Source organism: Chiloscyllium punctatum, chromosome 36, assembly GCF_047496795.1.
Source record: "Chiloscyllium punctatum isolate Juve2018m chromosome 36, sChiPun1.3, whole genome shotgun sequence".
Lineage (NCBI taxonomy): Eukaryota > Metazoa > Chordata > Chondrichthyes > Orectolobiformes > Hemiscylliidae > Chiloscyllium > Chiloscyllium punctatum.
Window position 1 is genome coordinate 40,501,815 of NC_092774.1, and position 131,706 is coordinate 40,633,520.

Here is a 131,706-nt window from a genome sequence, read left to right on the forward strand (position 1 = left end):
TCGGGAGAAGTGTCCATACTAAATGGGTCCATCGTGTGCTGTAATTATAGTGGAATGGGATAGGGGAATGTGTCCACATGGGTTACGCTTTGGATGGTCGGTGTGGACTTATTGGGCTGAATGGCGTGTTTCCACATTGCAGGAATTCTACGTGGCATTCCCCCAACTCCAGAGTCTCAGCACTCTTCGTTTTTCCCATGGACAGTGTCGGGAGGGAAACAATGTTTTACACGGGAGTAAGGTTCTGTGAGTGTGAAGCTAAAAGTAAACGCAGTGCATTGCTTGAGCCATTTTCCCCGGTACACCAGAGACTGAGAGGTGATCTTACAGGCGTTTCGAGAGTCATGCGAGGCATGGACAGGGTAAATACACAAGGTCATTTCCGTGGGATGGGAGAAGTCCAGAACAGGAGTATAATATGTTTGAGGTGAGGCAAGCAAGTGTAAGGAATGATCTGCCGGAGGAAGTGATGGATGGAGGTCCAATTATAACATTTAAAAGGCATCTGGATGGGTATATGAATAGGACGAGTTCAGTGGGATATGGGCCAAGTGCTGGTAAATGAGACGAGATTAATGTAGGGTATCTGGTCGGAGAGGATGAGTTGGACTGAAGGACCTGTCTCTGTGCTGTGTATCTCTGTGACTCTGGCTTGCCTGTAATGTTTGCCCTACCTGTATGTTCAGTTTCTGTCTGGTGTCGGTGCCAATGCCTTGATATCACATTTCCTCCACCTCCCCACTTCCACCTCACCAGATGTTAACCATTTCGTGTCTGGTTGTTTCTCAAGAAGCTGCATTGAAGGTTCATCCTGAATTGACACTTTTTTTTGCTTCCCAAAATCAGACTTACTCACTCCTAGATGCCGTGAAAGATACTATCTTTCTGGTGGAGGTATCCAAAATTCAGAGGTGTCTATCTTGATGTTTTCACTTTTCGGTCTCTGTAAGATCCTGTATCAGTACCGTCGGGAGGATTAGTTTGAGCGGAGTGAGAATAGAGGGGTGAGAGGGGGTGGGATGGTGCTTTCAATTTTGTAGAAAAAGAAAAGAATGTTCTGCAGAAAGTAGAATTGCTTGTTTGGAATTTCTAACCTGGACTGACAGCAATGACTTTTGTAATCTCTTTTTACAGATTATTTGAAGATCTGAAGACGGACGTTTCAATATCAATACATGAAGAGCTTTGCCTGAAACATTGACTCTGCTGCTCCTCAGATGCTGCCTGATCTGCTGTGCTTTGACTCTGACTCTCCAGCATTTGCAGTCCTCAATTTCACGTCAATGTCTGGCAGTCACTGAATCCATCGGGACTTTAACAATTTTCGACGATGATTCTGTGAGAAGGAACCAAGCTTTTTGGTTCCTCTTTCAGTACGTTTTCAGCATCAGTGAGACTGGAAGAGAGACCCAACTGTTGCAGCACTCTGATTGTGGAGCCAGTAAATGTTATACAGACTGGGAAAAGGAATTCACGGCAGGGAGGTGCTGTACACGCGTTTGTGTGCAGCTGAAGCTTCGGTCATGGAGAAACCCAAGGAATCCCGTCCCGTGGAGAAACCATGACAATGTGGCGACTGTGGGAAAGGCTTCCGTTTCCCATCTGACCTGGAGACTCATGGGCGCAGTAACACCAGGGTGAGACTGTTCTCCTGCTCTGAGTGCGGGAAGACCTTCAGCAGTTCCTACTTTCTGCAGAGGCACCAGGGGGTCCACACAGGCGAGAGGCCATTCTCCTGCCCCGAATGCGGGAAGGCCTCCAGCTATTTCCTCCATCCGACTGATCCACCACCGGGTCCACAAATTGGAGAAGCCCTTCAGCTGCTCCAAGTACGGGAAGGCCTTCAATGATACCTCTGCCCTGCTGAGGCACCAGCGGGTCCACACCGGGGAGAGCCCGTTCTCCTGCCTCAAGTGTGGGAAGGGCTTTACCCAGGCATCCCACCTTCGGGTCCATGCGGGGGAGAGGCTCTTCTCCTGCCAAGAGTGTGGGAAGGCCTTCAGCAATTCCTCCCACCTGCTGAGGCACAGGTGGGGCCATACCGGGGAGAGGCCGTTCACCTGCCCCGAGTGGAAGCGGAGGATCTCATCATTCTGCACCTTGCAGAAGCGCCAGCGGGCGCACCAGTGCTCCCAACAATCTGATTCTGCTTGTGTAACTGTTGTGGGTCACTGAGAGGACTGAACCCCTGCACATTCTGACAGTGCTTATCCTGGGAGAGTCGGTCGGATTTTTTTGTTTTATGCCGTCGTGCTCCTCACCCCTGCAACTTTGATTCCAGTGGGCGCTGCTGCTCGGTGATACCAATAGCTGTTCTCTTTAGTTTTTTCTTGTCCAGTTAAAAAATTATTGACTCTGTCTGGGTACGAGCTCAAGTCTGTAAGAAATAGCTGAATACTTCAGGGTGTCCATTCGCATTCAACCGTGACCTAGAAATTAAATTTACGGTTATGTGCCTGTGAACAACTCATCATCGAAGGATTGCCCAACGGCTTGGCAATCGATTGTTGGAAACTGTTTGCTTGAATTGACAATTTTAAAAATTCTCTTCCTTTATTTACCCCTTAAGTTTCTGTCTATGGGATGGTGGAGGACATGAACAAAGGGATTAAATCCTTGCTATTTACTGGATTATCTTGTTTAACTTTGCCCTCGTAAATTTGCAGTATTCGTAATTGTTTGTTTTAGTTTAAATTCTCATTCTGGTGTGCAAGATCTGTTCATCAAGTGTGGTTTACTTCAGGAAACTGCTGTGGGGCATTCCCAGGACTGAGCCCCTGTGTATTCTGACAGTGTGTGTGCACTGGGAGAGTCAGTGGGTTTTTTTGTTTTAATCCCTTGCCCCGCCACCAACTGCTTCCATTGTGCGTTGCTGCTTGTTGAGCCCAGGAGCTGTTCTCTCTAGATTCTATTGTCCAGGTAAAGAATTGTTGACTCTTTCTGGGAATGAGTCCCAGCCTGTAAAAAATGGCTGAATACTTTGGGTGTCTATTCACATTCAGCAGTGACTTTTAAATCAGATTTACAGTTACGTGTCTGTGAAACAGTCATAGTCCAAGGATTGCACAAAGGCTTGGCAATCCATTTTTGGAAACTGTTTGCTTGAATTGGTAAGTTTTAAAAAAATTCTTTCTTAATTTGCCGCTTAGGTTTCAGTCTCTGAGATGGTGGGGGACTTGTTCAAAGGGTTTAAATAATTGCTATTAATTAGATTATCTTCTTTAACTTTGCTCTGGAAAATTTGCCATATTTATAATTGTTGGTTTTTGTTTAAATTATAATGTTGATGTGCAAGATCTGTTCCTCATCAAGTCTGGTTCGGAACAGTTGAGAAATTGTGGGACATTGCATGTTTTAATTTCACTGTGTTGTGAATCTAGTGACAGTGACATTCATTTGTATTGGCTTGCTTACCCTTAGTTGTAGTGTCTTCCACCCCAACTATTCACTATGGTAGTGAGTTCCGCAGTCTCACCACACTCTGAGGTTTTTCATGAAATCCTTAGTAGAGAATTGTAAGGGGAAATGTTGACGAGGGCAGAATATAGGGTCTTAACTGCAAAAGCCAGGAAGACATTCGACAAAGTAAAACCATGACAATGTCGGGATAAATAAGGAACTTTGACAGCAATGAAGAGGTCACACGTCAGAGTTCAAGATAATGGTCGTGACAAAAAGAAAAAAGTACTCTGCAGATATTGGATATAGTAATTAACCAAGTTTCTAGATGCTGTAGTTGGTTGCATACGATAATAAGAGATGAAATAACCAAAACCACTCATGTAATTTGATGTCGGTAACCATAAAGCAAGTGCATACTATTGATTGATATAGGCCAATTGCGTGCAAGTAGGTCATTCAGCCCATCGAGTCAACATTGACTGACCGTCCTACCCAGACCCAGTTCGTTACCCTATCCCTGTAATCCTGCATCTCCTATGGTCAATGCACCCTCACCTGCACATCCTTTGGAATGTGGGAGGAGGCCAGAGCACCACAGGAAGCCCACGCAGACACAAGGGGAGAATGTGCAAACTCTACACAGACAGTCGGCCCGAAGGTGGGATCAAATCCAGGTCACTGATGCCGTGAGGCAGCAGTGCTAACCACCGTGACACCACCACATGCTGCTATCTTAAAAAGTGAATTTCAAAGACTCGAGAACACTTGAGAGAAAAACAAAACTCTCCTCTCTTAAATGAGAGACTAGTCTCTGGCTAGAATTGAGTTGACATTACATTTACATTAAGTCCTCTCCAGATGTTATACAGCTCCATCGGATCATCTGTTTCTTCTAAACTCAAACTGATACAAGCCCAGCCTGACATCCCCTTGTCCCCGATTATAAGTTGAGTAAATGAGCGACCCTCGACCTCACTGGCATGACAAAGGATGCCCTCAATCTGAGTTGACCTGAACAGTCTAACCTCTTGACCCCCACGCCACAATGTGGTCAGCCGCAACTCAGCCCTGAACGAGAGCAGAGGAACGGAATAGGCAGCAGTGAGGTGGACATTGCATTCCCAGAGAATATTATTCACATGAGAATGTTGTTCAGCTCACAGTCGGATCACTGCAGGGACTATTTCTCCTGTCATTTAAATGTCTTTGATTCCAACAACAGTCTAGTTTTGTTGTACATTGTGTGTGTTTTATCTGTGTTTCACTACATGATTTTCTGTTGCTGTCATTCCCATTGGGATGTGTGAATTCAGTCCCAAATAATAGTCTCAGTTCTGAATTTTCCTTGAGGATTGGTGTAGAACAGACTAAGTGTCAGTCAGAATGGAAGAATCTCTACTGTTTATTTAACCCTCTGCTGTCATTGACCTGGGACTGTACGAATGGGGAAGTGTAGAGGAAGTTTTACTCTGTATCTAACCCAATGCTGTTTCTGTCTTGGCAGTGTTTGTTGGGGACAGTGTTGAGGTAGCTTCACTTGAAATTTAAGTGTAGAGGAAGCTTTATTCTGATTGTCATCCCATGCTGTTCTTGTCCTGGGAGGTTTAGATGGCATCTATAATTGAAGTGAATGCAGACTTGGCTGTGGGAGTGGACGGTACTTCTACCTGAGCACACCCATCTTTGAGATTGCTGTGCCGATCAAGACAATCTCAGACATCTTCATGCACTTTTCCAACCAACCACAGGGTGGTTAAGGATGGGTATAAATGCTGGCATTGCCAGCGATGCCCACACCCCATGCTTGAATAAATACTTTCTGTTTAAAAGTTACATTCACGTTCCAAACCCTCTAATGTATGATTGCTTACATGGAAAATTCCTGTCTGCTGGAATTTCATATTAAAACATAGGAATGTGTCAACCATGTAGAAATATAACAAGAAAAACAAATGGAGAATTTAACAGGTAATGAGCAGGACCAGAATGCTGAGTCAGCCTGACCCCCATGGCTGAGAGTTCTCCCAGATGTTGTAGTTAATCCAGTGCCTTTTACTCTTGCAGCTTCCACAAAAGTTTGTCCCTGATGTAAGATCATTCAATGACCCGAAGTATGAACTGTTTCTATCTCCAAAGCTGGTGCCAGACTTGCTGAGTAATTCCAGCCCTTCTGCTATCCCGTTTTATGGGATTTGAGCTTCCCTAAGTCAGTGTAATGAAGAACTGCAGATGCTGGAGATCTGAAACACAAAAATGCATCAAATGCTGGAGAAACTCAACAGGACTGGCAGCACATGTGGAGAGAGAAGCAGAGTTAGCATTTCAAGTGCTGTGACCCTTCTTCACAGCTGTTCTGGACTCAGGCCAGGACATTGACTCTGTTTCTTTCTTTCTCTCTCCACCGGTGTTGCCAGACTGGCTGAGTTTCTCCAGCAATTTCTGTTATGACACTTCCATAAGGTTGATGTTTGTTATCCATCCCTAAGTGCAAGGTGTCTTGCTTGTGCCAATTCAGAGGGCAATTTAAGACTCAGCCACATTGCTGTTGGTCTGGAGTCACATGTAAGACTGACCATGCAAGGATGGCAGTTTCCCTCCTGAAAGGACATTGGTGAACATGGGTTTTTATGACAATTGACGTCAGTGCCATCGGTATCATACTGAGACTAACTTTGTGTTCCCCATTTATGATTTGAATTATTCACATCTTACCTCTTGCTGTGGTGGGATTTGAACTCATGTTCCCTGGATTATTCATCCTGTGACATTATGACTACACTGTTGTTTCCCACTCTTTGCTATTTTGTGTTTGCTGTTCACGTCTTTGTCGGAGGAGACTAGGAACCAGGGACACAGCCTGATAATTAGAGGGGGTCAATTTAAAACAGAAATGAGGAGACATTTCTTCAGCCAGAGAGTGTGGGCCTGTGGAATTCATTGCCATGGAGCGCAGTGGAGGCCAGGACATTAAATGTCTTCAAGGCAGAGATTGATAAATTCTTGATTATGCAATTAAGGGCTACGGGGAGAGTGTGGCTAAATGGAGCTGAAATGTCCATCAGCCATGATTAAATGACAGAATGGACTCAATGGGCTGAATGGCCTTACTTCCACTTCTGTGTCTTATGGTCGTAATTCATTGATGTTGACTAGATATTCTAAATTAATCTAGTCCCACATGCCAGCACATGGCCCATACCCCTCTGATCCCTTCCTATTCAGAAACCATCCAGATGCCATTCACATACTGTAATTGTACCAGCCTCCACCATTTCCTCTGGCAGCTCATTCTTTACGCTCACTAACCTCTGAGTTAAAAAGTTGCCCTTAGGTTTCTTTTAAGTCTTTGCTCATCCACCTCACCCTAAAGCTATTATACTTTAGTTCTGGACACCCCCAAACCCAGGGGACAATATCTTGTCTATTTACCCAATCCACGCCTTTCATGATTTTATAAATGTATACAAAGGCCTTTGCCACACTCGGGAAAAACAGCCCAAAACAATTCAGCTCAAACCCTCCAACACTGGCAGCATCCTTGTAAATCTTTTCTGTACGCTTTCGAGTTTCACAACGTCCTTTTGATTGGAGCGAGAGCAAAAGTGGCCGAACCAATGTCCTGTACAGCCACAACATAACCTCCCAACTCTGATAATCAGAGGATTGGGAAAGTAGTAATTTGTGGGTTTTGAAAACTGGGAAAGAATGGAAGTATAGCCTGAACTTTTGAGTGTCAGTTTGGAAGCATCAACACTTCGGTGGGGGGCGGGGTGGGGTGGGGGGTGCAGAAAGAAGAGATGAGGGAAGGAAACCAAATGTGCTGCAGCCAACACGGAGCAAGAACAGAGGATGTAAAACTGTTGCAGCCAGCTTGAAGCTGCAATGTGGATCATTGCACGTGCTGTACTTGAACCTGATGCATTTATTTGTGGGAATCAGATGCATTTTAAAAATAAAAATAACGTATCTCACCCTCCCCAACTGCTATCATCCGTCCCTCCTCACCCAGGTAATTAAGACACATACCTGAGTTGGCAGAGTAGATTCCCTCCTTGAATTCACTCCAGTTGCTACAAGTGAACAGATTACCCCCTCCCTCACTCCCTCCCAGGATGAGGAGTTGCCTAGAGGAGGGTGTTTCACATTGAAACTGATACGGCCACTTCCACGTTGTGATGTCAAAAATGGGGCAGGGAGCGGGGACAGGCCGACAGCAGAACTCTGCAGCAGATGGAAGGAGAGCAGTTTGCAAAAATCCCTTCCCTTCAAAGAATCCTCACAGTGTGGAAGCAGGCCACTCGGCCCAACAAGTCCAAACCAACGTTCTGAATGGAAATTCACCCATATCCCTCCCCTTATTGCCCTACATTTATCCCAGAGTAATACACCGAACTTACACATCCCTGGACTCTATGGAGGGAATTTAGTATGGCCAATCCACCCTTGAAGATCTGGATCCCAGGCAGGACACCTCCATCTCGAGATCGGTCAAAGAACGAACGGAATGCGGACTGTACAAATCAAAGTTATCAGTTTAATAAAGCAAGGCAGTTTAGTAAAGCAAGGCCACGAACACAGAAGCTTTTAACCTGTGTTGCTGGACAAATCTGTGCTAGGCTGCCTTATGTCATTAAGCTGATAACCTTGCTTTAAACAGACCGTACTGCTAGTGATTCTTTTGACCGATCTCTGATCGAGAGAGCCGATTGAGGGGGTCCAGACCTTCACCCTAACCTGCAGAACCCCGGACACTATGGATAAACTTACCTCGGCCAATCCACTCTAACCTGCACATCTCTGGACACTGGGGGTAAATTAGCATGGTCAGCATACACTAACAAGAACATCCTTGGGCATTATCAGTAATTTAGCATGGCTGAACCCCCCCTAACCTGCACATCGCTGGACTGTCTGGGGAATTACCACGAGGTTGGAATTCTCTCCCAGAAATGACAGTTGATGGTGCCCTCACCAAGATGGCCGCCCGCGCTCCCCGCCCCAAGACAACATGCGCCTGACCCTCACAAAGATGGCGGCCGGTTGCCCGGGCAACCCGAGAGCGCCTTCGCCGGTGAAGTAAACACTGGGCCTGTGGTGATTTTATTGGAGGCCTCAGTCCTCCCCCTAGGAGTTTATAAACTCCCCAGTCTCCCTCCTCCCGCGGTTCCCAATCCTACCCTGTCTCACTGTCTCCTCTCCCCGGGGGCAGGAGCCAGGTCTTGGCGCTCGGGCCTGGCGACCTCCCCCGGGATGTTTCTGAAACCTGGTCCTGTTCTGAAGGAGGATCACCGGGACCCGAAATGATTTCTCTCGGCACGAGCTGCCGGACCTGCTCGGCTTTCCCAGCGGTTCTTATTCCTTCAGCCACCGGCACCATTCTGCTCCCACACTCAGTAACACTGCCTCAGTCCTGCTGCAGGACCTGCACTGCACATGCGCCAGATCACAAGGGGCGGGGCCCAGGTCTGTGACGTCTCCTGGGTTGAGGGGGCGTGGTTGGGGAGGCCACCAAACAATCGGTGACAATGGGGGCGGGGCGATCGTTTTGCCGGCCCCCAGCCTCCAGAAAGGGGCGATTTCAAAAAGTTTCAACGTAGTGTTTTTTTTAACTTTTCAGCCTGTTGTGAAATGTTACTCTGGACCTCTGGAAGGGTCAAACATTAGGAAAGCTTCAAACATAAACAAAGGGAGATTAAAAATTATAAATAAAAATAGGTAAGTTAACTTACAAAAGAGACCTCGCACCAAATATCAAAAAGGACAGCAAAAGCTTCTGTTGGTATGCTCATGGGAACAGAGTCGCTGAGCTAAGTGTGATACCTTGGAAGATGAAAACTGTGAGTTCATGGGGGAACATTGAAGTGGCCTAATTCTACTCCGATATTTGTGAACTTTTGAACTCTGGAGCAGGCAGGACCTGAACCCGATCCAAGGTTAGGGTCGCTACCTCTGTGCAATAAGACATCCATAAAAATATCAAATCCTCCCCATTGGGGAATTGCACCCCCAGTCTCCTGAGTCACAGATGGGGATACTAACCACTACACTCCCGAGGATGCTGGACAGTTGCAAGATGATGGGGATAGGGGTGGAGAATAGGTGGGTGCTTCAGGAACTATTATAGACATGAAAGTGGGAATGGCATCCTTATGTACTGTGTCAAAACAGGGACTGCAGAAGCTGGAAACCAGAATCTAGATTAGAGTGGTGCTGGAAAAGCACAGCAGGCCAGCAGCATCCGAGGAGCAGGACTAAGCCAGCCAATGCACTGAGCTGTGCCACACAAGCACAGTCCCCCTGGAGTGTTACGAGAGGTATGTTCAGGCTGTAGGAAGAGATCCAATTCCCGGTTTGACCTGGAATGTAATCTCCACGGGCACACAGGGAGCGGTGATCAACTTGCTCCACATGTGGGAAGGGATTCACTGAGTCATTCAAATTCAAACACATCATTGACTTCCTACCGGACAGAAAGGATTAAACTTCTCAGCAACAACCGCTTTAAAAAAAATCCATTTTTATAGTCGTAGCGAGAATCACAGTTTTCCAAACTGTGGGCCAATACTAGTGATGTTGAGAGACCAGGTTTGGAATGCATGGCCGCCCAGGTAACAATGGTTGCTATGGGGCTCACAGTGATGACTGAGGGGCCGTCCCTTTAGATGCTCAGTTGTTTCTGTGTTGTTGATGAGGCTTGGCCTCATGGACTGCTCTCTGAAGTCAGATTCAAAATAAGTTTTGAAAATTATGAGAAATATCATACCCAGAAAAGACAGTGAAAAACTGTTCACCATGGTAAAAGCATTGAGAATAAGAATGCAGATTTCAAATCCATTACAAGGAAGAAAATGTGATGTGAGAAAGAAATTTCACACAGTGAGTAAATAGATCTGGAAGACATCGCATGGAACAGTGGTTGAAGCAGATTCAGTTAAGAGCATTGGAAAATTATTTGATGACAAGCAATGTACCAGTTACCAAGGAAACGTCAGGAAAATGGCACAGCATCAGAAAGCTCATTTCGAGAGCTGCATGGACACGATGGGCTGAATGGCCTGCTTCTGTGATTTAGTAATTCAGTGGTTCATAATTGCTTATCAGGTCTTCGTCAGTTGTGAATGTCAAGCTAATATCTGCTATTTTGTATGGTCAGTCTGATTGATGTTTTATAACTGAAGGGATTGGGACTAGGACCCCAGGTATTCACAGTATGTGTCAATGATTTAGATGAGGGAACTAATTGGAATATGTCACAAATTGCAGATGACACGAAGCTGGGTGGAAGGGTGAGCTGTGAGGAGGATACAATGTTATTTGGACAGTCTGAGTGAGTGGGTAAATGTATGTCAGATGCAGTTAGTGTGGATAAATGTGAGGTTATCCACTTTTCTAGCAAAAATAGAAAAGCAAATTATTTGAACAACTGTAACCTGGGAGATGGGAAGGTTCACCAAGAACTAATCCAAGATGGAGGACTGGAAAATTTGTGGCTGTAAGAGCTGCTCCTTTTTTGAGGTATTTTCAGTGTTGGAGGTGATTTCCTTGAATTCCAGGAGCAGCAATTAATGTTTTATATGCTGATGCATTGTTTTGGAACTTTAGAGTAAAAAAATCAAGACAACAGCAATTTTAAAATGGAGAAAGACAGCCAAAGGCAGCAAGCACATGGTCTGTAAGGGAGAGAGAGAGAGAGGGAGAGAGAGAGAGAGAGAGAAAGAAACGTATACTACTAACGGATACAGCAGTGAATCTGCAGTTACTGCCTTTGCTGTTTGAAATCATATATCTCTGAACATCTTGGAAAAATGAACAAACAGCAAAATTCACAGCTGATCTTGGAGGAACATGTGTAGGAGAGCTCACAGCACAGGAACAGATTACTGCAGAGTTTTTAACGTGTAACCTTGCCGTAAGTCTGCAGTAGTGAATAGAGTGGGTGCTTTCTTGATTATATGTCTTGAGATTTTAGAAGTTTACCAGCGAGTCCACAACAGGGAATGGCTAATCACCTGCTCCAAGCACAGGAAGGGATTCATCAATTCTTCCAGCCTGCAGACGCACCAGCGGGTCCACACCAGGCACAGCATGCTCACCTGCTCTCAGTGCGGCAAGGGCATCACCCCCTCCTCCAACCTGCGGAGGCACCAGTGAGTTCATGTGCCATCACAGGGTGATTGAACGAACAAGGGCCGAGTGCCATTATCGACTGGACTATCAATCCAGTTCTGGGGACTCCTCAGGACTCCTGGGTTTGAATCCCACCACAGCAGATGGCGGAATTGGAATTCAGTCAGAAATCTGGAGTTCAGAATCTAATGATGAAATCATTTTCTGGGGAAAGAAAACCCTCTGATTCACTCATGTTAGAGTCTGTCTGCAACCCAACCTTGAGTCAGATTGGTTCTGTTTCCAAAGTAGGGATTTATCACATGACACATGGATTGACTGCCTGAAGATTGTGTGCATTTTGAGCAAAATATAATGTATCTGCAAATAAAATTCTGCAATTACAATTTCACCCCATAAACTGATGTGTGTGCATGCATGAGAGCGTGTGTGTTTGTGCATAAGAGCATGTGTTTGCTTTCGACCATGCTTGGTAACGTGTGTGAGTAATGGGGTACAAGCCTGTGTGAGTGGGGTCACTTGTAGTGTGACATGAAACCAAGGTCCCTGTTGAGGCCATCCTCATGGGTTCCATACTTGGCTATCAGTTATACAACACACATTGGAGAGGGCAGGGTGGGGCTTGTCTTTCAATTTGCAGAAGGTGGGAGGCTCTGGATGCTGTGATCCAGGGCAAACACATCCTGGAGGACATTTATTCAGAGAGATGGAGCTGGAAGCCAGGCTGCAGACATGTTGAGGGTAAAGTGGGAAAGCTAACCAGGCACTTTATTCTGGGAGACGGTCATTCCCTTCTGGAGAGAGCCTTTTGTTTGCATCAGTGGACAGGGTAAGGATGGTGTAAGTGCAGGTCTGGCAGGTAAAGGGGATCTGAGCGAGGGCTGCAGGTGGTAGAAGCTAACTGGTTGGGCAGTGGGAGTAAAAACAACATTGGGGAGGGGGAGGTGGTGGTAAGGGACAGAACAGTGACAGGGATGGTCTCCGTTCTCTGCAGTTGTCAGCAGGAGCACAGATGGCATTGGTGTCTGTTTGGTGCCAGGATTTAGGAACCGATGTGCTCAGGGCTGGAGAAGTGGGAAAGGGAGGTTGCAGTGGGTGTGGTCCAACAATGTCAGGAGGAGAGAGCCTCTGCTGAGGGCACATGAGAAGTTAGAAACTACTAGGACAAAGCAGAACATGAAAGCTCTGCGCGGCACAGTGGCTCAGACCACTGACTCACAATGTCAGGGACCTGGTTTCGGTCCCACTCTTGAGCAGCTGTCTGTGTGAACTTTAACACGTCCTCACCCTTCTGTCTGCATGAGTTAACTCTGGGTGCAGTTCAGGTGGATCGGCCATGCTAAAGTGTCCACATATGTGCAACTGAGGGTTGGTTAACCATGGGGAACTACAGGAAAAACGGGTGGGTCTGGATGGGATACAGTTTGGAAGTTCAGTCTGAATTTTATTGGCCAAAAGGCCTTGCGGGATTATATGATTCTACTGCATTAGCCAAGCATCTATTGAGAAACACTTGCCTCAGGTCTGCTGTGGGTGGAGTGGATTCCAATCCATGAGACACTGACACCAGTCCTGAGGAAGGTGGGATTTGTGCTGTCAGTCCCCCAAACTTTTGGTCCACGTCCACTCTCTCTCCTCACACTCTGCACCTACCAATTCTCTGTGCTCAGCCTTCTTCACTCTCTTCCCCTCATTTTCTGCACCCCACCCTCTCTCCTCTGTCATCTTCTCTCTCTCTCTCTCCCCACTCCCCTGTCCATTCTCCCTCCCTTCTACCATTCCATACTTTCTCGTGCCCTCTTTGATTGCAGTATCTCTTTCTCAGGAAAGAGAGAGAATCGATGGTGATGACTCTACCTGGAAGACAGGGGTGTGCAAGAAATGGCTGATCTTTAAAATTAAGAACAGCTAAAATGATAGATTCAGAAACATTGTTAATTTATTTTTTAAAAGGCTGCAGTCATGTTTCTGAAACTTGCATTAAAATAGACGCATAGAGTCATACAGCACAGAAACAGATCCTTCAGTCCAACTCGCCCTTCCCCTCCAGATATCCTAAATTGATCTAGTGACCCATTTGACAGCATTTCGCCCATATCTCTCTCACACCTTCCTATTCAGATACCCATCCTGACCCTGGTGCCTTTCAAATGTTGTAATTGTAGCAGCCTCCACCACTTCCTCTGGGCAGCTCATTCCATACACTCACCACACTCTACATGAAAGTTACCCCTTAGGACCGTTTTAAATCTTTCCCCTCTCACTCTTAACCTATGCCGTCTAGTTTTGGACTTCCTCTACCCTGGGGAAAAGACATACAAAGCCGGACGAAATTCAAAAGGAATAAAATGTCGAGCCACAGGGAAAAATAAAATTGTGGCTGCAGCTTTTTTTTCTCCTGTTGACATTTGGACGCTTAAAATCTGTCAGTGTCGCCCGCACCCCCACAGAGCGTACTGCGCATGTACTGCGGTGTCAGCAACAACTGCGCATGTACTGCGGTGTCAGCAACAACTGCGCATGTACTGCGGTGTCAGCAAAAGCACTGAGTATGCTCGTCGCTGTCCGCGGAAGCGGCGCTTGACTTCCTTCTGAAGGTAAAAGGACCAATGGTGAGACCCGGAGGACCGGAAGGAGCCTGGTCCTCCTGCCATTCAGAGCCGCCTCTGTCTGAACGCGGAAATTGAGCCGTGAGTTACTGAAGCTGCTGTTGTTCCTCTCTCTCTTTGAATGAAGATTGAGCTTCACCCCAGACTGCAACTCTGTCCAACATCTGTGGGTACGGCACTCTCTTTTCTCACCCACTTTTTCATTTCTTTTTCGTTCTGGGATTCAGTAGCTGACTTGCACGAACTGAAGGGAAAGGGAGTGAATCCAGGGAGGGGACAGACTCTGGAAAAGTTGGTGCAGGTCTGTGTCTCAATTGGCAAACGCACAGCAAATGCAGTACCACAATGTAAAGTTAAAGCCTATTGCTTTAAAAAAAAAGGCAGAAAGGAGGTGCATGGTTTAAATGATAATATACTGGTATGTGGAGAAAGTGAGGACTGCAGATGCTGGAGATCAGAGTCAAGTGTGGTGCTTGAAAAGCACCGCAGGTCAGGCAGCATCCGAGGAGGAGGAGAGTCGACGTTTTGAGCACGAGCCCTTCATCAGGAATGATGTGTGGATGTACAAAGGAACCTCAGCGTCCTTCTACACCAGTCACTGCCAGTTGTGAGACAGGTGCAGCAAACAGTCAGCAAGGCAAGTGGTATATTAGCAAGAGGAATTGAGTCCAAAAATGGGGATGACTTCCTGTAATTAGGGGGGGTCATTGAATATATTCAAGGCTGAGGTCATCTGACTTTTGAAGAACAAAGAAGTGGATGGTTATGGGGAAGGCAAGAAAATGGTTTTGAGACCATTACAGAATCATATAGCACAGAAATAGACCATTCAGTCCAACTGGTCCATGCTGTGTTCGCATGCTACACTAATCCCATCTGCCAGTGCTTGGCCCATATCCCTCTGTCACAAAACTGGTCCTTTTTATAAAAGCTGGTCCTTCTTCTCAAGGATACCGTGTCCTTGGTTTTTTTTTCAGAGTGGCGGGAAATTGGCCCCGGACTCCAAAATGGATGGTTGAGTACAGAAATGAAAAGGGCTTTTTTGTTTATATGTCAACAGATGAGACTTTAGGCCCAAGCTTTTATGTTTTCGAAGTGACCTGCACAATGAAAGACGAGTGATCTGTCGTGAAAGCTGAGGCCTTGTTTGAGTGAATTCAGCAGTGGACTGTGTAGAGAAAGGTTGTTAAACTCTCTCTCCTTCTGCCCTTCTAACTTCGACCTGTCCGCCTCTGTTTCAGTTTTACTGTGTGTTTAAGGAGTTTGTTTATTGGGACTGTTGTGTACATTTGGAACAGCATAATTAAGTCTAGTTTAGACCGACTGAGTTCTGTGGGTACTCTATATTCTGTTCTTTGTGTTTCATTCTGTATTCTTGTGAATACATTTATCTGTTTTAAATCCTGGTAGTCAACTTAGCTAACTTCGGGTAATTTTCACTGTGCACTTACTGAAACAAATAGCAAAGTTACGGTCTGTGCTGCCTCCTTAAGAATGTTTTGAGTGGTCTGGCCTAGTCCATAACACGTCCAAACCTTTCACATTCATGTCCTTATCCAAATGTCTTTTAAACATTGTAACTGTACCTGCGTCCCCGCTTCCTCTGAACATTCATTCCACATACGAACCATTATCTATGGGAAAACAAAGGTGTTCCTCCTGTCTTTTTTAAACCTTTCTCCACTCACCTTCAAAATTTGCTCCCTAACCTTGAAACCCCCACTCTAAGGAAAGGAAACCCATCATTCACTTCATCTATACCCCTCATGACTTTATAAAGCTTGATAAGATCACCCCTCAACCTCCTATGCTCCGGTGAAAAAGGTCCCAGCCTATCCACCAAGATGTAGGTATATTCATATCCAGTTCAATGTTGGTGCAGACTTGAAAGACCAAATGGCCTACTCCTGCTCCCAATTCTCTCACTATGTCCAGGACAGCAAGAGACCATAAGACCTAGGAGTAGAAATTAGGCCATTCAGCCAATCAGGTCTGCTCCACCATTCAATCATGGCTGACAAGTTTCTCAACCCCATTCTCCAGCTTTCTCCCCACAACCCTCAATATCCTTGATTCACAAGAACCTATTTATCTCAGTCTTGAATATACTCAGTGACTTGCCCAACACAGTCTCTGTGGCAATGAATTCCATAGGTTTCGCACTCTCTGGCTACAAAGGTTTCCTCTTTATCTGCATTCTAAAAGGTCTTCCCTTTACTCTAAGGCTGTGCCCTTGGGGCCTAGTCTCTCCTACCAATGGAAACATCTTCCCAACATCCACCCTGTCCAGGCCAATCAGTATTCTGTATGTTTCAATTAGATCTCCAAGCGTGGGCTGTAAATCAGCGTAAACCAGACCCTTCAGGATGAGGGACAGCACGGATTAGGTTCAGCAAAGTGAGAATGGAGGGAGAATGTGTGGGATGGAGATTTTCAGCGTTTAGGAAATAAGAGAGGAAAGAAAGTTCAATCTAAATTAGAATTGAATGGATGGGCTGATGGGCCGAGGAGTGGCAGATAAAGTTTCACTTAGATAAATGTGAGGTGTTGCATTTTGGAAAGGCACATCAGGGCAGGATTTACACACTTAATGGTAAGGCTGTGGAGAGTGTTCCTGCATCAAGAGACCATGGAGTGCAGATTTGTAGTTCTGTGAAAGTGGAGTCACAGGTAGACACGGTAGTGAAGAAAGCGTTTGGTGGCGCTTGCGTTTATTGAGCAGAGCATTGAGTACGGGAGTTGGGAGTCATGTTATGGCTGTACATGACATGAGTTAGGCCACTTTTGGAATACTGCATTCAGTTCTGGTCTCCTATGTTAGAAAGATGTTGTGAAACTTCAAAAGAGTTTGGAAATGGTTTACAAGGCTGTTGCCAGAGTTGGAGGGTTTGAGTTATAGGGAGAGGCTAAAAAGACTGCGGCTGTTTTCCCTGGAGCGTAGGAGGCTGAGAGATGACCTTATAGAGGTTTATAGGGGCATGGTTAGGAGTCCAAAATGAGGGAGAGAGAAAAAGAAATTTACATTGCAGTGAATCTGCACAGTTACTGGACATTGCAGTGCATCTGGGAAAGGTTAATGAACAGCAAAATTCACAGCTGACCATGGAGGAACCTGTGTGGGGGAGCTCACAGAACAGGAACAGAGAAGTGTATAGTCTTTAATGTGTAACTTAGCTGTAAGTCTGCAGTCGTGAATGGAGTGGATTCTTTCTTGATTATATGTTTTACTGACATCTGTCTCTTGATTAAATTTTAAAAATATAAATCACAAGTACTGTGTTAGCCCGGAGCACATTTTTAGAGCAAAAAGATGGTGCTATTTTCTGGGTCTGTAGATTGTGAAGGAGCAAAGGTGGCCTTTATGAGAGTGATATGCTCTTCGACAATAGACAATAGATGCAGGAGTAGGCCATTCAGCCCTTCGAGCCTGCACCGCCATTCAATATGATCATGGCTGATCATTCCCAATCAGTATCCTGTTCCAGCCTTATCTCCATAACCCTTGACTCCACTATCTTTAAGAGCTCTATCCAATTCTTTCTTAAATGAATCCAGAGACTGGGCCTCCACTGCCCTCTGGGGCAGAGCATTCCACAGAGTCACCACTCTCTGGGTGAAGTAGTTTCTCCTCATCTCTGTCCTAAATGGTCTCCCCCGTATTTTTAAGTTGTGTCCTCTGGTTCGGCACTCCCCCATCAGCGGAAATATGTTCCCTCCTGCCAGAGTGTCCAATCCTTTCATAATCCTATACGTTTCAATTAGATCCCCTCTCAGTCTTCTAAACTCAAGGGTATACAAGCCCAGTCACTTCAGTCTTTCCGTGTAAGGCAATCCTGCCATTCCAGGAATTGACCTCGTGAACCTACGCTGCACTCCCTCAATAGCCAGAATGTCTTTCCTCAAATATAGAGACCAGAACTGTACACAGTACTCCAGGTGTGGTCTCACCAGGGCCCTGTACAGCTGCAGAAGCACCTCTTTGCTTCTATACTCAATTCCTCTTGTTATGAAGGCCAGCATGCTTTTAGCCTTCTTCACTACCTGCTGTACCTGCATGCTTGCCTTCATTGACTGGTGGACAAGAACACCCAGATCTCTCTGAACAGCCCCTTTACCTAATTTGATACCATTGAGGTAGTAATCTGCCTTCCTGTTCTTGCCACCAAAGTGGATAACCAGACATTTATCCACATTAAACTGCATCTGCCATGCATCTGCCCACTCACCTAACTTGTCCAGGTCACCCTGTAATCTCCTAACATCCTCATCACATTTCACCCTACCACCCAGCTTTGTATCATCAGCAAATTTGCTAATGTTATTGCTGATACCATCTTCTATATCATTTACATATATTGTAAAAAGCTGCGGTCCCAGCACGGATCCCTGCGGTACCCCACTGGTCACTGCCTGCCATTCCGAAATGGAGCCGTTAATCACTACTCTTCCTGTCAGATGTGGGAGATTGGAGAAAGTATCCATGTTACTGGTGATTATGTCTGCAGTAAGTGTGTTTGCTTGCAAATCCTATTGGATTGTGTGGATAAGCTGCAGCGACTCAATGATAGGAAGGGAAAAAAGCCGCAGCTACAGTCAGGGTGATGGGTTAACTCCAGGAAAGGTAGGAGGGGTAGGCAGGTAGTGTAGGAGTCTTCTGTGGCTATCCCCATTTCAAACAAGTCTGCTGTTTTGGAAAATGTAGGGGGTGATGGTCTCTCAGGGAATGTAGCACGAACAGCCAAGTTTCTGGTCTCGAGACATGCTCTCATGCAATGAGGGGTACGTCGGGTTCCAAGCGATCAATTGTGATAAAGGGCTCTCTAGTCAGAGATACAAACTGACGCTTCTGTGGTTAGCAGCGAAAAATCAGAATGGTGTGTCGCCTCCCTGGTGCCAGGATCAAGGATGTCTCCGAGAGGGTGCAGAATGTTCTCAAAAGGGAGAGGGACCGGTTGGAGGTCATTGTACACATTGGAACCAATGACATAGGGAGGGAAAAGGATGCGATTCTGAAGGGAAAGTGTAGAAAGTCAGGCACAAATTTAAAAAAAAAGAGGTCATAGAGTCAAGAAAAATCTGGATTACTGCCAGTGCTATGAGCTAGTGAGGGTTGGAATAGAGAAGATAGAGCAGATGAATGCATGGCTGAGGAGCTGGTGCATGGGAGAAGGGTTCACATTTTTGGATCATTGGAATCTCTTCTGGAGTAGATGTGACCTGTACAAGAAGCCTGAATATTGAAAGAGAGCTAATATACTGGCTGGGAAATTTGCAAGAGCTGCTCGGGAGGAATTAAACTAGCAAGGTGGGTCCGTGGGGAGGTACCCAGGGAAATGGTGAGGAAAGAGATCAATCTGAGACTGGTACAGTTGGGAAAGGGAGTGATTCAAACAGTCAGGTCAGGAAGGGACAAAGCAGAGAGCAAGGTAGGACTGACAAATTAAACTGCATTTACTTCATTGCAAGAGGCCGAACAGGGAAGGCAGTTGAACTCAGGGCATAATGAGGAAGATGGGATATGATATCATAGCAATTACAGAAACGTGGCTCAGGGATGGGCAGGACTGGCAGCTTAATGTTCCAGGATACAAATGCTACAGGAAGGATAGAAAGGGAGGCAAGAGATGAAGGGGAGTGGTGTTTTTGATAAGGGATAGTATTCCTGTTGGACTTAAGGAGGATATTCCTAGGAATACATCCAGGAAGGTTATTTGGTTGGAACTGAGAAATATGGAAGGGATGATCACCTTTATTGGGATTGTGTTGTAGACACCTTCATGGTCAGTGGGAAATTGAGAAACAAATTTGGATGGAGATTTGAGTTACCTGTAAGAGTAATAGGATGGTTATTGTTAGGGATTTTAACTTTTCAAACATAAACTGGGATTGCCATTGTGCTACGGGTTTAGATGGAGAGCAATTTGTTAGAAATGGAGCTAAGGGGAAAGTTTTCATGCAGAAGGTGGTGTGTGTACAAAGCTGTTAGAGGAAGTGGTGGGTGCTGGTACAATTATGATATTTAAAAGGCATCTGGATAGATGTATGAATAGGAGGGGTTTAGAGGGTTATTGGCCAAATGCTGGCAAATGGAACTAGATTAATTTTGGATATCTGGTCGACATGGATGAGTTGGACCAAAGGGTATGTTTCTGTGCTGTGTCACTCTCTGACTCTGGCTTGCCACTAATGTTTGCCACATCTCTATGTTCAGTTTCTATCTGGTGTCGGTGTCAACACCTTGTTGTCTCATTCCGACCCCATCTCCCACTGGATTGACAATGATGACTTTTGTAATCTCTTTTTACAGACTATCTGAAGACGGAAGTTTCAAAATCAACAGCTTATGCTTGACTCTCCTGCTCCTCGGATGCTGCCTGACCTGCTGTGTTTTTCCAACACGACACTTTTTGACTCTGATCTCCAGCATCTGCAGTCATCATTTTCACATCAATGTCTGACAGTCACTCAATCCATCGGGACAGCAAAGATTTTCAACTCTGATTCTGTGAGATGGAGCAATGCTTTTTGGTTCCTGTTTCATAATGTTTTCAGCATCAGTGGGACTGGATGAGAGATCCTACTGTTGCAATGCACTGAGTGTGGAGCCAGAAACAGTTATTCGGCCTGGAAAGAGGAATTCACACCGGGGAGGGGCTGTACACACGTTTGTGTGCGGCTGAAGCTTCAGCCATGGAGAAACCTGAGGAATCCTGCCCCATGGAGAAACCATGGAAGTGTGGCGACTGTGGGAAATGCTTCAGTTTCCCGTCTGCCCTGGAGACTCATCGGCGCAGTCACACTGGGGAGAGACCTTTCCCCTGCCCGGAGTGCGGGAAGGGCTTTACCTGCTCCTCAAACCTGCTGGCCCACTTGCGGGTCCACACAGCGGAGAGACCAGTCTCCTGCCCAGAGTGTGAGAACAGCTTTGCCTAGGGGTCTACCCTCGTGGCCCACCAGCAGGTCCACACTGGGGTGAGATCCTTCCCCTGCCCTGTGTGCGGGAAGGCCTTCAGCAAATCCTCCAACCTGCTGACCCACCGGTGGGTCCACACTGGGGAGAGGCCCTTCAGCTATTCTGAGTGTGGGAAGGCCTTTGGTAATTCCTCTGCCCTGCTGAGGCACCAGCGGGTCCACACGGGGGAGAGGCTGTTCCCCTGCCCTGAGTGTGGGAAGGGCTTTAAACGCTCCTCTGACCTGCTGGACCACCAGCGGGTCCACACCGGGGAGAGGCCGTTCAGCTGTCCTCAGTGCGGGAAGGGCTTTACCCAGGCCTCCAACCTGCTGAGGCACCAGCGGGTCCACACCGGGGAGAGGCCGTTTGCCTGCCCCAAGTGCAGGCGGAGGTTCACGTCGTCCAGTAACTTGCAGAGACACCAGAGGGGGCACCAGCAGATTCCGTCGGCGACGCTGATGTGGATCACCCCCAGGACTGAACCTCCTGCCTGTTCTGACAGTGGGTGCAGGGGGAGCGTCAGTCTTTGTTTTCTGCTAGACAGCACCCCCACACCCCTCCCATTTTCCTCCAACCCCAGGTTAGCTCACGGGCGGCACAGTGGCTCAGTGATTAGTGCCACTATGTCACATCGCCAGGGACCAGGGTTCGATTCCACCCTCAGGGTGACTGTCTTTGTGAAGTTTGCGCATTCTCCCCCCATGTTTGCAAGGGTTTCCTCTGGGTGCTCCCACAGTCCAAACATGAGCAAGTGAATTAGCCAAGCTAAATTGTCCCAGCGTGTTCAGGGATGTGTAGGTGCAGTGTATTGTTTAGGGGGTAATGTAGACTAATGGGGTAGGGGAATAGGTCTGGGTGGGTTACTCTTCAGAGGGTCGGTGTGGAATTGTTGGGTTGAAGGGCCTGTTTCCCTGTAGGGATTCTGTGAGCTTTGCTTGCAGTGGTGCTCACTGAGCCCTGGACTGCACGTTCCCTCTGAAGTGATCCGCACAAACCTCAGATGGCATCCAAACCAATGTACCAAACTAAAGGGGTAGCCATGGGCACCCACATGGGACCCAGCTATGCCTGCCTCTTTGTCGGGTACGTGGAACAGTCCATTTTCCTCAGCTACACCTGTTCCTCCGGTACATCGATGACCATATTGGTGCCACTTCATGCTCTCATAAGGAGTTTGAACAGTTTGTCATCTTTATCGACACCTTTCACCCCGACCTCAACTTCACCTGGACCATCTCCCTTTCCAGGACCTCTCCATCTCTGGCTACCGACTAACCGTGGACATCTACTACAAGCCCACCGACCCCCTACCTAGCTACCTAGATTACGCCTCCTCCCACCCCGCCTCCTGTAAAAACGCAATCCCATATTCCCAATTCCTCCACCGCATCTGTTCCCAGGATGACCAATTCCACCGGAGAAAATCCCAGAGGGCCTCCTCCTTCCAAGTTCGCAATTTCTCTTCCCACGTGGTCGACAATGCCCTCCAGCACATTTCCTCCACATCCTGCAACACCGCCCTTGAACCCCCCCCCCCCCCCCCCCCAATGGAACAAGGACAGAACCCACCCCTAACCGTCCTCACCTTCCACCCCACCAACCTCCAGATACATCACATCAGCCTCTGCTACTGACAAATGGACCCCACCACCAGGTATATTTTTCTCTCCCCACCCCTATCAGCATTCCAGAGAGGCCATTTCCTCTGCGACTCCCTCGTCAGGTCCATGCGCCCACAACCAGCCCACACCCCACTCCCGGCCCCTTCCCCGCCACCACAGGAAGTGTAAAACGTGTGTCCATACCACTCCTCTCACCTCCATCCAAGGCCCCAAAGGATCCTTCCACATCTGACAGAAATTTACCTCGACCTCCACCAGTGTCATCCACTGTATCTATTCCATCCAATGTGGGCTTCTCTACGTCGAAGAGACAGGACACCAACTTGTGGATTGTTTCAGAGAACCACTCTGGGACACCCACAAACCCCACCGCCCTGTGGCTGAACACTTCAACTCCCCCTCCCATTCCATCAAGATCATTGAGGTCCTGGGCTGTCTCCATCGCCAAACCCTTACCACCTGACGCCTGGAGGAAGAACACCTCTTATTCCACCTTGGGACCCTGCAACCACATGGGATCAATGTGGAATTCAAAAGTTTCCTCATGTATCCTCCTCCTCCTCCTCCTCTTCCCCCCCCCCACCTTATCACAGCCCCAAGCCTCCACTCGCCCTCCTGACCTGTCCATCACCTTTACCATCTATCCGCCCCAGACTCCTCTCCGACCAATCAGCTTCATCTGCCTATCGCATTCTCAGCTACCTTCTCCCCAACACCACCCCCCCCCCCCCCCTTCCATTTATCTCTCAGCCCTCCCGGTCCGCAAGCCTCATTGCTCATGAAGGGTTTATGCCCTAAACGTCAATTCTCCTGCTCCTTGGATGCTGCCTGACCTGCTGTGCTTTTCCAGCACCACACTCTCGATTCTGTCCACCTATGTTGTCAGAGATATAGGACCTACTCCAAACTGATCCACAGTCCAGTTGTTGGGACAGGAAACCGCTTCCTTTCTCGAGACAAGTCTCCCGAAGAGAACTTGCTGGCTAACTGATGTACTGAACTTCACAGTGCCCCACTGCTCTCAGTTATTTGGAAGGTGTCCACACATGTGCCTAAGGTGGTGCTCGAGACCTTTAATATCTCTTTGGGATTGATCCCCATTCATTTGAGGCTGTGTAGTCATACAGCCTGGAAACAGGCTGTTCAGTACATGATCCCCAACTAACCTAGTCCCACCAGCCTGCTCCTGGCCCTTATTTGATAGTCATAGTCATAGAGATGCACAGGACAGAAACAAACCATTTAATCCAACTCGTCCATGATGACCAGATATCCTCATATAATCCTACCGAAGGATGCAGGATTAAGAGTTCTCTTTGGCAAGAGACCTTAACAAGCTGTAGTAATGGACTCAAAGTATGCGATCATATTTCATCTCATATTTTAGAGACATGGTAACTAGATTTAGCCTGTCTACAATAATATATATAAAGAGGGGGGGATCATGACACAGGTAATGGAAAAATGAATCAGGAATGGAAGGGGTGGTGGGGGGAATGGTACCTAAAATACAGTGAAATGGGGGGATTTCATTCAAACCTAATTTAGAGGTATGTATGAAAATATAGAGACTGCAGTACTGAACATGACAGTAAAATGTCCCTTTCATAAAGGAGCATGTGCAAGAAATCAGACAGTGATACATAAAATCCCGACAGTGCAGAAAGAGGCCATTTGTCCCATTGAGCCTGCACTGACACACCAAAGACCATCCCACCCAGGATCATCCTGTTCTCCTGCATTTAGTATGACTAATCCACATAACCTACACATCACAGAGCAATTTTGCATGGTCAACCCACCTAACCTGCACATCTTTGGACTGTGGAAGGAAACCCATGCAGACAGGGAGAACATGCAAACTCCACGCAGACACTCACCTGAGGCTGGAATTGAACCTGGGTCCCTAGTGCTGTGAGGTAGCAATGCCAAGCACTGTGCCACCTCAATATGATATAAAATTTAAACAAATGCTCTCAGCTGCAAATTTGTTCATGTGAAGACCTTATTGCAAATGATTTGAAGCAAGATCCATATGAATTGTGTTTTGGGAGCGATCCAGAACATATTTCATTAATGATTGAAAATCTTTGACCTTTGGAATGGTCTGCGAGAGAGAGTGTTGGAGTCAGACTAAATTATGGCACTCAAAAGATAGTTGGATAATTAAACTGAAAAGGAAAGTAATCCGTGTTTGGTGAAGAGTAGCACTGGATACTGTGGTGATTATAATTAGGTCAGTCAGGTGAGTTCCCTTATTGGGGGTGTTCACCTGCTCGTCTTAACATTTCACTTCAATAACCTTTAGGTTCCCAATATCTGTCGGGCGCTTTCTCTGTTCAAGTGTCTACTCGAGTGACTCAGTGTCAAATTTTGTTTATGAATCGTTCCTCTGATATCTCATGAGAGGGGCTATGATGTTAACAGTGGTATCTAAATAGTTATGGGTCACAATGTGCTCAAGTGAGAAAGAATAAACTGACCATTCTTAAATATTCATTTTTAAACCATGGAAATAAAATTAATGTTTGGAAAATATACAACTTGTCATGTATTATGAAGATCAGAAATAGGAATGGGAATAGGTAATTGACTGTTGAGATGCTCTGTCTTTCATCACCATCCATGGCTGATCATTTATCTGAATTCCCTTTCCTGCACGTTTCGTTTTCCATGTCTTCACCTGATGAAGAGGCTACGCTCCAAGCACTTGCGATTTCAAATACACGTGTTGGACTATAGTTGTGTGACTTATGACTGAAAAAATTGAGTATGTTATTACACATACTGGAGCAGTGGGATTTAAACCTGAGCCTCAGGGCTCGAAGGGAGACTACAGCTGCATCACAAAAAAAAACCCTCTGTAGTAAATAGGTCCTCTTCTGTTGAATGAGAGGAAACACCTTCCCCCTCAACATGAGACATGACCACTGTACCCCCACAGCCCATTACAGTAAATTGAGCCCATCTCCTGTTGAATGAATGAGTGAGAACACCTTCCTCCTGAACCCCTCGAGCCCATTGTAGTAAAGGGGCGGGGACAGTTAAGGGCCTGCGAACCTCTCCACCAATCCCAAAGGCTGCAGTCGGTGCGGACGAATCGGAGAGCGACATTCCGGGTTGTGGCAGCCTTTTTAACTGCAAATCCGGCCGCCATTGGTCAGGTGGAGTAAGGTGCGCTCTGATTGGAGGGAGCGCGGATGACGCGCGTCACTGAAGGAGGAGACGGAAAGAAGAAGAAAAACAAAGATGGCGGCGCGAGGCTGCGGTTTTCTCATCGACTCAGCGGGCGGTTTCTGACGGAGGGAGGGGGGCAGACAGGCATCGTTTACCTCAGAAAATACCTTTAAAATACATTTCAAATTAAAGCCGGAACTTTTCAAACTAAAGTTGTGAAGAAAAGGAGACAGTCCCCGGTGGGGTTTATTGTTTATTTTTGTATAATTTCCGGGGCCCGGGAAGGGGGAGGTGACGGTTACCGGGTGAACGAGAAAACAAATTAAAAATGTCGGCGGTGGAGGAGAGAGAGCCGGCGCCCGCGGCTTCTTCGGCGGCGGCCGGAGCCCAGGAGCTCAACAACCCCCCGGAGCTGGAGGAAGGTCCGAGCTCCAAGAAGCGGGGGGTCCGGCTGGAGGCTGGATTTGCTCAAGGCTTGTATCTATTAACTTATTTAAATGGTACCTACTGTATGGGGCTATGGTTTACATTAAAACCGGAGGATCATGTCAGAGTGTTTGTTTATATTTAGCAGTTGTAGTTGGTAAAATACACTCCCTGGAGGAGCACCTTCTATGATGCTGCATTTCTTACCTTCTGCCCTTCCCCCATTTGTTATCTCACATCTCGATTTTACATTTTATTCGGTCAAATTTAATTTCACATTAATCAGCCTTGGTGTTCACTGTATTATTAATTAATCTGTTGGATTGTTGTAAAATAAAATTAATGGTGTAGTTTCATTTATGATGTCTGAGTTTGACATTGAATGTGCAGGTGTGAATACCAGTAAGTTGTAAAAATAAATCAAGAGCTTGTCCTTTTTTAACAAAAAGAGGAGTTTAATGATATTATTGGCATTGTCTCCTTTGAGCATGATGATTCAAGTCTGACCAACAAACCACTTCATGCAGTCAATTAAAGTTTAATTAAAGTCTAAGAAAATAATTCTGGCAGGCTAAGATTTATACAACCCAAAATACGATTGATTATCTTGTGTATTCTTACCTTTAAGCCGTAACAGAAGGCATTGCGTGGCAGTTTGAGACTGAAACATGGCTGGAAAGAATGTAGATTGATGAGGGAAGTTAAAATGGCAGAGTCTGGGGCCACAATCTATCAGTCTGGCTTGATTGCATGAGTGGTGGTTCTTCAAAAGCACCTTCCAAGCCCTGACCTCAACCACCAAGAACAGACAAGTGTGAACACAGGATTCCGACTGCAAGATATATCGCATTGTTTCTTTGTTATTGACCAAAATGCTGAAACTCACTCCTGAACATTGTTGCAATCCACATCATATTTGTGAAGCAATTTAAGAGGCAGCTCAGCACCTTTTCAAGGTAAGTTTGGGAAGAGTTGTTGGTACAGCCAATAATATTCACATCTCATGAAATAATCAAAGAGCCCACAGTGTTGGAGGCTGTATGTTAGCATGGATAGAGGATTGGCTAACTACCACCGGGGCATGTTCAGGATGGCAACTTGTAACTAGTGGTGTACCACAGGGATCAGCGCTGGGTCCAACGTTATTTACAATATATATATGAATTACTTGGATAAGTAAAGTGAATGTACTATTGCTAAGTTTGCAGAAGAGACAGTTGATGTGAAAGCAGGTGGCGAGGATGACATTAGATATCTGGAGAGGGATATAGACAGGTTAAGCAAATGAGCGAAAGCTTGGCAGATGGGAAAATGAGGTAATGCAGTTTGTCAGGAGGTGAAGAACTGAATATTAAATGGAGAAAAGTTTAGAAGAGAGGGATTTGGAATCACGTCCACGAATCTCTTCATCCAATTTCAGTGAGTAATAGGGAGACAAATGGGAGGTTGGCCTTTTCAATAGAGTATAAATGTAGGAAGGTAATAGTGAACCTATGTAAGGCATTAGTCAGGCCACAACTGAATACTGTGAACAGTTTAGGGCCCTTTACCTGAGGAAAGATATAATTGGCATTGGAGGCAGTCCAGAGAAAGTTGACCATGATGATATCAGGGATGGAAAGAATGTCTTATGAGGAGAACTGAATAGGTTGGGCCTGTGCTTATTAGAAGTTTGAAGAATTAGAGGTAACCTTATTGTCACGTACAAGATTCTGAGGAGACTTGACAGGCTAGATGTGGAAAAGTGGGTGAGTTGGGACCAGAGGAAGTAACCTCCAAATAAGAGATTGCATGTTTAGGACAGATAGGAATTTCTCCTGAGGGCAGTAAATCTGTGGAACTTGATACGACAGAGGGCTATTGAGCCTGGGTTGTTATTTGCATTCAAGGCTGAGATAGTTGGTTTTTTTTAATCAGTAAGTGAATTGAGGATTATGGGACAATGGCTGGAAAGTGGAGTAAATATTTACCAGAATAATCATGATCTGAATAAATGGCAGAGTCAACTCAATGGGCTGAATTGAATAGTAATTAGTAATGAGGAAAAGGATACAACTGGCAATTAGAGACCAGTCAGTGTTGGGAAGCCTCGAGATTGTAGGGAGTTGGTGGCATTTGGGTATTGTTACTGGATTTAACATGTGGAGTTTCAAATTGATGCTGCTATGGCCCCGATGCAATTTGAAATCAATTTATGTATCTGGAATATAAAGCTTATCGCTGCTTAGGTACTTAAGAAAATTGATAAGATCACCAATCTTGTTCACTAATAACATTTTTTTAAGGAAGGAAATCTTCAGTCCTTTCCCAGTTTGGTGAATGTGTCATTCTTGATCCAAAGTCATGTGGTTGACTCTTAACAGCCCTCTGAATTGGCACTTGGTTTTTTTGGGAGACAAAGTGTCACGCTCCATGAATGAATAAAGAAAAATATTCAGGACAAGATTGTCAATGTCACTGTCAGTGAAGGGAAGATTGTGATCTAGTGATACTGGTTAAGTAGCCCAGAGATCTGTCTTCTGAGAACAAAAATTAAAATCCCATCATGGATGCTAGTGGACTTTATTTTCAATGAATACAAAGATCTGGAAGTGAGAGTTTGTCTCAGTCCTGGCAACCAGGAAACCATTATTGGCTAAGACAATAAATTGCAGATGTTGGAGATAAGCAACAAAAGGCACAATTGCTGGGGAAACACAGCAGGTCTGGCAGCATCTGTGGAAAGAAAACAGTTAATGTTTTGAATCCAGCCGAATTTTGAAGGGCCACCGGACTCAAAACAGTAACACTGTCGTCTCCTCATAGATGCAGCCATAACTGTTGCTTTTGTCCAGTCATTACTGATTGTCGTCAAAGTGTTCTTTTAGGGAGGGAAATCTACCATTCACAACCCTACACACGTGTGTGCACTCTCACATCATGTGACTCCAGACCTACTACAATGTGGTTGACACTCAATTGCCTTCTTGCATGCAGCCAATTGCTCGGTCCAAAGGCCACGAGGGATGGTGAGCAAATGTTGGACATGCTAGCAACAATCCCATCTCTCAAAATATTTTCATATATATTATAAAGCATAGGTTAATGAAGGATAGCCAAAACAAACTGCTATGGGAAAGTCATGCCCAACTAACTTGATTTGCTTGTAGTTATAAATATTGTTTTAAAATCCTCTTCAGAGAGGACATTGGTTCCATCATTGTTGCAATACTGCATGCAATTCTGTGCTTTCTGCTACAGGAAGGGTGTTGTGAAACTTGAAAGGGTTCAGAAAACATTGACAAGGATGCTGCCAGGGTTGGAGGGTTGAGCTACAGGAAGAGGCTGAATAGACTGGGGCTATTTTTCCTGGAGCTTTGGAGGCTGAGGGGTGACTTTAAAGACGTTTATAAAATCATGAGGGGCATGGGTAGGGTAAATAGGCAAGGTCTTTTCTCTTGGGGTGGGGGAGTCCCAAATTAGAGGGCATAGGTTTAAGGTTAATGGCAAATGGAGTTTAATATAGATAAGTGTGAGGTCTTACATTTTGTATAGTCAAATCAAAGTAGGAATTTCATGGTGAATGGCAGGACCTTAAGGTGTGTAGTGGAACAGAGTGATCTTGGAGTACAGGTTCACAGTTCTCTGAAAATGGAGTCACAGGTAGAAATTTTTTGGCACACTGGCCTTCATCAGTCATGGCATTCAGTATAAAATACCAAATGCTTGCTTTCATCAGTCAGAGCACTGAGTACAGGAGTTGGGATGAATTGTTGCAGCTGTCACAGATTCCACACAACACAAGACGGGACCCTACCCTCCCCTGACTGACAGTCCCTTTGCATATCAGGGGGAAGACCCCCTTTAATTGTGATGATCAGGAAACATGCCATCCTTCAAAAAAAGGGCTGTGTTCACAAATATTTGGACAGAGGAAGGAAGTTGCAGTCTGGGTGAAGACCAATCTTCATTGAGAGAGGAAGAGCAGCAGCAGCTTCAGAAGTTCATGGTCCAACTTCTGAAAAGACCTTGTCTGATTTGCAGTTGTTTCTGGGCTTGTAATATCGTACTGCAGCATATTGTAGATTTTCAGTAAGAGGGTCAATACTGCACTACAGAGGTCCATTCAGCAACTTGAGTCCATGTGAACTCTTCGTGGAGGTATGCAGTCTGCCCCATAACCGTGTTGGTTTACAGTTACATATAGATCTACACAAAGATCTTTGGGATTGAGAGGAAAGGATGTTCCACAGTAACTAGAATTACGTTCAGATTTTCTATCGTGGACTGACTGTGATGACCTTTGCAATCACTTCACAGGAATATTACAAGAATTTGGCGGCAGAAATCTCAGACCAAACATCACATCAAAGTCTGACAGTCACTTGATTCACAAGGACGTGGATATTGATGGCCTTGAAAACAAAGGGGAGAAGGTCTGTCTGCTTAGTTAGGTTTTAAACGTCAGTGTGACTGGAAACTCAGAGTCTCACATACCCACACACCAGAGTAGTGACTGGAACAAGCTTTCCAGTCTGAATGAGAGTGTTCCAATTATCAGAGGGTGCACCAGTAACACCACACACTGTAAGCGTGAGCGAGTTTTCAACTGATTGTTAAGGTCTGAGACAGATGAGGGCACCTGCACCATGGAGAAACCGTGGAAATGTGGAGAGTGTGGGAATGGTTTCCCTTTGCCATCTGCACTGGAGATTCATCGGCATTTGCACACGGGGCAGCGGGTGTTCACCTGCACTCAGTGCAGGAAAGGCTTCACTCAGTTACACCACCTCCTGGCCCACCAGTGTGTCCACACCAGCAAGAACCCGTTCATCTGCCCCGTGTGTGAGAAGGGCTTCACCAGTCACACCACCTGCTGCCGCACCAGTGGATCCACACCGGGGAGAAACCGTTTTCCTGCTCCGTGTACGGGAAGGGCTACACCCAGTCGTATCACCTGCTGCTCACCTTCCGCGACCACACTGGGGAGAAGCCGTTCACCTGTCCCATGTGGAGCAATGACTTGTGCGATTCCTCCACCCTGCGCAAACACCAGTGCATCCACACCAAGGAGCGGCCGTTCACCTGTCCAGTGTGTGGGAAGGGCTTCACCCAGTCATGCAACTTGTGGAGACACCTGCAACTTCACAAGTGAGATGGCGCAGGGATTCGGGTTGGATTCTGCTGTTACCATTGCTGAGAGTCACATTTTGAACCCTGTTTAGTGGGTGAAGTGGGAGGGGTAAGGGTTTCCTTTATGCTGACTTACCGTGTTCTCACCCACTTTACTTCCAGTGGGGGCTGACGTTCTCTGAGCCTGGGATTGCACCTTCCCTACGGAAACAGTCCACAGAAGCAGCTGAAGTGCAGGTAGATCTGAAATAGATACATTTGTCTCTGTCCCATTGAGTCTCCAGTACAGTCGATCCAATTGGCCTCTGTCAATGTTTATGCTCCACCTGAGCCTCCACCCACCCCTTCATCAGCATACAGGTATCCCCTGCTTTTTGAAAGTTCACTTTACCCCTTACCCCCTCCCCGCCCAAGCCTGTGCCAATTCTTAATCCTAACATAGACCTTCTATTTATTGCCGATGTGTGGTTTCTGTCCCTGTATTCACCTCCCATTCATGTGTCTATCCAGATACACCTTAAGTGTTGCTAAGGTGCCTCTTTCCACTCCATCCACTGGCAGTGCATTCCAGGCATCCACCATCCAACTGTGTGAAAAATCTTCCCTTTCAATTCTCCCCCAGACTGTCCCCCTCTCACCTTGAACCTGTGCCCTCTTGTAGTTGACTTTTCCACCCTGGGGGCAAAGCCTCTGAGTATCTAACAGACTATCTGGCCCAACACCAAACATCCAAAGAATAATCCACACAGACCCATTTCCCTACCCCTATTACTCAACATTTACCTCTGACTAATGTACCTAACGTTCACATTCCTGACCACTGTGGGGCAACTTAAGCACGGGCAATCCAACTTAACCTGCCAATCCCTGGGCAGTGGGTAATTTAGCATAGCCACTCCACCCTAACCTATACATTTGGATTGCGAGAGGAAACCGGAGCAAAGCCATATCGACACAGGGAGAATGTGCAAACTCCACACAGACAGTCACCTGAGACTGAAATTGAACCAGTTTCCCTGGTGCTGTGAATCATCAGTGCTAATGATTGAGCCACCATGCCGCCCCCGTCCAGCCAATCTGTGTATCTCATCATTTTGTTGAGGTCATCCCTCCGCCTCCATCTTAACAGTGAAAATAATCCAGGTTTATCCCATCACTTCTCATAATGAGACCTCCAGACCAGGCAATGTCCAAGTGAACCTTTTCTATACCCTCTCCCCAGAGCATCCATGTCCTTCCGGTAGTGTGGCGACCAGAACTGCACGCAATATTCTGAATGTGACCGGAATAAATAGCTGTAACATAACTCGCCAACTCTTACACTCAAGGCAAACGTGCTGTGTGCCTTCTTGATCACGTTACCTGCCTGTGTTGTCACTTTTGGAGATCTATATGGTCAGATCCCTCTGTATGCCAGTGCTTCTATGTGGTCTGAAATTTATAGGAAATACACGAATTGTCCGATGTATCTGTATCCAACTTCACCTTAATTGTATTCCCCTCTTTTCCCCCATCCTCACCTCTCCAAACATCAGCATGTGAGAGTGGAGAGTTATCCCCGTCTTAAATATATTCAATGATCTGGCCTCCTTAGCCTTCTGAGGCAGTGAATTCCATAGATACACCACTCTCTGTCTGAAGTTCTCCTTATCTCTGTTCTAAAAGGTCTTCCCTTTACTTGAAGGCTGAGGAGGAGGCAGAGAGGAGCGTGGTGTGCACCTGTAAACTCCAGAACTTCCCCAACTTCACGAGTCAACAATAACGTTTTGTGGAGCAAGAAACGAAAGGGCTGATGAGAAACTGTGACACCACAGGAAGTGAAATTAGGCCATTCAGCCCATTGAGTCCGCCATTCACTCATTCTTGAGTATCAAAGGTTACAGGGAGAATGGGGTTAAGAAACATATCAGCCATGATTGAATGGCAGAGCAGATTCAATACGATAAATGGCTTGTTAACCATCCCTGGGAAGAAGGAGGCAACACAATAAGTTGTTTCTTGGGACAGGTAAGATAATGTTATTTAATAATGGTGTGACAAAAGGACAATTAATTCTGCCTGTAGAAGGAAAGCCCTGACATAGAGGGGTTAATTGCAGGGCAGGCTGTTTCAAACAGACAGCTAACCTTCAAGGACAAGAAGGTAAACTACAGACCTGAGGTCTCCAGCAATGTGAGGTGATGTTAGAGTCTTAAAAAAAAGTCACACCACAGATTTGAAATTGAGGAACCGCCACCAAAATTCAACTCCAGAATGATACAGCAGCAGCAGTACTTAGAAGAATAATACTGCATCAAACCCCTGGACATTTCCAGAGATGGGCACTGTCGGTGGAAACCCAGTTACATTCAGCCATCAACTGGGTGAAAGCCAAGTTTGGGGGGGTGAAGCTGAATGAACTTGAACTTTTATTTGTGGTTACTACATGCAATAAAGTGCAAATCATTGTTTCAGCAGTTGATTCTCTGTGTGGTTTCTGAGTCAGGAGCCAAATTAAGGTGATTCACCCACAACCACACCATGAGGCTGGGATTAATATTGACTCCATTGCATTCAAGAGAATGTCATCAATACTGTTATTAAGCGAAGGCTGAACCCACCCCCAACCCCCCCACTCACTCTCCAGGGTCTCAAACCGAAACGTCCAAAGAGTGGCACATTGCCCTTTAATCTGTAAAGTCAGTGTGATAAGTGGTGTAACCTGCTGTAGTGTTAAAAGTAAATCCCTGACACTTTAAAATCAACAATCAGCAATTTATTTAACCAACTCTCACGGTGAACAAATGAACGAAACTTCTAACAAACTGAATAAATCCTTCTTAACTACTGAGTATTCTGGAATAAATCAAGATTCTTCTGGTATGCTGTTCCAATCAATACATGTCCCACTCAGATAACACAAAATAGAATTTAATCTCTCAGATTACAACCAGGTTATGTGTCTTCCGGAATATTCTGTGCTATCTTCTGTGGGGGATGCCTCCTCTGATTCCTCTGTCAGGAATCCCCTTCTCTGTTTTTCTAAATGATGCTTTCTCTAATACACAGATGACTGAGAGCACCAATTCTTTATGATAGGATTGGTTCTGTTGTCAAAACTTTAGAATTTAAATTTAATAAGTTTTTGGTAGCCAATGGGGCTGATTTGAATTGATTGGTGAAATTGAAAACCTGTTGTCTTGTCCTGCTAACTGTACAGCCCTTTGATACAAATGTTTCAGTTCAGGTGCTTTCTGTTGTGATGATGCTGCTCCTTTAAGAAGATTATGTTGTTCTTGGTTTATTTTCAGGAGGGGTTGTAAAAGGCAGAACTTCTCATTCGTCTAGGATTAAGGATTTCGCTAATGGTTAACAGATACTGGCTAAGGCAACAATCAGGGAAAAGGGTTTGACATTTTATTTTCTAAAACACTTCTACAAAGAAGCAGTTGTCCCATTCTTTTCCCCTGGTTTGGGTTTTAGCAGGCAGTCTGTCTGAAGCTGCTGCAGGAAGAGATGTTTCCTGATTTAACAGATGTTTCTGGCTGACTCTGAAGCTTCAGGGAAAATAGTACCAGCGTATTCAGCCTCTCCCTGTAGCTCAAACCTTGCAGCCTTGGCAACATCCTTCCAAACCTTTTCTGAACCGTTTCAAGTTTCACAATGTCTTAAAACGATGTCAACTTTGCTTGACTAATGTGGGAGAATTTTCTGCATGACGCGTTCTGTCTGAAAGAACCCTCCACTGTGCTGTGACAGAGCTGCAGTGACTTTCAAAAGCCTGACAAATGCTGTTATCAGTCAAAGAGGCATTGGGAGAAGCTTCTCAATCACATCTGTAAATGGAGAAAGTGTTTTTAATAATGAGACATGAATAAAGGCTGCATTAATCTTTTGTTCTGAAGATTTACTCATACATCTCAAAACAGAGCATATGAACCCGGTCACAAGAAGTCTACGGGAATATAAGACACCAATGCCTATTTCTTGACCAGGACCGACTTTACACAGAAAACATGGACATTTTAATTGAATGGGGTGCCATTCGTTTTAGATCAGGTGAACTTAAGAGGCATAGCATTGGCTTAGAAATGAGAGATCCTTGACACACACAGCCAAAATCATCACTGCCATTATTATCAAATTAGAATTTAGGCCGGATAGGCTGGGATGTTTTTTTCCACTGGAGCAGAGGAAGTTGAGAGGCAATATTTTCAAACCATGGAGGGGTAGAGTTGGCTTAATGGTAGCTGTCTCTTCCCTTGGGGGAGGATTTCAAGACCAAGGACGTGTTTTTATGGTGAGAGGAGAAAGAAAAGATGTGGGGCAAAATATTTACAGAATGTAGTTCGCCTTGGGAACCAGCTGCCAGTGGAAGTGGTTGAAGCAGGTACGTTAACAACATTGAAAATGCGTTTCAACAAATACATGGATAGGAAAGCTTTAGAAGGATATGGGCCAAGTGCAGGGAAATGGGGTTAGTGCTGACAAATATTTTGGTCAGCATGGACCGGTTTGGGCTGAAGGGCCTGTCTCTGTGCTATAGTACTCGATGACTGGTGTTCCTGTCACTCTGACAGTGTTGAGTTTCCACATGAACCAGAAAAAAGTGAGGACTGAAAATGCTGGAGATCAGAGTTGAGAGTGTGATGCTGGAAAAGCACAGCAGGTCAGGCAGCATCCGAGGAGCAGGAGGATCGATGTTTCAGTCATAAGGACATCCAGATGAATATCTCACTAAATCATGCTGAATAAAATCTGATCTCATTCGTCAACTCTGATGCAGAGGTGCTGGGGGTGGACAGGTCAGAAGTCACACAACACCAGGTCACAATCCCAATAGATTGATTTGAACTCATGAGCTTTCGAAGCACTGTTCCTTCATCAGGTGAAGTGATGAAGGAGCAGCACTGATGAAGGAGCAATGCTCCCAAAGCTTGGGATTTCAAATAAACCTGTTGGACTGTAACCTGGGGTTGTGTGACTTCTGACTTCTTCAACTGTGCATTCATGTTGAAATTGATGGGATATTTTATCCAACTCGGAGTAGTTAAATCATATCGCTTGGAGGGGTTCATTTGAAACCTTCCCGGAGGTGAATTCAACAAGATTGAATAATTCAAAGTTACTCAATTCTAAACTTACATCAGGACCGGTAGTCATAGAGAGGTACAGCGCGGAAACAGATCCTTCAGTCCAACTCATCCATGCTGACCAGATATTCTAAATTAATCTAGTCCCATTTGCCAGCACTTGGCCCAAAACCCTCTAACCCTTTCTATTCATGTCCCCAACCAAATGTCTTTTAAATTCTGTAATTCTAACCAGCCTCCTCCACTTCCTCTGGCAGCTTATTCCATACACGCACCACACTCTGCATGAAAAGTTTTCCCTTTAGGTCCCTTTTAAATCTTTCCCCTCTCACTCTAAACCTATGCCCTCTCGTTCTAACAACATCCTGATAAATCATTTCTGATGGAGATGTCAACGTTTCGGGTAGAACCCTTCTTCAGTCCTGAGGGATAATATCTGAAATGCTGACTCCTGTTGTGCCCAGCCTCCTGTTTGTCTATTTTAGATTCCAGCATCTGCAGTTTTTTATTTTGTCTCTAACAAATAGTGGAGCAGATTCGATGGGTCAAAATATCCTGACTTCTGCTCCAATGGTCTTGTGGTCTTCGGTTTGTGCGGGTCCTGGGCTCAATGAGCAGCAGCGCCCACTGGAAGCAATGTTCACAGAATCATAGAATCCCTGCAGTGTGGAAACGGGCCCTTCTGCCCAACAAGCTCAGAGCGACCCTTTGAAGAGTAACTCACCCAGACACATTCTCCTATCCTATCACTCTGCACTTACCCCCTTACTAATGCACCACACCTACACACTCCTGAACACTATGGGACTATTTAGCTTGGCCAATTCGCCCAAATATGCGCATGTTTGGACTTTGGGAAGACACTGCAGCACGCGGAGGAAACGCACACAGACACTGGTGGCCGGGGCGGGTGGGGCAGGGGAGGAATACGTGCAAACTCCACACAGACAGTCACCCTGAGGATGAAATCTGCGTCCCTGGTGTTATGAGGCAGCAGTGCTAACCAATGAGCCACCACCATTCCCAACCCCGCACCCCCCAGTAGAAAACAAAAAAAGCCTATCAGCTCTCCCACTGCACCCACTGTCAGAAAGGGCAGGAGGTTCAGTCCTGGGGATGACCCTCAGCAGTGTTACCGGCAGAATCGGATTGTTGGGAGCACTGGTGCCTCCGCTGGTGCTTGTTCAAGCTGCAGGACATTGTGAACTTCTGCCCACATACAGGGCAGGCAAACGGCCTCTCCCCAGTGTGGACCCGCTGGTGCGTCAGTAGAGTGGAGGAGACAGCAAAGCCCTTCCCGCACTCGAGGCAGGTGAATGGCCTCTCCCCAGTGTGGACCCACCGGTGTGTCAGCAGGTGGGAGGCCTGGGTAAAGGCCTTCCCGCACTCAGAGCAGCTGAAGGGCCTTTCCCCAGTGTGGACCCGCCGGTGCTTCAGCAGGTCGGAAGAGCGTGTAAAGCACTTCCCGCAGACAGAGCAGGTGAATGGCCTCTCACCGGTGTGGACCCGCCGGTGGGCCAGCAGGTCAGAGGAATCGCTGAAGGCCTTCCCACATTTGGGGCAGGGGAAGGGCTTCTCACCGGTATGGACCCGTCGGTGAATCACGAGGTGGGAGGAGCGAGTGAACACCTTCCCACAATCGGGGCAGCGGAAGGGCCTCTCTCCTGTGTGCACCCGCTGGTGCCTCATCAGGGCAGAGGAATCATTGAAGGCCTTCTCACACTTGAGGCAGCTGAAGGGCCTCTCCCCTGTGTGAACCCGCAAGTGCCTCAGTCGGGCGGAGGAATCGCTGAAGCTCTTCCTGCACTCAGGGCAGCTGAAGGGCCTCTCCCCTGTGTGCACCCGTCGGTGCCTCAGAAGGGCAGAGCAATCACTGAAGGCCTTCCCGCACTCAGGACAGGAGAATGGCTTCTCCCTGGTGTGACTGCGCCGATGTGTCTCCAGGGCAGATGGGACACGGAAGCCTTTCCCGCAGTCGCCACACTTCCATGGTTTCTCCATGGCCGAAGCTACAGTTGCACACAAACGCGTGTATGTCCCCTCCCTGCCTTGAATTCCTCTATCCAGCTAGATAACTGATTCAGGCTCCACACTCAGTGCGTTGCTGCAACAGTAGGGTCTCTCTTCCAGTCCCACTGATGCTGAAAACGCACTGAAACAGGAACCAATTGGATCATAGTTGAAAATTGTTGCAGTTCCGATGGATTGAGTGGCTCACAAATACTGGAGAATCAGAGTCAAAAACTATGGGTCAGGCAGCATCCGAAGTGCAGGAGAGTCAATGGTTCAGGCATAAGCACTTCATGTCTTGATTTTGAAACTTCATCTTCAGATCTTCAAATACTCTGTAAAACGAGGTTACAAAAATCATCACTGTCAGTCCAGGGTAGAAATTCAGAACAAGCAATTCTACTTTCTACAGAACATTCTTTTCTTTTGTGATTCCACAAAACTGAAAGCACCATCCCACTCTCTCTCTCTCTCTCTCTCTCCCTCCCTCTGTTCTCAGTCCATTCTAATTCTCCTGAAAGTGCTGATTCAGGATCTGACAGGGACAGAAGAGCAAAACAGTCATGACTGACATCTCTCTGAATTTTGGATACCTCCACCTGAAAATTAATATCTTCCACGACATTGGGATACTGTTGAGAGTGATTTTGGGAAGCAAAAATAAAGTGTGTACATTCAGGATGAACCTGCAATTCAGCTTCTTGACAAACAACCAAACACAAAATGGTTAACGTGCCCCCACGGGGGTGGGGGAGTTTTGGAATGAGACATCAAGGCAATGATACTAGAGAGAAACTGAACAGACTGAAGTGGCAAACCAGAGTCATCTAGATATACAGTACAGACAAAGGCCCTTTGGTCCAACTGGTCTATGCTGACCAGATATCCTCACCGAATCTAGTCTCATTTGCCAGCATTTGGCCCATATCCTTCTAAACCCTTCCTATTCATATGCACATCCAGGTGCCTTTAAATATGTTAGGATTATGCCAGCATCCAGTACTTCCTCTGGCAGCTCTTTCCTTACATGCACCATCTTCTCCATGAATTGCCCCTTAGGTCCCTTTTAAATCTCCCCCACACCCCCCAAACCTATTATTCATTAGTTCTTGATATCCAGAAGTCACCTTGTTTATTTACCCTATCCATGCCTCTCGATTTTATAAACAATGGAAGTATCAACGGCTCAGGGCGGGGATGGGGGGGAAGGAAGCCGAATGTGCTGGAGCCAATGCGGAAGAAGAGGACACAAAACCTTGAAGCTGCAATGAGGAATACTGCATGTGCTGTACTTGTACCTGTTGCTTTTATTTGTTGGAATCAAGTGCATTTTAAAAATAAAAACAAACAAGATATCTATCCCTCCCCTTTCCCAATCTCCCAATGCTGTTCTGGACACAGAGTGAGAGAATTGGGAGCAGGAGTTGGCCATTTGGTCTTTTGAGCCTGCACCAGCATTGAACAGATCATAACTGGATATGAATATACCTACAGCCAGGTGGATAGACTGGGATTTCTTTCACTGGAGCAGAGGAGATTGAGAGGTGAGGTTATAGAGGATTATAAAATCATGAGGGGTACAGATGAGGTGAAAGGCAGGTGTCCTTTCCCTCGGGTGAGGCTTTCAAGATTAGGGAGTAAATTTTGAAGGTGAGAGGAGAAAGATTTTAAAAAAAGACATGAAGAGCTCCATTTTTTTCACACAGAGATTGGCTTGTGTGGATGGGTGTCCAGAGGAAGTAGTGGATGCAGGTACAGTTACAATGTTTCATAGACATTTGGATAAGCACATGAATAGGAAAAGTTCAGAGGGATATGGGCCAATCACTGGCAAATGGGACTAGTTGGGTTTGAGAACATAGTCAGCATAGACTAGTTGGACCGAAGGGTCCATTCTGTGCTGTATGACCCTGAAGCTGATCTGTACTGGTCTTAAAACCATTTTCTTGGAAATCCAAGATTGCAGTGGTTTGAGTGGTCTGCTGTGCGGGGCTCTGTGCCATACCCCCGACAAGGTGGACCTTTACCCCCTCCCCCCACCTCATTAACCATCTGTAAGAGAAAAAAAAATTGCTAATAGAAATTTACTGAACATCTGGAGCTGATATAATTGTGGTTTGACAGCGTTAGGATCAGAATGAAAGCAAATGAAGGAAAGGGGCCGACAGGGATGCAGCAGGCAGGGCACTCCCCTACTGCATTGGGGGTGCCTGGAGCCATTGCTCAAACTCCCAGGGCAGACCCTTTGGATTTAATGGGGCAGCAGTAGTTACTCTCGGAGTTTGGCAAACTCTGAGAAAAGATTGAAGCAGCAGTGGAACCACTACCTGCCATGCTGGAAAAGCATGAGCAGGAAATTCAAATGTTGGACCGAAGAGAATAGGCAGCGGAGGAGAGGACCGTGGCATCGGAGACCGTGGCGGAGGTCTCAGGAGGAAGGATCCAAACGCTGGAAGACCAGGTTCGGGTCCTTCAGGAGCAAGTGGGCGACCTGGAAAACAAAAGTAGAAGAAAAATCTTACAGCTCGTGGGTCTTCCGGAATGCAAGGAAGGTGAAGACCTCATTGGATTCCTGGGGCTGGAGTCGGAGTCGGGTCTGTTGAGTGTGGGGCGGGCCCACTGGATGGAAATGCGGTCAGGGCCGGACCCGCGCCCCCGCACGGTCCTAGTGCAACTCCTGCATTATAAAGTAAAACAGCTAGTGATTGAAACAGCAAGAAGACTGGTAAGAGATCCAGAGGCCTTAATGCACAAAGGCTCAAGAATAATGTCTTTTCAGGACTTCTCAGGAGCCTGGATTAAGAACAGAAGAACATTTGATGAAGTTAACAGAAAATTAAGGGATCTGAACATTCAATATTCCTTGAGGTACCTGGCTGTGTTGCATTTCTCTCATGGAGGGACAGTATATAATTTTGATTCAACAGAAAAGGCTTTGTGAATTCTCTGAATTAAAGGACTCAGGTCGGGGTGAAGGCGGGACATCATTACAGACAATGCTACTTTTTGCCCCTTTTTTTCTCCTCTCTCCTCTTTTTGTTGTGGTTATCGGCTTTATATGTACTGCCTTAATGTAAAACTGGAATTATTTAATAAAACGGTCAGTTAGGTCTTGTCTGGGGCCTTTTTTTCACTGCTGTCCTTTTGTTTTTGGATTGGGGGTGGCTATATCTATGGTTAAGATGTATGGAGAAGGCGTAAGGGGAGATGGGCATCCATTGTTAACTATCAGAATGTAAATAACATGCTTTTTTCAATCTGTGAATTGCCTGGCGCTTGGGGCACAGCCTCTGTGGGAAGGAGCCGGGATGGTGGCAAGGGTGGGGGAGTAGGAAGGGGGAGTTGAGGGGGGAGATCTCTACATAATTGGGGTTATTTGAGTGTTTGCTTAAGTTATATGTGGTGGTTAGATTTTTATTTATAGTAGTTTTTAATAGGAGTAGTTTTTAGACTTTATACAGTTAATGTCTTTGTCGCTCACCACACCTCAGATAAGCTTCCTCCTCTTGGATAACCACAGGCTGCCCTGGATGACCATGGCTACAGATTCGTTCAGGTGGTGCACCTGAAATGTAAAAGGGAGCCATTCCCCCATTAAAAAGATGCTGTTAAGCCTTAGAAAGGAAAGGGTGGACATCGCCCTGCTGCAAGAGACACATTGAAATGATAAGGAATATCTGAAACTGCAGCAGTGGGGGGGGTTGGGTATTCTTCTCCTCCTTTAGCTCCAAGTGTAGAGGAGTGGCTATACTGGTAAGAATGAACCTCCCTGTCCAGGTAATTGAGCAAATTAAGGATGAACATGGCTGGTCCATCATTCTTACAGCTCTAACACATGGAGAAGAGTATGGCGTCCTGAATGTATATCGTCCCCCGGTGCACCCTCTTAAATTTCTAATTGATGCAGTTGCTAAATTAATAAGTCTAGGGGTGCGCCGCATGGTCATTGGAGAAGATTTTAATCGCCTAATACATCCCGAGGTAGACAGGGTGCCAAGGGGCCAGGCAGGTACACCTGCACAACCTAAGCAGTTGGTGGACATGTGCGAGGAGTTGGGATTAGTGGATGTGTGGAGACATCTCCACCCTAATGGAAGAGACTTTACTTTCTATTCCAACCCACCCAAGTGCCACATGGGAACTGACATTTTTTAATGCCATTGGATTGCTTGAACAGAACATTGGCTTGTAAAATTGGGAATATAGTTGTCTCGGACCACGTGCCAGTGGATTTAGATGGTAAAATCAAGGGTGGTGGAATGGATGCATAGCACTGGTACATGGACCCATTCCTGTTAAGGGGTAGCAAATCCGTTGAGTACAGCAGAAGAGAGTTCAAGGCCTTCTGGGATATCAACCCAGGTACGGCCAGTAATCCAGCAATACTGTGGGAGGACTCTAAGGCATATTTATGAGGCCTGATTATTTCGTATTCAACAAATGGAAGGAGGCAGAGGGAGGAGCAACAACGGATGCTGGAGACCCGGCTGCAGATAGCTGAGAAAGCATATTATAATAGGCCTTCCCTGGTCAAACTGCAGCTCTCCGGACTGCTCTCGACTCATTGCACACACAGGTGGCAAAAAAAGGGTCTCCTTTGCTGAACAAAGATTGTTTGAATTTGAAGATAAGCCAAGTCGATATCTGGCTAGAAAGAAAAATGCTTCCCAATCTTTTATGTCTGTTAGAGAGAAGGCTGGCACAGTTACCAGTGAGTTGAAGAAGATCAATGTTAGATTTATGGAATACTTTGCACAGTTATATCGCTCAGAGGGAGACGAACACGGTGCAGCGAAGATGCAGTCCTTTTTTGAGAGCCTGCACCTCTCCAGTTTAAAGGCAAAACAGGTTTCCCTGTTGAATGGGCCTATGACGATACAGGAGGTGCAGGAAAGCAATAAAGCATCCCACGGTTGGCAAAGCACTGGGGTCAGATGGATTCCCAAGTGAATTCTCTAAGGAATTCATAAATGTGTTCGTGGAGCCGCCTCTGGGATGTATTGCTATTCATATACACAGGATTGTCTTCTGCACTCTCTTAGGAAGGCTAATATCTCCCTCATTTTAAAGAAGGGGAAAGAACCCGAAGAATGTGCTTCACACAGACCCATTTCACTGTTGAATGTAAATTTTTAAATTGTATCCAAGATGCTGGCCCTGAGGTTGGAAAATGTGTTGCGCTAAATTATGAAAGATGATTAGATGGGTTTTGTCAAGGGCTGTAGCTCCTCCAACAATATCAGGAGGGTACTGACCATAGTGCAGGTATGCCAGCAAAGATTGATCCCGGGTTCGGTGTCTCCCGAGACGCAGAAAAGGCGTTTGACCAGATAGAATGGCCGTACCTATTTCGGATCCTACAGCATTTTGGTTTGGGGGGATCCTTTGGTCGATGGGTGGTGGAGTTGCATAATGATCCTAAGGCAAACATCATCACAAACTGCACTAAGTCAGATAACTTTAATATTGGGAGAGGTAGTCGACAGGGGTGTCCTTTTTCACCATTGCTATTTACCTTGGCAATTGAGCCATTAGCTGGGGCTGTCAGGAGGGATCCTGAAATAGTGGGGCCAGGGGTGGGAATGGGCGGGAATAAGATCACCCTATAAGCTGATGACATCCACTTCTCCTTGGTCAATCCGGAGGAGTCCGTTCCTCAATTGATTCAAACAATTAATGTATCTGGAGTTTTTCGGGCTGCAGGATCAACTTTACAAAATCGGAAGCCGTGCCAGTGGGGGGTATTAATGGAGGTGCCTGATCTGAAGGATGGAATGCAGTTCCTGTTTAGACGGTTGTCAAAAGGGTTTTTGTATTTGGGAATTTTTATTACCCCTGCCTTCCACCAGCTGTATAAAGCTAACTATGTACAATTACTGGAGAGGATAAAACGGGAGGGGGGGGGGGGGGGGAGTTGGTGGTGGTAGTGGACCTTCTAGACTTGGAGATATCAAATAAGTGCTTTGTTAGCATATGTGGGTGACTGGGCACGGGGGGATTCAGGGTCAATTTGGCTTGACATTGAAGCTTTGCAGTCCCCTAGTTAATCTATTATTCATGGTTAAGATGAAATCCGTGACCGAGCAGTGTAAGAGTCCAATCATTTTAAATACGGTGAAAGCCTGGAAGATAATGAGGCAAGACAAGGGCAATTGGCTGAAGACCTCGCCATTTACCCCATTGGCTGGAGCCCAAGGATTTCAATCTTGATGTTATTTAGCCAGCTAAGTCAGAAGTTTGGATTGTCTAATAGGAACGTTTTCCGGTACTTTCAGGTAAGGGATTATATACAGAGGAAGACCACGCTCCTGGCTCAGCTTTACAGGCCACATGTGGAGAAAATAGTGCTCCGGTGTACGGGTGCTCTTTCAGTTAGTATTTTGCATCATTTACAGAAGGGACGTGCCTTAGGGTTGTGGACGGACTCTGGAATCGACCTTAGGACATGGAATCGGGAGCTAGGAGAGGATATTTCATTGGAAGTATGGGAAGATATATGGGAAAATGTAAGGAAAATTTCAATATGTAACAAAGCAGAGGTCATGCAATTGAAGATTTTACACAGGGCTCATTTGGCGCCAGAGAGGCTAGCTAAGTTTAAGAGAGGAGCGTCACCAGGGTGTCCCAAATGTAAAATTAGTATAGGCACTCTCCCACACTGTTGTAAGATCCAGAGATACTGGAGTGCTTGGTAAGAACATCCTGAGGATTGAAGTTCTTTTGGGGTTGCCAAATTTGCTCTCTCTGGGGGAACACGGGAAGAGACTGTAACATTCTTACCCACTGTGCGAGGAAGCACATTTTAATGAATTGGCCATTGGAAAAGCCCCCAGGTCTTATGGGGTGGCATATGCTGGTGATGGAGCATCTCCCCCAAGACTACCTCACAAGTATGGTGCACCACAAAACAGAACAATTTTACAAGACATGGTGGCCCTTTCTCAATTATATTGATGCAGACTTATCAGCAATATTAATTAGGGGTGTGGTACAGCCATGGGAATCAGTCTGGGCACCCGTGGGGTCCTGGGAGGGGGAGATTGGGGGAAAAGAATATTGGGAGAATGACTGGTGCTCCCAGGATTGGGAGCCTCAGTGGAGGTGTGGTGAGTGAAATAGAATAAATTAATGTGATATAATCTAATTTAAGTTAATGTGCATTCAGTTTAATTTAATTTTTATTTAATTTGATTATAGTTTAGCTTAAGCTCAGCAGATATGGTTGTTCTGGTAGGGTAGTAGGTAGTTCATTATTAATAGCATTGTGATATGACATTGTTGTATTGCCTCTATCTTTCTGGACTTTGGTTTAGTTCTTTTCTGTGTCTAGATGTTTTGTAAAGGATTTGAAAAAGTTTCCAATAAAATATTTAATAAAAAAATTCTTGCCTTCCCCCATAACTATATTTGACATTTAAAACTCAGATGAACTCAGCTTTGAATATATTCAATGACTCCTAACTGCAGGGAGACATTTCTGAACTCAATTTCTCTTGCTAACATACCATTTGCCTTGGTCATTGCTTACTGCACCTCTGTGACAACTGGCATTGACTGGAGTAGAAAGCCCGAGTAGAAGGCAGCTGAGGCACCTTTGTACATCCACACATCATTCCTGATGAAGTGCTTGTGCCCAAAATGTTGATTCTCCTGCACCTCGGATGGTGCCTGACCTGCTGTGCTTTGCCAGGACCACACTTTTCAACTCTGAGCCCAGCATCTGCAATCCTCTCTTGCTCCACATCCCAATATATCACCATTTAAACAATGCATCTCCTTTCTGCTTTTATTTCACAGGAAAGGCTACAACTGCACACTGTGTTACTGCATTTGCCACGTGTTTGCTAATTAAGACACAGACATGAACCAACTTTGCTGAAAGTCGAGTTGAACACGAGAATGGAAAAGGGGGTGAGAAAAATGTGTTGTACTCACAGATGTTGGATAGAGGAAAGAAGTTGCAGTTGGGGTAAGGCTCAATCTTCATTCAAAGAGAGAGGAGCAGCAACGGCACCAACACAAACTCATGATCCAATTTCCGCATTCAGACAATGGGGGCACGCTCCTTCCGGTCCTCCAGCACATTCCATTGGCCAATCAAAACAATATCGTGCGTCTATCCGCTGACAGAGAAGAGCATGCGCAGTATTCTGCTGACACCGAGAAGCATGCGCAGTGCTTGCTGACACCGAGAAGCATGCGCAGTATGCCAAATGGAGTTGCCGGTGTAACTGCTAAATTTTCAGTGTCCAAATGCCAGTCAGAAAAAAGAAACGCTAGAGCCACAATTTGTTTTGTTTCCCTGGGGCTCAACACTTCATTCCTTTTTCATTTTGTCTGGCTGCTCAACATTTGTATGTCTTTTCCCCAGAGTAGAGGAAGTCCAAAACTAGAGGGGCATAGGTATAAGGTGAGAGGGGAAAGGTTCAAAAGGGACCGAAGAGCGTGGTATAGGTATGGAATGAGCTACCAGAGGCAGTGGTCAAGGCTGGTACAATTCCAACATTTAAAAGGCATTTGGATGGGTATATGAATAGGAAGAGTTGAGGGGTATATGGGCCAAATGGTGGCAAATGGATCACTAGATTAATTTAGGATATATGGTCGGCGTGGACCGAAAGGTTTGTTCCCGTGCTGTGCAACTCTATGGCTCTATTTCTACACAATTTAAACCAATTTCATAAGACTAGGATTCGGCCCTTGCACCCTTCCAGCCTGTCCTCAACTGTGGCCTAACGACACAGATTTTTATGGAAATTTCAGAAAGATGGCTGCAGCTTTTTTTTTCAACAATTGAATATGCTTTCAGACTTTACCGATTTTCAGAGTATCTCGTTTTAGCTATTCTCAATGTCAAAGATCAGCTATTTCTTGAATCAACCCCTCCTGTCTCCCAGGTAGAGTCATTACCATCCATTCTCTCTCTATGCTTAGAGGTCTCGAGGCAGGAGAAAGGATGGGGTTGGGGGTGCGGGGTCAGAGATTGGATGGGAGGCAGAGGCTTGGAGGGAAAGACAAAAAGAAAATGGACACGGGGACAGACCATCGGGGATAGAGAAAGCCTGGATGTGCACAGGTTGGGGGGTAGAGGGTTTGGCAGAGAGAGAGAATAGAGGGGGTGCAGAATGTGAAGCGAGAGGAATTGGGGGTTGCAGAGTGTGGGGAGAGAGAGTGGATGGGGGGCAGAGTGTGGGGGGAGAAAGAGCAAAAATGAATGGCAGGAGAGGGTGGGGGGAGGGACAGAATGAGTTTGGGGAGAGGGACTGGATACAGGAAGGCAGAGGGTGGGGAGAAAGAGAAGGGGAATGGATGGGGGGCAGAGGGTATGGAGATAGAATGGAGGGGGTTGCAGAGAGTGGGGTAAGAAACGAGGGTGCAGAGGGTGGGATGTGTGTGTGAGAGAGAGAAGAGACGGGAAGCTAGGGATAGTGAGAGAGAATGGACGGGGGCACTATAGGTGGCGATGGGTAAATGGACTGGGGACGCTGAGGGGATGATTGGGTCTTGAGTCAATGGGGAGGTGGTGAATGCATACCACCCACTCCCACCATCCCCCCCACTCCCAGGATTCCCTTCTCTGTACATGTGCAGTGCAGATTTTTGTAAATGACACTACAGAGAGTCTGGAACACTGTGTGAGCGCAGTCACCCTCATGTCCTGGCATCAGCAAACCACTGCCTTTCTCTTTTAAAAACTAAATAAAGACATGGGCGACATACTGGGGATGGAAGAAGTGGCTGAGAAACTGAACTGAGAGTCAGCGCTTTCAAGAGAGGGGAGCAAGGCAAAAACAGGAGGACGGAAGGATGAATTCGGTTTGGAATCTATCGAAAGGTGGAGGAATTGGGAGACAGATTTTGGGAAGAACATAGAGAAGGATGTTCCGTACAAACCAGAATTCTCTCATCTTATTTTCTGCCCTGCACTGCCAGCAGTGATCTGATCTCTCAAGGTATTAGCAGAGAAAGAGATTTGCTGTTCAGGCATGCACAAAGAATTTACTCAGGGCCTGAATATCAGCAGCATTTGAATCCAGGAGGGGAAATGTTTGTCTGCAGGAAATTATTCCAAACTTCACATGCATCAAGTAGCCCCGCGATTACACGCAGCCTGCGTGGGAGTGCCCCAGGGTTCTGACTGTGGAGAGAACTTTAACTCTTTGGCGAAATGTGGACTGGGTATTCTCACTGTAGATGAGCCCTTCATTGGATCGTTGAGGCTGCCAAGACACACTGACCCCTACACCGTGGAAACTCTGTGGAAGCAAATTCAATCTCTCAAATGGACTGAAGTGTCACCAAGGGCCTGTTTCCACAGGCTCTATGTAGGGGCTCTATGATTCCCCCAACATGCCTGCAGCCTGGCTTCCAACTCCATCTCTCTGAGCCGAAGGTCCTCCAGCATGTGTTTTCCCTAGTTTCCAGCACCCAGAACCTCCCACCTCCTGCAAATCGAAAGATAAGTCCCACTCTGCCCTCTCTAGTGTGTGTTGTGGAACTGCTTAACCAATTTTAGTGGACCAGCAGAGGCTGATAGCCAAGTTTGGAACCCATAAGGATGGCCTCAACCAGGACTTGGGTTCATGTCACATGACAGGTAACCCCACTTCACTGTCACTCTCTCACACACACAAAGCACATACACTCACATTCACACAGACCCCTCTCTCAGACACACACATATACCCCCCACACTCACACCCTCTTACAGGCTGATACTCTATCACACATACACACTTTATCAAGCATGCACACACTCTCACCCTCTCATGCACGCACACTTACATATCAGGCTTTGGGGTGACTTTGTATTTGCAGAATTACATTTGCAGATATATTATATTTTGCTCAAAAAGCACACAATCTACAGGCAGTCAATCCATGTGAGATTTTATAAATTTCTACTTTGGAAATAGAACCAGTCTAATTCAAGTTTGATATACAGACCTTAAGTTGTCTCGAGAATGTGTTTTCAAGGAAGTTCTGGGATTTACATATTAATGAACCAAAACCTGCAACCCATTCTAAAAGAGAAAAGACTTAACAACAATCTAGGTTTGTTCAATATATCATTTCTGTTGCATGAAACTGCAACCTTTTGCTATAAATTCTCTTATGATCCTGCTCTACACCACCTGATGATGGAGCAGTGTTCCGAAAGTTAGTGCTTCCAAATAAACATGTTGGACTATAACCTGGTGTTGTGTGATTTTTAACTTTGTTTCTTGTGAATACATCCCACACCTCCCAGTGCTGCCAGTAAACCTTACAATGTCAATGAAACGATGCGGTACCTGCACTCTGGAAAAATTTACAATATCTAACAATACTAGCTACTCATCCACTGCTCATTCTGATACATGACATTGGAAACTTAGTGCAGGAGTTTGAAAGAAATGAGCAGCTTTAAAACAAAAACCTGTTGGATCTCACAGCTTTCAATGAGAGTCTGAGACCGGGGTTAAGTTCTGTTTAACCCAACTTTGTCACCCAACTTTGTTTCAGCTTCAGATCTGCCCAGCAAAAAAGTGTATGAAAAGTCGCGTTTTTTTGAAAAAAAAGCAGCTCAAAGTTCACACACTCCTCCCAACTCCACTTCATTTACTGTTGGTCAACACCGAGTTGTCCCTTTATAATTGGATCCTTGATCCAGTCTTAAGCCGAAGGACGTATTGCCTCACTCAGCAATTTCAATCCAACTAAATTACTGCCACTCAATTGCCGTGTGTGTGTGTGTGTGTGTGTGTGGGGGGGGGGGGGGGGGGGGTGAAGGGCAGTTAAGAATCAACCACACAGCTGTGGGTCTGTAGTCACGTGTAGATCAGACCGGGTAAAGGATGCAGCTGGGATGACTGAGTGAATCCTTTCCCACAAGGGCAGTTTCCTTCCCTAAAAAGGGCATGAGTGAATCAGATGAGAGATTTTCCCCCTGAAAATGGTTTCATCATGGGATTCTAAACTCCAGATTTCTGACCGAATTCCAATTCTGCAACCTGGCACAGCAGGATTTGAATCTGGGAGTCCCCAGAATTGGGTGGATAGTCCTGTCGATAATGACACTCAGCCGTCATTCCTTCAATCCCCCTGCGATGGCACGTGAACTCGCAGGTGGGAGGACCGGGTGAAGCCCTTTCCACACTGAGAGCAGATGGATGGCCTCTCCCCAGTGTGGACCCTTTGATGGATCAGCAGTGTAGATGACTGAGTGAAACCCTTCCCACACATGGAGCATGTGAATGGCCTCTCCCCGGTGTGGATCCGCTGGTGCCTCCGCACGTTGCTCACATGACTGAAGCTCTTCCCACTCTTGGGGCAGGTGAACCCAGTGTGGACCCGCTGGTGGGTCAGCAGAGAGTAAGAATCGACAAATCCCTTCCCACACTCAGAGCAGGTGAACAGCCTCTCCCCCACGTGAACTCGCTGGTGTTTCAGAAGATGGATGCATTGATGAATCACTGCCCACACTGAGAGCAGGAGAACGGCCTCTTCCCCGTGTAGACCCGCTGGTGTGTCTGCAGCCGGGACGACTGAGTGAGTCTTTTCCCACAATGGCAGGTGAATGGCCCCTCCCTGGTATGAACTGCACAGCCAACTGAAACTCTTCCCGCACACTGAGCAGGAGAACGGCGTCTCCCCAGTGTGAACATGTCTGTGGGTGTCAAGCGCTGATGGGAAAGGGAATTATTTCCCACAGTCCCCACATTTCCACGGTTTCCCCTTTGGAGGGAGCTTTCCTTGTTTCACTCTGGGTTTGAAATTTAAAACAGAGTGGGTACACAGTCTCTCCCCAACGTGAGGGGTGAGATTTTGATTCCCAAAACTGAGTAAATGGTTTGAAGCACTTTTCACAGTCAGCGCACTGAATCTTCCTCACTCGGGTGTCTCAGTATTCTTCGAGGAGAAAGTGAGGACTGCAGATGAGGGAGATCAGAGCTGACAATGTGTTGCTGAAAAGGGCTCGTGCCCGAAACGTCGATTCTCCTGCTCCTTGGATGCTGTCTGACCTGCTGCGCTTTTCCAGCAACACATTTTCAGCTCTGTCTCAGTATTCTTCCGGCCACAGCACTGTCCAAAATCTCTCAAGCAGACGAAAACAAACATTTCTTCTCGAATTAAATGGCTGCTGACATTCAAGTCCCAATGAATCAAGTGGCTGTCAGAAGTTGATGTATCATTGTTTCCAGATTTCTTTCTGCATGTCTTCCTGCAAAAAAACCACTAATTAATTGATCACTGTCAGTACTATTAAATGAACATACCATCGGTGGCAATACCTGTAGATTGCTAGATGCCTGCTGATCATATATTACGCAGGACACAGAAAGCCCTCATGCAGCCAGATAGCCTGAGGTGTGAATGGAGATAAACGTCATTTAGATGACAATGACCTGGACAAAGCTGCCGACAAAGGTGCTGGAAATGGAGCTGAATCAAGGATGTGATAATGAAATGTCAAAGCTGTTTGAGAAAAGAAAGCCGCTAAAGTTGCTGAATGACTTCCTGCTGGCCTAGTATATAAAAAAGATGACAATAATACATGGCATAAATCCATTACTGCATTAGAATGTTAAAAATCATAGCCACGAAGCTTTTACAACAGCCAACAATATCAGATACACACGATATGAAGCAACATGCGTCTACATTTTATATCAATGTGCCAATCCCTTAAAAACTGCTCAGTTCCATGAGAAAGTACCCTTTTAATTGTGAACATGAGGAAAGAAGCAATCCTTTTCCAGGGTGCAAACTCTATATGTGCCAAACTGAGGGAATACACAGTGAAAATACCTTTGAGACAGAGAGCATCTGAGCACCTTTGGAGAGTCTGATCCTTTCCTGGATTATCTCCAGTTACCACAAGTGAATAGTGTCCCCCTGTCACTCTCTCTAGCCCCCCTCCACTCCACCCCCCCGATAAACATTGGAAAGGGGGAGACATTGCTTTGCTCCCAGATGTTGCCCAGAGGGCGGGGGCTTCACTATGAAACTGACAGGGCTACTTTCATGTTGTGACATCCACAATGGCAAGGGGGGAGGGGATGCGGTTGGGGGCGACAGTGGGCCCACACTGCACCTGCGCTGCCCTGCGGCTGAGGTATGTGGGGAGGGGAGGACACTTACAAACTCCCTTCGCTCTCCTCCAAGTCAATGCAGTTTGAGTTCAACCAAAGCACGTGATTTAATTTTAGCTTCACACTCACAGAAAACCACCTTCTCTGTGAATCCAGCACTTTATTTTCCCTCCACTCCATGGAAATACTGATTTGTGAGACTCCAGGATTGAAGTTGCTACCATATCTGCTACAGGGTGTTGGGTAAAAACTGTTTATTTTATGAACCATTTCAACTCAAACCCATCCTTGCCATTCAACTACTAATGTGTGGGATGAACTTCCTGAGGAAGTGGAGGATACAGGTACAATTAAAAGACATTTGTTTAAGTACATGAATAGGAAAGGTTTGGAGGGATATAGGCCAGGAGCAGGCAGGAGAGACTGATTTAGATTGGGATTATAGTTGGCATGGACTGGTTGGACCAAAGGTCCGTTTCCAAGCTGTATGACTCGATGGTAAGTTCATAGTCCCTTGAAAGTGGAATCGCAGGTAGACAGGACAGTACAGAAGGTGTTTGGTATGCTTGCGTTTTTTTGGTCAGTGCACTGGGTGTAGGATTGGGAGGTCATGTTGTGACTGTAGAAGACATTGGTTAGGCCAGGTTTGGAGTGTTGCATACAATTCTGGTACCAGTGATCCCACCCTGACACACCATAAACCAGAGATAGTGACTGAAATTGACTCTGATACAGAATCAAATAATTAAATCCCTGCAGTGCAGGAAGAGGCCATTTGGCCCATTGAATGCATTGGGTATAGGAGTTGGGAGGTCACGTTGCAGCTGTACAGGACATTGGTTCGGCTACTTTCGGAATGTTGCATTCGATTCTGGTCTCCCTGCTCTAGGATAGGAAAACTGTTGTGAAATCTGAAAGGGCACAGAAAAGATTGATAAGGATGTCACCAGGGTTGGAGGGTTTATGGTATAAAGAGAGGATGACTAGGATGGGGCTGTTTCTCTGGAGTGTCGGAGGCTCAGGGTGACCTTAAAGAGGTTCGTAAAGTCATAAGGGGCATGGATAGAGTAAATGGTCCAAAGGAAGTGGTGGAGTCTGGTGCAGTTAAAACATTTAAAAGGCATCTGGATGAGTGTGTGAATAAGAAAGGTTTGGAGGGATATGGGTCAAATGCTGGCAAAGAGGTCACTAGATTTATATAGGAAAGCATAGATGTGTTGGATTAAAAAGTCTGTTTGTATATCTCTATGTATATTTGTTAACAGATGCTTTATTTCTGTTGATGTAAATATCGTTATAAATCATAGCTGGGTACTAATACTTAGATGCAAGGGAGAGGGAATTTCTCAAGTTGGGGCACAAGAAGAATCCTGGGAGACCCCTAATTCTGGTTTACTATCGACTGAACAAACTTTTAGCATGAGCACCAAATGTTCGTTTATGTCTAATTTTGTTTCATTGTCCTTGTTTTATTCCCTGCTACGATGACTCACTCAGCCTGGATAGTTGACAGGCTAAGAGATGTGGGTTGGGCCTTGATTGACTGAATGTTTTATTATTCTGGAAGCTGTAAAAGGGGGTCAAAGGCTTCAGCAGAAATCCAGCAGAGCTGAGAACAGATGACATTTCACTCTGTGGGAACAGGGAGATCAACAGGAGAACAGTGAAATCAGGATCTGAAATCTGAGCTGACACCATACTACTCTGTGATCTGTGCTTCGATCAGCAGGGCCAACCCTCTACCTTAACAGACCTTCCCATTCAATTTGAATACCATGTGCCCCCTCAATATTCAGGATCCAATCCTTGGCATCCTGAAGCCATGCCTCTGTCAGGAGTCTTAGATCATATTCTCTTCAATGTGTACAGTCAATTCATCCACTTTTGTTACAATGCAGCACACATTCAGACATACAGTCTTCGGTTTAGATTGTTGTGATCTTTTCAATCCAGTTTTGATTGTTCGGACATTTACTCTCCTTGTCCCTTTCTATCATTCTCTAATGTTCATTTTCCACATCATTACATTGCTCACCTGCCTTGATTTGAATTGACCGTGAGAAATGCAGGTTTATACATTCACAGGAATAGAAACAGGAGTAGGCCATTTGGCCCATTGAGCCTACTCCACTATTCATAAAGATCATGGATGACCTATCCATCGTCTCAGCTCCACTTATCTGCACTATCCCGATTGCCCTAAATTCCTCCCTTGCAAAATCCCGTCGAACTGTGTCTTGAATATGGCTACTTCTCTTGCTTCCTTGGGCAAGGAATTCCATGGCTTCACCACTCTCTGGGAAAAGCAATTTCTCCACCTCTATCTCCTCCACTCCCCCTAATCTTGTGACCTAGTCTCACCCACCAGCAGAAATGACTAGATAAACTGGGGCTGGGTGGCATGCTCTTTGGATGGGTCAGTGTGGATTTGATGGGATGAATGGCCGGTTTTCACACAGGACGGCTTCTATGAATAACCGCAGATGTGTTTGCCCCAGATCATAAACCCAGAATCTCCCACCTTCTACAAATGGAAAGACAAGTCCCACCCTGCCCTCTTGTGTGTGTGTTATCTAACTGCTTAATAATTTCCAGTGAATACAGCTCACACCTGCTGCTGCTGCCAGTAACCTTTACAATGTTAATGAAATAATGCAATACCTGCAGTACTGAAAATCGTAAGGCTTCTAATGAAACCAGTTACTGATTCACTGTTCCTTCTGATGTACAGCATTGGAAATATAATGGTAGAGGCTGAATGCAATGAGCAGTTTAAAACAAAAACCCACCTAACCCTTCACTCGGCTCAGGGTGCTTTACTTAAAACACCTCTTCCTCACATTTCAACAACTTCCCATTTTCCACCAAAATCCTAGATGAACTCATTCACTCAACTGCTGTCTCACAAATGAAAGATTTCATTGTAGCTTCTGCTCCCAGTAAGGGCAAAACATCTTTGAAAGTTGCTCTGAAAGTCCAGTCTTCACAACGACATTTCTGCTTTCCTTCAGTTGAAAGTGTCTGTGCTGACCAGATATTCCGAATTAACATAGTCCCATTTGGCAGCACTTAGCCTGTATCCCTCTCAATTCACCCTACTGCCAGATGCCTTTTAAAATATTGTAATTATACCAGCCTCCACCACTTCCTCTGGCAGCTCATTCCATGCTCGATTCACCCTCGGTGTGAGATAGTTGTCCATAACCTTCCTTTTAAATATTTCCACTCTCACCTCAAACCTATACCTTCTAGTTTTGGACTCCCATACTATGTGGAAAAGTTCTTGGCTATTCACCCTATCCATGCTCCTTATGAACTTCTATAAAGTCACCCCTCAGCCTCCAATGCTCCAGGGAAAACAGCCCCGACCTATTTAGCCTCTCCATATAGCTCAAACTCTCCAACTCTGGCAGTAGCCTTGTAAATCTTTGTCAAACCCTTTCAAAGGTTCACAACACTTTTCCTGTAGCAGGGTAACCAGAACTGAACGCAGTATTCCAAAAGTGGCCTAATCAATGTTCTGTACAGCTGCAACATGACCTCCCAACATCTGCACGGAAATGCACTGACTTATAAAAGCAAGCATAACATACTACATTCTTCGCTAGCCTGTCTACCTGCGACTCCACTTTCAAGAAAACATGAAGCAGCACTCCAAGTTATCTTTATTCAACAACACGCCCCATTTACTTTGCAGATCCTGCCCTGATCTGTCTTTCCAAAATCCAAATTTCAAAATGGGGCTGAAAATCTTAATTAACGTGATTGAATGGTGGAGTAGATCTGATGGGCTGAATGTCCTAATTTCAGCACCTATGTCGTATGTTCTCTAGTTGTCCTGGACACAGAGGGAGAGAATTGGGAGCAGGAATAGGTCATTTGGCTGTTCCAGTCGGCACCAGCATTCAACAGTTCATAACTGGACATGAGTATACCTGCATCCAGGTGGATAGGCTGGGATTTTTTTCAGGATAAAGTGAGGACTGCAGATGCTGGAGATCAGAGCTGAAAATGTGTTGCTGGAAAAGCGCAGCAGGTCAGGCAGCATCCAAGGAACAGGAGAATCGACGTTTCGGGCATCAGCCCTTCTTCAGGAATGAGGAAAGTGTGTCCAGCAGGCTAAAATAAAAGGTAGGGAGGAGGGATTTGGGGGTGGGGCGTTGGGAATGCGATAGGTGGAGGGAGGTCAAGGTGAGGGTGATAGGCCGGAGTGGGGTGGGGGCGAAGAGGTTAGGAAGAAGATTGCAGGTTAGGAAAGCGGTGCTGAGTTCGAGGGATTTGACTGAGACAAGGTGGGGGGAGGGGAAATTAGGAAACTGGAGAAATCTGAGTTCATCCCTTGTGGTTGGAGGGTTCCCAGGCAGAAGATGAGGCACTCTTCCTCCAACCATCGTGTTGCCATGGTCTGGCAATGAAGGAGTCCAAGGACCTGCATGTCCTTGGTGGAGTGGGATGGGGAGTTGAAGTGTTGGGCTGTGGAGTGGTTGGGTTGGTTGGTCCGGGTGTCCCAGAGGTGTTCTCAGAAACGTTCCACAAGTAGGCAGCCTGTCTCCCCAATATAGAGGAGGCCACATCGGGTGCAGCGGATGCAATAGATGATGTGTGTGGAGGTGCAGGTGAATTTGTGGTGGATATGGAAGTGTCCTTTGGGGCCTTGGAGGGAGGTAAGGGGGGAGGTGTGGGCGCAAGTTTTGTATTTCTTGCGGTAGCAGGGGAAGGTGCCAGGAGTGGAGGTTGGGTTGGTGGGGGGTGTGGACCTGTCGAGGGAGTCACGGAGGGAGTGACCTTTTCGGAACGCTGATAGGGGAGGGGATGGAAATATGTCCCTGGAGGTGGGGTCCATTTGGAGGTGGCAGAAATGACAGCGGATGATACGCTGGACATGGAGGTTGGTGGGGTGGGAGGTGAGGACCAGTGGGGTTCTGTCCTGGTGGCGGTTGGAGGGGCGGAGCTCAAGGGCGGAGGAACTGGAAGTGGAAGAGATGCGGTGGAGGGCATCGTCGACTACGTCTGGGGGGAAATTGTGGTCCTTGAAGGAGGAGGCCATCTGGGTGGCACGGTTTTGGAACTGGTCCTCCTGGGAGCAGATGCGGCGGAGAAGAAGGAATTGGGAATATGGGATGGCGTTTTTACAGTGGACAGGGTGGGAGGAGTTGTAGTCTAGGTAGCTGTGGGAGTTGGTCGGTTTATAGTAAATGTCCATGTCGATTCGATCACCCAATGGAAATGGAAAGGTCTAGGAAGGGGAGGGAGGAGTCTGAGACGGTCCAGGTGAATTTGAGGTCGGGGTGGAAAGTGTTGGTAAAACTACACTGTTGGCAGCTACACTGGCCCCACACCCCATCTTTTCCTCCGCTACATCGATGACAGTATCGGCACTGCCTCGTGCTCCCACGAGGAGGTTGAACAGTTCATCCACCTGGGAAATGAAGCTGTCAGTGTGGGTCTGTATTGGTGGGCCGAGTGGTGAATGCGATGGACATGAAATCCATTGCGGTTTCCCCACGCAGGTGTGAACCCTGCCGACTACAGTTGAGAAACGGCGACAAAAAGAAATAGAGATTGCTCCACGGTTTTTTACGATGCAAGTCAGTGGAGGAGTTGAAATATTTCAATCACATTGGGACTGGTCGGGAATCTGTAGCCCACTGCCTGTCAGGGTGGAACAAGCAGATACCCACAGAGCTGCTTTTGAAGCTCTGAGCCAAGTATTTGGAAATGAGACTAGAACAGTGAGGGGCGTGAAGTCGTGATCGAAATGAAGCAGACACCTGAGGATTAATATGTTTTATTTGCCAGTGAAAGATACTGCTTCACAAAGTTGGGACTAAGGAAGGGAAGCAGTGACGGTGATTATCTTTGGCTGTTCATCTTATGAATGTTCCCATTGCTGCGCATGTCCGTGTTAACGTCAGAACTCTGCAGCATGGCGGCGTCAGGTCCGCACAGTGCCAGGGGCGCAATGGATGACGCATCTGACTCCACCTACCTGTTTGAAATGCAGCTCACAGCTTCTTCACACACCCCAATTAATCTTTCTCATTGTCCTGAAGCCGGCATACGGTTTGAATTCCTGATCTGCAGGAACGAGAATCTTTTCACTGTCTCGCGTCGGGAAATGTCCCTGAGAACATCAGAGTCCCGTCACAGCGCTGTCAGAGGAGAGGAAGCTGAAATAGCCCCACTCGCTGTTCACTGGCACATTTCACTTTCCCCAACTCACCGCCTCAACCACTGCGGCTCCTGGGAGTGGAAAGGGAACAAACACCAAAACCCACTCACATCTTTGTAAATCTTCAAGAAATCAGAAAAATGTTCATCCATTCGGGTCTTCCATCCTGGACAGACAGCATTGATTTTAAATGGCTGTCCAGTCAGTGCCGATTCGTTTTGGCTGAAAAAAAAACTTCCTTATCTCATCCCAGCATTTCTTGCCACAGAGAACTGTGCGGCAGAGTTCATGTATATATTTCCTTGTATGGTATTTTGTAAATAACATTCGTTTGCTGGTTGTTTGTATCGGGTATTTCAGGTTCATTAGCCGCTGTTTAAGTGTGTTGGTAGGTTTGTGGGCTACCATGATGCTGAGAGATTGAGTTGTCTGGACATCATTTCACAGATGTCTTTAATGAAAAGTAATGTGCTAGGTTTTCTGCAGACGTTGTGTCTGCTTGTGTCAGTTTGTTGATGTGAACTCGTCACACTGGGTTTATTGGGTAGGCAAAAGTGAGGACTGTAGATGCTTGAAACCAGAGTTTAGATCAGAGTGGTGCTGGAAAAGCACAGCAGGTCAGACAGCTTCCGAGGAGCAGGAAAATCGACGTTTCGGGCAAAAGCCCTTCATCAGGAATAAAGGCAGGACGCCTCCAGGGTAGAGAGATAAATTGGAGGTTGCTGGGCCGAAGGTAGCAAAGAGTACAATAGGTGAATGGGGGTGGGGACGGAGGTGACAGGTCAGAGAGGAGGGTGGAGCGGATAGGTGGGAAGGGAGATTGACAGGTAGGACAGGTCCTGAGGACAGCGCTGAGCTGGAAGGTTGGAACTGAGGTAAGGTGGTGGAGGGGAAATGAGGAAAGTGGTGAAGTCCGCATTGATGGCCTGCGGTTGAATTTATCTGAGATGGTCTCGTGGTTAGGCTTCGGCGCTCTTACCGCTGCTTTCTGGTTCGATTCCCCGTCAGGGAAGCAATTTACGGGGGGTATATAGGTTGCCTGTTCTTCTTAAATGCGCTGCACAGTTATTTATTGATCTTCGTCGTTCCTGGGTGCTGCAGTGTGTCGCGGCTCGTTGAGATACTGTCCTGATTCAGATTTGTTTGCATGTGTAGGGATGATTGCTTCTGTCGTTAAGTTCTTGGTTCGCGTGCGTTGTTTTCCTGTAGACGCTGTTTTGAATTTACCATTGACTGTTCGCTCTACTGTGACATCGAGAAATGGCACTTTGTTGTTGTTCTCATCTTTTGTGAATTTTATGCCAGTAAGGAGATTGTTGATGGTGTTGCAGGTTTCCTCTAATTTGTTTCATTTTCTGATGACAAAAGTGTCATCGCTGTAGCGGTCCCAAAGTTTGGGTTGGATCGTCGAAAGGGCTGTTTGTTCGAGTCTCTGCATTATTGCTCCTGCTAGGAATCCTGATACTGGTGGTTTCATGGGTGTTTCGTTGATTTGTTTGTCGGGCTTGTTACTGGATATGAAGTGGGTGGTAAGGCACAGTTCCACGAGGTTGACAGTGCTATCTTTGCTGATAAAGATGGTGTTGTGTTTGTGTCTTTGGTTCTTCGAGTAGTGTCTTCAGTTTTCTTTGGCCACGTTGATGTTAATGGATTGAACAGGGCTGTTATGTCAAAGGACATCATTATTCCATCCCCTTCTATCTTTGTGTCTTTGGTGTTCAGGAATTCTTGGATGGAGTAAATGGAGTGGAGTGAATCTTCGAGTTGGTGTTTTAGTCCTCAGTAGTGGCCTTTGACTAGGCTGTATATTTGTGCTCCAAGTAGTGAGACTATGGGTCTGGGGGGGGGGGGGGGGGGGGGGGGGTGGGCGGGCTCCTGGTTTGAAAAGGAGGAGAACAACAACAAAGTGCCATTCCTAGATGTCACAGTACAGCGAACAGTCAATGGGGAGATTCAAACGAGCATCTACAGAAAAACAACACACACAAACCAAATACTTAACCACAGAAGCAATCATCCCAACACCCACAAACGAAGCTGCATCAGGACATTACTTCAACGAGCCACTACACACTGCAGCACAGAGAAACTACGAATAACAAGAGAGAAATACATATATACTGTATTTAAGGAGAACAGGTACCCAATAAACCCATTCCGCCAATTTCACATTGATGCTTCCAAGCTGACTCTCAAAAATTTAGCTTTTCCCTCCATTCTTTCCTGTTTGTTTTTTGTGGGTTTTGAAAGCTTTCGCAATCCTCTGACTGAGTATTGGAGTTGGGAAGTTATGTTGTGGCTGTACAGGACATTGGTTAGACCACTTTTGGAATATTGTGTGTAATTCTGGTCTCCCTCCTATCAGAAGGATATTGTGAAATTTGAAAGGGTTCTGAAGCACCAATGGGTCCACAGAGGGGAAGAGGCCCTTCTACTGCCCTGAGTGTGGTAAGACCTTCAGTGATTCCTCTGCCCTGCTGACGCACCAGTTGGTCCACACCGGGGAAGGCTGTTCTCCGGCCCCAAGTGCGAGATGGCCTTCAGCAGTTCTTCCCACCTGCTGAGACAACAGTGGGTCTACACTGAGGAGAGGCCGTTCTTCTGCCCCGAGTGCAGGAAGGGCTTTGCTCTTTCTTCCGACTTGATGGCCCATTGGTGGGTCCACATCGGGGAGAGGTCTTTCATTTGCCCTAAGTGCAGGAAGGCCTTCGTCAATTCCTCAGCCCTGCTGAGGCATGAGTCCATTCACATCAGGGAGAAGCTGTTCTCCTGCCCCGAGTGTGGGAAGGGCTTTACCCGCTCCTCCACACTGCTGAAGCACCAGCTGATCCACCCGGGGAGGGTGGGGGCGGAGGGCGGTGGCGGAGCGGGTGAGGCCATTCTGCTGCCCTGAGTGCTGGAAGGCCTACAACAATTCCTCTGCCCTGCTGAAGCACCCTGGGAAGAGGCCCTTCAGCTCGCCCGAGTGTGGATAGAGGTTCATATTTTACTGCAACTTGTGGAAGCACCAGCGGGGGCACCAGCGCTCCCAGCAATCAGATCCCACCGGTGACGCTGCCTTGGGTCACACCCCAGGACTGAACATCCTGCCAGTTCTGACAGTGAGTGCAGTGGGAGAGTAGGTGGGCTGTTTTTGTTTTCTGCTGGACTACAATTGCCTCCCCTACACCTCACAACGACAACCCCATGGTAGCTCAGGGTTAGCACTGCTGCCTCATGGCACCAAGAACCCAGGAATAATTCCACCCTTGGAGGTCTGTGTGCAATTTAGGGAGGGTAGGAAAATGGATCTGACTGGGTTACTCATCGGAAGATCAGTGCAGATGTGTTGGGCTGAAGGACCTATTTCCACATTGTAGGAGTTCAACCGTCCTATGAGCTTTGCTTTCAGTGGACACTGCTGCTCATTGAGCCAGGGACTGCACATTGCCAAATGAAATGATCCAGAGAAACCTAAGACCGCAAGACCATCGGAGCAGAAGTTAGGCCATTCGGCCTGTCGAGTCTACTCTGTCATTCGTTAGTGACAATAGTAGCGCAGATGAGATTAGCTTCAGTGTGAAAACAGGCCAATTGTCTCAACAAGTCCACACCGACCCTCTGAAGAGTAACCCATCCAGACCCATTTCCCTCTGCCTAATGTACCTAACTCTACGGGCAAGGAAGCATGGCCAAAGACATGCACATCTTTGGTTTATGGAAGAAAACAGGATCACCCAGAGAAAACCCACACAGACGCTGGGAGAAAGTGCAAACTCCTCACATACAGTCACCAAAGGCTGCAATCAAACCTGGGCCCCCGGCACTATGAGGCTGCAGTGGTAACCACTGAGCCACTACATACTGCGTGCCAAAGAAGGAAAGCAAGAGGTTGGGAGGATACAGCAAGCCAGGCAGCACCAGGATGTGGAGTAGTCAGTGTTTTGGGTATTAACCCTTCTTCAGGACTGAAACATTGACTTCTCTTTGAGAAACGATTTACGGGAATATTGCAGGGGTTTGGAGAATTTGAACTGCAGGGAGAGGCTGAATAGGCTGGGACTGTTTTCACTGGACCATCAGAGGCAGAGGCGTGACCTAATAGAGGTTACAAAATCATGAGGGGCATGGACAGGGTAATAGACAAGGTCTTTTCCCTGGGATGGGGTAGTCCAGAACTAGAGGGCAGAGATTTCGGGTAAGAGGCAAAATATATTAAATGGACAACTTCTTCATGCAGAGGGTGGTATATATATGAAATGAGCTGCCAGAGTATATGGGTCAGGTGCTGTCAAATGGGAGTAGATTAATTTAGGATATCAGGTCAACATGGACAAGTTGGACCGAAGGGTCTGTTTCCATGCTGTATGTGTCTCTGACTACTGGTCCTGATGTAATTTTAAAATAGAGTCCAAGTAACTTTGAATAGTTCAATCTTGTTGAGCTCACCTCCTGAAAAGTTTCAAATGAATCCCTCTGAGAGATACTGTTTAAACATGCTGAGTTGGACAAAGTATCCCATCAAGTTCAACACAAACCCAGAGTTGAAGAAGTCAGAAGTCAGAACACCAAGGGGACCAAAACTGAGAGAGATCTAGGGTTGCGGGTTATTAGCTCCTAGAAAATGGGGTCGTGGGTAGACAGGGTGGTGAAGAGGGCTTTTGGCATGCTTGCTTTCATTGGTCAGAGCATTGAGCACAGGAGTTGGGATGTCTTGTTGCAGCTGTCACACATGCCACACAACAACGATAGGCGTGGCCCTGCTCCCCTCTGACTGGCTGTCCCTTTGAATATCTGGGGGAAGATTAGACCCACCTGCCTGTGTTTGACTCATATGTACTTATCCAAATAATTTTAAATATTGTAACATTACCTGCATCCACCACTTCCTCTGACAGTTCATTCTTCACACGAACCACCTTCAATGTAAAAAACGTTGCCCCCCCCCTCCGTCCTTTTTAAATCTTCACCCTCTCATCTTAAAAAATATACTCCCAAACTTTGAACTCCCTTATCCTTCAGGAAAAGACAAAGGTTATTCAACTTATCTTTGTCCCTCGTGACTTCATAAACCTCCATAACCTCCATCCTCAACCTTCTACACTCCAGTGAAAAAAGTCCCAGCCTATGCCGTCTATAAATCATTCTGGCAACATCATCGTTAAAAAAAGGTGAGCTTTAAGAATTGACTGAAAGGGCAGTGAAGATTCAACCAGCTGACAGTGGATCTGAAATCACATGTAGATCAGGTTCGGACAGCAGGAAACCAGATAAGTTTTTACAACAAACCACAAAAGTTTCATCATTAGACTCTTAATTCCAGATTTATATTGAATTCAGATTCCACCATCTGCCGTGATAGATTTTGAACACAAGTCCCCGGAACATTACCTGGGTGAATAGTCTGGTGACAAGAAAGTCGGCCATCGCCTCCCCTGAACACATTGGCATATTGTGTTTCGAGGTAATAAAGGAGCAAGAGGTTTTAGCAGCTGCAAAGGTGTTTGATATTACACAAGGGAACATCAGCACTCTCACTAATGGCACATACTGAAGCCAGGACCCTGTTTCAGAGGTAAGGGCTTGGGAACCATAAGAAATAGGAACAGCAAAATGCCATTCAACGCCTTGAGCCTGCTTCTCCATTCAATAGGACTGTGGCTGATCTGACATTCTCCACATGCACTTTCCTGCCCTTTTCCTGTGACATGAAGACTGTCAACAGAGTTACTGGGATGGGGGAGGGGGGAGCTCAGGTCGAACTTGGGGACGAAAACAATGGCTTCACACTTCACAATATTTAACTAAGGGAATGCTTATAGTTTATAGCTAAAAATACCTGAAGAAGGGCTCATGCCCGAAACGTGGATTCTCCTGCTCCTTGGATGCTGCCTGACCTGCTGCGCTTTACCAGCAACACATTTTCAGCTCTGATCTCCAGCATCTGCAGTCCTGACTTTCTCCTTGAGAATCCCATGGAGTCACTCGTCCATGCAGCCCAGATATCCTAACCTCATCTAGTCCCATATGCCAACAGTTGGCCCAAATCCCCATAAAACCTTCCTATTCATATACACGTCCAGATGCATTTTTAATGCTGTAATTATACAGCCTCCATCACTTACTCCAGCAGCTCATGCCGTACATGCATCACCCTCTGCGGGAAAAGGTTGCCCCTTAAGTCCCTTCTATATCTTTCCCCTCCCCTCCCTAAAACTATGCCCTGTAGTTCTGGACTCCCCCATCCCAGGGAAAATAACTTGTCTATTTGCCCTCTCCATATCCCTCATGATTATATAAACCTCTATAAGGTCACCCCTTAGCCTCCGACGCTCCAAAGAAAACAGTCTTATTCAGCCTCGCCCTACAGCACAACCCTACAATCCTGGCAACATTCTTGTAAATCTTTTCTGCACCTTTTCTAGTTTCACAACATCTTTCCGATAGGAAGCAGACCAAAATTACATGCAATATTCCAAACGTGGACTGACCAATATTCTGTCCAGTGGCAACATGAGCTCCGAACATCTATCCTCGATGCTCTGACCAACAAAGGAACGCACACCAAACGCTTTCTTTACTACCCAATCTGCCTGCGTCTCTACTTTTAAGGAACTATCAACCTGAACTCCAAGGTCTCTTTGCTCAGCAACACTTCCAAGGAAACTACCATTAAGTGTAAAAGTCCTGCTCTGATTTGTTTTTCCAAAATGCAGCACCTCATATTTATCTACATTAACCTCCATTTGCCACTTCTCAGCCCATTGGCCCATCTGATCAACGTCCCGTTGTAATCTGAGGTAACCTTCTTTGCTGTCCACTACACCTCCAATTTTGGTGTGATCTACAAACTTACTAACGATACCTCCTCCGTTCACATACAAATCATTTATATAACTGACAAAAAAGTAGTGGACCCAACATCGATCCTTGTGATACACCATTGGTCACAGGCCTTCAGTCTGAAAAGCAACCCTCTATCACCACCCTCTGTCTTCTTTCTTCTAGCCAGTTCTGTATCCAAATGGCTAGTTGTCCCTGCATGCCATGAGATTAAACCTTGCCCACCAGTCTCCCATGAGGAACCTTGATGAATGCCTTCCTGAAGTCCATATCGATCACATCCATCGCTCTTCCCTCATCAATCCACTTTTTACTTCTTCAAGAAACTCAATCATGTTCGTAAGACATGATTTTCCAAGCATAAAGCCATGCTGACTATCCCTAATCAATTCTTGCCTTTCCAAATGCATGTAAATCCTATCTCTCAGGATTCTCTCCAAAAACTTGCCCGTCACGGATGTCTGGCTCACCGGTCTATAGTTCCCTGGCTTTTCCTTACCACCTTTGTTAAATAGTAGCACCACGTTAGTCACCCTCTAGCCTTCCAGAACCTCACCTGTGACTATTGATGATACAAATATCTCAGTGAGAGGCCCAGCAATCACTTCCCCAGTCTCCCATAGAGTTCTAGGTTATTCCTGATCAGGTCCTTGGGATTTATCCACTTTTATGCCTTTCAAGATATCTAGCAATTTCTCATCTGCCATATCGACATTTTTTCAACATGTCACCATCTACTTTCTCACATTCTATATCTTCCATGCTCTTCTCCACAGTAAACACTGATGCATAATATCCGTTCAGTATTCCCGCCCCCCACCCCGCCACGATCGACTGCACACAAAGGCCGCCTTGCTGATCTTTGAGGGGCCCTATTCTCTCCCTTGTTATCCTTTTGTCCTTAACGTATTTATAAAAAAAACCTTTGGCTTATCCTTCACTCTATTTGCCAAAGCTATCTCATGTCCCCTTTTTTGCACTCATGATTTCCCTCTTAAGTATGCTCGTACTGCCTTTATTCTCTTAGGATTCACTCGATCTCTCTGTCGATACCTGACGTATGAATCCGTCTTTATCTTAACCAAAATCTCAATTTCTCTGGTCATCCAGCATGCCCTACACCGACCAGCCTTTCCTTTCACCCGAACAGGAATATACTGTGTGTGGATTCTTGACATCTCATATTGGAAGGCTTCCCATTTTCCAGCAGTCCTTTAACCTGCGAACAACTGTCCCCAATCAGCTTTTGAAAGATCTTGCCTCATACTTGAGTCTTCCCCCAATTTAGAACTTCAACCTTTAGATCTGATATATTATTTTCAATCACTATTGTAATGTTAATAGAATTATGGTTGCTGGCCCTTAGGTTTTGCACCCTCGCCAGTATGTACATCCTCATTGTGAATTAGAAAATTTCCTTGTACACACTTAACAAATTTCTCTATTTGGCGGATAAGTAAATGGGCAGGAGTTATACCTTGGGTCAACTCTTCCTTCATTCCTATCAACCCTAACCCAATAGTCCAACGGCACTTTACCTTGCAACTGCCGAATGTGTGACACCAGCCCATTTACCTGCTCCCTCCTCACTATCCAAGGGCGCAAACTTACCTTCCAGGTGAAGCAGCACTTTACCTGCTCTTCCCACAACCCAATCTACTGCATTTGCTGCTCACAATCTGGTCTCATCTACATTGGGGAAAACGAAGCCTAAACTGGGTGACTGCTGCACAGAACATCTACGTTCTTCCCGCAAAAAGACCCTGAGCTTCCAGTTGCCTGCCAATTCCACACCCCACCCTGTTCCCTGTCCAACATCTCTGTCTCAGGTTTGCTGTCGTGTCCCAGCGAAGCTCAGCACCAGCAGAACGAAGAGCACCGAATATTTCACTTGGGGACCATACATCCTCCGGTCCCAACATCGAATTCAATAATTCTCGGGCCTGGAATCCATAGTATCCTCGTCCCTTCCACACACACCAAGCCTTGTTATCACACAGTCTGTCATTACACACTGCCTATTCTTAGCCACGAACAGTCTCCATTCACCCTCCCACGCAGATCGTTATCAACGCCTTTTCCTGTCCAACAATTCTTCCTTCGCTTTGGGGTCTTTCCTGATCTGTCATTTACTGCATCCGCCTTCCTCCCACAATATCTCCTGCATATAAACCAACGTTTTCCCAATCACCATCAGTTCTGTGGAAGGGTCACCGTCAACTCCTGTTTTTTTTTGTTTCTGATATTCAGCATCCACAGTTCTTTCACCTTTTTATTGAGGTAGAGTTGGAACTTGTTTCGAGAGACAGAAAGAGACGGGGGAGAGACAGAACAGACATGAACTGTTGATCTCCGTTGTTATTCAAAACGTAAAATCATTGCAGTGCGATCACTTCCCTTAAGCATGAACAGAGTCAGCTGGTCATCCGTGAGCTTGTGGCGCAACGGTAGCGCGTCTGACTCCAGATCAGAAAATTGCGTGTTCGAATCACGTCAGGCTCACAGAAGCAGATCCGGAAATATGTTGAGCCAAATCTTTCGATCACACGTGAATCTTTGCTGTCAGTTTGATTTGTGAACACTGTGTCAGGGAGGTGGTGTGCCCAAGGCAGTCCGATCTTAATTAACGAAGCGGCTTTTGAGAAAATTCATCGGGCATTTTTGCTCAGGTCAATTTTAGGAATGATGGTTTGCCTGGGATTGGAACCCGGGAACTCTCACACGGCTGCATATGCTCGAAGACCCGAATCTCCAGCATCTGCAGTCGTCACTTTCACCCTGTATGGGGTGAATGCCGCGTCCTTTGAATCTCTTAAAATCTTTCCTCCTCACCCTACACCTATACCCTCTAGTTTTGGAATACCTCTACCCTGAGGTAAAGGCAGGAATGTTGAGAAGCCAGACAAAATAGTGGGTGGCACGGTGGCACAGTGGTTAGCACTGCTGCCTCACAGCACCGGAGACCCGGGTTCAATTCCCGCCTCAGGCGACTGACTGCGTGGGTTTCCTCCGCGTGCTCCGGTTTCCTCCCACAGTCCAAAGATGTGCAGGTCAGGTGAATTGGCCATGCTACATTGCCCGTAGTGTTAGGTAAGGGGTAGACGTAGACGTAGACGTAGACGTAGATGTATGGGTGGGTTACGCTTCGGCGGGGCGATGTGGACTTGTTGGGCCCTTCGGGCCTGTTTATAAACTGTAGGTAATCTAATCTAATCTAAAATGCAAAAGTAATGAAACGTGAAGGCACAGGGGGGAAAAATGGCGTTGGCATTTTTCTCTCGTATTCACATTAGGACACTTAAAATTTGTCATGATCTGGAGGTGCCCGTGTTGGACTGGGGTGTACAAGGTTAAAAATCACACAACAGCACGTTACAGTCCAACCGGCTTGTTTAGAAACACTTAGCTTTCGGAGCGCTGCTCCTTCATCAGGCGGTTGTGGAGTATAAGATCAGAAGATCATAAATTCTGTGTTACCATATTATTCTCCACAACCACCTGATGAAGGAGCAGCGCTCCAAATAAGCCTGTTGGACTATAACCAGGTGTTTTGTGATTTTTAACTTTAAAATTTGTCGGTAACACCAGCATCGTGACAGAGCATACTGAGCATTCTCCACGGTGTCAGTAAGCACTGCGCATGTCCGCCGGTGTCAGCAAAGTACTGCGCATACTCCTGGGTGTCCGCAGAAAAGGCGCACGAGCTCCTTTCCATGGACCAATGGAGAACCTTGGATGATCCGAAGGAGTCTGGTCCTCCTGCCAATCAGAGTCGGCCGTTGTCGAAATGCAGAAGTTGGACCGTGAGCTATGAAGCCGCTGATGCTGATCTTTTGTCACTGAATGAAGATTAAACCTCACCCCAGACTATAAATTCCTTCCTCTGTCTAAAATTTGTGAGTATAATAGTGTTTTTGTCACCACGTTTTCCATTTTCTTTTCATTCTGGGGTTTAATTATTGATTTGTAGCAACTGAAAGGAAAGAGTGAATCGAGGGAGGGGACAGACTCTGAAAAAGTTGATCCAGGTCTGTGTCTCACTTTGCAAACGCAGTGCCACAATGTGAAGGTATAACCTTTGATGTATGTAATAAAAAAAGCAGAAAGGAGGTGCATTGTTTACGGAGTGATATGTTGAGTTGTGGTGAAAGTGTGATGCTGGAGATCAGAGTTGAAAAGTGTGGTGCTGGCAAACCACAGCAGGTAAGGCAGCAACTGAGGAGAAGAGTCGACGTTTCGGGCACGAACTCTTCATCAGGAAAGATGTGTGCATGGACAAAGGGGCCTCAGCGTCCTTCGAAACCAGTTACTGCCAGTTGTCAGACAGGTGCAGCAAGCAATGAGCAAAGCAAGTGATATATTAGCAAGAGGAATTGAGTTCAGAAGTGTGGATGTCTTTCTGCAGTTAGGCCGGTCATTGAATGTATTCAAGGCTGAGTTCATTTGACTTTGATGAACAAAGAAGTGGATGGTTTTGGGGGAAGGTAAGAAAATGGTTTTAAGACCAGGAAAGAACAGTTACAGAGTCATACAGCGTAGAAACAGACCCTTCAGTCCAACTAGTCCATGCTGACTATATTCACAAACTAAACTAGTCCCACCTGCCAATGTTTGGCCCATATCCTTCTGAAACGTTTCTATTCGTGCACTTATTCAAAGTTATTTTAAATGTTGTTACTGTAGCTTCATTCACTACTTCCTCTGGACATTGATTTGACACACACTCCACTCTCTTAAACGAAAAATGTGCTCCTTGTGTCTTTTTAAAATTTTTCTCCTCTCACCTTAAAAAGATTGCTCCCTATTCTTGACACAACAGCTGATATTGTCCTCATCTATGCCCCTCGTGATTTTATAAACCTCAATAAGGTCACCTCTCGACCTCCTATGTTCCAGGGAAAAAGTTCCAGCCTATTCACTTAGATGTAAGTAGATCCATATTCAGTTATGATCTGTCAATGCTTGTGCAGGCTCGAAAGACCAAATGCCCAATTCCTGCTCCCAATTCTCTCACTGTGGCCAGGACAGCAAGAGACCATAAGACATAGGAGCAGAAATTAGGCCATTCAGCCCATCAGGTCTGTTCATACCATTCAATCGTGGTTGATAGGTTTCTCAACCCCATTCTCCCGGGCTCTTCCTGGAACTCTTCATCCCCATGATACTCAGGAACCTATCTACCTCAGTCTGAAATATCCTCAGTGACCTGGCTTCTACAACCTTCTGTAGAAATGAATTCCATAGATTCACCACTCTTTCACTGAAGAAGTATCTCCTTATCTGCATTCTAAAACGCCCTCCCTTTACTCGAAGGCTGTGCCCTCAGGTCCTAGTCTCTCCTACCAATGGAAGCATCCTCTGAAGGTCTACTCTGTCCAGGCCATTCAGTATTTTGTATGTTTCCATTAGATCCTCCTGAGTGTGGGCCTGTTAATCAGCATGAAACAGACCCTTCCGGATGAGGTACAGCAGGGATTAGGTTCAGCAATGAGAGAATAGAGGGAGAGTATGTGGGACAGAGATTTTCAGCTTCTAGGGAATAAGAGAGGAAAGAGAGTTTAGCATAAATTAGAATTGATCGGATGGGTCAAGGAGTGGCAGATGGGGTTTAATTCAGAGAAATGTGAGGTGTTGCATTTTGGTCCAGCAATCCAGGCAGGACTGACACAGTTAAGGGGCGTGTCGCAGAACAAAGAGACCTTGGAGTGCAGGTTCATAGTTCCTTGAAGGTGGAGTCTTACACAGACAGTATAGTGAACAAGGTGTTTGGTATGCTTTCCTTTATTGGTCAGAGTATTTAGTATAGGAACTGGGAGATCATTTTGCAACTGCAAAAGGACATTGGTTAGGCCACATTTGGAAGACTGCATTCAACTCTGGTCTCTCTGATGTCGGAAAGATGTTATGAAACTTTGGGAGGGGTCAGAAAATATTTAGAAGGCTGTTGCCAGATTTGGAGGGTTTGAGCTGCGGGAAGAGGCTGAATAGGCCAGGGAGATATTCTCTTTGGAGCATCAGAGGCTGAGTGGTCACCTTTTAAAGAGGTTTATAAGGGGCATGGATAGGGTGAATACCCAAGGTCTTTTCTCCATGGTAGGGGAGTCCAGAACTAAAGGAGCAGAAGTTTAAGGTGAGTAGGGAAAGGGACCTGAAGGGCAACATATTTTCAGACAGAGGGTGGAACGTGTATGGAACAAACTGCCAGAGGAAGCGGGGAGGCTGGTACAATGACACGATTTAAAAGCCACTGGATGGGTACTTGAATAGGAAGGGTTTAAAGGGATGATTCAAATGCTGGCAAATGGGACTAGATTAGTTTGTGATATATAGTTGGCACGGATGAGTTGGGCCAAAGGGTCTGTTTCTATGCTGTATGACTTTAGTCATCTTCAGTGAAAGCAGAGGTGTTGTTGTGAAGACTGGACTTTCAGATCAACTTTCAAAAATGTTTTGCCCTTACTCAGAGCAGAAGAAGTTACAATGAAATCTTTCATTTGTGAGACAGCAACTGAGTGAGTGAGTGAGTACATCTGGGATTTGGTGAAAAGTGGGAATTCATTGCACTGTGTGGATGAAACCCTACCCAATCCAGTCATTTCTGCTGGTAGATGAGACTGGGCCCCAAGATTAGGGGAAGTAGATTTAGGACAAAGACGAGGAGGAACTGCTTTTCCTGGAGACTAGTGAAACTGTTGAAGTCTCTGCCCAAGGAAGCAGAGAAGGCAGCTTCGTTAAGTATATTCAAGACACAATTGGATGGGTTTCTGCATAATTGGGGAATTCAGGATGTTTGGGACACTGCAGGGAGGAGGAGCTGAGATGATGGATAGATCAGCCATAATCTTAATGAATGGCAGAGCAGGCAGGACAGGCCAAATGGCTGACCCCTGCTTCTATTACTATGAACCTATAACCCTGCATTTCCCATGGCTAACCTGACTAACCTGCACATCCCTGGACACTGGGCAATTTAGGCTGGCCAATCCAAATCAAGGCTGGTGAGCAATGTCGTGATGTGGAAATGAACATCAGAGAATGATAGAAAGGGACAAGGAGAGTAAATATACCAGCAATCAAAACTGGATTCAGAAGATCACAGAAACTGAAACTAAAAACTGAATGTGAGCTGCATTGTAACAGAAGTGAATGAATTGACTGAACACAGTGAAGAGAATAATTATGATCTGAGACTCCTTACAGGGACATGGCTTCAGGATGGCAAGGACTGGATCCTGAATATCGAGGGGGTAGTCAAATGGGACGCTCAGTAAAGGTAGAGGGTTGGTGCTGCTCATCAAAGCACTGATCACAGGGTAGTCTGGTATCAGTTTGGATTTCAGTTCCGGATTTCTCTGTCCACTGTTGATCTCCCTGTTCCACAGAGTAAGATGCTGGTCTGTTCTCAGCTCTGCTGAATTTCTGCTGAAGCTTTAACACCCTCTTTTACACGTTCGGGAAAAATAAACATTTATTCAATCGAGACCCAATCCATATTCTCCCAGACTGTCAACCAGTCCAAGTAAATCTGAAGTAGGGGTCTCCCAGGATTCTGATAGTGCTCTACCTGAGGAATTCTCTCTCCCTGACATCTAACTATTAATATCCAGCTATGATTTACAAACATACTTGCTCCAACAGAAATAAAGCATCTGTTATCAAATAGACATCTAGATATCCAGCATGGAAACAGGGTTTCTCTATTACACACATAGAACCACACTCTCAATGGGGATGAATTTGTATTTGAAGCATTACATTTGCAGATACATTCTATTTTGCTCAAAAATTCTAAATTGGAGGAAGGACACATTTGACGGTATCAGGCAAGAACTTTCAAAAGCTGATTGTGCACCAATGCTTTCAGGTAAAGGGATGGCTGAAAAATGGGAAGCCTTCAGAACTGTGATAACTAGAGTCGAGAGAAAGTATATTCTTGTTTGGGTGAAAGGAAAGGCTGGTAGGTATAGGGAATGCTGGATGACTGGAGAAATTGAGGGTCTGGTTCAGAAAATGGAAGAAGCATATGTCCGGTATAGACAGGATAGATCGAGTGAAGCCTTACAGTATAAAGGCAGTAGGAATATACTTAAGAGAGAAATCAGGAGGGGAAAACAGGGGACATGAGATAGCTTTGGCAACTAGAGTTAAGGAGAATCCAAAGGATTTTACAAATACATTAAGGACAAAAGAATAAGTCGGGAGAGAATAGGGCCCCTCAAAGATCAGTAAGGTAGCCTTTATGTGGAACCGCTGGAGATGGGGGAGATACTAAACGGGTATTTTGCATCCGAGTTTACTGTGGAAAAGGACATGGGAGATATAGAATGTAGGGAAATAGATGGTGACATCTTGAAAAATGTCCATATTACAGAGGAGCAAGTTCTGGATGCCTTGAAATGAATAAAAGTGGATAAATCCCCAGGACCTGATCAAGTGTACCCTAGAACTCTGTGGGAATCTAGAGAAGTGATTGCTGGGCCTCTTGGTGAGATATTTGTATCATTGATAGTCACAGGTGAGGTGCTGGAAGACTGGAGGTTGAATAATGTTGTGCCACTGTTAAAGAAAGGTGGTAAAGACAAGCTACAGAACTATAGACCAGTGAGCCAGACGTTGGTGTTGTTGGAGGAAATCCAACTGAGGGACAAGATGTACATGTATTGGAAAGGATAGGACTGTTTAGGGATAGTCAACATGGCTTTACGTGTGGGAAATCATGTCTCACAAACTTGAATGAATTTTTTTGAAGAACTAACGAAGGGAACTGATGAGGGCAGAGAATAGATGTGATCGATATGGACTTCAGTAAGGTGTTCAACAAGGTTCCCCATGGGAGACTGGTGAGCAAGGTTAGATCACGTGGAATACAGGGAGAACTTGCCATTTGGATACAGAACTGGCTCAAAGGTAGAAGGTGGTGGTGGAGGGTTGTTTTTTTCAGACAGGAGGCCTGTGACCAGTGGAGTGCCACAAGGATCTGTACTTTTCTTCATTTATATAAATGATTTGGATGTGAGCATAAGAGATATAGCTATAAGTTTGTTGATGACACTAAAATTGGAGGTGTAGTGGACAGCGAAGGAGGTTACCTCAGATTACAACAAGATCTTGATCAGATGGGCCAATGGGCTGAGAAGTGGCAGATGGAGTTTAATTCAGATAAATGTGAGGTGCTGCATTTTGGTAAAGCAAATCTTAGCAGCAGTTATACACTTCATGGTAAGGTCCGAGAAAGTATTGCTGAACAAAGAGGTCTTGGAGTGCAATTTCATAGCTCCTTGAAAGTGGAGTCGCAGGTAGTGAAGAATAGGATAGTGATTGGATGGTGAAGAAGGCATTTGGTCTGTTTTCCTTTAATAGTCAGAGTATTGAGTACAGGAATTGGGAGGTCATGTTGCGGCTGCACAGGACATTGGTTAGGCCACTGTTGGAATATTACATGCAATTCTGGTCTCCTTCCTATCGGAAAGATGTTGTGAAACTTGAAAGGGTTGAGAAAAGATTTACAAGGATGTTGCTAGGATTGGAAGATTTGAGCTATAGGGAGAGGTTAAATAGGCTAGGACTGTTTTCCCCGGAGCGTCAGAGGCTAAGGGGTGATCTTACAGATATTTATAAAATTATGAGGGGTTTGGATAGGATAAATGGACCAAGTCTTTCCCCTGGGGTGGGGGAGTCCAGAACTAGAGGGCATGGGTTTAGTGCGAAAGGGACCTAAGCGGAAAGTTCTTCGCTCAGGGGGTGGTATGTGCATGGGATTAGCCGCCAGAGGAAATGGTGGAGGCTAGTCTGGATGGGCATATGAATAGGAAGAGTTTGGAGGGATATGGGCAAGTTGCTGGCAAGTGGGACTTGATTGGGTTGGGATATCTGGTTGTCATGGATGAGTTGGACTGAAGGGTCTGTTTCCATGCTGTCCATCTATGACTGTATAACTCTGAATGCACAATGTGCTGGCAGTCAATGAAGGCAGCCAATACATGTAATATTTTGTAAATTTCACTTGGCAAATCGAAGCAGGCTGACTCAAGATTGCGATACAGACAGACTCTGACCTCACTCCTTTCATGCATTATCTGACCTGAGATGTCACCTTTTCTTATAAAACCTTAAGTTATCTCGAGTAGAAGCCTGACAGGAAGTTCTGGGACTTGCATATTATTGATACCTGCAACCCATTCTAAAAGATGAAAGACTTAACAATCCAGGTTTGTTCAGTATATAATTTCAGTGGCAGGACACTGTAATGTTTTTTCATGAATTCTGTGTCTTATGATCTTGTACTCCACAACCAACTGAATAAGATGCAGCACTCCGAAAGCCGGTGCTTCGAAATAAACTTGTTCGACTGTCACCTTTTATTGTGTTATATGTAACTTTATCCAGGTTGGGGTGGATTCGCCATGTTAAATGACCCATTGTGTTCTGCTTTGGAAGTGTTCAGGTGGATTGGCAGTGTTCAGTTACCCATATCGTCGAGGGATGTGCAGGTTAGGGTGGATTGACTGTGCTAACTTACCCACAATGCCCAGGGATGAGCAGGTTAGCATGGATTGGCCGTGCTAACTTAACCTCCACACCCCTGGGCACTATGGGTAAGATGGATTCACTGTGCTAAATTCACTCTTTCATTTAGAGAGTGGTGCATGTAAGGAATGAGCTGCCAGAGGAAATGGTGGATGCTTGTACAATTATGACATTTGAAAGGCATCTGGATGGAAATATAAAATGGAAGGGTTTAGAGGGATATCGGCCAAACGATGGCAAATGGGTCTGGATTAATTTAGAATATCTGGTTGGCATTGATGAGTTGGACTGTTTACATGCTGTATATCTCTGACTCTGGCTTGTCACATCTGTATGTTCAGTTTCTCCCTGGTGTCGGTGTTAATGCCTTTGATATCTCATCTTGCTCTCTCCTTTCCAGGGATGTTAACCACTTCATGTCTGGTTGTTCCTCAAGAACTTGCATTGCAGGTTCACCCTGAACTGACACTATTTTGTGAGCTTCCCAAAATCAGACCTGCTCACTCTCAGCAGTGGAGTTATCCAAAATTCAGAGAGATGTCAGTCTTGAAGTTTTTGCTGTTCTGCCCCTGTAAGATCCTGAATCAACATCTTCAGGAGAATTAGTTAGAGCGGTGTGAGAACAGCGGGGGAGAGAGAGAGTAGGATGGTGCTTTCCATTTTCAGTGTGGGATAACAAAAGAAAAGAATGTTCCGCAGAAAGTAGAATTGCTTGTTCTGAATTTCTACCTTGCACTGACAGTCATGACTTTTGTCATCTCTTTTTACAAAGCATTTGATGATCTGAAGACGGAAGTATCAAAATCAACAGATGAAGGGCTGATGCCCGAAACATCAACTTTCCTGCCCCTCAGATGCTGCCGGACCTGTTGTACTTTTCCAGCGCCGCACTGTTCAACTCTGACTCTCCAGCTTCTGCAGTCCTCACTTCGATGTCAATGTCCGACGGTCACTCAATCCATCAGGACTGCAACAATTTTTGATTGTGATTCTGTGAGAAGGAGCAAAGCCTTTTGGTTCCTGTTGGAGCACGTCTTCAGCATCAATGGGACTGGATGAGAGACCCTACTGTTGCAGCGCACTGATTGTGGAACCTGAAGCAGTTATACAGCCTGGAAAGAGGAATTCACGGCAGGGAGGGGCTGTACATGCGTTTGTGTGCAACTGAAGCTTCTGCCATGGAGAAACCCAATGGATCCCTCCCCGGGCAGAAACCGTGGAAGTGTGGCGACTGCGGAAAAGGCTTCCGTGTCCCTTCTATCCTGGAGACTCATCAGCGCAGTCATACTGGGGAGAGGCCATTCACCTGCCCCGAGTGCGGAAAGGGCTTCAGCTATGCCTCCGACCTGGTGAGGCACCAGTGGGTCCACACCAGGGAGAGGCCCTTCAGCTGCCCCGAGTGTGGGAAGGTCTTTACCCAGGCCTCCAACCTGCTGGCCTACCGGCAGGTGCACATCGGAGAGAGGCAGTTCACCTGCTCTCAGTGTGAGAAGGGCTTTACCCCCGCTTCCCATCTGTGGAGGCACCAGCGAGTTCATGTGCCATCGCAGGGGGATGAAAGAAGGGATAGCCAATTGCCTTATTGACTGGACTATCAACCCAGTTCCAGGGACTGCCAGGTTTGAATCCCGCCGTGGCAGATGGTGGAATTGGATTTCGGTCAGAAATCTGGAGTTCAGAACCTAATGAAGAAATGAATGTTTGGGAGACATCACCCATCTGATTCACTCACATCCCTTTTCAGGGAAGGAAACTGCTAATGTGGGGAAGGATTCACTCAGTCATCCCAGCTGCATCCTTTACCAGGTCTGGCCTACACATAACTCCAGACCCACAACATCATGGTTGACTCTTCATTGCCCATCACTGCCACCGGTCATTGAGTGGGGAAAGACTTACTTGTTTACAGGGTATGGGTTGAAATTGCTGAGTGAGGCAATACTTCCAACAGTTAAGGCTGTACCAAGGATCCAATTACAAACTGACAACTCGGTGGTGATCATAGTAAAGAATGTGAGGTTGTGTGGGGTGGGGGTGCACTCTTTGACCTTAAGCTATTTAAAAAGCAGCTACTTTTTCTACATCTTTTTGCTTGGGGGGGGGGGGGGGGGGAATCTGAAGCTGTAACAACGTTGGGTCACAATAAAGGTTACCTGAACTTATCACCGGGCTCAGACTCTCATTGAAGACTTTGAGCTCCAAGAGGTTTTTGTTTTAAAGCTGCTCATTTCATTTCAGCCTCCTGCACTAAGTTTCCAATGTCATGTATCAGATGGAGCAGTGAATGAGTAGCTAGTATCGTTAGAAGTTGTAAATTTTTCAGAAGTGCAGGTACTGCACCGTTTCATCAGCATTGTATAGTTTACTGGCAGCAGCGGGAGATGTGGGCTGCGTCCACTGGAAACGGTGTGGAGGTGCCGGTGTTGGACTGGGGTAGATAAAGTTAAAAATCACACAACACCAGGTTATAATCCAACAGATTTATTTGGAAGCACTAGCTTTCAGAGTGCTGCTCCTTCATCGGGTAACTGTTGGCCGGGGAATAATACACCGATTGTCGAGCAAAAGATCACAGTGTCATGCGACTGATAGGACATATTGAACAAACCTAGATTGTTGTTATGTCTTTCATCTTTTAGAATGGGTTGCAGGTTTTAGTTCATTAATATGCAAATCCCAGAACATCTTTAAAGTCACGTTCTTGAGATGACAATGTTTTATATTTTAAAAAAAGTGACATCTCAGCTCAGACAATGCATTAAAGATGTGAGGTTTGAGTCTGTCAGTATTCCAATCTTGAATCAGACTGGTTCTATTTCCAAAGTAGGAATGTATAAAATATTGCATGGATTGACTGCCTGCAGATTGTGTGCTTTTTGAGCAAAATTGAAAGTATCTGCAAATATAATTCGGCCAATACAAATTCAATCCATAGAATTTTGTGTGAGTGCGTGCGTAAGAGTGAACTGAGTGTGATGGAGTTTAAGCCTGTGAGTGTGTTGTGGGGCATGTGTGTGTGTCTGTGTCTATGAGAGAGGTATGAATAAAAGTGAGAGGTTGCATTTTGCTAAACAAGGAAGGGCTGGACATAGTGAGTTTTGAGAAGATTTGTAGCTCAGGTTGAGGTTTTGGATGTACGTTTGCTTGCTGAGCTGCAAGGTTCATTTCCAGACGTTTCGTTACCTACTGGGTAACGTCTTCAGTGGGCTTCAGGAAAAGAATGCAGGAATTTTCTGCATTGCTATGTTCAGTTAATGGTAGGTCCCTGGGTCGTGTTGTAGAACAGAGACACTTTGGCAGGGTGGGTGGGGGGAGTGGTTAGGGGGTTCAGGTATTTAGTTCTTTGAAAGTTGCATCACTGGTAGACAGGTGGAAGAGAAGGCATTTTGCACCATTGCCTTCACTGTCCACCCGATTGAGTATAGAAGTTGGGACATCACGTTGAGGTTGTACAGGATGTTGGTGAGGTCACTTTCTGGGTACTGAGTACAGTTTTGGTGGCTCTGTAATAGGAAGAATACTATTAGAGAGGGTTCCATAAAGATTTACCAGGATGTTGCCTGGACTGGAGGGTTTGAGTTATAAGGAAAGGTTGGGACTGTCTTCCTTGGAGTGTATGGGGTTGAGGGGTGACCTTACTAAGATTTATAAAATCATTAGAAGTGGAGGTAAAGTGAATAGCAAAGAGCTCTTCCTTTGGACCATAAGACATAAGAGTGGAAGTAAGGTCATAAGTCCACTCCGCCATTTAATCATGGCTGACGGGCATTTCAACTCCACTTACCCATACTCTCCCCATAGCTCTTAATTCCTTGTGATACCAAGAATTTATCAATCTCTGCCTTGAAGACATTTAATGTCCCGGTCTCCACTGCGCTCCATGGCAATGAAATCCACAGGCCCACCACTCTCTGGCTGAAGTTATGTCTCCTCATTTCCATTCTAAATTGACCCCCTCTAATCATCAGGCTGTGCCCATGGGTCCTGGTCTCCCTGCCTAATGGAAACACTTACCAGCGTCCATGCATTATCTTGTAAGTTTCTATTAGATATCCCCTCAACCTTCTAAACTCTAATGAATATAATTCCAGGATCCTCAGCTGTTCATCGTCTGTTAGGCCTATGATACCAGCGATCATTGCGTGCATCTCCGCTGGACACGCTTCAAGTGCCACTATATCCTTACTGAGGTGTGGGGCCCAAAATTGGACACAGTATTCTAAATGGGGCCTAACCAGAGCTTCATAAAGTCTCAGTAGCACATCACAGCTTTTACATTCCAACTCTCTTAAGATAAATAACAACATTATATTTACTTTCTTCCGCACGGACTCAACCTGCAAGTCAACTTTTAGAGAATCTTGGACTAGCAGTCCCAGATCCCTTTTGTACTTTGGCTTTATGAATTTTCTCACTGTTTAGAAAATAGTCCATGCCTGTATTCTTTTTTCCGAAGTGCAAGACCTCACATTTGCTTACATTGAATTTCATCAGCCATTTCCTGGACCACACTCCTAAACTGTCCAAATCTTTCTGCAGCCTCCCCACCTCCTCAGAACTACCTGCCTGTCTGCCTAACTTTGTATCATCAGCAAACTTCGTGGGAATGCCCCCAGTCCCTTTATCCAGATCATTAACATATAAAGTGAACAGCTGCAGCCCCAACACTGAGCCCTGAGGGACACCACTTGTCACCAGCTACCATTCCAAAACAAAACCTTTTATCCCAACTCTCTGCCTTCTCTCAGGCAGCCTATCCTCAATCCATGCCAGTAGCTCAACTTTAATACCATGGACCCTGACTTTACTCAGCAGCCTCCTATGAGGCACCTTTACAAAAGTCTTTTGGAAATCGAGGTAGATAACATCCTCGGGGTTCCCAAGTCTAACCTACTTGTTAACTCTTCAAGTTTGTCAGGTACGACCTCCCCTTACTAAATCCATGCTGACTTATTTTAATCCAACCATGCACTTCCAAGAATTTAGAAATCTCATCCTTAACGATAGATTTTAGAATTTTATCTACAACTGAGGTTAGGCTAATCGGCGTATAATTTTCCAGCTTTTCTCTTGATCCTTTCTTGAACAAAGTACTTACGACAGTGATTTTCCAATCATCTGGTACTTTCCCTGACTCCAGTGATTTTTGAAAGATTACAACCAACAGCTCTGCTAATTCTTCAACCACCTCCATCAGAACGCTAGGCTGTAGCCATCAGGGCCATGAGATTTTTCAATTTTTCGACCTATTAGCTTTTCTAGCACTTTCTTTTTTATAATGGCTACTATACTCAACTCTGCCCCTTAACTCTCCTTAATTGTTAGGATATTACTCATGTCTTCCACTGTGAAAACTGACACAAAGTATTTATTAAGTTCTTCAGCTATTTTCTCATCTCCCATCACTAACCTTCCTGCATCAATTTGGAGCAGCCCAATTTCTACGTTTGCCTCTCGTTTGTTTCTTGCGTATTGCAAAAAACTTTTCCTGTCATTTCGAACATTACTGGTCCGCTTACCTTCATATTTGATCCTCTCCTTCCTTATTTCTCTCTTTGTTATCTTCTGTTTGTTTTTGTAGTCTTCCCAAGCTTCTGATTTCCCAGTGGTCTGGCCACTTTATCGGCTCTCTTTTTCGTTGATACATTTCATGACTTCCTTTGTCAGCTATGGCAGTCTTCTTGCCCCCTACCCCGCCCGATAATCTTTCTTTTTGGGGGGAATGAACCTCTGTACTGTGTCCTCAATTACACCCAGAAATTCCTGCTATTGTTGCTCTACTATCTTCCCCACTAGGCTCTGCTTCCAGTCAATTTTGTCAGTTCCTCTCTTATTGCCCTTTATTTAACTGTAATACCATTCCGTCTAGTTTTGCCTTCTCTCTTTCAAACTGCACGCTGATCTCTACTATATTATAATTGCTGCCTCCTAAGTGTTCCTTTTGCTTTAAGATTTTTAATAAAGTCTGGCTCATTACATAGCACTAAGAATTGAAATACGCTCAGTGAGGCCACAGTTGAGGACACTGTGTAAGGGGCGAATGGCCTATTCCTAGCCTTTTGAAATTGGTTCTGGCTCTGTGGAAATAGAACCATTGAGTTGTAGAGCACAAAAAAACAATCCTTTGGTATGGGCCGACCAGATAGCCTAAATTAATCTCATCCCACTTGCCAGCACTTCGTCCATATCCCTCTAAAACTTCCTATTCAAGTACCTATCCAGATGCCTTTTAAATGTTGTATTTGTACCAGCCTCCACCATTTTTCCTGGCAGCTCATTCAGTTCACACACCAACCTACATGTGAAAAGGTTGCCCTTTGGGGCCGTTTTAAATCTTTCCCCTTTCACCCAGAAACTAATGCCCTCTTGTACTGGACTCCCCCGCCCCAGGGAACACCTTATCTTTTTCTCATGCCCAGACCTGTCAAGATCTTCTAAACCTCCATAAGGTCACCCCTCAGCCTCCAATGCTCCAGGGAAAATACCCCCAGCCACTTCAGCCTCTCCCTGAAGCTCAAACCCTCCAACCCTAGCAACATTCTTACAAATAATTTCTGAACTCTTTTAAGTTTCACAACATCCTTCTTGTTTAGTGAGTAATAGGCTGTGAACAATCTATTTTGTTCAGGTCGTAAGAGGGGGCTTTTCTTGAGGCGAATTAACTTTCACACTTTTTTTTAATTCTTGAGTTCCTTTTAAATTTTTCCCCTCTCACCCTAAACCTGTGCCCTCTAGTTTGGGATTCCCCCTCCCCTGTTGAAGAGACAGGCAAAAGGAATGAGATGTGCAGTCACAGGGGAAAAAAATTGTTGCTCCCGCCTTTTTTATCCCAAATTGGCAATTGGACACAAACTCTGTCAGTAACAACCAGCGCCGGTCGCCATTGGTCAGGTGGAGTTAGGTGTGTTCTGATTGGGCGGGGCGTGGATGACGTGCGTCACTGAACGAGGAGACGTAAGAAGAAGAAAAACAAAGATGGCGGCGCGAGGCTGCGGTTTTCTCATCGACTCAGCGGGCGGTTTCTGACGGAGGGAGGGGGGCAGACAGGCATCGTTTACCTCAGAAAATACCTTTAAAATACATTTCAAATTAAAGCCGGAACTTTTCAAACAAAAGTTGTGAAGAAAAGGAGACAGTCCCCGGTGGGGTTTATTGTTTATTTTTGTATAATTTCCGGGGCCCGGGAAGGGGGAGGTGACGGTTACCGGGTGAACGAGAAAACAAATTAAAAATGTCGGCGGTGGAGGAGAGAGAGCCGGCGCCCGCGGCTTCTTCGGCGGCGGCCGGAGCCCAGGAGCTCAACAACCCCCCGGAGCTGGAGGAAGGTCCGAGCTCCAAGAAGCGGGGGGTCCGGCTGGAGGCTGGATTTGCTCAAGGCTTGTATCTATTAACTTATTTAAATGGTACCTACTGTATGGGGCTATGGTTTACATTAAAACCGGAGCATCATGTCAGAGTGTTTGTTTATATTGAGCAGTTGTAGTTGGTAAAATACACTCCCTGGAGGAGCACCTTCTGTGATGCTGCATTTCTTACCTTCTGCCCTTCCCCCATTTGTTATCTCACATCTCGATTTTACATTCTTTTGGTCAAATTTAATTTCACATTAATCGGGCATGGTATTCACTGTGTGCTATCAATTTGTTTGTTGGAATATTGTAAGACAAAATTAATGGTGTAATTTCATTTCTGATGTCAGAGTTTGACATTGAATGTGCAGGTGTGAATACCAGTAAGTTGTGAAAATAAATCAAGAACTATAGACAATAGACAATAGACAATAGATGCAGGAGTAGGCCATTCTGCCCTTCGAGCCTGCACCGCCATTCAATATGATCATGGCTGATCATTCCTAATTAGTATCCTGTTCCAGCCTTATCTCCATACCCCTTGACTCCACTATCTTTAAGAGCTCTATCCAATTCTTTCTTAAAAGAATCCAGAGACTGGGCCTCCACTGCCCTCTGGGGCAGAGCATTCCACACAGCCACCACTCTCTGTGTGAAGTAGTTTCTCCTCATCTCTGTCCTAAATGGTCTACCCCGTATTTTTAAGTTGTGTCCTCTGGTTCGGCACTCCCCCATCAACGGAAATATGTTCCCTCCTGCCAGAGTGTCCAGTCCTTTCATAAGCCTATACGTTTCAATCAGATCCCCTCTCAGTCTTCTAAACTCAAGGGTATACAAGCCCAGTCGCTTCAGTCTTTCCGTGTAAGGCAATCCTGCCATTCCAGGAATTGACCTCGTGAACCTACGCTGCACTCCCTCAATAGCCAGAATGTCTTTCCTCAAATTTGGAGACCAGAACTGTACACAGTACTCCAGGTGTGGTCTCACCAGGGCCCTGTACAGCTGCAGAAGCACCTCTTTGCTTCTATACTCAATCCCTCTTGTTATGAAGGCCAGCATGCTATTAGCCTTCTTCACGACCTGCTGTACCTGCATGCTTGCCTTCATTGACTGGTGGACAAGAACACCCAGATCTCTCTGAACAGCCCCTTTACCTAATTTGATACCATTGAGGTAGTAATCTGCCTTCCTGTTCTTGCCACCAAAGTGGATAACCAGACATTTATCCACATTAAACTGCATCTGCCATGCATCTGCCCACTCACCTAACTTGTCCAGGTCACCCTGTAATCCCCTAACATCCTCATCACATTTCACCCTACCACCTAGCTTTGTGTCATCAGCAAATTTGCTAATGTTATTGCTGATACCATCTTCTATATCATTTACATATATTGTAAAAAGCTGCGGTCCCAGCACGGATCCCTGCGGTACCCCACTGGTCACTGCCTGCCATTTCGAAATGGAGCCGTTAATCACTACCCTTTGTTTCCTGTTAGCCAACCAATTCTCTATCCAATCTAGTACTTTGCCCCCAATCCCGTGCGCCCTAATTTTACTCACTAACCTCTTGTGTGGGACTTTATCAAAAGCTTTCTGAAAGTCCAGGTACACTACATCCACTGGATCTCCCTCGTCCATCTTCCGAGTTACATCCTCAAAAAATTCAAGAAGATTAGTCAAGCATGATTTCCCCTTCATAAATCCATGCTGACTCTGTCCTATCCTGTTACTATTATCCAGATGTGCCGTAATTTCATCCTTTATAATAGACTCCAGCATCTTTCCCACCACTGAGGTCAGACTAACTGGTCTATAATTTCCTGCTTTCTCCCGCCCACCCTTCTTAAAAAGTGGCACAACATTAGCCGCCCTCCAATCCTCAGGAACCAACCCCGATTCTATTGAACTCTGGAAAATAATCACCAGCGCATCCACGATTTCCCGAGCCACCTCCTTCAGTACCCTGGGATGCAGGCCATCAGGTCTTTAACAAATGCAGTTCACTGATATTAATGGCTTTGTCTCATTTCAGGGTGCTGATTCAAGTCTGAGAAACAGACTCTTTCATCCCGTCATCCAATTTAATTAAAGTCTGATAGAAAATAATTCTTGCAGGCTAAAATTTATAAGTCCGTTGCGCTTGACATGGTCTCCTTTGCATTAGGGAGATTGGACTTGCAGAACGTTTCGGAGAACACCTCTGGGACACGCGAACTAAATGATCCACCGCCCTGTGGCTGAACACTTTAACTACCCCTCCCACTCAGGTAAGGCATGTGTGTCCTGGGCTGCCTCCATCGCCAAACTCTAGCCACCTGACACCTGGAGGAAGAACACTTCATCTTCCATTATGGGACCATCCAACAAATGGGATCAATATAGATTTCACCAGTTTCCTCAATTCCACCCTCCCCCTTAACAAGCTTTATGGGATCAGAAAAAAAATGCATTTTCGTCTTATACTTTGGTAGACATGGTAACTAGACTTAATCTACAATAATCTATAAAGAGAAAAGGATCATAAGTCACGGTAATGGAAACATTGATAAGGAATGAAAGGGGGGAATGCTAGCTAAGATACAGTGGAAATGGGGAGAATTTCATGCCAAACTAATTTAGAGGTATGTGGGAAAATATAGACACTGCTGTACTGAACATGACAGCAAACTGTCCTTTTCAGAAAGGTGCATTTGCAAGACGTCAGACGGAGATGCATAAAATTCCTACAGTGCAGAAAGAGGCCATTTGTCACATTGAGTCTGCACTGACCCACCAAAGAGCATCCCATTCAGAATCACTCCATGCCCCTGCATTTACCATGGCTAATCCACCTAGACTACACATCATGGAGCAATTTATCCCGGTCAGTCCACCCACCCTCCATATCTTTGGACTGTGGGAAGAAATGCATGTGGACAGGGCGAATGTGCAAACTCCACACAGTCGATCACCTGAAGTTGGGTTTGAACCTGGGTCCCTGGCATTGTGAGGTAGCAGTGCTAAGCACCGTACTTCCCCAATATGTTATAAAATTTGAATAAATCCACTAAGTTGTAAATTTGTCCATATGAAGAAATTACTGCAAATGATTGGAAGCAACGGTCCATATGAAATCCTTTTGAGTGTGATCCAAAACGTAATTCATTAATGACTGAAAATGCTTCGACCTCTGGAATGGTCTGCGAGAGCATGTGTTGGAATTAGATTCAATTATGGCATTCAAAAGAGAGTTGGATCATTAAACTGAAAAGGAAAGTAATTGCAGTGTTCGGTGAAGAGAGGTACTAGGTTCTGTGGTGATTATAATGTCAGTTAGGTGGATCGCACAGAATGTGAATTCCTTGATTGGGGCTGTTAATCTGGTCCAATCAGGGAGCCCTGGCTGACAGAAACAGGTATGTCAGAGGTTCTTTTCACTCTGAGCAAACTGGACCAGTGTCAAGGTTTCTGCACATGCAAATAAAGGGTAACATGGTGACACGCCTCTGTGGGGTTGTTTCAGGTACAATCCCCATATTTCCAGGCTGGCTGTCTCCCATTGGATAGTTGACATGTGAATTTCCTGGTCGAGGAGGTGCATGTCTGGGGATTGACCAATAGGAAGCCCAGAAGGACCGGAAGGTGCCTGCTCCTCCAACCAATCAGAGTTCCCCAACCCCTCCCCCATGTCTAAATGCAGAAGTTGGACCATGAGCTTCTGAAGCTGCTGCTGCTGCTCCTCTCTCAATGAAGATTGATCTTCACCTCAAAGTGCAACTTTCTCCTTCTGTCCAACATTTGTTGGTACAACACTTTTTTTTTGAAGGGTGCCATCTTTCCTGATCATCACAATTAAAGGGGTGTTTTCCACATGACATTCAAAGGGACGGTCAGTTAGGAAGGCAGGGTCATGACTTGTGTTATTGTGTGGTATGTGTGAAAGCTGCAACAAGACATCTCAACTGCGAAGCTCAGTGCTCTGACTGATGAAAGCAAGCAGGCCAAAAGCCTTTCCTGTCTACCTGTGACTCCACCTTCGAGGAGCTATGAACCTGCCACCCAGACCTCTCAGTTTGAATACTGCATGTGAAACAGATTCGATGCTTATTGGTAGACATTATTAGTTGGTACTTATCTTGACTATTTCAGTACCTTATCTCGATACATAATTTATGGCTCTCTAATAGTATATTTTTGTTATTCTTTTCTGCCTTAATATAGCACTGAATCTATTTCACATGCAGTGTCTCGAATCAAGAAGTTCGAGACACTGCATGTGACACTGCAGTGTCTCGAAGAAGTCCTAGAAAGTGGAGTCATGGGTAGACAGGGAGATGAAGAAGGCTTTCAGCATGCTTGGTTTCATCAGTCAGAGCATCAAGTATAGGAGTTGGGACATCTTGTTGCAGCTGTACAAGATGTTAGTAAGGAGTACAGTATGCAATTCTAGTCACCCTACTGTTGGAAGGATATTACTAACTAGAAAGGATGCAGAAAAGATTTACTGCGATGCGACTTGGCTGGAAGGTTGTTATAAGGAGAGGCTGGATAGGCTAGGACTTCTTTTTTCCCTGGATCACAGGGGACTGAGACGTAATATAAAATCACGAGAGGCATAGATAAGGTAGACAGCCAAAGCTTTTTCCCCATGTGGGGGTCTAAACTTAGAGGACATAAGTTTAAGGTGAGTGGAGGAGAGATATAAATGGGTCCAGAGGGGCAAACGTTTACACAGAGAGAGTGGAGAATGTCTGGAACAGATTGGCAGAGGTGGTGGTGCAAGCGAATACAATTTTGTCATAGAGTCATGGAAACAGACCCTTTGGTCTAACCCGTCCATGCCGACCAGATATCCCAACCCAATCTAGTCACACCTGCTAGCACCCGGCCCATATCCCTCCAAACCCTTCCTATTCATATACCCATCCAAATGCCTCTCAAATGTTGCAATTGTACCAGCCTCCACCACATCCTCTGGCACCTCATTCCATACATGTACTACCCTCTACCTGAAAAAGTTGCCCCTTAGGTCTCTTTTATATCTTTCCCCTCTCACCCCAAACCTATGTCCTCGAGTTCTGGACTCCCCGACCCTAGGGAAAAGACTTTGCCTATTTATCCTACCCATGCCCCTCATAATTTTGTAAACCTCTATAAGGTCACCCCTCAGCCTCCGACGCTCCAGGGAAACAGCCCCAGCCTGTTCAGCCTCTCCCTGTAGCTCAGATCCTCCAACCCTGGCAACATCCTTGTAAATCTTTTCTGAACCCTTTCAAGTTTCACAACATATTTCCAATAGGAAGGAGATCAGAATTGCATGCATTTTTCCAACAGTGGCCTAACCAATGTCCTGTACAGCCGTAACATGACCTCCCAACTCCTGTACTCAATACTCTGACCAATAAAGGAAAGCATACCAAACGCCTTCTTCACTATCCTATCTACCTGCGACTCCACTTTCAAGGAGCTATGAACCTGCACTCCAAGGTCTCTTTGTTCAGCAACACTCCCGAGGAACTTACCATTAAGTGTATAAGCCCTGCTAAGATTTGCTTTCCCAAATTGCAGCACCTCGCGTTAATCTGAATTAAACTCCATCTGCCACTTCGCAACCCATTGGCCCATCTGGTCCAGATCCTGTTGTAATCTGAGGTAACCCTCTTTGCTGTCCACTACACCTCCAATTTTGGTGTCATCTGCAAACTTACTAACTGTATCTCTTATGCTCGCATCCAAATCATTTATGTAAATGACAAAAAGTAGAGGGCCCAGCACCGATCCTTGTGGCACTCCACTGGTCACAGGCTTCCAATCTGAAAAATAACCCTCCACCACCACCGTCTGTCTTCTACCTTTGAGCCAGTTCTTATCCAAATGGTTTGTTCTCCCTGTATTCCATGAGATCTAACCTTGATAATCAGTCTCCCATAGGGAACCTTGTCGAACGCCTTACTGAAGTCCATAGAGATCACATCGACTGCTCTGCCCTCATCAATCTTCTTTGTTACTTCTTCAAAAAACTCAAACAAATTTGTGAGACATGATTTCCCACGCACAAAGCCATGTTGACTATCCCAAATCTGTACTTGCCTTTCCAAATACATGTACTTCCTGTCCCTCAGGATTCCTTCCAACAACTTGCCCACCACCGAGGTCAGGCTCACCGGTCTATAGTTCCCTGGCTTGTCTTTACCCCCCTTCTTAAACAGTGGCACCACTTTTGCCAACCTCTCGTCTTCTGGCACCTCATCTGTGACTATCGATGATACAAATATCTCAGCAAAAGGTCCAGCAATCACTTCTCTAGCTTACCATAGAGTTCTTGGGTACACCTGATCAGGTCCTGGGAATTTATCCACTTTTAACCGTTTCAAGACATCCAGCATTTCCTCCTCTGTAATCGGGACATTGTGCAAGATGTCACCATCTATTTCCCTACAGTCTATATCTCCCCCATTTTCTGTGGCTCCACACAAAGCCCGCCTTGCTGTTCTTTGATGGGCCCTATTCTCTCCCTTGTTACCTTTTTGTCCTTAATATATCAGTAAAAACCCTTTGGATTCTCCTTAATTCTATTTGCCAAAGCTATCTCATGTCCCCTTTTTGCCCTCCTGATTTCCTTTTTAAGTATACTCCTACTGCCTTTGTACTCTTCTAACGATTCTCTCTCTCTATCCTGTCTATACCAGACATATGCTTCCTTCTTCTTCTTAACCAAACCCTCAATTTCTTTAGTCATCCAGCATTCTCTGTACCTACCAGCCTTCCCTTTCACCCTGACAGGAGTATACTTTCACTGGATTCTTGTTATCTCATTTCTGAAGGCTTCCCATTTTCCAGCCGTCCCTTTACCTGCGAACATCTGCCTCCAATGATCTTTCGAAAGTTCTTGCGTAATACTGTCAAAATTGGCCTTTCTCCAATTTAGAACTTCAACTTTTAGATCTGGTCTATCCTCTTCCATCACTATTTTAAAACAAATAGAATTATGGTTGCTGGCCCCAAAATGCTCCCCCACTGACACGTCAGTCACCTGCCCTGCCTTATTTCCCAAGAGTAGGTCAAGTTTTCCACCTCTTCTAGTAGGTACATCCACATACTGAATTAGAAAATTGTCTTGTACACAATTAAGAAATTCCTCTCTATCTAAACCTTTAACACTATGGCAGTCCCAGTCAATGTTTGGAAAGTTAAAATCCCCAACCATAACTATCCTATTATTCTTACAGATAGCTGAGATCTCCTTACAAGTTTGTTTCTCAATTTCCCTCTGACTATTGAGGGCTATATAATATAATCCCAATAAGGTGATCATCCCTTTCTTATTTCTCAGTTCCACCCAAATAACTTCCCTGGATATATTTCCAGGAATATCCTCCCTCTGCACAGCTGTAATGCTATCTCTTATCAAAAATGCCACATCCCCTCCTCTCTTGCCTCCCTTTCTATCCTTCCTGTAGCATTTGTATCCTGGAACATTAAGCTGCCAGTCTTGCCCATCCCTGAGCCATGTTTCCGTAATTGCTATGATATCCCAGTCCCATGTTCCTAACCATGCCCTGAGTTCATCTGCCTTCCCTGTTAGGCCCATTGTATTGAAATAAATGCAGTTTAATTTATTAATCCTACCTTGTCCCTGCCTGCCCTGACTGTTGACTCACTTCTGTTCTCAGCTGTACCTGTTTCAGATCGATCTCTTTCCTCACTATCTCCTTGCGTCCCCCCCCGCCCCCCCCACCCCACACCCTTACTAGTTTAGATCCTCCCAAGCAGTTCTAGCAAATTACCCTGCCAGTATATTAGTCCCCTTCCAATTTAGGTGCAATTCATCCTTCTTTTACAGCTCACTTCTACCCCAAAAGAGATTGCAATGATCCAAAAATGTGAATCCTTCTCCCATACACCAGCTCCTCAGCCAAGCATTCATCTGCTCTATCCTCCTATTCATGCCCTCCCTAGCTCATAGCACTGGGAGAAATCCAGATATTACTACCCTTGAGGACCTCCTTAAATTTCTGCCTAACTCTCTCTAATCTCCCTTCAGAGTCTCAACCTTTTCCCTTCCGATGTCATTGGTTTCAATGTGGACAATGATCTCCTGCTGGCCCCTCTCCCCAGTGAGAACATTCTGCACCGTCCCCGAGACATCCCTAATCCTGGCACCAGGGAAACAACGCACCATTCTGCTTTTTCTCTGCTGGCCACAGAACGTCTGTCTGTACCTCTGACTACAGAATCCCCTAACACGATTGATCTCTCATTGCATTAGAGCCAGTCTCAATACCAGAAACCTGGCTGTTCGTGCTACATTCCCCTGAGAATCCATCACCCCCTATATTTTCCAAAACAGCATACCTGTTTGAAATGGGTATATCCACAAAAGACTCCTGCCTTTGTGCCGACCTCTCTCACCCTCCCTGGAGTTAACCCATCTATGTGACTGTATCTGAGACTTTCCCCCCTTCCTATAACTGCCATCAATCACATACTGATGCTGTTGCAAATTCCTCATCGCTTCTATCTGCCTGTCCAACCGATCCACTCAATCTGATAAGATTCGCATCCAACAGCATTTATGGCAGATATAATCCACAGTAATCCTTAAACTCTCTTTAAACTCCCACATCTGACAAGAAGTACATATCACTGCAAAGGTCATTTTTGCTCCTTCACAATCTACAGACCCAGAAAATAACACCGTTTTATTCCTCTACAAACACTGCCCCAGGTTAAATTAATAGCTATGGCTTATATTTTATGTTTAATCAAAAGACTTATCTCCAAAACCATATAATCAAGAAAGAATCCACTATGCTCACTACTGCAGCTTTTCTCTTTTACAGACTTAAAACAACAATTAACTTATCTGATTCTGTGCTGTGAACTTCGCCCAAGATTCCTCCAAGATTAGTTGTGAATTTCACTGTTTGTTAATTTTCCCAGTTGCACTCCGATGTCCAGCGATACACGAATTCAAACTGTCATTGAAGAAACATTTAGACAGGTACATGGATGGGAGGGGTATGGAGGGATATGGCCTAAATGCAGGGAATGGGACTAAATTAATTGTGAAAACTAGGCATCATGGGAACTGTTTCCATGCTGTAGACCTCTATGACTTAATTTCAACACAGAAGGTTAGAATCGTAGAATCCCTACAATGGGGAAGCAGGCCATTCGGTCCACCAAGTTTCCACCGACCCTCCAAAGAACATCCCACTCAGATCTACCCCAACCCTGCATTTTCCATGGCTAATCCCCCGAGCTTGCATATCCCTAGACACTGGTAATTTAGCATAGCCAATTCCCCTAACCTACGCATCCCTGAACACTATGGGTACTTCTGCACGGCAAATTCACCCTAACCTGCACCTCTTTGACTGTGGGAGGAAACCGATGCCGACACTGGGGTAATGTTCACACCCCACATGAACATTGCCCAAGGCTGGAATTGAACCTGGTCCCTGGTGCTGTGAGACAGCAGTGTTAACCACTGAGCCATTGTGCTGCCCATGGTGATTATGATACTAAAGGTTTTAATTTGATATTTTAAGTTAAGAACAACACCTGTGCCCCCGTAACCCGACAAGCTTTTTTTTTTGTTTCAAACACCCATTCAGTTTTGAAATCATTGATCCTTTGACTGGTGGGGAGAGTTTCAAAGAGATTTACCAGATGTTGTTGGGGATGGAGGGTTTGAGTTATGTGGATAGGATGGATCGGTTGGGACTCTTCTCACTGGAGCTTCAGACATTGAAGGTGACCTGGTAGAGGTTTATAAAATCTTGAGGGGTATAGATAAAGTGAATGAGGTGTATTTTCCATAGGCTGGGGGATTTCAAGACTATGGGGCACATTTTTAAGGTGGGAGGAGACAGAGTGGCAAAGGTTTTTTACACAGTGGTTCATGTGTGGAATGAACTGCCGGAGGAAGTGGTGGTGCTGCTACAATTACAACATTTAAAAGCAGAGGTTTGGGGGGGATATTGCATCAGCAGCAGGCAAGTGGGACGAGTTTAGTTTGTGATTATGTTCAGCAAGGACTAGTTGAACAGAAGGGTCTGTTTCCATGCCATACGACCCGAGGAGTCATTCAGGTTACGATGGTCTGACTATCCAGATAACGTATGTGCTCACATCTCTATTGGTCTCTGATCAAATGTTACGGTATATATAAGACGACAGAATGTAAAGGAAGATCTTTTGGTTTTGGGGATGTGGAAACCAGAATTGTCTGTTCTGAATCTCTGCGCTGACTTTCATAATCTCTTTATACAGGTTACAAGAAGGGAAGGATCTACAGAGAGAAATCTGAAAGCAAAAGTCATTTCAGGTTTGAAACAGCTACTCAACTCGCCATGATCTGAAGATCACAAGTCTCTGGACCTCCAATGTGAAACACTTATCTATTCTGTTGGCTTCAAAGGTTTTTAAACATCAGTGCGATTGGAAATGCATGGAGTGTGAGAACACCCACAGATGTGTGTGAAAGTGTTCGACTGACCATCAGAGGAAGTATCCCCAGGAACACTACCTGAGTGAGAGTCTTCCTGTGTACTTGGCTGTGGAAGGAACTTGAACCAGTTAGACAGATCGAATCCTCACTGCACAATTGTTACGGACCAGATCGGATCCCCGGACAAATACTTTAAGAAGGTAGCCGTGACCCTCAATTTTTTCTCATTTTAAAGCCATATGTGAAATGTGACTGCTGGCCGTTAAGCAAAACATGATTTGCTTAAAGGCTGTCATTAAAATACAGCTAAAGAGAGGAATTTAGGATAACTCTGCAGACTGGAAACTTAATAGACACAGAGTAACTGTTACTAACTAACTATTCCGGTACAGTAACATCCCATTAAGCACACCCTTTTTGCAAAAAGGCGAATTCCAACACACATTTTCACATTGTGTTCTCCAGAAGGAACGAACCAACAAGAGCAAATTCAGAGAGAGTAGCAGCCAAGAGACACTCACTAAAGCTTCCAACTCCTCCTGCTTAAGGCACAAATCTAAAATAAAAGTAGAAAATGTGGTCGAGGGTGCTGGACACACCCAAGCTGCTCCCATTGGTCTGTTCTGAATGTTGTGGTTGTGCTAGCCTCTGCCATTTCCTCTAATGGCACGTTCTGTGTGCGCACCACCCTCTGGGTTGGGAGTGGAGGTTGTCCATTGGGTCGTTTGTGTCTTTTCTCTCTCATCTCGGACCTATGCCCCATGGTTCTGGACTCCCCCATTCTTGGGGGTGGGGGTGGGGGATCCTTAACTATTCACCCTACCCACACCGTCATGATTTTGTAAACCTCTATAAGGTCACCCCTCTTCTTGTAAATCTCATTAATGAAAAGCCAATGTCCAACTGATAGATGTCCAGCTCCCAAAATAGTCTCTCATATTAATTTCCATCAGAAAGTGGTGATGCCAAGAAAATGTCTTGCTCCCTCTGGGGTAAGGACTTGGCCACTTCATCCGGCCGATAGTTGTATGAATCGTAGAAGAATCATGGAATCTCTACAGTGCAGAAACAGGCCCTCAGCCCAACAACCCATACTGTGCCTCTGAAGAGTAACCCACCCACACCCATTCTTCTACACTATTGCTCCACATTTACCCCTGACTAATGCATCGCACCGACACATCCCTGAACACTATGGGACAATTAAGCATGATCAATTCACCCTAACCAGCACATCTTTGTGGGAGGGAAAGAAGCAACCGGAGGAAACCCACACAGACAATGGGAGACAACTTGGAAACTCCACAAAGACAGTTTCCCCGAGGGAGGAATCGAACTCCGACTGAGCCAGCAATTAAGACCCTGGCAATTTCCACTTACTTCCAGCCTCTTGTCTCAAAATCCGCTGGAATTGAAAGATTCCACCTGAAGTTTTATTTCGCTTCAGTTCGATCAACGAATCTCTGTTTCCTTTGTCACAATTCTGACAACCTTAGAGGGGAGGGAGCAACTGGAGATTTATTTTCAGTGTTAGATTTATTTTCAGAGTGAAACGTGATAGATGTATGCCTCCCAACTCCAATTCACGCTGTGTCAGTCGGTTTCCCTTCGTACGATCAACCTTACCCATGTCGTCTTTTCCCCAGGGATGGGGAATTGAAGATTACAGGGGATGGATTTGAGATGTGAGGGGAAAGACTTCGGAATGACCTGAGGGGAAATGCCTTCATGTAGAGGGTGGTGCAACAGTTCTGGTCGCCACATTACCAAAAGGATGTGGGCGCTTTGGACAGAGTGCAGAGAAGGTTTATGAGGATGTTGCCTGGTATGGAAGGTGCTAGGTATGAAGAGAGGTTAGGTTTGTTTTCATTAGAAAACAAAGGAGATTGAGGGGGGACCTGATTGAGGTTTACAAAATCATGAAATATATAGACAGGGTGGATAGGGATAAGCTTTTTCCCAGGGTGAAGGACTCCATAACGAGAGGTCATGCTTTCAAGGTGAGAGGTGGAAAGTTTAAAGGGGATACATGCGGCAAGTACTTTCCACAGAGGGTGGTGGGCACCTGGAACATGTTGCCAGCAGAGGTAGTAAAGGTAGGCACGGTAGATTCATTTAAGATGCATCTGGGCAGATGCATGAGTAGGTGGGGAGCAGAGGGATACAGATGCTTAGGAAGTGGGCGACAGGTTTACACAGTAGTTTTGATCGGCTCAGGCTTGGAGGGCTGAAGGGCCTGTTCCTGGGCTGTAAATTTTCTTTGTTCTTTGTATGTGGAGTTGGCTGCTAGAGAAAGTGATTGAGGCAGATACAATAACAACATTTAAAAGGCATCTGGATGGGTTTTTGGATCATAGAAGTATAGCATCTCTACAGTGTGGCAACAGTCCCTTTGGCCCAAAACATTCACACTGGCTTTCTGAAGAGTATCTCACCCAGACCCATTCCCCTATTACTCTACATCTACCTCTAGAAGAGTACCCTTCAGTTTCCAGAGAAAAAAATCCCAGTCTATCCAACCTCTCCCTATAACTCAATTTTTCCAGACTCGGAAGCATCCTAGTAAATCTGTTCTGCACCCTTTCTAGTTTAATAATTTCCTTTCAATAGTAGGGTGTCTAGAACTGAAGGCAGTACTCCGAAAGTGGTCTCACGAACGTCTTATAAAGCTGCAACAAAATGTCCCAACTCAATAAATACTGAGAAACTGGAGATTGGTAATCAGAAACAAAAACAGAAGTTGCTGGAAAAGCTCAGCAGATCTGGCAGCATCTGTGGAGAGAAATCAGAGTTAACATTTTGGGATCAGTTTTGAGGGGCACCAGACCCAAAATGTAAACTCTGATTTCTCTCCATGGGGTGGTCCTATGCTCAGTGCTCTGACCAATGAAAGCAAGCGTGCTGAAAGTCATCTTCACCGCCCTGTCTACCTCTGAGTCCACGTTCAAGGAACTATGCACCTGCACCCTCTAGATCACTTACAATTGACCTGTATATCCTGCCCTGGCTTGACCCACCAAAATGCAGTGATCTAAATTAAACTCCATCTGCCAATCTTCAGTCCATGGCTCACTTAGAGTCATAGAGTAAGACAGCATGGAAACAGGTCCTTCGGCCTAAACTGGTCCATGGTGCCCACCCAGCTAGTTCCAATTAGAGTCATAGAGATATACAGTTCAGAAGTGATCCTTCAGTCCAACTCATCCATACTTACCAGATACCCTAACCTAATCTAGTCCCATTTGCCAGCACTTAGCCCATATCTTCATAAGCACTTCCTTTATTCATATACCCATCCAGATGTCTTTTAAATGCTGCAGTTGTACCAGCCTCCACCACATCCTCTAGCAGCTCATTCCAAACACGCACCACCCTCTGCTTGAAAAAGTTGCTCCTCGGGTCCCTTCCCCTTTCACCCTATGCCCTATAGTTCTGACTTTCCCACCGCAGGGAAAAACCTTGTATATTTACCCTATCCATGCTCCTCATGATTTTATCAACCTCTAAAGTCACCCCTCAGCCTCCGATGCTCCAGGGAAAACAGCCCTCTGATTTTGGTGCAGCATCTGGTATAGTTTCAGCTGACCTCAATGTATTTCCAATGAAGTTAATCATTTCACTGAACGATAAAGAGATGGACAGGGTTGGGGTCTGGCCCCGGACCTTTGTGACGTTTCCCAGACTCTGATCTCCCTCCTTGAGGCTTTTTCACACTGGATCCTGTATTCATGTAACATTTACCGGCTGCATCGTGGCAGCTGCCAATTCATTGGATACTTGCCCATCACTTCAGGAACCTTTTAAATTCCTCATTAAAGGCGATCCAAATGCATATTGATCTTTGATCAGTTCCATCAAATTTATGGTTACACCTACTCTTAGAATTCTTTCGCTAATAAGTTGTTGCGTCCCATGTTTACCAGTCACCTCTATCTTTATCCTTGGGTGTCTTATAATGTATTCATTCACCTCACATTCCAATGTCTGCTAATTTCTGTATCAATAATTCGTTCCTCTCTGTATGATATGGGGCTGCTTTCACTATCTGAAACTGGTTGGAATCTTTTCTTCTAATGCTTTAATAACTTTTTTTGTGTAGGTAGATCTGAAACTACTAAAGGACCTATATCTATAAATATTTGAAGGATCTTGGAGTCACAGGGATGTACAGCACAGAAACAGACCCCTCGGTCCAACCTGTCCATGCCGACCAGATATCCCAACCCAATCTTCTCCCACCTGCCAGCACCTGGCCCATATCCCTCCAAACCCTTCCTATTCATATACCCATCCAAATACCTTGTAAATGTTGCAATTGTACCAGCCTCCACCACATCCTCTGGCAGCTCATTCCATACTCGTACCACCCTCTGCGTGGAAAAAGTTGTCCCTTAGGTCTCTTTAATATCTTCCCCTCTCACCCTAAACCTATGCCCTCTACTTCTGAACTCCCCGACCCCAGGGGCAAGACTTTGTCTGTTTATCCTATCCATGCCCTTCATAATTTTGTAAACCTCTATAAGGTCACCCCTTAGCCTCTGACACTACAGGGAAAACAGCCCCAGCCTGTTCAGCCTCTTCCTATAGTTCAAATCCTCCAACCGTGGCAACATCCTTGTAAATCTTTTCTGAACCCTTTCAAGTTTCACAACATCTTTCTGATAGAAAGGAGACCAGACTTGCACGCGATATTCCAACAGTGGCCTAAACAATGTCCTGTACAGCCGCAACATGACCTCCCAACTCCTGTAGTCAATCCTCTGACCAATATAGGAAAGCATACCAAATGCCGCCTTCACTATCCTACCTACCTGTGACTCCACTTTCAAGGAGCTATGAACCTGCACTCCAAAGTCTCTTTGTTCAGCAACCTACTCTAAATATTAGAACAGATTGATTAAATAATTAAAGAGTCGACAGAGTTATTATCGTTTTACTTGTCAGAACTATATTAAGCAAACATTTTTTGCAAGATGTCTAACTCCTGTCAACTAATTACAGCTGCATTAACCATGGCTAGTTGTCTGTGTCCTGCTAAGTTATGGACAGTCAGAACAGGAAAAGACCTTGGCTATTTACCCTATCGGTGCCCCTCATCATTTTATAAACTTCTGGAATTGTCTGAAGACAAGTATCTGTGATTCTGGAGATCACTGGAGGAGGCCAAGATGGTACTTCTGGCTGAAGATTGCTGTGAGTACTTCAGCCTGATTTTTTGTGCTGATGTGCAGGGCTCTTCCGTCATTGAGGATGGGGATATTGGTGGAGCCACCTCCTCCAATGAGTTCGTTAATTGTCCACCACCATTCACTATTGGATAGGGTAGGACTGCAGAGCTTAGATCTGATCCATTGGTTGCATTATTATTATTCACAATTTATAATAATGATTTGGAGTTTGGGACAGTGGGTCACAGGTCAAAGTTTGCAGAGGACTGTGAAACTTTGCAGAGGAACATAGATATTTTGAGTGAGTGGGCAAAGGTCTGGCAGATGGAAAACAGTGTTAATAAATGTGAAGTCATCTATTTTCATAGGAATAGCAGTAAAAAGGACTATGACATGATGGTGAGAAGTTGCAGCATGCTGCTGTGCTGTGACCTGGGTGTCCTTGGACATGAATCAGAGGGTTGGTCTGCAGGTGCAACGAGTAATTAAGACGACAGATGGAATTTTGTCCATCATTACTAAAGGGATTGAGTTTAAAAGGCGGGAGTTTATGTTGGCCGTTCCGACAATCAATTCTATGCCAGACCCTCCGAAGAACGTTTCACACAGATCCCCCTCCCACCCTATCCAGTCATTTCTGCTGGTGGGTGAGACCTGGACTAGGGGTATTGGCCTCAATATGAGGGGGGAGTAGAATTCGGACAGAGATGAGGAGGAACTGCTTTGGAATCTTTGGAATCCTCTGCCCAAGGAAGCAGTAGAGGCAGCTTCATTAAGTATATTCAAGAGACAGCTGGATGGGTTTTTACATAATAGGAGAATTAAGGGTAGTCGGGATCATGCAGATAGGAGGAGCTGAGACAATGGATCGATCAGCTATGATTTTAATGAATGGCAGAGCAGGTTCAATGGGCCAAATGGCCTACTCCTGCTTCTATTACTATGAAACTATAACCCTGCATTTTCTATGGCTAACCCACCTAATCTGCACATCCCTGGACACAATGGGCAATTTAGCATGGCCAATCTAAATTGAGGCTGGTGAGCATTGTAGTGATGTGAAAAATGAATGTCAGAGAATGATAGAAAGGGACGAGGAGGATAAATGTACCAGCACTCAAATTTGGATTCTAAAAATCACAAAACTTGAAACTAAAGAGTGTGTCTGAATGTATGCTGCATTGTCACAAAACTGAATGAATTGACTGCACACGTTGAAGAGAATAATTATGATCGGAGACTCTTTAGAGAGATGTGGCTTCAGGATGACAAGGATTAGATCCTGAATATTGAGGGGGTGCCATTCAAGTCAAATGGGAAGCTAGCTAAAGGTAGAGAGTTGGCACTGCTAACCAAAGCACTGATAACATGGTAGTCTAGTGTCAGCTTGGATTTCAGGTCCTGATTTCTCGTCCTCTGTTGATCTCCCTGTTCCCACAGAGGAAGATGTCAGCTGTTCTCAGCTCTGCTGAAGCTCTGACTTCTGCGCCCACCCCCAGCTCTTTACACCTTCTGGAACAATGAAACATTCAGTCGATCAAGACCCATTCCACAATCTCCCAGTCTTAGGTCGCTTTTAAATCTTTGCCCTCTCACCCTAAACCAATACCCTCTGGTTTCAGACTCTCCCACTAAATCTCGACAGTTCACCCTCTGCTTTTGACGGCCCAAGGGCAACATCCCCATCCTATTCAGTCTCATTTTATACCACAAACCCTCCAACCCTGGCGACATCCTTATCAATCTATTGGAGTTTCACGATATCTTTCTATCCTATAGGAGGGAGACCAGAATCAAATGCAACATTCCAAAAGTGGCGTAACCAATGTCCTGTACAGCTGCAACTTGACCTTCCAACTCCTATACCCAATGCACTCAGTGGGTCAAATGGCCTCTTTCTGCACTGAAGGTGTTTATGATTTTAATTGATATAATATGTAGATTTATATTAAATATAAATTGCTTCATATGGTGTAAGTCTGATATTCACTGTTGTACAAGCTGCATGGCTATGATCTTTTACCTAATATAGTAATGGAATTACATGCTGTATTTCTTGTCATCAATTTTATTTAATAGGTGAGCAGGAAGTCATTCAGCATCTTAACTGGTTTTATTTTATCAGCAGTGGAGTTTAATTTAGATAAATGTGAGATGCTGCATTTTGGGAAAGCAAATCTTAGCAGGACTTATACACTTAATGGTAAGTCCTAGAGAGTGTTGCTGAACAAAGAGACCTTAGAGTGCAGGTTCATAGCTCCTTGACAGTGGAGTCACAGGTAGATAGGATAGTGAAGAAGGCGTTTGGTATACTTTCATTTATTGGTCAGAGTACAGTAGTTGGGAAGTCATGTTGCTGCTATACAGGACATTGGTTAGGCCACTGTTGGAACATTGCGTGCAGTTCTGGTCTCCTTCCTATCGTAAAGGTGTCGTGAAACTTGAAAGGATTCAGAAAAGATTTACAAGGATGTTGCCAGGGTTGGAGGATCGGAGTTATAGGAAGAGGTTGAATAAGCTGGAGCTGTTTTCCCTGGAGCGTCGGAGGCTGAGGGGTGACCTTATAGAGGTTTATAAAATCATGAAGGGCATGGATAGGATGAAAAGACTTTTCACTGGGGTCAGGGAGTCCAGAGCCAGAGGGCATAGTTTTAGGGTGAGAGGGGAAGTATGTAAAAGGAATCTAAGAGGCAACTTTTTCACTCCGGTACGTGTATGGAATGAGCTGCCAGAGGAAGTGGTACAATTGCAATATTTAAAAGACATCTGGATGGGTATATGAATAGGAAGGGTTTGGAGGGATATGGGCCGGGTGCTGGCAAGTGGGACTAGATTGGGTTGGGATATCTGGTCGGCGTGGACAGGTTGGACCGAAGGGTCTGTTTCTGTGCTGTACATCTCTATGACTCTATGATGTTTCATTTTCATATCCTTATTCAACTTCATTTGGTTACAATGACTTGGAAATGAAGTTTTCCTCAATACACACTTAAGGCTATCTGGCTGCCTGATGCATCCTGGATAATATGTGATCAGCAGGCATCTGGCAATCTACAGGAGTTGTCATTTTTTTTAAGATTACTTAGTATAGGAAATAGGCCCTTCAGCCCAACAAGTCCACACCGGCCCACCAAAGCGCAACCCACTCAGGCCTATTCTCCTACATTTACCCCTACACCTAACACTACGGGCAATTTAGCATAGCCAATTCACCTAACCTGCACATTTTTGGACTGTGGGAGGAAACCGGTGCACCTGGGGGAAACCCACGCAGACACGGGAAGAATGTGCAAACTCCACACCATCAGTCGCCTAAGGCGGGAATTGAACCCGGGTCTCTGGAGCTGTGAGGTAGCAGTTCTAACCATCATGCCGCCCACATTATATTTATTTGACTGTACTGACCGTGATCACTTATTTTGTGAATTTCGTTGCAGAAAGACATGGGAAAAGAAATCTGAAACCAAATGTTACATCAACCTCTGATGGAGCCACTTGATTCATTGGGAAAGGAGATCAAGGAAATCATACCAAACATCATCTTTACTATCCTATCTACCTGCAAGTCTGAAGGAATTATGAATCTGTACTCCAAAGTCTCTTTGTTCAGCAACACTCCCTAGGACCTTACCATTAAGTGTATAAGTCCTGCTCTGATTGATTTTTCAAAAAATGCAGCACTTCACATTTATCTGAACTAAACTCCATCTGCCACTCCACAGCCCATTGGCCCATCTGATCAAGATCCTGTTTTAATCAGAAGTAAACTTCTTCGCTGTCCACTATACCTCCAATTTTGGAGTCCTCTGCAAACTTACTCTACCTATGTTCACAGCCAAACCACTTATATAAATGATGCAAAGTAATGGACCCAGCACCGATCCTCGTGGCACACACTGGTCACAGGCCTCCTGTCTGAAAAGCACCCCTCCACCATCATTCTGTCTTCTACCTTTGAAAAAAATAATTCTGAGGTCAAAATTCCTCCCATCGTTGTGGTTCTGTTCGCCGAACTGGGAATTTGTGTTGCAGACGTTTCGTCCCTGTCTATGTGACATTCTCAGTGCTTGGGAGCCTCCTGTGAAGTGCTTCTGTGATCTTTCCTCTGGCATTTATAGTGATTTGTATCTGCCGCTTCCGGTTGTCAGTTCCAGCTGTCCGCTGCAGTGGACAGATAACAAATCACTAAAAATGCCAGAGGAAACATCACAGAAGTGATTCACAGGAGGCTCCCAAGCACTGAGGATGTCACCTAGATAGGGGACGAAACATCTGCAACACAAATTCCCAGCTTGGCGAACAGAACCACAACAACGAGCACCCGAGCTACAAATCTTCTCCCAAACTTTGAATCCCTCTCCTCTTCTTCTCCTGCTCACATAATGCTGGGTGTAGCCAGCCAGCTAGCTGAGAGTCAGTCCTCAACGGAGGTTTTTTTTACTGAGGTGACTAAATCTCTTGGTTAAACCTTTTTTTAAAATCCCCTCACTACTGCTACTGTGGTCGTGCTTATTTTTTCCCCAGCACCCATGTGTGTGTGGAGTTGTGAGATAGCAGATACATTCAATTTTGCTCAAAGCACACAATCTGCAAGCAGTCAATCCATTAATATTTTACAAATTCCTACTTTGGAAGTAGAACCAGTCTGACTCAACATTAGGAGACAGGCAGGCCCTAACCTCACACCTTTAATACATTCTCTGAGCTGAAATGTCACCTTCAAATTACATCGAGAATATTCCTTATAAGTAGTTCTGGGATTTACATATTAATGAACCTGCAACCCATTCTCAAAGATGGAAGACTTGATAGCAATCTAGATTTGTTCAATTCAGTTGTATGACACTGCAATGTTTTGGTACAAATTCTATGTCTTGTGATCCTGCTCCACAGCTACCTGATGAAGGAGCAGCACTCCGAAAGCTAGTCCTTCCAAATAATACCAGGTTATATTCCAATACGTTGGTCTGATTTTTACCTTTCTTTGTCGTGAACACAGCCCACACTTTCTGCTGCAGGCAGTAACCTTTACAATGTTGATGAAATGATGCAGTACTGCAGAGATGAAAAACTTAACAGTTTTAATTTTAATTCTGTGTCTTATGATCCTGGTCCACAGCTACCCGATGAAGGAGCAGTGCTCCAAAAGCTAGTACTTCCAAATAAACCTGTTGAACTATAACCTGGTGTTGTGAGACTTTTAATCTTTGTTTCTAGTGAATACAGCCCACACCTCCCACTGTTGCCAGTGAACCTAACATTGCTGATGAAACAATCAACCCGAACTCCTGAAAAATTTACAATTTCTCACAATTCTGCCACTCATTCACTTCTGATCCAAGACATTGGAAACTTAGTGCTGGAGGTTGAAAGAAATGAGTAGCTTTAAAGCAAACACTTGTTGAATCTCACAGCTTTCAATGAGAGTCTGAGTCTGACGGTGAATTCTGGTAACCTTTATTGCAACCCTGCTTCATTACAGTTTCAATTTTTCCCAGAAAAAAGGTGCACAAAAAGTAGTGTTTTTTTAAAAAAAAACAGCTCAAGGTCAAAGTGCACACACTCCCCATCCCCCACTTTCTTTACTATTGGTCAGCACCAAATTATCCCTTTGTAACTGGATCCTTGGTACAGCCCTCACCTGGAGGAAGTATTGCCTCACTCAGCAGTTTCAGCCTACACCCTGTATACAAGTTAGTTTCTCCAGCTCATTTGCAGGAGGGAGGTGTAATCATGAGTCAACCACACTGCTGTTGGTCTGGAGTCACGGGGTAGGCCAGACAGGGCAAAGGATGCAGCTGGGATGACAGTGAATCCTTTGCAGGAAAGGTAGCTTCATTCTCTAAAAAGGATATGAGTGAATAAGATGGGGTTTTCTTCCCCTGAAAATCGTTTCACCATTTGATTCTGAACTCCAGATTTCAATTGCGCCATCTACCATGGTGGGATTCAAACCGGGGAGACCCCAGAACTGGGTTGATTGTCTCGTCAAAAATGGTACTTACCCGTCACTCCTTCAATTTCTCTGTGATGGCACGTGAACTCGTTGATGTCTCTGGAGGTAGGAGGAGCAGGTGAAGCCCTTCCTGCACTTGGAGCAGGTGAATGGCCTCTCCCCAGTGTGGATCCGCTGGTGGGTCAGCAGATTGGAAGAATTGGTAAATCCCTTCCCACACTCGGGGCAGGTGAATGGCCTCTCCCCTGTGTGGATCCGCTTATGATGCCGCAAATTGCTCATATGATTGAATCCTTTCCCGCACACAGAGCAGGTGAATGGTCTTTCCCCTGTGTGGATCCGCTGGTGGTTCAGCAGGCTGGAAGAATCACTGAATCCCTTCCCACACTCGGGGCAGATGAACGGCCTCTCCCCCGTGTGGACCCGCTCGTGCTTCCTCAAGTTGCTCACACGACGGAAAGCCTTCCCGCAGTCTGAGCAACCGAATGGCCTCTCCCCAGTGTGGACCCGCTGGTGGGTCAGCAGTGCAGATGAATGCGTGAACCCCTTCCCGCACACCAAGCACGTGAACGGCTTCTCTCCCGTGTGGACCCACTGGTGCGCCTGCAGGTTGGAAGAATTTGCGAATCCCTTCCCACACACTGAGCAGATGAACGGCTTCTCCCCGGTGTGAACACGTCTGTGAATTTCCAGCACTGAGGGGGAAGGGAATCCTTTCCCACAGTCCCCACATTTCCATGGTTTCCCCATGGGGGAGAGTGTTCCTTGTGTCACTCTGGGTTTGAAATTACAAACAGAACGGGTACACAGTCTGTCCCCACCGTGAGGGGTGTGATTTTGATTCCCCCAAGCTGAGGAAATGGTTTGAAGCACTTTTTCCACAGTCAGCACACTGAATCTTCCTCACTCGGTGTCTTAGTATTCTTCCTGCCACACTAGTGTACAAAACCTCTCAAGCCGACCAAAGCAAACATTTCCTCTCAATTTGAATGGCTGCTGATATTCAAGTCCCAATGAATCAATGAGCTCTGCCAGTTGATGTATCAAATGCTTTCAAATTTCTTTCCGCATGTCTTCCTGCAAAAATAAACTCAAAATAAGTGATCACAGTCAGTACAGTTAAATAAAGATACATTGATGGCAATTCCTGTAGATTCTGGATTAGTCGTGCTGGAAGAGCACAGCAGTTCAGGCAGCATCCAAGTAGTTTCGAAATCGACGTTTCAGGCAAAAGCCATTCATGATGAAGGGCTTTTGCCCAAAACGTCGATTTCGAAGCTCCTTGGATGCTGCCTGAACTGCTGTGCTCTTCTAGCACCACTAATCCAGAAACTGGTTTCCAGCATCTGCAGTCATTGTTTTTACCAATTCCTGTAGATTGCCAGGTGCCTGCTGATCACACATTATCCAGGTCACAGAAACCTGAAAATCCTCATGCAGCCAGATAGCCTTAAGTGTGTATGGAGGAAATCTTCATTTAGGCGACAATGATCCAGAACAAGTTGCCTACAAAGGTGCTGGATCAAGATATGAAAATAAAATGTCAAGACTGCTTGCAAAAAGAAAGCCAGGGAAGTTGCTGATTGTGTAAGGTGGGGGATAGGTCCCAGGGAAATAATGAGGAAAGAGATTAACCCGAGATTCGTACAGTTGGGAAAGGGAGTGAATCAAACAGTCAGGGCAGGAAGGAATAATGCAGAGAACAATGTAGGACTGAAGTTATACTGCATTTACATCAAAGCAAGAGACCTAACAGGGAAGGCAGATGAAATCAGGGTTCGTGGTCAGAAACATGGGACTGGGACATCAAAGCAATTACAGAAGTGTGGCTCAGGGATGAACAGCTCAATGTTCCAGGATACAAATGCCATAGGAAAGATACAGAGGGGGGCAAGAGAGGTGGGGAGTGGTGTTTTGATAAGGGATAGTATTACAGCTGTACTTAGGGAGGATATTTCTGGGAATACATCCAGGGGAGTTATTTGGGTGGAACTGAGAAATAAGAAAGGGATGATCACCTTATTGGGATTGTAATATAAACCTCTAATAATCAGCAGGAAATTGAGATACAAATTTGTAAGGAGATTTCAGTTATCTGTAAGAATAATAGGATGGTTATGGTAGGGGATTTTAACTTTCCAAACATTGACTAGGACTGCCAGCGTTCAGGGTTTAGATCAAGAGGAATTTGTTAAGCGTGGACAAGACAATTTTCTGAGGCAGTATGTGGATGTCCCTACTAGAGAAGGTGCAAAAACTGACCTACTTTTAGGAAATAAGGCAGGGCAGGTGACTGAGGTGTCAGTGCTGGACCACTTTGGGAAAGGGACAGACCGGATCTAAAAGTTGAAGTTCTAAATTGGAGGAAGACTAATTTTAATAGTATTAGGCAAAAACTTTCAAAAGTTGATTGGGAGGCAGATGTTCACAGGTAAAGGGATGGCTGAAAAATGAGAAGCCTTCAGATATGAGATAATAAGAGTCCAGAGACAGTATGTTCCTGTTAGGGTGAAAGAAAAGACTGGTAGATGTAGGGAATGCTGGATGACTAGAGAAATTGAGGAGCTGGCTAACAACAAGAAGGAAGCATATGACAAGTATGGACAGAACAAATCGAATGAATGCTTAGAAGAGTATAAAGGTGGTCGGAGTATGGTTAAGAGGGAAATCAGGAGGCAAAAAGGGGACATGAAATAGCTTTGGTAAATAGGGTTAAGGAGAATTAGAAGGGTTTTTATAAATTAAGGACAAAAGGGTAATTGGGAGAGAATAGGGCCCCTCAAAGATCAACAAGGCAGCCTAAATGTGGAGCCGGGGTGGATGAGGGAAATACTAAATGAGTATTTTGCATCAGTGTTTACTGTGAAGGAGGACATGGAGGATATAGAATGTGGGGACATAGTTTGTAACGTCTTGAAAAATGTCCACATTACAGAGGAGGTAGAGCTGGATGTCTTGAAACACATAAAAGTGGATAAATCCCCAGAAGCTAGGCAAGTGACTCTTGGGCCCCTTGCTGAGATATTTATATCATCGATAGTCACAGGTGAGGTGTCGGAAGACTGGAGTGGCTAACATGGTGCCACTATTTAAGAACGGTGGTAAGGAAAAGCCAGGGAACTATAGACCAGCGAGCCGGACATCAGTGATAGGCAAGTTGTTGGAGGGAATCCTGAGAAAGAGGATTTACATGTATTTGGAAAGGCAAGGACTAATTAGGGATAGTCAGCATGGCTTTGTGCTTGGGAAATCAATCAAACAAAGTTCCTCATGGAAGATTCATTAGCAAGGTAAGATCTTATGAAATACAGGGAGAACTAGTCAACCTGATACTGAACTGGCTTGAAGGTAAAAGAAAGAGGGTGGTGGTGGAGAGTTCCTTTTCAGACTGGAGCCTGTGACCAGTGGTGCCACAAGGATCGGTGCTGAATCCACTACTTTTTGTCATTTATATAAATGATTTGGATGTGAACATAGTAGATATAGTTAATAAGTTTGCAGATGACACCAAAATTGGAGATTCAGTGGACAGTGAAGAAGGTTGCCTCTGATTAAAATAGGATCTTGGGCTGAGGAGTGGCAGATGGAGTTTAATTCCGATAAATACGAGGTGCTGCATTTTGGAAATGCAAATCAGATCAGGACTTCTTCAACCTCAATGTCATGGAGATGTCCAGCATGGACACAGACCCTTCGGTCCAACTTGCCCATGCTGACCAGATATCCAAAATTAATCTAGCTGCATTTACCAGCCCATCTCCCTCTCGACCTTTCCTATTCAAACACCCATCCAGAGGCCTTGTAAATGTTGTCATTGTACTAGCCTCCACCACTTCCTCTGACAGCTCATTCAATACATGCACCACCCTCTGCATGGAACTTTACATCGCTCCCCTCTCATTCTCAACCTCTGCCCTCCACTTCTGGACTCCCCTACCCCAGGAAAGAGACCTTGTCTATTTACTCTATCCATGCCCCTCATGAATTTACAGTAAGATCACCCCTCAGCCTCCAACACTCCAGGGAAAACAGACCAATCTATTCAGCCTCTCCCTGCAGCTCAAACCCTCCAACCCTGGAAACATCCTTGTAAAGCTTTTATGAACCTTTCCAACCTTGCTATTCAAATACTAATTTTACACAGAGGGTGGTTCATGTGTGGAATGAACTTCCTGAGAAAATGGTGGATGCTGGTAGAATTAAAAGACATTTGTTTCAGTACATGAATAGGAAAGGTTTAGAGGGATACAATCCAAGAGCAGGCAGGAGAGACTGGTTTAATGTGGGATTATGGTTGGCATGGACTGGTTGGACTGAAGATCTGTTTCCATGCTGTATGACTCTATGGCAGGCTTTTCGTTCTTGAAAGTGGAGTCACAGGGTAGACAGGACAGTGAAGGTGGTGTTTGGTACACTTCACAGGACATTGGTTAGGCCACTTTTGTAGTATTGCATGCAACTCTGATACCAGTGATCCCACCCTGACACGCCATGCACCAGAGATAATGACTAAAATTGACTGGGTCACAGATTAAAATCATAAAACCCCTGCAGTGCACAAAAAGGCTATTTGGTCCATTGAATGCATTGGGTATAGGAATTGGGAGGTCATGATGCAGCTGTACAGGACATTGGTTAGGCTACTTTTGGAATATTGCATTCGATTCTGGTCTCCCTGCTACAGGATAAGAAGGATGTTGTGAAACTTGAAAGGATGAAGGACAGATTGATAAGGATGTCGCCAAGGTTGGAGGGTTTGTGGTATAAAGAGAGGCTGAATAGTATGGGGCTGTTTCCTTGATGCATCAGAGGCAGAGGGATAACCTTGTCAAGGTTTATAAAATCATGAGGGGCATGAATAGGGAAGCATACTCCCCCAGGGTGGGGGTGTCCAAAACCAGAGGTCATAGGTTTAGGATGGGAGGGGAAAGATTTAAAAGTGACCGAAGGGTCAATGTTTTCACAGAGAGGGTGGTGCATACTGCACTGAGCTGCCAGAGGAAGTGCTCAGTACAATTACTTTTAAAAGGCATCTAGATGGGTATGTGAATAGGAAGGGTTTGGAGGGATAAAGGCCAAATGCTGGCAAATAGACCTAAATTTACATAGGATATCTTGTCTGCAAGGATGTGTTGGATCGCAAAGTCTATTTCCATGCTGTATGTTTCTATGTCTATTTGATAACAGATGCTTTATTTCTGTTGATGCATTTATCAATCATGCCTGGGTGGTAATACTTAGAGTCATAGAGATATACAGCATGGAAACAGACCCTTCGATCCAACCTGTCCATGCCGACCAGACATCCCAACACAATCTAGTCCCACCTGCCAGCACCCGGCATAGATGTAAGGGAGCGAGAATTCCTCAATTAGGGCACTCTAAGAACCCTGGGAGACATCAATTTCTGGTGTACGTCCTAACGAACAAACATTAAGTACAAGCACCTATTTATTCTCAATTTTGTTTAATTTTTCTTGTTTTATTCCCTGCTATGATGATTCTCTGTCTGGATGGTTGATAGGATGGGAGATTGTGGGTTGGGCCTTGAATGACAATGTTTTATTGTTCCAGCAGTTGTAAAAGGTGGGGGGGGGGGGTGGGGGGGGGGTGGGGGGGGGGTGGGTGGTCGAGACTTCAGCAGAAATCCTGCAGAGCTGAGAACAGACTGACATTTTACTCTGTGAAAACAGGGAGATCAACAGACGGCAGAGAAATCAGGACCTGAAATCCGAGCTGACACCAGACTACCATGTAATCAGTGCTTTGATTGGCAGTGCCTCTACCTTTACCTAGTTTCTCATTTGACCAGAATGCCACGTACCCCTTCAATATTCAGGATCCAATCTTGGTACCCTGAAGCCATGTCTCTGTAAGGAGTCTCAGATCATAATTATTCTGTTCGATGTGTGCAGTCTATTCATTCACTTTTGTTATGATGCAGCACACCTTCAGACACACAGTCTTCAGTTTCAATTTTTGTGATCTTTAGAATCCAGCTTTGATTGCTGGTACATTTACTCTCCTTGTCCCTTTCTATTATACTCGTGATGTTCATTTTCACATCACAACACTGTTCACCTGCCTTGATTTGGACTGGCCACGCTAAATTGCCCAGGGATGTGCAGGTTAGCTGGGGTAGCCATGGGAAATGCAGGGTTATAGTTTCATAGTAATTGAAGCAGGAGTTGGACATTTGGCCTGTCAAGCCTGCTGTGCTATTCATTAAGATCATAGCTGATCTATCCATCGTCTCAGCTCCTCCTACCTGCATTATCCCAACTACCCTTAATTCCCCACCATGCAAATACCTACTCAACTGTGTCTTGAATATTCTTAGTGAAGCTGTCTCTACAGGTTCCATAGGCAGAGAATTTCATGGAGTCACTACTTTCCGGGAAAAGCAGTTCCTCCTCATCTGTGTCTTAAACTGACTCCCTCTAATCTCGAGGCCATGACCTCTAGTCCTAATCTCACCCACCAGCAGAAGTTACTGGATCGATTGGTTGGTGGTGGTAGTGGTAGTGGAGGGATGGGGGCGGGGTGAGGTGGAAGCTTTTCGGAGGGGCCAACGTGGACTTGAGGGCCTGAACAGCCTACTTCCACACTGCAGGACTTCTATGATTTACCGCACTTAGTTTTGTCTTGGATCACAGCTCCCAGAACCTCCCAGCTTCTGCAAATTAAAAGACAAATCCCACTCTGCCATCTCGTATGTGTGTTATCTAACTGCTTTATCATTTCTAGTGAATATAGCCCACACCTCTCACTGCTGCCAGTAATGATTAGATTAGATTACTTACAATGTGGAAACAGGCCCTTCGGCCCAACACGTCCACACCAACCGTTCAAAGAGCAATACAATGCTGATGAAACAATGCAATACCTGCAGTACTGAAACCCGTAAGGCTTCTAACGATACCAGTTACTGACTCACTGCTCCTTCTGATGCACAGCATTGGAAATACAGTGTTGAAGGCTGAATGAAATGAGCAGTTTAACTCAAAACCCTTCACTAGGCTCCCCACTCAGCACACTTTACTTACTGCTGGTAAACCTTAAACCACTTCATCCCCACAGTGCAATGAATTCCCACTTTCCATCAAAATCCTAGACATACACGCGTACTCAGTTCCTGTCTCACAATTGAAAGATTTCATTCTGGAACAACTTCTGCTTCCAGTAAAGGCAAAACATCTTTGAAAGCTGTTCTCAAAGTTCAGTCTTCACAATCACACTTCCGCTTTCACAGAAGATGATTAAAGTCATACAGCACAGAAACTGAGCCCTCAGTCCAACTCATCCATGCTGACCAGATATCCTAGATTAATCTAGTCCCATTTGCCAGCATTTGGCCCGTATCTCTCTAAACCCTTCTTATTCATGTACCCATCCAGATGCCTTTTAAATATTGTTATTGTAGCAGCCTCCATCACTTTCTCTGGCAGCTCATTCCAAACATGCACTACCCTCTGTGTGAAAAGGTTGCACCTCAGGTCCGTTTTAAATCTTTCCCCTCTCACATGAAACCTATGCCTTCCAGTTTTGGATTGGCCTGCCATGGGGAAAAGATTTTGGCTATTCACCCTATCCATACCCCTTATAAAATTCTGTAAGGTCACCCCTCAGCCTCCAATGCTGCAGGGAAATTATCCCTGGCCTATTCAGCATCTCACAATAGCTCTAACCCTCCAGCTCTGCCAACATCCTTGTAAATGTTTTCTGAACTCTTTCAAGTTTCACAACATTGTTCCATAGGAGGGGGCCCAGAATTGCACACACTATTCCAAAATAGTGGCCTAACCAATGTCCTGTGCGGCCATGACAATGACCCCCCACCTCCTGTACTCAATACTCTGACCAGGAAACGAAAAAAAGCGTACCAAATGCCTTCTTCACTATCCTGTCTCCCTGCAATTCCACTTTCAAGGAACTAGAACCTGAAAGGTCTCTTTGTTCAGCAACATTCCCCATTAACTGTGTAAGTCATGCTCTGATTTGCCTTACAAAATGCAACACCTCACATTTATCTAAATTAAACTCATTCTACCACTCCTTGGCCCATCAGCCCATCCTATCAATTCTAATTTATATTGAACTTTCTTTCCTCTCTCAGCCCCGAAAAGCTGAAAAATCTCCATTCAACACACTCCCTCCATTCTGACATTGCTGAACGTAATTCCTGCTGTACCTCAACCTGAAGGATCTGGTTCATGCTGATCAACAGGCCCACGCTCGGGGGGGGGGGGGGGGGGGGGGGGGGGGGGGGGGGAATCTAGTTGAAACAGAGAACACTGAATGGCCTGGACAGAGTGCACATGGGGAAGATGTTCCTATTGGTCGGAGAGTCTAGGGCCCGAGGGCACAGCATCAGAGTAAAAGGAATATCTTTTAGAACAAAGATAAGGTGAAATATTTTCAGCCGGTGAGTGGTGAATATGTGGAATTCATTGCTACAGAAGGCTGTGGAGGCCAGGTCACTGAGTAGATTTAAGACGGAAGTAGGTGGGTTCTTGAGTATCAAGGGGGAAATCGAGGGTTACGGGGAGAAAGTGGGAGAATGGGATTGAGAAACTTACCAACCATGATTTAATGGCAGAGCAGCCCCGATGGGCTGAGACACCTAATTTATTCTCCTGTGTTTTATGGTCTCTTGCTTTCCTGGACACAGAGAGAAAGAATTGGGAACAGGAACAGGCTGTTTAGCCTGTCGAGCCTGCACCAACATAAGTGGATATGAAGATACCTACATCTAGGTGGATAGGCTGGAAATATTTCCACTGGAGCAGAGGAGGTTGAGAGGTGACCTTATCGGGGATTATAAAATCATGAGGGGTATAGATAAGGTGACTGGCGGATATCTTTTCCCTTAGTGGGGGTTCAAGATTAGGCAGCGAATTTGAAGGTGAGAGGAGAAATATTTTAAAAAGGCATAATAGGCACTTATTTTTAAAAACACAAAGTGCTTTGTGTGTGAAATGCATGTCCAGACGAAGAGGTGGACGCAGGTAAAGTTAGAACATTTTAAAGACATTAGGACAAGTACATGAATGATGAAGTTTAATTCAGATAAATGCGAGGTGCTGCATTTTGGAAAAACAAATCAGTGCAGGACTTATACACTTTATGGTAAGGTCCTGGGGAATGTTGCTGAACAAAGAAACCTTGGAGTGCAGTTCATAGTTCCTTGAAGGTAAAGTCGCAGATAGATAGCATAGTGAAGGCAGTATTTGGTACGCTGTCCTTTATTGGTTAGAGCATTGAGTAAAGGAGTTGGGAGGTGATGTTGCATATGTACAGGACATTGGTGAGGCCACATTTGAAATATTGCGTGCAACTCTGGTCTTCTTGCCATCAGAACGATGTTGTGAAGCTTGAAAGGGTTCAGAAAAGATTCACCAGGATGTTAACAATTTTGAAAGATTTGAGCTCTTGGGTGAGGCTAAATAGGCTGGGGCTGTTTTCCTTGGAGTGCCAAAGGCTGAGGGGTGACCTTACAGAGGGGCATGGATAGGGCAAACAGACAAAATCTTCTCTGTGAGGTGGGGAGTCCAGAACTAAAAGTTTAGGGTGAGAGGGGAAAGACATAATAGGGACCTAAGGAGAGCTTTTTCACAAGAGAGTGGTGCGTGTATGGAATGACCAGCCAGAGGAAGTGGTGGAGGCTGGTATAATTACAGCATTTAAAAGGCATCTGGATTGGTCTATAAATAGGAAGGGTTTAAAGGGATATGGACCAAGTGCTGGCAAATAGGACTAGATTAGGATCATTGATCAGCATGGACTAGTTGGACTGAAGGGTCTGTTTCTGTAACCAATCTATACTGGTCTTAAAACCATTTTTTTGCTTTCCCCCATAACCATCCACTTCTTTGTTGTTCAAAAATCAGGTGAACTCAGCCTTGGACGTATTCAATGACACCCTAACTGCAGGAAGGCATCCCCACCTCTCAGCTCAATTCCTCTTGCTAACACGCCACTTGCCTTGCTGATTGCTTGCTGCATCTGTCTTACAACTGGCACCGATTGGTGTAGAATTACATCCAGATCTGTAGATCTACACATCATTTCTGATAAAAAGGTTCCTGCATTTGCCCTGTGTTTTTCAATAGAGACACAAAACTGAACTAACTTTCCCAGAATCTGTCCCCTCCCTGGATTCACTCCATTTCGCTTCAATGTCTGCAAGTCAACAGTTGAACCCCGGAATGGAAAATGGGGTGAGAAAAGAGACCATTGTACTCACAGATGTTGGACAGAGGAAGAAAGTTGCAGTCTGGGCTAAAGCTCAATCTTAATTCAGAGAGAGAGAGAAGCAGCACCAACCTCAGAAGCACATGATCCTACGTCCGCATCCACTCTATAGGTTTGCTGTGATTGGCAGGAGGACCAGTCCCCATCCGGTCCTCCAGAGCGTCCCATTGGTTCACCAAACAAGATCGTGGGGCGTTTCCCCATGTCGCATGACCAACACGCGAAATGGTTGCTGACACTGAGTAGCATGCGCAGTATGGAGATGCTGGTTATTACTGACAGATTTTCAAAGTTAAAAATCACACAATGCCAGGTTATAGTCCAACCGTTTATTTATTTCCAATTTATTTGGAATCATTAGCTTTCGAAGCGCTGCTTCTTCATCGGGTGGTTGTGGAGCAGAATCATAATACACAGATGCTTTAGCAACAGGATTGCAGAGTCATGGAATGTAATATTAAACAAATTTAGCTTACCTCTATCATCTTTTAGAATGACCATGTTAGTTTCGATTCCTTCACATGTAAATCCCAAAACTTTTTAAAAGTTATGTTCTCAAGATAGGTTTTAACAATAGGTGTCATCTCAATCAGATAATGCATTGAAGGTGTTAAATTAAAGTCTGTCTGTGTCCCAATGTTACGTCAGACTGATTCTATTTCTATCCAGTTGCATGTGTCCAAAAATGAGACAGATACTAAAGAGTAGTCCATGGTGAGTGTGATGGTGGGCTGAAACTTGTTAATGTCAGTGTCATTAATTCAGTGACTCCTCGCCATGGGTCCAGAGGAAAAAAGATCATCAATATATCTGGTGTGTAGTGTTGGTTGGAGGTCCTGTGCAGGAAAGAAAGACATAAGATTATGGGGTGCATTTGCATATGCAGAATTATATTTGTAGATACATTCTATTTTGCTCAAAATGTGCATAATCTGCAGGCAATCACTTCATGTAATATTTTATACATTCCTACTTTGGAAATAGAACCAGTCTGACTCAAGACAGACTCAAACCTCACACCTTTCATGCATTGTCTGAGCTGAGATGTCACCTCTTTTTATAAAACCTTCGGTTATCTCGAGACTGTGACTTTAAAAAAAGTGCTGGGATTTATATATTAATGAACTGAAATCTGAAACCCATTCTAAAGATGAAACACTTCAAAGCAATCTAGGTTTGTTCAATATATCATTCAATGTCCTTTTGCTACAAATACTGTGTCTTATGATCCTGCTCCACAGCTACCCAATGAAGGAGCAGTGCTCCAAAAGCTAGTGCTTCCAAATAAACCTGTTGGACTATAACTTGGTATTGTGTGATTTTTAACTTTGTTTCTAATGAAAACAGCCCACACCTCCCACTGGTGCCAGTAAACTTTACAATGCTGAGGAAATGATGAACCTGCAGTCCTGAAAAACGAACAATTTCGAATAATACGAGCTACACATTGACTGCTCCTTCTAATATATGGCATTAGAAACCTCACACTGGAGATTGAAAGAAATGAGCAGCTTTCAAAGAAAAACCTGTTGGATCTCATCGCCTTCAATGTCTGAATCCTTCGGTAAGTTCAGGTAAACTTTATTGTGGCAAAAGTGAGGATTGCAGATATTAGAGATCAGAGTTTGGATGAGAGTGGTGCTAGAAAAGCACAGCAGGTCAGGCAGCATCTGAGGAGCATGAAAATTGACATTTCGGGCAAAAGCCCTTCATCAGGAATCAGATTCCTGATGAATGGCTTTTGCCTGGAACGTCGATTTTCCTGCTCCTCAGATGCTGCCTAACTTTTATTGTGACCCACTTTGTTACAGCTTCAGATCTCCCCAGCAAAAAGGCATAGAAAGAGTAGCTTATTTACATTTTTAACAGCTCAAGGTCAAAGCGTACACACTCCCCTGCATCCCACTTTCTTCACTGTTGGTCAGCTGAGTTGTCCCTTTGTAATTGGATCCTTGGAACACCTAACCTGGAGGTAGTATTGCTTCACTCAGCAATTGCAACCCATATCCTGTATCCAAGTAAGATTCTCCCCGCGCATTTGCCGAGGGGCTGTCAAGCGTCAACCACACTGCTGTGGATCTGGAGTCAGGTGTAGACCAGACCAGGTAAAGGATGCAGCTGGGACGACTGAGTGAATCCTTTCCCACAACAGCAGTTTCCTTCCCTAAAACATGAGTGAATCAGATTGGGATGTTTTTCTCATCATGAGGTTCTGAACTCCAGATTTTTGACTGAATTCCAATTCCACCATCTGCTATTCAAACCCGGGAGTCCCCAGAACTAGGTTATTAGTACAGTCGACATTTGCTGAAGCTCCTTCAATCCCCCTGCAATGGCACGTGAACTCACTGGTGTCTCTGCAGGTGGGAGGAGCGGGTGAAGCCCTTCCCGCACAGAGAGCAAATGAACGGCTTCTCTTCGGTTTGAACCCGCTGGTGGGCCAGCAGTGTAGATGATTGAGTGAACTCCCTCCCGCACATGGAGCACTTGAACGGCTTCTCTTCCACATGAACCCGCTGGTGCTTCTGCAGATGGCCCATCTCACTAAATCCCTGTCCACACACGGAGTGGGTGAACACCCTCTCCCCTTTCCTCCATGTAAACGCGTCTGTAGGTTTCCAGCATCGATAGGAAAGGGAATTTTCTCCCACAGTACTAACATTTCCACATGGGGGGAAGCTGTCCTTGTGTCACTGTGTTTCAAATTACAAGCAGAAAGGATACACAGTCTCTCCCCACCGTGAGTGGTAAGACTTTGATCCTCCAAGCTGAGTAAATGGTTTGAAGCACTTTTCACAGTCAGCGCATTGAATCTCCCTCACTCGGGTGTCTCAGTATTCTTCCTGCCGCACCAGTGTCCAAAATCTCTCAAGCAGACAAAACGAAACATTTCTTCTCAATGTGAATGGCTGCTGATATTCAAGTCCCAATGAATCAAGTGGCTCTGTCAGAAATTGATTATCTTTTGGTTTCAGATTTCTTTCCCCATGTCTTCCTGCAAATAAAATCACAAAATAAGTGATCACGGTCAGTACAGTCAAATGAACATAACATCGGTGACAATTCCTGTAGATTGCCAGATGCCTGCTGATCATATGTTTTCCATGACACAAAAACTTGAAAACCCTCACGCAGCCAGGTAGCGTGAAGTATATATTAAGAGGAAAACTTCATTTAGGTGACAATGACCTGGAACAACCTTCCGACAAAAGGTGCTGGAAATGGAGCTGAGTCAAGGTTTTGAAAATGAAATGTCAAGGCTGCTTCAGAAAAGAAAGCCAGTAAAGTTGCTGAAAGACTTCCTGCTGACCTATTAACTAAAAATGATTACAAGAAATACAGGATGTAATTCCATTACTATATTAGAAGGTGAAAAATCATAACCATGCAGCTTGTACAACAGTGAATATCAGATATACACTATATGAAGCAATCATAAAATCCCTGCAGTGCAGAAAAAGGCCATTTGGCCCATTGAATGCATTGGGTGTAGGAGTTGCGAGGTCATGCTGCAGCTGTGTAGGACACTGGTTAGGCCACTTTTGAAATATTGCATTCGGTTCTGGTTTCCCTGCTATAGGATAGGAAGGATGTTGTAAAACTTGAAAGGGTGCAGGACAGATTGATAAGGATGTCGCCAGTGTTGGTGGATTTGTGGTATAAGGAGAGGCTGAATAGGATGGGCTGTTGCCCATGGAGTGTTGGAGGCTGAGGGTGACCGGGTAGAGGTTCATACAATCCTGAAGGGTGGATAGAGTAAATAGGCCAGAGTGGTGGTGGAGGCTGGTACAATTACAACATTTAAAAGGCATCTGAATGGGTGTGTGAATAGGAAGGGTTTGGAGGGATATGGGCCAAATGCTGGCAAATGGGTCACTAGATTTATATAGGATAGCATGGATGTGTTGGATCAAAAAGTCTATTTCCGTGTTGTATATTTCTATGTCTATTTGATAACAGATGTTTCATTTCTGTTGATGAAAATATTGTTATAAATCAGAGCTGGGTACTAATACTTAGATGTCAGGGAGTGGGAATTCCACATGTAGGGCGTGATAAGAATCCTGGGAGACCCCAATTCTGGTTTGCTATCTAATGAACAACCTTTAAGCACGAGCACCAAATGTGCGTTTATGTCTAATTTTGTTTCAATTTTCTTGTTTTATTCCCTGCTATTGTTATAGTACAGATTTGACATGGGCGAGGGAAGCCCTTATGGACTCAGACCCATAAGCCTCTCTTTCTTGGTTCGTCCCAAAGATCGTACTCTTTGGAAGTCTGGAATAAAAACCTCTTACAGACAGTTTAGTTTAATTTTAGTCATCCCCTTTATTCACTAGTAGCATCACTGTTACAACATAACACTGATACCTATACGCTAAACTAACTAGGTTCCAATAACCTAGGAGAGTAGGGTACCAGCTCTTCAAGTGCCCCAGTAGGCTACTCCAAAGTACTGATACAAAATGGCTTCCTTTATACAAAAGTTTACAAAAACATTGCATGTTCTTTATTAGACAGATAACAGTGAAAGACAATAATTTGCAATGAAGAGAAGTTGATTGACAGATCTGTGTGTGCATGACTGATCACTCCTAAAGGCCTTGAGCTATCCATCAGGTGGGAAAAACAAATCCAACCGAGTTAGGCGTCTGGTGGCGAGATAAGTTCCTATGAAGAAGTACCAGTCTAAATTAAGTGGGAGATGTCATAAGGTAACCTTGCACAGCTCGCATGTCTGATACAATTGTTTTACAAAATGGCTTTTTAGCGAGGAGGGCAAACTTTTGACCATAAAAATGGCTTCCTGACAAATTGTGTCAGAATCTCTTCAATGTTAGGTTTAGAATAATTTTAATCTGGGAGCAGATTCCTGCTTTTTATCTTAAGCAAAAAATTGTTCTGTACCTGAGGCTGAAATGTTACTGCAAGGTTGTATTTAAAATGATTAGTCTTGAATTAAACATGCCTTCTTTTCAAGTTTGTGATTCAAATTCAAATAAGACATCAGATCTGAATGTTAGAATTGACAGTGGGGCAGTGTGTAAGGTCTGTAAAAACAGAAAGTTAAAGCTTTATCAATATTTCCTTTTACAGAGTTTACATTTCATAACCAGAATTGGCTACTCAAAATCATCAAAAATTCTCAAAATGCAATTAAATTCAATCCAAAGCAGCAAAGCACTAAGAGTTAATTTTCTACTGGATTCAACAGCCTCAGCACTAAAATGGTCTCTCTCTCTCGTGTCCTTTTGAACTCTCAAGTCAGGGTTTTGTAACAGCAAAGATTTATTTTCTCTGTGACTGCCCTTCTTGCAAGGGGTATAAGAATCCATTATAATTGACAGCAACTGACTGTTAATTACAAAGTTTTTGATAGTACCGAGTTTCATTTCATGGTCAGAATCGAACACTGTCATTAATTTCACAAGGGAATGGCTGTGAATGTTATCACTTGGTGTCCTGTTCATACAGATTCACCGATGCTAAGGCAAACGTTCTTAATTGTCTTACAGCATCCTGTTATCACTTTGTAAGCCCAGGTGTCCCTATCTTTTACATTCTTTAAGATGCCCCCCTTTTCTGAGCCTTGCTGTCTGTCTATTTTCTAGTGTAATAAATGTGTTCTGTAATTCAGCATTACATTTAGTCTAAATGTTTAAAGACAAGTATTAAGGCTGTAGACCTTCTCACGATGATGACTCTCGCAGTCTGGATGGTTGACAGGCTGGGAAATTGTGGGTTGGGCCTTGATCGACTGAATATTTTATTGTTCTGGAAGGTGTAGAAGGGGCTCAAAATTTCAGCAGAAAGCCAGCTGAGCTGAGGACAGACGACACCTTACTCTGTGGGAACAGGGAGACCAACAGAAGGACAGAGAAATCAGGACCTGAAATCCTAGCTGACACCAGACTACCATGTTATCAGAGCTTTGATTAGCAGTGCCAACCCTCTACCATTACCTAGCTTCCCATTTGACTTGAATGCCATGTCCCCCCTCGATATTCAGAATCCAATCCTTGTCATTCCTGAAGCCATATCTCTGGAAGGAGTCTCAGATCATATTGTCTTTAATGTGTGCAGTCAATTCATCCACTTTTGTTACAATCCTGCACACATTCAGACGTTCAGTCTTCAGGTTCAATTTTTGTGATTTGTAGAATCCAGTCTTGATTGCTGGGACATTTACTCTCCTTGTCCCTTTCTATCATTCTCTGATGTTCATTTTCCACATCACTACATTGCTCACCTGCCTTGATTCGGATTGCCCATGAGAAATGCAGGTTTATACGTTCACAGCAATAGAAGCAGGAGTAAGCCACTTGGCCCATCTAAGATCATGTCTGATCTATCCATCATCTCAGCTCCTCTTACCTGCATTATCATGACTACCCTAAATTCACCTACCATACAAAATCCCATCGAACTGTGTCTCGAATATGCCTGCTTCTATTGCTTCCTTGGGCAAAGGATTTCATAGATTCACCACTCTCGAGTTCCTCCTCCTCTGTCTTAAACGTACCCTTAATCTTGTTACCTAGTCTCACCCACCAGCAAAAACGACTAGATAGGGTGGGTCTGGGTGGCATGCTGTTTGGATAGGTCAGTGTGGACTTGATGGGATGAATGGCCTGCTTCCACGTTATAGGGATTCCATGATTTACCGCAGTTGCCCCAGACCACAGCACCCAGAACCTCCCACCTTCTGCAAATGGAAAGACAAGTCCTGCCTGTTCTCTCGTATGTGTGTTATCTAACTGCTTAATCATTTCTAGTGAATACAGCCCACACCTACCGCTGCTGCCAGTAACCTTTACAAAGCTGATGAGACAATGCTATACCTGCAGTACTGAAAATCATAAGGTTTCTAACGATACCAGTTACTGATTCACCGCTCCCACTGATGGATAGCATTCGAAATACAATGCCAACACTTCTGTTTTCCCTCAGTCCAAATTGTCCATGCTGACCAGATATCCCAAATTAACATAGTCCCATTTTCCAGCAATTAGCCCATATCCCTTTCAATTCTCCCTTTTACCAGATGCCTTTTAAAATGCTGTAATTATACCAGCCTCGACCACTTCCTCGGCAGCTCATTCCATACACACAACACCCTCTGTGTGAGAAAGGTGCCTGTAAAGTTCCTTTTAAATATTTCCCCTCTCACCTCAGACCTATACTCTCTAGTTTTGGACTCCCCTACTCTGGGGAAAAGATCTTGGTTATTCACCCTATCCATGCTCCTTATGAACTTCTATAAAGTCACACCTCGGCCTGCAATGCTCCAGAGAAAACAGCCCCAGCCCATTCAGCCTCTCCATATAGACCAAACCCTCCAACTCTGGCAATAGCCTTATAAATCTTTTCCAAATCCTTGCAAAGGTTCGCAACACTTTTCATGTAGCAGGGAAACCAGACTGAATGCAGTATTCCAAAAGAGGCCTAATCAATGTCCTGCACAGCCGCAACATGACCTCCCAACTTCTGTACTGAAATGCACTGACCTATAAAAGCAAGTATACTAAACCTGTCTACCTGCGACTCCACTTTCAACAAAATATGAACCAACACTCCAAGATATCTTTATTCAACAACATTCCCCATTAAATGTGTAGATCCTGCCCTGATCTGCCGTTCCAAAATCCAAATTTCAAAATGTATCAGCCATGGTTGAATGGTGGAGCAGATCTGATCAGCTGAATGGCCTAATTTCTGCTCCTGTGTCATTTGGTCTCTTGCTATCCTGGACACAGAGTGAGAGAATTGGGAGCAGGAATAGGTCATTTGGTCTTTCCAGCTGGCACCAGCATTGAACAGTATATTCATAACTGGATATGACTATACCTGCATCGAGGTGGATAGGCGAGGACTTTTTTCACTGGAGCATTGGAGGTTGAGAGGTGACCTTAGAGAAGATTATAAAATCATGAGGGGTATAGATGAGGTGAATGGCAGGTATTCTTTCCCTAGGGTGGGGTTTCAAGATTAGGGAGAAAATTTTGAAGATGAGAAAAGAAATATTTTAGAAAGACATGAGGGGCATCTTTTTTTTAAGACAAAGAGTAGTTCGTGTGTGGAATCAATTTCCAGAGGAGTTACTGGATGCAGGTACAGTTACAATGTTTAAAAGACATTTGGATAAGTACATGAATAGGAAAGGTTCGGGGGGATATGGGCCAATCATTGGCAGGTGGGACCAGTATAGTTTCAGAACACCGTCAGCATGGGCCAGTTCGACTGAATGGTCTGTTTCTGTGCTGTATGACTCTGTAACTGTTCTTGAAACCATTTTCTTGTCTTTCCCCATAACTCATTTGTTCTTCAAAGTCAAGTGAACTCAGCCTGGAATACACTCCATGACCGATCTAACTGCAGGAAGACCTCCCACTTCTGAACTCAATTCCTCTTGCTGATATACCACTTGCTTTGCTCATTGCTTGCTGCACCTGTCTGACAACTGGCACTGACTGGTTTCGAAGGGTACTGAGGCCCCTTTGTCCATCCACACATCTTTCCTGATGTAGGCTCATGCCTGAAATGTCGACTCGCCTCCTCCTCAGTTGCTGCTTGGCCTGCTGTGCTTTTCCAGTGCTACACTTTTCAACTCTGACCTCCAGCATCTCACTTTCGCCACATCTCAACATATCACCATCCAAACAATGCGCCTCCTCTCTGCGTTTTTTTCACTGCAAAGACTAGAACTTCACATTGTGATACTGCATTTGCCATGTGTTTGCAAATTGAGATACAGACCTGGATCAACTTTTCCTTGATTCAATCTTTCAGTTGCTGCAAGTCAACAATCAACCCCAGAATGAAAAAAAAAGTGGTGAGAAAAAGACTGCTGTATTCACAAATGTTAGACAGAGGAAGGAAGTTACAGTCTGGGGTGACATTTAATCCTCATTCAGAGAGAAAAGAGCAGCAGCATCTTCAGAGCTCACGGTCCAACCTCCGCATTTCGACAATGGCCGGCTCTGATTGGCAGGAGGACCAGACTCCTTCCGGTCCTCCAATGGTCCATGGAAAGGAGCTCACGCGCCGTTTCTACGGCGAACCAAGTGTGCGCAGTGCTTTGCTGACACCAGCAGTCATGTGCATTGCTTGCTGACACCGCGGAGCATGCTCAGTATGCAGGAATTTGTTGCAAACTGTTAAAAATCACAAAACCTCTGGTTATAGTCCAACAGACTTATTGGGAAGCACGGGTTTTTGGAGCGCTGCTCCTTCATCAGGTGGTTGTGGGGTATAACATCGTAACACAGAATTTATGATCTTATACTCCACAACCACCTGATGAAGGAGCAGCGCTCCGAAAGTTAGTGCTTCCAAAGAAGCCTATTCGACTGTAACCTGGTGTTGTGTGATTTTTAACTTCGTACACCCAAGTCCAACACGGGCACCTCCAGATCATGACAAATTTCAAGTGTCCAAATGCGAATACGAGAGAAAAATACCAAAGCAATTTTTTGTCGAAATGTTTTTTTTCCCTGTGCCTTGACATGTTATTCCTTTTGCATTTTGTTTGGCTGCTCAACGTTTCTGTCTTTTCCCCAGGGTAGAAGTATTCCAAAACTAGGGGATAAAGGTTTAGGGCGAGGGGGAAAGATTTTGAAAGATTTAAAAGACTTGGAATAGAACATTCACCCCTTATAGGGCGAAAGTGAGGACTGCAGATGCTGGAGATTAGGGTCAAGAGTGTGGTACTGGAAAAGCACAGCATCCGAGGAGCAGGAGAATCGACGTTTCGGGCAAAACCCTTCATCAGGAAATAGCCATGGGGAACTGCAGGGTTGCAGCGTAATCGAGTGGGTCTGGGTGGGACGCTGTTGGGAAGGTCGGTGTGAATGGCCTGTAGGGATGATATGGTTCCACTGCCTTAGCCACGTGTATATTGAGAAATGATTGCCCCACGTCTGCTGTGGGAGGAGTGCGTTCCAGTTCGTGGGACACTGACACCCTGTCAGCGCTGTCCCTCTCTTCACATTCTACACCCCTGTCCATTTTCTCCCCACCCACTGCCCCCTGCCCATTCTCACTCCTCACACTGCACCCCCTATTCTATCCCCCAACCCTCTGAACCCCAGTCTGACCCCCTGTCCATTTCTCTCCCTTCTCCACCACCGCCAGCGACCGCCCCCCCCCATCCTTTCTCCTGCCTCAGCCCTCTTTGATCGCTGTATGAAGCCCTTCTAAGGAGAGAGCGAGAATGGTTGGTGATGACTCTACCTGGGAAACAGGGAATGTGAGAAATAGCTGACCTTTAAAATTGAGAATAACTCAAATCATATATTCAGAAGCTTTGTTAAAGTGCGGAAGAATGTTAATTTATTTTTTAAAAGCTGCAGAAATCTTTCTGAAACTTGCATTGATGTATTTGCACAACAAAGGACAGGCTATAAGGAGTGAATGAGTGAATAAAAGACAAGTCCCACCTTGCCCTCGAGGAGAAAGTGAGAACTGCAGATGTTGGAGATCACACTTGAGTGTGGTGCTGGAAAAGCACAGCAGGTCCCGCAGCATCCAAGGGGCAGGAGAATCGCCGGTTCGTGGCATAAGCGATTGGCACTCGGCCATCACTCCTTCAAACCCCCTGCGATGGCACCTGAACTCGCTGGTGCCTCCGCAGGTGAGAGGAGCAGGTGAAGCCATTCCGGCATTTACAGCAGGTGAATGGCCTCTCTAAGGTGTGAGCACATAAATGGCTTCTCTCACTTGTGGACCCACTCATGCGTCTCCAGATGGCTGATCCGACTGAAGCCCTTCCTGCACACCGAGCTGGTGAATGGCCTCTCCCGCTGTGAATACGTCTGTGGGTTTCCAGCAGGGATTGGGAAGGGAATGTTTTCCCTCAGTCCCCACATTTCCACAGTTTCCCCATTGGGGGAGCTTTCCTCGTGTTGCTCTGGGTTTGAAATTACAAACAGAATGGGGACATAGTCTTTCCCACCGTGAGGGGTGAGACTTTGATTCCCGCAATCTGAGTAAATGGTGTGAAGCACTTTTCACAGTCGGCGCACTGAATCTCCCTCACTTGGTGTCTCAGTATTCTTCCTGCCACACCAGTGTCCAAAATCTCTAAAGCAAGCAAAAGGAAACATTTCTTCTTGATTGGAATGGCTGCTGATATTCAAGTCCCAATGAATCAAGTGGCTCTGTCAGAAGTTGATGCATCATTTGCTTTCAGATTTCTTTCTGCACATCTTCCTGCAAAAAAAATCACAAAATAAGTGATCACTGTCAGTACAGCTGAATGAACAAAACAAAGGTGGCAATTCCTGTAGATTGCCAGATGCCTGCTGATCACATATTACCCAACACAGAGAAATCTGAATACTCTCATGCAGTCAGATAGCCTTAGCTGTGTATTGAGGAAAACTTCATTTCGGCGACAATAACATGTAAAAAAAAAACTGCCTACAAAGGTGCTGGAAATGGAGTTGAATCAAGGATATGAAAATGAAATGTCAAGGCTGCTTGAGAAAAGAAAGCCAGTAAAGTTACTGAATTACTTCCTGCTGTCGGATTAAATAAAAAATGATGACAAAAAAAGGACGTGACCCCATTACTACATAAGAAGGTGAATAATAATTGCAAAGAAACTTTTACAACAGCCAACAATATCAGACATACACCAAATGAAGCAACATACGTCTACATTTTATATCAACGTGCCAATCCATTAAATGTTGCTCAGTTCCATGAGAAACTCGCCTTTTAATTGTGAACATGAGGAAAGAAGCAACCTTTTCCAGGGTGAAAACTGTAAACGTGCCAAATTGAGGAAATACACGAGGAAAATACACCCCACCTCCCCCTGCCCCACTTGCGGAGGATGGGGAATGGAAAGCAGGTGACATTGCTTTGCTCCCAGATGTTGCCCACAGGGAGGAAGTTTCACTCTGAAACTGACAGGTCTGCATCGCCGTTGTGATGTTAACAATGGAGGGTGTGCCGAGCAGCTGTCCCGCAGTTGAGGCACGTGTGGAGCGGAGGACACTTTGCAAACTCCCATTCTCCTCCAAGTCAAGCAGTTTGAGTTCAAGCAAAGTAAGGGGTTTAATTTTAGATGAGATAACCTCCTCTGTGCCATGGGAACCCTCCTACCATGTGGAATGCAGGGTTACAGATTCATAGTAACAGGAGGAGTAGGCCATTTAGGCCAAATCCTCCAACCCTGGCAACATCCTTGTAAATCTTTTCTGAAAACTTTCCAGTTTCACAACATCTTTCCGATAGGAAGCAGACCAAAATTACATGCAATATTCCAAAAGTGGCATGACCAATGTACTGAACAGTGGCAACATGAGCTCTCAATGACTTTACTCGATGCTCTGAACAATAAAGCAAAGCAGAACAAACGCCTACTTCACTATCCTATCTGCATGCGATTCTACTTTTAAGAAGCTATCAACCTGCACTCCACGGTCTCTTTGTTCAGCAACACTCCCGAGGACCTTACCATCAAGTACAAAAGCCCTGTTCTGATTTGCTTTTCCAAAATACAGCACCCCACTTTAACCTAAATTAACCTCCATCTGCCACTCCTCTGCCCATTGGCCCATCTGATCAAAGTCCCATTGTAATCTGAGTTAATCTTCTTTGCGTCCACTACACCTCCAATTTTGGTGTCATGTACAAACTTGCTAACTATACCTCCATGTTTATATCCAAATCATTTGTATAAGTGACAAAAAGTAGTGGACCCAGCACTGATCCTTGTTACTCACTATTGGTCACAGGCCTCCAGTCTGAAAAGCAACACTCCATCACCACCCTCTCTCTTCTGACTTCGAGCCAGTTCTGTATCCAAATGGATAGTTCTCCCTGTATTCCACGAGATCAAAACTTTCCCACCCGTCTCCCATAAGGAACCTTGTTGACGGACTTGCTGAAGTCCATACAGATCACGTCCACCACTCTGCCTTCATCAATCCACTTTCTTACTTAGAGTCATAGAGATGTAGAGCATGGAAACAGACCCTTTGGTCCAGCCCATCCATGCCGACCAGATATCCCAACCCAATCTAGGCCCACCTGCCAGCACCTGGCCCATATCCCTCCAAACCATTCCTACTCATATACCCATCCAAATGCCTTTTAAATGTTGCAATTGTACCAGCCTCCACCACTTCCTCTGGCAGCTTATTCCATACACGTACCAAGCTCTACATGAAAAAGTTGCCCCTTAGGTCCCTTTTATATCTTTCCCCTCACCCTAAACCTATGCCCTCTAGTTCTGGACTCCACCCCCCCCCCCCCCCCCCCAGGGAAAATATTTTGTCCATTTACCCTATCCATGGCCCTCATAATTATGTTAACCTCTATAAGGTCACCCCTCAGCCTCCGACGCTCCAGGGAAAACAGCCCCAGCCTGTTCAGCCTCTCCCTATAGCTCAAATCCTCCAACATTCTTGTAAATCTTTTCTGAACCCTTTCAAGTTTCACAACATCTTTCCGATAGGAAGGAGACCAGAATTGCACGCAATATTCCAACATTGGCCTAACCAATGTCCTGTACAGCCGCAACATGACCGCCCAGCTCCTATACTCAATACTCTGACCAATAAACGAAAGCATACCAAACGCTTTCTTCACTATCCTATCTACCTGTGACTCCACTTTCAAGGAGCTATGAACCTGCACTCCAAGGTCTCTGTTCAGCAACTCTCCCTCGGACCTTACCATTAAGTGTATAAGTCCTGCTAAGATTTGCTTTCCCAAAATGCAGCACCTCGTATTTATCTGAATCAAACTCCTTCTTCAGAAAACTCAATCAAGTTCGTGAGACATGATTTCCCACGCACAAAGCCATGGTGACTATCGCTAATCAATTCTATCTTTTCCAAATGCATGTAAATCTTATCTCCCAGGATTCTCTCCAACAACTTGACTCCCATGGATGTTAGGCTAACTGGTCTTTCATTCCCTGGCTTTTCCTTACCACTTTCTTAAATAGTGGCACCAAGTTACCCAACCTCCAGTCCTCCGACACCTCACCTGTGACTATCTATGATACAAATATCTCAGCAAGAGACCCAACAATGGTTTCTGTAGCTTTCCACAGAGTTCTAGGGTACACCTGATAAGGTACTGGGGATGTATCCACTTTTATGCATTTCAAGACATCTTTCACCTCCTCCTCTGTAATGTGGACATTTTCCAACATGTCACCATCTATTTCCACACAGTCTATATCTTCCATGCCCTTCTCCCCAGGAAAAGCTGACGCAAAATATTCGTTCAGCATCTCCTCCATCTACTGCAGCTCCACACGTAATCCGCTTTGCTGATCTTTGAGGGGCCATATTCTCTCCCTTGCTACCCTTTTGTCCTTGATGTATGTATAAAAACCCTTTGGATTCTCCTGAATTCTATTTTCCAAAGCTATCTCATGTCCCCTTTTTGCCTTCATGATTTCTCTTATAATTCTCTTATAATTTCTCTTATAATACGAGTATGCTCGTACTGCCTTTATTCTCTTAGGATTCACTCGATCTCTCTGTCTATACCTGACATATGCGTCCTTGTTTTTCTTAACCAAAATCTCATTTTCTCCAGTCATTCAGCATTCCCTACACCTACCAGCCTTTCTTTTCACCCTAACTGGAATATACTGTGTCTGGACTCTTGTTATCTCATATCTGAAGGCTTCCCATTTTCCAGCAACCTGCGAACATCTGCCCCCCAAATCAGCTTTTAAAAGATCTTGCCTAATACCTGAATCTTCCTCCAATTTAGGACTTCAACTTTTAGCTCTGATATATTATTTTCAATCACTATTCTGATGTTAATAGAATTGTGGTTGTTGGCTCTTCGGTTTTGCACCCTCTCCAGTATGTACATCCACAGTGTGAATTAGAAAATTTCATTGTACACAGTTAACAAATTCCTCTATTTGGCAGATAGGTAAATGGGCAGGAGTTATACCTTGGGTCCACTTTTCCTTCATTCCCATCAACCCTACCCCCATTCCCACCCCAATAGTCTAACGGCACTTTCCCCTGCAACTGCTGAATGTGTGACACCAGCCCATTTACCTGCTCCCTCCTCACTATCCAAGGGCCCAAACTTACCTTCCAGGTGAAGCAGCACTTTACCCGCACTTCCCACAACCCAGTCTACTGCATTTGCTGCTCACAATGTGGTCTCATCTACAATGGGGAAAACGAAGCATAAACTGGGTGACAGCTGCACAGAACATCTACGTTCTGCCCGCAAAAAAGACCCTGAGTTTCCAGTTGCCTGCCAATTCCACACCCCACCCTGTTCCCTGGCCAACATCTCTGTCTCAGGTTTGCTGTAGTGTTCCAGCGAAGCGAAGCTCCAGCAGAACGAAGATCACCGAATATTGCACTTGGGGACCATACATCCCTCCGGTCCCAAGATCGAATTCAATAATTCTAGGGCCTGAACTCCATAGTATCCTCGTCCCTTCCACACACACCAAGCCTTGTTTTCACATACTGGATTAGTGGTGCTGGAAAAGCACAGCAGTTCAGGCAGCATCCAAGGAGCAGTAAAATCAACGTTTCAGGCAAAAGCCCTTCATCAGGAATACAGGTTTCCAGCATCTGCAGTCATTGTTTTCACCTTGTTATCACATAGTCTGTCAATACACACTGCCTTTCTTAGCCACGAACAGTCCCCAATAACAGTTATTCACCCTCCCACGCAAATTGTTATCAACTCCCTTTCCTGTCCAACAGTTCTTCCCTCGCTTTGGGTCTGTCCTGATCTATCATTTACTGCATCCGCGTTCCTCCCACAACATTTTTGGTAGTGTGGATGAGCAGAGGGATCTTGGTGTCCATGTACACAGATCTTTGAAAGTTGCCACCCAGGTAAATAGTGCTGTGAAGAAGGCATATGGTGTACTGGGCTTTATTGGTAGAGGAATTGATTTCCGGAGTCCTGAGGTCATGTTGCAGTTGTATAAGACTCTGCTGCGGCCTCATCTGGAGTATTGTGTGTAGGTTTGGTCGCCATACTATAGGAAGGATGTGGAGGCATTGGAACGAGTGCAGAGGAGGTTTACCAGGATGTTGCCTGGCATGGTAGGAAGATCGTATGAGGAAAGGCTGAGGCACTTGGGGCTTTTCTCATTGGAGAAAAGAAGGTTTAGGGGAGATTTGATAGAGGTGTACAAGATGATTAGGGGTTTAGATAGGGTTGACAGTGAGAACCTTTTTCCGCGTATGGAGTCAGCTGTTACTAGGGGACACAGCTTTAAATTAAGGGGTAGTAGGTATAGGACAGATGTTAGGGGTAGATTTTTTAGTCAGTGGGTTGTGAGTTCAAGGAATGCCCTGCGAGTAGCACTGGTGGACTCTCCCTCTTTATGGTCATTTAAGCGGGCATTGGACAAGCATATGGATGTTATTGGGCTAGTGTAGGTTAGGTAGGCTTTGGTCGGCGCAACATCGAGGGCC

At 45.3% G+C, this 131,706-nt stretch overlaps 2 protein-coding genes, 1 long non-coding RNA gene and 1 other non-coding gene across 7 annotated transcripts; 2 read left to right on the forward strand and 2 right to left on the reverse strand.

The window, feature by feature from the left end:
* The first annotated feature begins 14,164 nt into the window (after positions 1-14,164).
* Positions 14,165-25,255, forward strand: LOC140460988 (uncharacterized). Its single transcript, XR_011954434.1, has 2 exons — positions 14,165-14,308; positions 20,446-25,255. It is a non-coding gene; the product is annotated as an uncharacterized lncRNA (long non-coding RNA).
* Positions 25,256-34,181: 8,926 nt separating this feature from the next.
* Positions 34,182-46,574, reverse strand: LOC140460975 (uncharacterized). 3 transcript variants are annotated; one of them, XM_072555733.1, is made up of 4 exons: positions 46,445-46,560; positions 41,996-42,074; positions 41,032-41,186; positions 34,182-38,844 (listed from the first exon to the last, which is right to left on the reverse strand). In XM_072555733.1, exon 4 carries the CDS (start codon positions 38,498-38,500, stop codon positions 37,604-37,606), a length of 897 nt encoding a protein of 298 aa, XP_072411834.1. In that variant the 5' UTR covers positions 38,501-38,844; positions 41,032-41,186; positions 41,996-42,074; positions 46,445-46,560; the 3' UTR covers positions 34,182-37,603. The 3 variants fall into 3 exon arrangements, with proteins under 3 accessions (XP_072411834.1, XP_072411833.1, XP_072411835.1); XM_072555732.1 differs by lacking the exon at positions 41,996-42,074 and having other exon boundaries at positions 46,445-46,574; XM_072555734.1 differs by lacking the exons at positions 41,032-41,186; positions 41,996-42,074 and having other exon boundaries at positions 46,445-46,561.
* A 21,434-nt stretch (positions 46,575-68,008) lies between these two features.
* Positions 68,009-68,080, forward strand: trnaw-cca (transfer RNA tryptophan (anticodon CCA)). Its single transcript has one exon. It is a non-coding gene; the product is annotated as a tRNA-Trp (tRNA).
* Positions 68,081-104,501: 36,421 nt separating this feature from the next.
* LOC140460979 (uncharacterized) lies at positions 104,502-115,487 on the reverse strand. Of its 2 annotated transcripts, none has more exons than XM_072555742.1 (2): positions 115,343-115,487; positions 104,502-106,093 (listed from the first exon to the last, which is right to left on the reverse strand). In XM_072555742.1, exon 2 carries the CDS (start codon positions 105,764-105,766, stop codon positions 105,077-105,079), a length of 690 nt encoding a protein of 229 aa, XP_072411843.1. In that variant the 5' UTR covers positions 105,767-106,093; positions 115,343-115,487; the 3' UTR covers positions 104,502-105,076. The 2 variants fall into 2 exon arrangements, with proteins under 2 accessions (XP_072411843.1, XP_072411842.1); XM_072555741.1 differs by having other exon boundaries at positions 115,263-115,487.
* Positions 115,488-131,706: the final 16,219 nt, after the last annotated feature.

What these genes read in the sequence shown, in the direction of transcription:
- LOC140460979 (XM_072555742.1), bottom strand. Translation starts at nt 105,766, where the DNA reads ATGGGGAAACCATGGAAATGTGGGGACTGTGGGAAAGGATTCCCTTCC.
- LOC140460975 (XM_072555732.1), bottom strand. Translation starts at nt 38,500, where the DNA reads ATGGAGAAACCATGGAAGTGTGGCGACTGCGGGAAAGGCTTCCGTGTC.